At 38.1% G+C, this 136,519-nt stretch overlaps 20 protein-coding genes, 3 long non-coding RNA genes and 1 other non-coding gene across 28 annotated transcripts in view; 14 read left to right on the forward strand and 10 right to left on the reverse strand.

Moving 5' to 3' along the window:
• Window positions 1-1,777: 1,777 nt before the first annotated feature.
• On the reverse strand, window positions 1,778-6,512 carry LOC137728739 (Met-10+ like family protein / kelch repeat-containing protein). Its single transcript, XM_068467492.2, has 9 exons — window positions 5,749-6,512; window positions 5,133-5,535; window positions 3,855-5,042; window positions 3,530-3,659; window positions 3,157-3,392; window positions 2,649-2,784; window positions 2,419-2,495; window positions 2,168-2,274; window positions 1,778-2,079 (listed from the first exon to the last, which is right to left on the reverse strand). Exons 1-9 carry the CDS (start codon window positions 6,443-6,445, stop codon window positions 1,961-1,963), a joined length of 3,093 nt encoding a protein of 1,030 aa, XP_068323593.2. The 5' UTR covers window positions 6,446-6,512; the 3' UTR covers window positions 1,778-1,960.
• Window positions 6,513-8,856: 2,344 nt separating this feature from the next.
• Window positions 8,857-15,958, forward strand: LOC137729276 (uncharacterized). The gene is made up of 9 exons (XM_068468149.2): window positions 8,857-9,312; window positions 9,542-11,183; window positions 11,292-11,652; window positions 11,808-11,892; window positions 12,146-12,202; window positions 12,522-12,581; window positions 12,808-13,029; window positions 13,614-15,083; window positions 15,288-15,958. The coding sequence occupies exons 2-9, from the start codon at window positions 9,641-9,643 to the stop codon at window positions 15,729-15,731; spliced, it is 4,242 nt and encodes a 1,413-aa protein (XP_068324250.2). The 5' UTR covers window positions 8,857-9,312; window positions 9,542-9,640; the 3' UTR covers window positions 15,732-15,958.
• A 313-nt stretch (window positions 15,959-16,271) lies between these two features.
• ATPC1 (ATPase, F1 complex, gamma subunit protein) lies at window positions 16,272-17,759 on the forward strand. The gene has a single exon (XM_068467524.2). It carries the CDS (start codon window positions 16,483-16,485, stop codon window positions 17,605-17,607), a length of 1,125 nt encoding a protein of 374 aa, XP_068323625.1. The 5' UTR covers window positions 16,272-16,482; the 3' UTR covers window positions 17,608-17,759.
• A 2,623-nt stretch (window positions 17,760-20,382) lies between these two features.
• LOC137729030 (starch synthase 3, chloroplastic/amyloplastic-like) lies at window positions 20,383-27,108 on the forward strand. Its single transcript, XM_068467849.2, has 16 exons — window positions 20,383-20,630; window positions 21,096-21,162; window positions 21,261-22,472; window positions 22,635-22,849; window positions 23,135-23,405; window positions 23,479-23,654; window positions 23,765-23,872; window positions 24,287-24,396; window positions 24,613-24,718; window positions 25,083-25,253; window positions 25,406-25,534; window positions 25,697-25,879; window positions 26,015-26,146; window positions 26,247-26,358; window positions 26,558-26,681; window positions 26,780-27,108. Exons 1-16 carry the CDS (start codon window positions 20,520-20,522, stop codon window positions 26,910-26,912), a joined length of 3,360 nt encoding a protein of 1,119 aa, XP_068323950.2. The 5' UTR covers window positions 20,383-20,519; the 3' UTR covers window positions 26,913-27,108.
• A 7,031-nt stretch (window positions 27,109-34,139) lies between these two features.
• Window positions 34,140-35,153, forward strand: LOC137727604 (senescence regulator (Protein of unknown function, DUF584)). The gene has a single exon (XM_068466434.2). It carries the CDS (start codon window positions 34,261-34,263, stop codon window positions 34,828-34,830), a length of 570 nt encoding a protein of 189 aa, XP_068322535.1. The 5' UTR covers window positions 34,140-34,260; the 3' UTR covers window positions 34,831-35,153.
• Window positions 35,154-36,367: 1,214 nt separating this feature from the next.
• On the forward strand, window positions 36,368-39,954 carry LOC137727605 (putative beta-1,3-galactosyltransferase 2). 3 transcript variants are annotated; one of them, XM_068466435.2, is made up of 12 exons: window positions 36,368-36,592; window positions 36,696-36,829; window positions 37,229-37,313; window positions 37,413-37,468; window positions 37,574-37,785; window positions 37,893-37,956; window positions 38,279-38,351; window positions 38,450-38,570; window positions 38,714-38,801; window positions 38,889-39,014; window positions 39,145-39,254; window positions 39,421-39,954. In XM_068466435.2, the coding sequence occupies exons 2-12, from the start codon at window positions 36,711-36,713 to the stop codon at window positions 39,576-39,578; spliced, it is 1,212 nt and encodes a 403-aa protein (XP_068322536.2). In that variant the 5' UTR covers window positions 36,368-36,592; window positions 36,696-36,710; the 3' UTR covers window positions 39,579-39,954. The 3 variants fall into 3 exon arrangements, with proteins under 3 accessions (XP_068322536.2, XP_068322537.2, XP_088534734.1); XM_068466436.2 differs by having other exon boundaries at window positions 36,476-36,592; window positions 39,424-39,954; XM_088678608.1 differs by lacking the exon at window positions 36,368-36,592 and having other exon boundaries at window positions 36,614-36,829.
• Window positions 39,955-40,761: 807 nt separating this feature from the next.
• Window positions 40,762-43,098, forward strand: LOC137727606 (autophagy-related protein 8C-like). The gene is made up of 6 exons (XM_068466437.2): window positions 40,762-41,127; window positions 41,241-41,303; window positions 41,992-42,047; window positions 42,129-42,181; window positions 42,657-42,775; window positions 42,859-43,098. The coding sequence occupies exons 2-6, from the start codon at window positions 41,267-41,269 to the stop codon at window positions 42,951-42,953; spliced, it is 360 nt and encodes a 119-aa protein (XP_068322538.2). The 5' UTR covers window positions 40,762-41,127; window positions 41,241-41,266; the 3' UTR covers window positions 42,954-43,098.
• Window positions 43,099-43,878: 780 nt separating this feature from the next.
• LOC148693930 (uncharacterized) lies at window positions 43,879-44,492 on the reverse strand. The gene is made up of 3 exons (XR_015952138.1): window positions 44,254-44,492; window positions 44,072-44,171; window positions 43,879-43,914 (listed from the first exon to the last, which is right to left on the reverse strand). It is a non-coding gene; the product is annotated as an uncharacterized LOC148693930 (long non-coding RNA).
• A 7,102-nt stretch (window positions 44,493-51,594) lies between these two features.
• LOC137729338 (uncharacterized) lies at window positions 51,595-54,404 on the reverse strand. The gene is made up of 2 exons (XM_068468264.2): window positions 53,022-54,404; window positions 51,595-52,162 (listed from the first exon to the last, which is right to left on the reverse strand). The coding sequence occupies exons 1-2, from the start codon at window positions 54,402-54,404 to the stop codon at window positions 51,770-51,772; spliced, it is 1,776 nt and encodes a 591-aa protein (XP_068324365.2). The 3' UTR covers window positions 51,595-51,769.
• A 3,931-nt stretch (window positions 54,405-58,335) lies between these two features.
• On the forward strand, window positions 58,336-62,674 carry ADT1 (arogenate dehydratase 1). The gene is made up of 11 exons (XM_068466463.2): window positions 58,336-58,615; window positions 59,716-59,780; window positions 59,901-59,993; window positions 60,087-60,287; window positions 60,834-60,914; window positions 60,997-61,092; window positions 61,478-61,555; window positions 61,648-61,737; window positions 61,829-61,896; window positions 62,047-62,128; window positions 62,310-62,674. The coding sequence occupies exons 1-11, from the start codon at window positions 58,336-58,338 to the stop codon at window positions 62,364-62,366; spliced, it is 1,191 nt and encodes a 396-aa protein (XP_068322564.2). The 3' UTR covers window positions 62,367-62,674.
• Window positions 62,675-63,121: 447 nt separating this feature from the next.
• LOC137727641 (lactoylglutathione lyase GLX1) lies at window positions 63,122-65,700 on the reverse strand. Its single transcript, XM_068466464.2, has 7 exons — window positions 65,506-65,700; window positions 65,185-65,374; window positions 64,481-64,693; window positions 64,186-64,233; window positions 63,944-64,051; window positions 63,688-63,840; window positions 63,122-63,438 (listed from the first exon to the last, which is right to left on the reverse strand). Exons 1-7 carry the CDS (start codon window positions 65,625-65,627, stop codon window positions 63,394-63,396), a joined length of 879 nt encoding a protein of 292 aa, XP_068322565.2. The 5' UTR covers window positions 65,628-65,700; the 3' UTR covers window positions 63,122-63,393.
• A 10,699-nt stretch (window positions 65,701-76,399) lies between these two features.
• On the reverse strand, window positions 76,400-78,082 carry LOC148693931 (uncharacterized). The gene is made up of 2 exons (XR_015952715.1): window positions 77,841-78,082; window positions 76,400-76,719 (listed from the first exon to the last, which is right to left on the reverse strand). It is a non-coding gene; the product is annotated as an uncharacterized LOC148693931 (long non-coding RNA).
• A 7,353-nt stretch (window positions 78,083-85,435) lies between these two features.
• On the reverse strand, window positions 85,436-86,654 carry LOC148693932 (uncharacterized). Its single transcript, XM_088677098.1, has 3 exons — window positions 86,556-86,654; window positions 85,723-86,362; window positions 85,436-85,623 (listed from the first exon to the last, which is right to left on the reverse strand). Exons 2-3 carry the CDS (start codon window positions 86,360-86,362, stop codon window positions 85,613-85,615), a joined length of 651 nt encoding a protein of 216 aa, XP_088533224.1. The 5' UTR covers window positions 86,556-86,654; the 3' UTR covers window positions 85,436-85,612.
• A 5,788-nt stretch (window positions 86,655-92,442) lies between these two features.
• Window positions 92,443-94,301, reverse strand: LOC148693933 (uncharacterized). 2 transcript variants are annotated; one of them, XR_015951849.1, is made up of 5 exons: window positions 93,914-94,301; window positions 93,763-93,813; window positions 93,532-93,617; window positions 93,343-93,381; window positions 92,443-93,010 (listed from the first exon to the last, which is right to left on the reverse strand). It is a non-coding gene; the product is annotated as an uncharacterized LOC148693933 (long non-coding RNA). The 2 variants fall into 2 exon arrangements; XR_015951848.1 differs by having other exon boundaries at window positions 93,532-93,663.
• A 2,868-nt stretch (window positions 94,302-97,169) lies between these two features.
• LOC137728045 (5'-adenylylsulfate reductase 3, chloroplastic) lies at window positions 97,170-100,614 on the forward strand. The gene is made up of 4 exons (XM_068466923.2): window positions 97,170-97,350; window positions 97,465-97,626; window positions 97,723-97,849; window positions 99,216-100,614. The coding sequence occupies exons 1-4, from the start codon at window positions 97,275-97,277 to the stop codon at window positions 100,246-100,248; spliced, it is 1,398 nt and encodes a 465-aa protein (XP_068323024.2). The 5' UTR covers window positions 97,170-97,274; the 3' UTR covers window positions 100,249-100,614.
• A 1,436-nt stretch (window positions 100,615-102,050) lies between these two features.
• LOC137729819 (glucan endo-1,3-beta-glucosidase 1) lies at window positions 102,051-104,728 on the forward strand. Its single transcript, XM_068468862.2, is given in 5 exon segments — window positions 102,051-102,302; window positions 102,637-103,950; window positions 104,378-104,405; window positions 104,514-104,644; window positions 104,647-104,728. Coding segments are annotated over 5 exon segments (1,620 nt in total). The 5' UTR covers window positions 102,051-102,205; the 3' UTR covers window positions 104,697-104,728.
• A 357-nt stretch (window positions 104,729-105,085) lies between these two features.
• On the reverse strand, window positions 105,086-105,158 carry TRNAF-GAA (transfer RNA phenylalanine (anticodon GAA)). Its single transcript has one exon. It is a non-coding gene; the product is annotated as a tRNA-Phe (tRNA).
• A 74-nt stretch (window positions 105,159-105,232) lies between these two features.
• On the forward strand, window positions 105,233-108,148 carry LOC137729664 (endonuclease/exonuclease/phosphatase family protein). The gene is made up of 4 exons (XM_068468666.2): window positions 105,233-106,009; window positions 106,741-106,895; window positions 106,978-107,088; window positions 107,286-108,148. The coding sequence occupies exons 1-4, from the start codon at window positions 105,286-105,288 to the stop codon at window positions 107,868-107,870; spliced, it is 1,575 nt and encodes a 524-aa protein (XP_068324767.2). The 5' UTR covers window positions 105,233-105,285; the 3' UTR covers window positions 107,871-108,148.
• Window positions 108,149-108,376: 228 nt separating this feature from the next.
• Window positions 108,377-111,976, reverse strand: LOC137728620 (uncharacterized). Its single transcript, XM_088678134.1, has 15 exons — window positions 111,935-111,976; window positions 111,655-111,776; window positions 111,488-111,538; window positions 111,226-111,348; window positions 111,001-111,120; window positions 110,654-110,795; window positions 110,376-110,546; window positions 110,156-110,293; window positions 109,954-110,060; window positions 109,759-109,849; window positions 109,528-109,669; window positions 109,236-109,392; window positions 109,042-109,158; window positions 108,753-108,876; window positions 108,377-108,676 (listed from the first exon to the last, which is right to left on the reverse strand). The coding sequence occupies exons 1-15, from the start codon at window positions 111,974-111,976 to the stop codon at window positions 108,431-108,433; spliced, it is 1,893 nt and encodes a 630-aa protein (XP_088534260.1). The 3' UTR covers window positions 108,377-108,430.
• A 1,281-nt stretch (window positions 111,977-113,257) lies between these two features.
• On the forward strand, window positions 113,258-118,269 carry LOC137729453 (L-ascorbate oxidase homolog). Its single transcript, XM_088677946.1, has 9 exons — window positions 113,258-113,367; window positions 113,545-113,691; window positions 113,792-113,901; window positions 115,542-115,812; window positions 115,894-115,999; window positions 116,134-116,479; window positions 116,701-117,066; window positions 117,187-117,265; window positions 117,823-118,269. Exons 2-9 carry the CDS (start codon window positions 113,551-113,553, stop codon window positions 118,033-118,035), a joined length of 1,632 nt encoding a protein of 543 aa, XP_088534072.1. The 5' UTR covers window positions 113,258-113,367; window positions 113,545-113,550; the 3' UTR covers window positions 118,036-118,269.
• A 4,842-nt stretch (window positions 118,270-123,111) lies between these two features.
• Window positions 123,112-125,092, forward strand: LOC148693934 (uncharacterized). Its single transcript, XM_088677959.1, has 6 exons — window positions 123,112-123,508; window positions 123,629-123,705; window positions 123,925-123,961; window positions 124,410-124,551; window positions 124,635-124,734; window positions 124,816-125,092. Exons 1-6 carry the CDS (start codon window positions 123,133-123,135, stop codon window positions 124,996-124,998), a joined length of 915 nt encoding a protein of 304 aa, XP_088534085.1. The 5' UTR covers window positions 123,112-123,132; the 3' UTR covers window positions 124,999-125,092.
• Window positions 125,093-126,895: 1,803 nt separating this feature from the next.
• LOC137727997 (aminomethyltransferase, mitochondrial) lies at window positions 126,896-130,039 on the forward strand. Its single transcript, XM_068466873.2, has 4 exons — window positions 126,896-127,201; window positions 127,862-128,436; window positions 128,889-129,007; window positions 129,348-130,039. The coding sequence occupies exons 2-4, from the start codon at window positions 127,876-127,878 to the stop codon at window positions 129,892-129,894; spliced, it is 1,227 nt and encodes a 408-aa protein (XP_068322974.2). The 5' UTR covers window positions 126,896-127,201; window positions 127,862-127,875; the 3' UTR covers window positions 129,895-130,039.
• An 816-nt stretch (window positions 130,040-130,855) lies between these two features.
• On the reverse strand, window positions 130,856-132,349 carry LOC137727340 (putative F-box protein At4g22030). Its single transcript, XM_068466207.2, has one exon. The coding sequence runs from the start codon at window positions 132,261-132,263 to the stop codon at window positions 130,992-130,994; it is 1,272 nt and encodes a 423-aa protein (XP_068322308.2). The 5' UTR covers window positions 132,264-132,349; the 3' UTR covers window positions 130,856-130,991.
• A 2,667-nt stretch (window positions 132,350-135,016) lies between these two features.
• Window positions 135,017-136,519, forward strand: part of LOC137729132 (peroxisomal membrane protein PMP22) — a 2,061-nt gene continuing 558 nt past the window's right edge. The window contains exons 1-5 of one of the 2 annotated variants that reach the window (XM_068467973.2): window positions 135,017-135,175; window positions 135,486-135,584; window positions 135,883-135,984; window positions 136,094-136,169; window positions 136,482-136,519. The exon at window positions 136,482-136,519 is cut by the window's right edge and continues 33 nt beyond it. In XM_068467973.2, coding sequence (XP_068324074.2) covers window positions 135,104-135,175; window positions 135,486-135,584; window positions 135,883-135,984; window positions 136,094-136,169; window positions 136,482-136,519 — 387 coding nt within the window. In that variant the 5' untranslated portion in view covers window positions 135,017-135,103. The remainder of the gene's footprint in view (window positions 135,176-135,485; window positions 135,585-135,882; window positions 135,985-136,093; window positions 136,170-136,481) is intronic. The other variant, XM_068467975.2, reaches the window with a different exon arrangement.

The raw sequence follows: 136,519 nt of genomic DNA on the forward strand, positions 1-136,519 counted from the left end.
AATGCGTTCCTCGATGCCGTTGAAGCCAAATGCAATGCGGAAAAGCAATGGCATCATCACAAAAACTATGATGATTGCATGCCTCCTCATAGGAAGAAAAGAAAAGGGAAAAAGAAGTCTAGCATTATCTTTTGGAAAAAGAAAAGAACTTTGAAATCAAATTATTCATATCGAAATTAATAATAAAACTTTATAGTTTAGGTTTGAATGATTTGAGATTGAGATTATAGAATGATAATGCAATCCTTGTAAGCAAACTTGTACAAGAAAGTGACCTTCCAATTTCACCACAACACAAACGAAAGAAGAAACTATTAGAGGAAACGATAATTTCGAATAGCGATATTTAGTTTTCAATTTCTTTGAGGAAGTTCACAAGCTCGTGTCTTATTAAATTATCTTAAACTCGATGTACGAAAAGTTTCTATTATACATCAGCATAGCATGACGAGATCACACCTTGATTGAGTATCTAACTCGTTATTCATTTTTATAAGTCGAATCTAAAAAGAAAAATATCACTAAAATATAACGTTAAAATGCAAATTGAATTAAATAAAATTGCGTGATACCTAAATCAAGGAAACCTAATTAAGTCTGCTGAACAGTGACAAGGCCACCGACACTTTCACTTTCACTCTCAATGAACAGCATTCGTGTCATTAATAATAAATGCACTAAAGATGATCGGTGGAGCCCCAAAAATGACAAACGGCCACATGGATTAATTATCTATCTTAATTACGTATAGATCTAGCTGTTAGAATGATTAAAGATAATCAATCACTTGTTTATTAATAACATAAAGAATCCTAACTACTGAGTATTGACTCTGACCAAATGTATAGAGATCCGCAATGAGCATTTTATCCACCTCTGTGTGTATTCTTTATTCTATATTTTATAGAAAAGGAATCGTGTACGAAATTCACAAATCAAGTACATACTGGTTTGATACTGAAGTGTTTCTATAAAAAGTGAGCATAAAAAAAAGTTGAGCTCAAAAAGGTGTTTGATTTACACTTAAAAACAGCTTATTTTAATAATTTTTGATGAAAAAAAAAGCTGAACACGTGCAGCAAAAATGAGCTTATTCTCACAACAGAGCAGAAACAATTTTTTTTTTTTTTCAAAGCACATCAATACCAAACCAAGCCAATTCATCAACACGTTTCAAGTTCGATTTCAAAGTTGAATTTAAACGCTTGAAATTGAATAGGAGACGAGTGAATTACCTTTTTTTTTTTTTTTTTTTTTTTTTAAGAGTTTTCAAGTATTACAACATGATGCCCTACATTCGCCATTTACAGGTGAGCTTCCTTATACCATACACAAATCAGCTGGCTTTCCAATTTTAAGTTCAATTGATTTTTTTTTTTTTTTTTTTTTAAACAAACGATATTATCTACATTAATAGGAGTGGATAGATAGGCTTAGCCGAAATTTAGAAACGAAAAGTAGATGGAATGGCATGACCTTGTGGCCGTCCGGCTTAAGACACTACTCTAAGGGTGAGACTGAGGGATCGAAAAATAAGCGGCAAGGATGCTTTTTGTTAGGGTGGACAACCATGCGATCACGTCATTCGGTCCTACTAATTTTTCCATCAAATGAAATTTAGAAACACGAAACAAGAAGTAAATGGAATGGCAGGACCGTGTGGCCATCCGGCCAAAAACACTATTCATGGGGTGAGAGTGCGTGTCTTAGGCCGGATAGTCATACGATCCAGTTATCCGAACATACTAATTTCTCCATTAAGTTTAATACAGTGAAATACAAGTGCAATTCAAATTTTCATTGACAATAATTTTACATAGTTTCATCATCAAAAACAAAAGGAAAAATTCAAAACAAAACTCAGATATCAAGAAGCAGGCCAATCCAGGTGGGCCCCATGAAATGTGGATGTTGTTCTAGCCTATACGTTACGGGTTTTACAAGACAAAAATACAAAGGACTAATTTGGCCATGTTCGGATACTCTGTCGACATCTAACGTCTGCAACAAGATGACGGATGTGTGGGGCGTACCATTTCACTCTCTCGACATGTTCTACTCTTACTTCCCAACAATGACCTGCAAACAACACACAATTTACAGTTTTACACCCTGCAACCTAATGCAGCAATGAATATTCATGTGTTCTGAGTTGAGAAGATAATACCTTCAGATTTGGCAATTTCACTTATAGATTCTGATACATGTTTAGCCCATGAATCCTCCTCTGAGTCCTTGACGTTCCCATGCACGTGTAGCATCCCGCCCTCGCTCCTGCATTATCAGAATTGCCATCAAAATGTGTACATTGATTTGTCGTGTGAGTGAGAGAGTGAGAGAGCTTCAGCTTCTTATAATGCTCATAAGTGAAAATATTTGCAGAAAGCATTTGAACAGTAGGTTTATAGGGTTTATCACCTTAATGCCCTAACAGCAGTGACCCAGCTACCTTCACTTGTTGGAATGAGACCGAGACAGACCCGATCAGCCACTCCCTGTGAGAAAACAATCAAGTTATAGCAACCTCACCAGAGCCTTGCGTTTGACAAAGTGCCTAACTTGCATAGTACAATACATAAAGTGAATGCACAAGTCAAATGATATTTATATCAGTAAGCAAAGTAGATGATGCGAGTCTTTGGACATACTTTAGGTGCCACTATTCGGTTATCTCCTTCAAGAACAATGCATCGGTCACTAACTGAATTGGCTTGCACATTTCGCCGGAGTGCCTCAACAGCATGGGGATTCCATTCACAAGCATAAACTAGTTTTGCGTTGGCCCTGGTCAACCAACATTTTCACTTAGAAACAGCATCAATGAAGGCAATTGGAAGGGAAGAAAACAACACCAGCAGCAATCAAGTGCAGCTTATGTAAAAGCATGATCAAGAATATGTATCAATGAGATTCATTGATGGAATCACCATTGCAAGGGTTAAATCCAAGCATCTAAGTCGTCCAATAAATGTCATAAATGTTTTCTTATTCTTATCCTACTTCTAATAAAATATGTATTGCTGACTGAAACAGACTGCAGTAGGCTGACTATTTCTATGTCCTATGTACTTCAAGATTTGATAAATCTTGAAGAAATCTGCAATTCAGAGGACCAAGAAACAAAATCTATAAATTTCTAGAACCAGAGAGATGTACCTGACAAGAAATGGCAGAACAAAATATCCAATTCCAGCAAACAAATCCACAATAATCTCATTTCTGCAATTCATTGAGGCCATGCGGAGCTTCTCAGATAGGTTGCCCCAGGAGAACATACATTTAGTAGCATCGAAAGAATAGAGAATGCCATTTTCGCGATGCTCAACCCATCCATTATCTCCTACAAGAATCTCCAATGTACTGTCCCTTGTAGCGGTTGACGCAACTCGGCCCTGTTGAAACAGATTCAAGTCATGAATACACAACCGATAGTCGCATGAGCAATGCATAGATCAAATAACTACTCATGAACATGAGTAACCCAAATAACTACTAAAGAACCTTCGAAGTGTTTAGGTACATTACTTACTTGGCGTGCAAGGCGATGAGCGTTAAGTGATTTGGAAATAACATGCCAAAGCTCCATCCCTAGGGAGTCCCATATTGGATCCTTGAACGATGTCGCCGGAAGGACAACTATATCTCCAAGTCGCTCCCATCTACAGAAAACAAAACATTTCATATATCATTATCATACATGGTCATTGAATCTACTAACCAGTAAATTCTAGTGCATCCCTCATCTATAGGTTTTAACTGAAAATGTGTTAGGTAACAAATCTTCTATAATCAGCTTAGTTTAAAAAGAAAATGTATTTACATGCTTGCACAGAAGCAAAAACACAAACACAAACCTTGCAGGTAGCTCCTCTAAGAGTTCTGCAGGCAGTCCCTTCTCCTTTATCAGCAAGCCCACAATTTCATTCATTACTTTCGCGGGAGATTTGGCAGCTCTCTTGACTTCAACTTCTTCAGCTGCCAGCTTAGTAGCACCACATTCCTTTAGAATGTCCAAGGCTTTTGAACAGTTCACCTCATTAACCGAGAATTCTTCTCCTATAACTGGTTTAACAAAGTGATTACTCTGTCCTTCAGATAAATCTGTCAAAGAATGCTTGTTTTCTTTAAACACGCATGAAAATTTTTCGTTCACAGGAAAACATATATGTGAACCACTCTTCCTGGAGTACACCTTCCTTCCAAGATCTAACCATCCAAACTTCTTCAATATGTCCTTGCCTACTTTTGCATATTTTCTTTCAAGTTGTAGAATCCAATATGATTCTACCTGCTGACTTATGCCATTTTCCATGGGCAAGTCACTCTCAAAATTCAGATCACAAGGTTCACTTAAGCTCTGCACACCTTCAGCCCGTGGATCCTGGAATTGTCTACCTTTCTCATTATTCACCATTTCATAATGTTGAGCATGCATTTCTCTGTCATCTGGCTTAATATTATCATCTAAACTCATAAGAGGAAGCAAGTTGATTTTCATGGGCTTGCTAAACTTTGTCCCAAATGCATAACAAGATGCCCCACCACCAATCATAATAAGATTGTCGCCAACAACATTGGCTGTGCTACGCACAAATAAATCTTCACCATTGGATTCAAGTTTCACATGCCTCCACACACGGACCTTCAAATCAAGTAGTGCTAACTCCTGGCAACGTTGTTTAACTGGACAACCACCAACAACCCCAAGATAATTCTTGTAGACAAACATTGAGTGGGAGAACCTTGCATGTGGACTTCTCCCAGCTGCCTTTTCATTCTTCCATTTACATGTTTGGATATCAAAAACATACAAGTCTGCAAGTGTTTTCTCACCACTATATCCTCCAAAAATATAAAGTTGAGATCTATATGCCACCATTGAGTGAGAATGTCTGGCACATGGATGCTCGCCACTGACAATCAACTCTTTCCACTGCAGATTATCGGTATCGAGAACATGTAAGGAAGAACTGATGGTATCGTTGTTAAGTCCACCAAACACATATATCTTTGAGCCTACAACAGCTGCAGCATGCCGATGCCTGTTTAACACACATATAGATAACTTAGGTGCATACTTTAGAAGCAAAAATAATGTTCTTTTGATTAGATTATGCAGTTAAAAGTGTCACCTGGGAGGAAATTTGTCCCCAGAACAATCCAATAACTTCCATTCATTCTTTGCCGTATTGAGGACCCAAACATCACTCAAAATTTTCTCAGGATCAGCCCTGCCTCCAATGACAAACACACAATCTCCAACCAGAGACGAAGTGTGACCCAACCGTGGAGACGGAGTGCTGGCTGCATCAATTGCTCTCAAAGTGCCAAACAATGGATCAACCAGCCAAGAACTACTTCTTCTCCCATGTCTTCCCATGCCTCCAAAGCCACCAAACACAAGAACACCATTCCGGTTTTTGATTTCCAATGCACAAGACGAATGACCCCAGAGGAAAAGATTCTCTTCGGGTTCACCGGCAATTTCCATCTCAACAACAGACAGACTACAACCACCAGGAACTTCCTTGGACCCTGCCAATGTTTTTCAAAAATTCAGACTTTTGCATTCACATGAAACCGAAAGGTGTCCTGCAAAATACACATTTGCAATCCACTTTCATTTCCCACCAAAAATAAAGCTTGCAACTTTCAAAAAACTACACCACAGAATCCAAAAACACAAAAAACCCAATAACTTGACAACTCAAAAACATCAAAGATTCAAAATCCAACTACTAAACATACCAGAATCCGAAAGCCCATCTGCCGCAATCTCGCCATTAGCAACGGTGGGACCCACAAACCCTCCACCCTCACTCTGCAGAGCCTGGAAAAATGCCTCAGTCCTCTTCCTGTTGGCCTCCATTTTCTCGTTCGCCACCCCGACAAGGAACCTCACGTACTCTCTCGACACCATCACCTCCCGGCTGCTCCCCAGCGGCACCTCCATCCGAATTGAGCACCGAATCGCGATAATCACGCGCCGGTTCGAATTCGTAATGCCGGACTCTCTGAACCCGCAAGCAATCGCCTTCGAAACCAACGACTGCGCCGACGCCACGTCCTTGCACTCCACCGCCACAATAAGCGGCTCGAATCTGAAAACGAGGTCGTTTTGGTCCTGTGCGTCGTTCTGGTCATTCGGGTCGGGGCGGAAGAGGAGGCCGAGGATAGAGTCGGCATCCGCCGGTTCGTGGGAGATGAAGATCCACGTGCCACCTAGAGCTTTCTTCTTGGTCTTGGGCTGATTTGTCACGTGCGTGGGCTGGGAGAGGATAGAGATACGGCCGGAGCAGGAGCTGGTGGTGAAATAATTGGGGTGGCTGTTGATGGCGTCGAGGAGGGGTATGATCGGGGCGTCCACCGTGCCCTTCGGTGATTTGTCTGTCTCCTCCGACCGCAGTGACGCTAGCGTCGCCGCCTTTCGTTTCTCGAACTCCATCTCTTTTGCAGCTTCTGTAAAACCCTCCAAAAGTCTCGGCCCAGCTCCTGAAGCAGAAGAGCAGTTTCGGGAGTAAGGAGGGAGGGGTCGTTTGGGAATATTAATTGTTTAATTCTTGGGCTCTAGGTGGCCCGTTAAAATCAAGACTGGGCCGGACCAAATCCTAACTTACAAGTCCGGTCAGGCCTGTCTGGGTAATATTATTTTTTGTTTCTATTTTTCGCATACCCAACGTTGCCCAAAGTTCGTTTTCTTATTAGGAATGTAGGGGTGTATTCAATTGGAAATTTGAGAGATTTCAATGAATTTTTATGGAGTTTAACTAATTTGTAGAGATTCTATGTAAAATTTTAATTAAATTTCCTCAAAATCTCATGGGGAGAGGTGAGATTTGTAGATGCTTAAAATACACCACAAAATCTCTTTAGTTCCCTCTAATTCCTCAACTTTTCCAAATTCTTTAAATTCTAATTCTAATTGAATACACATGCAATGTTATAAACTTCTTTAAAATTCTAATTGAATGCATCCGGATTTTAAGGATTTTAATAAACTATCTTAAAATCCTGATTGAATACACATTGAATTTTAGAGAATTACTTAAAATTCCAATTGAATACCCCTAGATTCATTAAAAGAATTAAAATCCCTCAAAATCTCAATTGAATACACCCCTAGTAATTTTCTATTATAATTAGGATAAGATTCTTCCCATTATGGGTTTGATACACCCATATATATAGAAATTTTACTTGGACCTAGCTATCCTATCTTTACACCTAACTAAAAAAATTTATGTACTAAACTTTCAAGTTTGCCCTTAAATAAATAAGAATAAGAAAATAAACATTGGTGTTTTTATCTCTACAGCCAATAACTCAAAAAAATGGCACACATCTGCACTCTTCCATTATTTCCCGCAAAACGCACCCAAATGACAACAAAATATTCTCCTGAGTTCATCAACAAGTAAGTTTGCTAGAAACCTGTGTTGCATGAAACCCTTAGTGGCCCTCATTTATAATTTCAGCATAAAAACTTCTTATCAATTCGTTGGACATGAAACAAATTCCTGCAATATGAGAAAAAAGCTTCCATGTCAGTGTCTATTTAGAAGAGAGAGCAATAAGGGTTTATAGCAAGCTGACTTGTTAGTTTTAATAATTTATGCAAATAACCAACTCCTCAGATAATTGTTCAAACAAGCAAACATATAGTCGAAAACCTACACTGAAATTATAAATGAGGGCTGATAAGGGTTTCTAGCAAGTTGACTTGTTGATGAACTCGAGATAATATTTTGCTGTTATTTGGGTGACTTTTGCTGTAAATAATGGAGGATTTGGAGTTATCAGGTATAGAGATAAAAACACCAATGTTTATTTTATTTTATTTTCTTATTCTTATTTCAAGCTCTAACCTCTACATATCGCCCACTTAGGGTAAACTTGGAGGTTTGGTAGATAAAATTTGTTAGTTAAATGTAGAGATAAGATAAATGAGTCTAAATAAAATTTCCCAATATATATTACAATTATTCACATAGACATACAACAGAGTCATATTTTTACAATGGTTTGTGAGACCCAAACACAATGAAGAAGACAACGAAGACCACTTCTGACTCGCCATTTGCTCTTGTGCCCGGTGGCTTGACACGAGCACTCACTACAATACTAGCACTACTCATGACTTACAAATTTCTTAGCTTCGGTGAAGCCGTAATCATTCTCTATCTCTTCTATCGTGTCGGTTCAGCATTTCGTGAATTCCATCAGTATTGTTAATTCTTTTTCTTTTTTTTTTGTCAAAGCACTAGTATTGTCGAATGAATATTAAGGAATTCTTCGATCTGTCTAGATGTTATTTGCTACTTTGCTGTGTATGAATGTAACGTGAATGGCATGTTGACCTATATGAATTTTATTTGCTAATTTAGCAATCTTGTCATGTGAATTGCTCGTTTTGCTCATCTGATTATTGAACACCAAAATTTCTCAAATATGGTGTTAGAATAATTAATTGGAATATTCTCCGTTCCACAATCAGTGGCAGATGTATTGAGGGGCAGGGGGTTAGCTGACCTCCTGAACTTTGGTGAACGTTCATGGATACCCTGAGTGCTGACCTTCCGAACTTCGATGAATATCCATGGATACCTTAGGTGTTGTCCTTTTGAAGATTAGAATTGGCTTCATACATGATAAAAGGTTTGAAAGAAGAGTGAATGAAATGGTGATCTCAGTGAATAACAAATCATCATCATTCTTGGACAAACATATTGACGGGATGAAATGATATCAAACATTGTTAATGTGTTTTTTTATTAAGCAATCATATGAAAGCAGTCTTGGAACATGGTAGTTACTCTCACTAATGAGGTATTAACATATGTGCATTATACATTTCCAAATAACTTTAGGCCTACCAAAAATAAATAAAATAATGATATTCATGCTATTTCTGCTAAAAAAAAGTACAGGCTCCGCGCCCCTATAATTTGCCAATCTCGCCAGACGCAAAAGGAAAAGCCGCAAATATCCGAAACGCTACGTTTCGTACGTTCCAGGGGGCCGTGGGCAACGCACACCGATTGGTAAATCACTGGACGTTTCAGGAGGCGAAACTTTCGCATTCAATCGTCGTTTTTGACAATTTGGGGCTTAGGGTTTTTGGGATGGAGCGAAATTAGATTGAATAAATTGCAGTCGATTTCGGATTTTGATCCCTAAATCTCAAGCTGCATTGGGTTCTGGCGCCTTCTTCTTCTCCTTTCCAATTGCAATCTTCGTAGCTTTCGCATTCAGGAATCGAATTATTGCCGCCGCAACACTTCCATCTGATTTTTTTTCTTTTTCCTTTCAAAGGTGAGCGCTTTGCTTTGTATCCACATGATATCGTATTTGTTTGCTTGTTTTCTTTGAATTTTGAGTTTTTTTTTTATATTTTAAATGTTGAAGAATTCATGAGTAGCTGTAGCACTGAGCTAAGTAATTTGATTGGAGAGTCAATGAATGTAAAATTGTGATTTTTTTAATTTAATTTATATTAAAATTTGAACTATTTCCGCTCTCTGGCATGGTTATGGTGGCAAAGGTGTTTTGATTGTCGTCACGGAGATTTTCGGGCCTGTTATGACTTCTAGATTTGATTAGAACTCGAAGGGTCAGCTGCATTGGATATTGTTTGTCCAAAATGTCTTCATCTCCTCGCGAAAAGCCTTCTCCTGCTACTGAGAGCTTGAGTGAGCAGCATGAGAGTGTATTGAGACTTGAGGAGGATGAGGGTGAAGATGAGGACGAAGAAGAAGATGTAGATTTCAATCCTTTTTTAAAAGGAACTCTTTCGCCAGAAGCTTCTTCTAGTCTGAGCTCTGATGTTGAAGGTTTAGATGGTGAAGTTGTTGACAGCAGCAGAAACACTGTTGAAACTGCCAGGATTAATTCGTTGATTGTGGCTTGTGAGGCACAAAAGTGTTCTGTCGGGGACCCAGAGCATGGGGAGGAAGAAACTGTGATGCAAACTACTGTTTCTCCTGACGGTGCATCTGCAAATGAGTTTGAAAAGACTGCCAGAAATTTTAACAGTGAAGCTGTTCAAGAAAAGGATGAAGTCTCAAGCAGGGAAGCTGATGCTAATGATGCTATAGTAGGAGAGTTGAGTAACACAGAAGACGTCCCAAAGCTTACTGTGGACTTAGGTGATGAGGATGAAGATGCTATCTGTAAACGCACCAGGGCCCGCTATTCATTAGCAAGTTTCACACTTGATGAACTTGAGACTTTTCTTCAAGAAACAGATGATGAGGACGACCTCCAAAATGTTAACGATGAAGAAGAATACAGGAAATTCCTCACTGCTGTTTTACAGGGTGAAGGTGACGAGCAGTCAACTAAAGAAAATGAAAATGCTGATGACGAAGATGAGGATAATGATGCAGACTTTGAGATAGAACTTGAAGAGTTACTTGAGAGTGACGGGGATGAGAATTCTAGGGACAAAAGTGTAGATGAGAATGGGGAAGCTGGAAGACGACCAAAGACTAGGCAGAATAAGTGTCAAAAAGAACCTGCCCAGTGTAAGAAGAAGAATTTAGGACAGACAAAAAGGCCATTGCGCCCCCTTCTACCGGTTTTGCCAAAGGGACCAATGTCCTGTTTCTCTAATCAGGCCGGCAGAACTTTAATGCGCGGAACAGCTTCAAGCTGTTTGTCTTCCACAGTATCAGAACGTTCTATAAATGGATTCACTGCCCACCAGATTGGCCAGTTGCACTGCTTGATCCATGAACATGTGCAGCTACTTATTCAAGTATTTTCTCTATGTGCCCTTGATTACTCTCGGCAACATATTGCCTCCCAGGTTAAAAAATTGATCTCTGAGATGCTCCAGAAGCGTGACGAAGTACTGACATGGAAAAATGTACCGTATCCTACTGTTTGCTTTTTCCCATCAGTACCAACTGAATTCCCTAATTCCTACACAACACAAAGTTCCTTAGCATCATCCCTCACATTTGATGCACTTAGAGAGTGTTCCTTGAATAATCATATGGCAGTTTCCCCAAATATTTCTCCTTCCAATGGTAGACGTGAAGGTGTTCCTAATGGGCAGGTGGGCATTTCCCAGAATATTGGGGGTTCTTTCTGGGTGCCCTCTGTAAGTGGTCCTGTGCTATCTGTCTTGGATGTAGGTACACTTAGTTTAGTTGGAAGATACATGGATGAAGTCAATACAGGTATACCATGAATAATGTCACAAGTGTTTTTCATGCTTTTGCTTACGTATCTGTATCAATAATTTTGCCCTTTATTTATCTGCCATTGATTTGGAATTATTTTCACAGCTGTTCAGGAAAATCGACGGTGTTACGTGGAAACTAGTTCCGATACTCGCCTTGAAAAGGAGCCTTTGTTTCCCTTTTCTAGCTTTCAATTAGGTGGTCTGGCCAATTGCGAATCTGTAAGTGGAACTGGTTCCTCGGCTTCCAATGTGGCTCCATCTTCATCTAGTCAACGACCACCCAAGAAGTCACTGGCTGCTACCATTGTTGAAAGCACCAAGAAGCAATCACTTGCTTTAGTTCCAAAGGACATATCAAAGTTAGCCCAGAGGTTTTTTCCTTTGTTCAATCCAGCATTATTTCCCTATAAACCACCCACAGGAGCAGTCGCAAACCGGATACTTTTCACTGATGCAGAAGACGAGTGAGTTGCACACTTTCTTCTTTATTGTTGAGTTGGTGGCTTATCCTGATTTGTTTTTGTTGTCAGACTTTGGAGATTTTGATTAATATCAATCTATAGTAGTCCTTTATTATAGTTTATGGGTTCATGTGTTTATTATTGGAACTGCAATACAGATTATTAGCATTGGGGATGATGGAACATAATACGGATTGGAAGGCAATTCAACAACGCTTTCTTCCTTGCAAAACTAAGCACCAGGTAATCTTTTTCTAGACTATGTATTGTGAACAGCAAATTATCTGATTATGTCTTTTTTGCGAAGGCTTTCCGTTGTGCACCCTCTGCTTATCAGGAGACAACATGTTTTCATACATAGGTCATTCTAGTCAAATCATCATTACTAGCATAGGAAAAAAATTCAATAAAAGCCCACTACTAGGTAACAACCACAGAATTTTTGAGTAATTTATGCTTGAGCCAGAATGTCAGCTTGCTAATGTTTGTTTTACAGATTTTTGTTAGGCAGAAAAACCGCTGCTCATCAAAAGCACCAGAAAATCCCATAAAGGTATGAAAGAACTTATGATTAAATGTTATTATTTATTTATTAGTATTACTTTGAAACACGTGTTTTGTTGGTGGAATGAGATGACAAGATAAATTGGTAGAAAGGAATTTCCTGTCTGTAGTCGTCTTTTAGAGTTCAATTAATTGGTAGGCATGACAAGTCAAATGCTTGATCAAACATCTATTCATGTTTTAATGGTCGAAAGGAAGTTATGGTTTGGGGATTTTAATTGTTGAATTTTAGATCATAATGCTGTTGTAAATTTGTAACCCTGTGTCTTTTATCAGTAATTCATATCGCTGTCTATTTCTTCATGCAGGCAGTAAGGAGGATGAAAAACTCACCTTTGACTGCGGAAGAGATAGCATGTATTCAGGAGGTAATTTCTTGATTCGTACATTTATGTTTGTGTATAAAAGCTTTGAGAGCATTACTGTCGTGAGTGTGTTTGTATAGACATGTATATACAAAAGTTGACTTTTTTCTCAAATTAGGTTCCAATTGTCAGTTGTTGGATAAAATATTGAATCATTGACAACTAAGCATTCATTTTTATCTGTCAGATTCTCATTTAGAGATATTGTTTATTGTGACTCCAAACTCAGGGACTTAAGGCTTGTAAATATGATTGGTTGTCCATATGGAAATACATTGTCCCACATAGAGATCCATCCTTGTTGCCTCGGCAGTGGCGTATTGCTATTGGGACTCAGAAGTCATATAAGGTTGACGAGTCAAAAAAGGAGAAGAGACGATTATATGAATCAAAAAGAAGGAAGGAAAAGAATGCAGATTTGACAAGTTGGCAAAATTCATCCGAGAAAGAGGTATGATTTCCTTTGAACTTAGAACATTGGCTATTCTATTTGCTTTGAGTTTGTAGTTTTGAGAAATTATTTTATGATGGGTATAAAAATAAAACGTTGTTGGCTAAATGAACTGCTCATATTAGAGAAAAGGGCGCGGCTAGGCTTCAAATTAGCTTCCGTTCGGACTTAATCATTGCTAATGATGTCATATGCTTCCTAAATGTTGATGAATGTAGTGAGGCTTAAGAGTTGCAGGTTATGTAGAATTTTCTGAACTTTAGGAATAAAAAGTAATTACAAAATGTAAGAAATATAAGGTTTTTAGGTTCGGCCTGCGATTGTAAAAGAAATAAGTGGTTCGGTACGATTTGTTTCTAAAAGTTACATTAAAGTGCATTATAGAGCCTTTAAGTTTCCCAGTTTAGGATGTGTGGGGAGTCTGTGCCAAAGTCCAATTTTACTAACTTTTCAGAATATTGCAAATGATTCATATGGAACTTTTCTTTGCACACACCTATTGCCTAGCTGAGCCTGGAGTATAGATGATTGAAAGCCCCATTAAAATGATGGTGATTTTATTTAGAGTTTGGTATTGGCTGCAGGACTGCCAAGCTGAAAAGTCTGGTGGAGAGAACAGCGCAGATGGTTTGACCGACAATAATGCAGGTGAAACTTATGTTCATGAGGCCTTTTTAGCAGATTGGAGACCGGGTACTTCCTGTGAAGAAAGAAACCCTCATAGTGGTACCCTATCACAAGGTGCTATCCATGAATGGGTAAATGTTTTTGGGCAGAAGGAAGCTCCTCGAACCCAGACCATGTCACAGTATCCGCATGGTCAATCTCAAATCACTGGTGTTAGACATTTTGCATCCGGTACCACACCAGCGAATCATTCTGTTTCTCAACTCTATTATCGGCCGTATCGAGCTCGTAGAACCAATGGTGCACAACTAGTTAAGCTAGCACCGCAATTGCCTCCTGTGAATCTTCCACCGTCTGTTCGTGTAGTCTCACAATCTGCCTTCAGAGGTTCTTTACGTGGGGCATCTTCCACAGTTTCTGCTTCTGGAGGTGGTAGTGGTGCTGCTGCAACACACAATCTTTTTTCTCAACCTTCTAAAGCTGGAAGGTTTGGGACCTCTGATGTCATAACAGCTTCACATGCTAAAAGTAGTTCTCTGAAAGACACTGTTTCAACGTTGTGTCCAGAAGATTCTAGAATTATCAAGGATAAATGTGTAGAGGAAGGAAGAGATGTTGATTCTGATCTTCAGATGCATCCTCTGCTGTTCCAGGCCCCTGAAGATGGACGTCTGCCCTATTTCCCGTTGAACTGCAGAAACAGCAATTCCAGTACTTTCAGTTTTCTTTCAGCAAATCAGCCTCAGCTACATTTAAGCCTTTTTCATAATCCTCATCAAGGAAACCATGTTGATGGTTTTGACAAGTCACTGAAGACACCCAACTCAACATCTCGTGCCATTGATTTCCATCCACTTATGCAAAGAACTGACTGTGTAAGTAGTGCCACAGTAACAACATGCTCAACCGCACCCCTGTCTGTCGGTTCAGGAGGAAACCATTCTCAAGATCAATATCCTTCCGATACTGGTCGACTTCATTTGCCGGTCAATGCTGATTCACATTCTATGGCCACTAATGAGAAAGCTAATGAACTGGACTTGGAGATCCACCTAAGTTCTACATCCAAAAAGGAAAAACCTTCAAAAAGGAGAGATGTCGCTGCAAATAATTCCATTAGATCAAGAATAATGGCGCCAGAGATGATAACTCAATGTGCTAATCGTCCATTGCTTCGGCATGCTGAAAATTCTTCAGCAAGTGGCAGCGAACTTGTTATACCAAGTAATGATATCAGCAGGTACAGTATAGATGATATAGGTGACCAGTCTCAACATGATATCCAGATGGAACAGGAAGAGTTGAGCGACTCTGATGAAGAAAATGAAGAAAACGAAGAAAATGTTGAGTTTGAGTGTGAGGAGATGACTGATTCTGAAGGAGAGGGGGGATCGGCATGTGAAGAAGTTGCTGAGATGCAAAATAAGGTGACTATTCTTTTCTCTTTTTCCAGCCGGCTGCAAGATTCTATTGGCTGTGGCCCTGTGGAACCACATATTCTTACTTTTGTCCCAAGTTATCAATTCTACTCGCGACATCCATCTATTATTGTCACGGGTTCCTGCCAATCTTGTTCGGGAGGGGAGTTTTCAGTTGTTCCTTTTTCTGACTTGGTGTTTTCTTGTTTATAGGATGTTCCAACGTATGCGATGAAAAGACCTGCAACAACAGATCCTGATGGCAAGGAGTGTGAGCCAAATGCCACTTATCATCCTCAGGACAATATTCACAGAATTCCTAACTTGGACGATGCCAGTAATTCTTCCTGGCTAAGTTTGGATTCGTGTGCACCAGATCGCCCTCTGCACATGATGTCTAAGTACGATGAAGGTACAATGGACAGCAGTTTTTCTGCCAATGACTCGCAGTCATCTCGTCCTCTTCGCTCTTGTAAGAAAGCGAAACTAAGCACAAGGGAAGGTGCAACACCGAAACAAGCTGTGGACATGACGCACCAACTGAGCCTGGGTCCTCCATCAAATCCAACTGCGAGGAAACCCAAGAAGCGTGTATCGAGAGCCAGTACATGTTTGAACATAGGATTGACTGTAGAAAACTCCGGCAGTGATGGCTAACATAAAAGATTTTCAAATGTTTATGCACCCTTACTAACCCTAGTTTCTAGTTTGATTAGTGTATAAATGATCTCTTACTTCTTGGACGCCAACCCATTTCAGCCAAGTGGCGTCCAACATTTTGTTCATGTCAAGGTATGTAGTTATCTTTCCAAGGCACCAAATTTTGATGTTATTTGTACAAACTAGACAACTTGTGTCATTGGGTCAATTGATATTCTCTCCTATACCGATGACACTCTGGCCGTTTTCTATGCCAGTCACGCATTGCAACGTGAGAAAGTTTAAAACGCTTGACAATATGTAATTGGTTTAAAATACCGTCATCGTGGCATTCACTAAATTTATCTTTGGAACCAAAGTTTTAATCCAGAGGGAATCCTCACCCGCTTAGCCGCATATCCCCTTCAGGTACCAAGAGACATAGGAGTTTCTCAAGTGTCTGAAATCCATTGATCCAGCGCCCACCCAGATCATACCACGTAGGATAGGACCCACCTACGATAAATTGAGAATCAAATGTCCTCCCCAAATGATCACCAACGGTCAAAATCCTTATCCCAAAACCTGATCCAAAAGCTCCCCTCTCCCTCCACTCATTCCCCCGCTCTTTGCCTCCATTCACCTGAAGTCCTACACACATGAAGATAAGACTTCTTCACAAACCAAGCCTCACATTGCAGACCCTCTTTCTTCTTCCCTGTTCCTCCATTTCCGAGCTCCGAAAACTCCGTTACAATTTAGAATCGCCATGTCTTGCTCGAATTTGACAATGTGGGTGTCCTCAAAACCCTCCCTTTCCGACGCCTCCGCCCTCTCCTGCCGCTCCTTCATCGCCCCTCTTCAGCTTCCCTCCCAAAACTCCCTTCCCGCCTCGCGATCGTCATCTGTGACACCGGTTCAATGCGGTCTACGCGAGCTTCGAGAGCGTATTTCATCAGTGAAGAACACGCAGAAGATCACTGAGGCTATGAAGCTTGTGGCAGCCGCCAAAGTCCGCCGAGCTCAAGAGGCTGTCGTTAATGGCAGACCCTTCTCGGAAACCCTAGTTGAAGTTCTTTACAACATCAATGAGCAGCTCCAAGTGGAAGACATTGATGCTCCTCTGACCAAAGTTAGGCCAGTCAAGAAAGTTGCTCTCGTTGTCATAACCGGGGATCGCGGTCTTTGCGGAGGGTTCAACAATATGATCATCAAAAAAGCAGAGAGAAGAATAGCGGAATTGAAGGCTCTTGGTCTCGAATTCACCATCATCAGCGTCGGTAAAAAGGGTAACTCGTATTTCCTCCGCCGGCCTTACATTCCGGTTGATAAGTTTCTCGAGGGAACCAACCTCCCAACCGCCAAAGAAGCGCAGGCCATCGCCGATGATGTTTTCTCCCTTTTCGTGAGCGAAGAGGTCGACAAAGTCGAGCTTTTGTACACGAAATTCGTGTCGCTGGTTAAATCCGACCCTGTGATTCACACCCTGCTTCCACTCTCGCCAAAAGGAGAGATTTGCGACATCAATGGCGTTTGTGTGGACGCCGTGGATGATGAGTTCTTCAGGCTGACAACAAAGGAAGGGAAATTGACAGTGGAGAGAGATGTCATCAAGACGCAGACCGTGGATTTCACTCCGGTTTTACAGTTTGAGCAGGATCCGGTTCAGATTCTCGACGCTTTGCTGCCCTTGTACCTCAACAGTCAGATTTTGAGGGCATTGCAGGAGTCTCTAGCCAGTGAGCTTGCTGCTAGGATGACCGCTATGAGCAATGCAACCGATAACGCTGTTGAGTTGAAGAAAACCTTGTCGCAGGCCTACAATCGGCAGCGCCAGGCAAAAATCACCGGAGAGATTTTGGAGATTGTTTCGGGTGCCAACGCTTTGGTCTAGACGATTAAAGAACAACATGGTACTTGTTTTCTCCTCCACATTGAGTTGTGCCAATCGTCTTAAATTTGCAGACTTGACACTTCCATTGTAATTCTCAGCTGCCAATAAACTTTGTGCGCACAAATGAGAGGGCAATGTATTTTGGAACAAAAGAGAGCATTCCACATAAATATATATATATATATATATATATATATATTGTATGTTATTTTTTTTTTCCATCATAGTTAACAATACTGCTAATCATGTAATTAAGGATCTGAATTCTCGTTCTTCGCATATCTTCTCTTGCTCTTGAATTACCAATTGCGTTGCGCCCTTGGTTCTTTTTTTTGGTTATATTGAAGTGAATCGAAACTGAACCTATCATAATCGAAACTAATTCCGTCTTTCTTTCCCGGTAAGACTGATTGAATGGGTATAGGGAGTTCGTCTCGACAACTTATCAACTCTCTTGAAAATCTGATAAACAATTACGAACTTAATCACGAGCTCTCTCTACTAAAACCATGAAGATTGACAGGCATGTTACAATACTCTGACTACAAGCGCTCATTAGTTATCCGAGAAAAACTGGGTTCAATGCGATGAATTTCTTTGCAAATGCCCGTTAACAGTTGGGAGAGGAAAATGAGGAACCCCATCCCCGTGATCACTTTGGTTTAGAACATAGGTTCGATTCTGCGAAGATGAACCGAAAGAGGAGGTGGCTATAGAACTCGAAGATAGAAGAAGTTGGTAGAGAGAGCTCTCAGTTTTAGGTACTTCTGAAAGTCTTTGAGAAGTTTGGCAAGGTTGTCACAAAGATGTCTTTGGGAAGTTTGGCGATGTGTTCGTGGTTTTGGGTATTTCTGAAAGTCTTCATGTCTTTTTGCCCTCGTCCGTCGTCGTTGTTCCTTCAAGATTTTGCTTCAGGTTCTGGGACTTTGAGAAATTTGGGATCGATTGAGAGTTTGGTGTGGAGGAGGATTTGTGTTGTTTATGGCACCTGCATGATTTTTGTGGCGGGAAGCAACGGTCCTTTGACGTTTAAGGAAAATAGGTTTCGAATATGAGGAATATTAAGAAGGCTGAATTTGGAACTAAATTTTGAAAATTAAATGATATTTAAATTGATGGTTGGTTTGTTATTTAAACGTTGATAGACGTGCTCATTTTTATTGGTAACACATCATTTAGTTTGCAATTTAGTCTATAAATTTAGTCTCATTAGCATTACTCTTCGAATATAAGTAAACATATTTGGTTCCAGGTTAAATGGTACATCAAAGTAAAGCGGTGACTCCAAATAATGTATTTGTGAGAATTCAACCTCGAATTAGGGGTCCCTCACAAACTAAGCCCACTTGAGATTAGACCATTGATTAATTACAGCTTTTAGAAAAAGCCCAATGGAAAAAAGCCGCTTTTAATCTTTGAATTGAATATCAACCAAAGAAAATGCACTTCTCATCATCTCCCCCATTGTTCGGTTTCAATTCCCATTTGGCCATTCATTCTTGGCTTCTTCCCTCTCTCCTCTCCAAAACCAGATCATCATCATCTCTAATTTCATTTTTTTTCTCTCTAATTAATTAAGGTAATATTCATATCTCTAATCTTTAATTTCTTCTTTCTCCCCATCACGTCTTATTGTTACACACATTTGTTAATGAATCATGATTGCATGTATAAATAATTTCTTGTGATTTTAATTTCGTTATTAAGATGTGAAAAATAAGTGATGCATGATATTTGATGTTTTTATGGTAACTGATTTTGATGTGCATGTGTAAAAATGCATTTCTGTATGTTGAGAGAAACTCTCTTGTCCAGGACTAAGTGCCCTATTTCTTTCTCTCTCTTGCTACACACGAAAGACATGCAAGTGTTTATCGTATCATCTTCTTTTCCCATATTTGTTAGGTCATCTAGAGAAAATTCATAGTTAAAACCATTATTACATTCAATCATTGTTCTTTAGAGAATGTGAGTTCTACGTATATTTTCTTATTTCATTGACATATTACACTAATTGATGGGAAAAGTAAATTAGTTATGAGTTCATCATTTACATAATTCGAACTTAAGATATCTCACTTACAAATAAAAATAAACAATAAATTGTAGCACTAGTAATTAAGTTTTTAGCAACTTAAGGCGGTCTTCTCTACATAACCTTAAAGTGGTCTTCCTAAGTAATCAAGTTGCTTGCTTTTTGTAAAAAGCCATAGGCCGTCAGTGCCTAACATATTGATTTTTCTCATAAAAAATGATGGGGTGTTGGGCTGAAAATGTCTTTTATCATTAAGCATTGGTGTAGAGTCTGATCTTTATCCGTCCTAATGTGCCACTTTGCTTTCTACATCCACTTGACACCTTTATTTTTCTTTAAATTCAACATAAATTAATAAGAAAACTAACTAAAAGAGTTTGAAAATTTTAATTTTTAACTAAAATGACAAAATAAAAATGTAAGTAAATATTTTTAGGCTAAAAATGTTTTCAACCTTAAAAGTAAACAGTACTAAGAATATTTCGTTAAGATTTCCTAAATTAATATGATCTCTAAAAAATATTTTGTAAATTACTATGGACTTGTAAAATTTGAAGTTTTATTTCATACCATAAAATTCACCAAAATACTAATTATATATAATAAATTTACTTAAATCCGTTTAGTCGTCTGGACTCCCGCTAGACCTGTCTAGCCATCTAGGACCTAGCCCCAACTCACCGCCTAACGTCTTTTAGAATATTGATATAAAAATATAAATCAAGATCTTTGATATTTAATTAATTAATTAATTAACTGATAAGCTCAGTCTTCGAGCCTTCGAGATGGGTTGCTAATCAGTGGGGATCATATTTTGTGTGTGATTGAAAGAAGCAAGAAGGAAGCAGCAGAACAAACAAACAAACATTCTTCTGCCATGGAGGTTTCTATACAAGCACAGAGGCCACTCAGTTGCAGAGGAATTTTCCAACAGAGAGGAAGCAACTTAAAGCTCAAACCTTTTACTGGATTCCCTCCCCATGGAAGAGTTAGTCAAATTTATAGACATATATATACATGTGTGTGTATATATATGCATTTTCTTCTTCTTGTGATATTTCTCTCATTGGGTTTTTTTGGTGATTTGGTATTGAATTTGATCACAAGCATGTAGGAATCTGTGTTTTTATGGAGAGATGGATTGTGGGATTCATTGATCTTTGTGGTTGAATATTTGTTTACCAACACTTTTGGTGGGGTATTGATTGGAGATTTTGTAAAGGTGGAAGCTTTTTCGATGAAATCATGTTCTTTTTCTTGGTGGGCACTCACTATTTGTTTAATTTTACTGTAGATATGACTGAATTATAAGAAATTTTACTTTTTGGGCAGTGATGGTTTTGCTTTTCCAGTCAGTTTTTCTGAATACAATTACTGAACTGTGGTGGATTTAAGTTTTTAATGAGTGTTGTATCTCAAACTAAACTTCTCTTAATAATGCATTTTATTTCAGTATTCTTCATGGTTCAAAGGAAACCTGGCAAATGGGGTTTCATACCAAATTACTGCCCGTTCAGCCGGTGAGTTGGCCGTGTTGTTCTCTTCTAGTTTGAAGTTGATTAATTGACCTTAGTTTTCTTTGCTTTTGTTAACTTAATCTGACTTTGTAACTTGGTAGATTTTTCAAGGAGGAGAGAAAGAAAAGTGTCTCCGGGTTCAAAGGGATTAGTGCCGAAAAACCCAGTAGGAACTAGCGGCCAGAAGACGAATCAAAGGAATATTGGGGACAAAAAGGGTATTACATCTTTGACATCCAGTGAACTTGATGGGAAAAATAAGAAAACACTTGAATCAAGAGTTGACACCAGAAGAGAATTGGTAGTTGAACCTTCAGAAGAGAGCGATGTTGAGGAAAAAAGAATTGATGAAACGAGTACTAAGGTTGAGGAATCATCTTCATTTAGCAAGCCATCAAGTGGGGGAATTCAAGGGATAAAAAATGGGAGTGTAGGTAAGGTCCTTGATGACTTGGCAGACACTGATAAAGGCATTGATGCTAGTGAAAAGTTAACGAATGAAGTTTCTTTAAAGTTAAAGTTGGAGAGGGAAGAAAAATTGCGTAAAGAGGAAATTGCGAGGCTTGCTGAGGAGAACTTCTCAAGAGGGAACAAAATCTTTGTCTATCCTCAGGTGGTGAAACCTGATCAAGACATAGAAGTGTTCCTTAATAGAAGTATATCAACCCTAAGCAATGAGCCAGAGGTTCAGATGATGGGTGCCTTCAACGACTGGCGTTGGAAATCTTTTAACTTCAGGTTGAACAAAACACAACTCAAAGGGGATTGGTGGTCTTGCCAGTTTCATGTTCCTAAAGAATCATATAAGATAGACTTTGTGTTCTTCAATGGGCAAAATGTTTATGACAATAATGATGCGAAAAATTTCTGGATAACTGTGGAAGGTGGAATGGACCTCTTGGCATTTGAAGATTTCTTACTTGAGGAGAAGCGTAAAGAACAAGAGAAACTTGCAAAGGAGCAAGCTGAGAGGGAAAGGCAAGCAGAAGAGCAGAGGCGAATCGAAGCAGAGAAGGCAGCAAGTGAAGCTGACAGAGCACAGGCAAAGGCAGAGATTGTAAAGAGACAACAAATGGTGCAAGAGTTGATCAAAAAGGCTGTAAGGTCTGTAGAAGACGTTTGGCACATAGAGCCTAGAGAGTTTAAAGGTGAGGACTTGGTGAAGTTATACTATAACCGAAGCTCGGGTCCTCTTGCTCATGCTAAGGAACTATGGATTCATGGGGGGCATAATGGTTGGACAGATGGATTGTCAATTGTTGAAAGACTTGTTAGCTCTGAGAGAAAGGATGGTGACTGGTGGTATGCCAATGGTATGTGCATTTTCTTTATTCTTGTCCGTTCTTTCTCTAGCATACTTATTTTGTTTGTTTTAATTCCTTTACCTTATCTGAAATTTCTGAGATAATTTTCTGTTTGTTGCCTGTATGGCATGTTGTAAAAAAACATCATTTTTGTCAACTTTATTCTTGTAGTTGTTGTACCTGAACAAGCTGTTGTCTTGGATTGGGTTTTTGCTGATGGACCACCTCAGAATGCCGTTCTATATGATAACAACCACCGTCATGATTTCCATGCTATAGTTCCAAAATCCATTCCTGAGGAACTAGATTGGGTTGAGGAAGAACACCAGATATATAAGAAGCTCCAGGAGGAGAGGAGATTAAAGGAGGAGGCAATCCGTGCCAAGGTGAGTCTTACTGAAAAGTACGCCTAGAACGATTAGATTGAGGGGCTTGACGTGAGATTGGGACCACCTTCTTAGGGTTTTTAACTGGTTGGTCCGTCTAGTGCTTGTAATTTATGCAAAGTGTGGAGTTTCTGGATTACCCTTAAATTGTTGTCAATGGGTACTTGCGATTTCCTATCTCTATATATGTTTATTTATCTTATCTTGGAAAATTTGGGATTCAACTTCTCACAGTTATCTTATGGCATTACTGATCCCAGTACCATTTCCCTTCTCTTGTCGCAGGTCGAAAGAACAGCTCGTATGAAAGCAGAAATGAAGGAAAGAACTTTGAAAAGGTTTTTGCTGTCTCAGAAGCATATAGTATACACTGAGCCTCTTGATGTTCAAGCTGGAAACAAGGCGACAGTTTTCTACAATCCTGCCAACACAGTTCTGAATGGAAAGCCTGAGGTTTGGTTCAGAGGATCATTTAACCGTTGGACCCACCGCAAGGGTCCATTGCAACCACAGAAGATGTTACCTGCAGAGAATGGTTCTCGTGTCAAAACAATTGGTGAGTTTGAGTATATATATATATCTTTCATGGTTAAATTTTCTTGTTGACATGTGTATTTGTGTCTCTACAGTTCCAGTCCCACTCGATGCATACATGATGGACTTTGTTTTCTCTGAGACGGAAGATGGTGGACTTTTTGACAACAATAATGGCATGGATTACCACATTCCGGTGTTTGGAGGAGTTGCGAAGGAGCCACCAATGAACATTGTACATATTGCTGTTGAAATGGCCCCCATTGCAAAGGCAAGCTTGTGAACATATATTGTCAGTATGTACTTGCTTGCATATAAGGGCCATGATGATTTTGTTTATTTCCTTTATTTCCATTCAATTATTCATAACATCTATTCTAGGTTGGAGGCCTTGGTGACGTTGTTACCAGTCTCTCACGAGCTGTGCAAGACTTAAATCACCACGTTGACATCATTCTTCCAAAATATGATTGTTTGAACTTTAGCAATGTAAGCTTCTCTGCTGTTGCTTATTTCCATACACCTCATCTGCTCTTTACTTCTTTTTTTCTTTATGCCATTGAGATTTGGTCTTTTGTTTCTTTTCTTTTTTTTTATTCTGTATTTCTAGTAAATAAAAGAATGCTTGTTCTAGGTCTTATATGTGGCATTTGACTGCCTATCTTGGAGGTACATTCATGGAAATAATGAAATACAATTTGCTTCTCTTGGGTTTTTGTGAGTCCATGTTCTTTGATTACCAGGTTTTCTTAAAAACATAGATTTCTTCTCTTCTTTTTACATTCTATTGTTTATGATTCATATAATCTTCTGTTTGGACCTATTCATGTATTTGTTCTTATTCAACATTACCTTCATAATACTTTGGTTTCTAAATTGCGAAATCTCGATGTTCTGATACAGGTGAAGGAGTTTCAGTATAACAGAAGCTTCTCTTGGGGTGGAACTGAAATAAAAGTTTGGTTTGGGAAAGTGGAAGGCGTTTCAGTGTACTTTTTGGAACCTCAAAACAGGTACTTTCCTCTTTCACTTCCTTCAAAATTATGTGTTTCAAATGTACTTATCAAGTTTACTAATTTTTGTTTTCTTTTGTAATGGGTTGATAGGCATTACACTTTTTATATCTGGCTATTGATCCTACTGTAATTTGTAAACAATAATGCCATTGTGCCAGATGCAGCAATTTGTTATTTACTACGAATCTTTTCTATTTCTGTTTCTTTTTGCAGATTCTTTGATGCAGGTTGCGTATATGGCTGTAAAAATGATGCAGAGAGATTTGGTTTCTTTTGCCATGCTGCGCTAGAATTTCTACTTCAAAGTGGATTTCATCCTGTGAGTACTCATCATCCAATTGCTTATTTTAGAAGTTTATTAATTTCACACAACACCAGATGTCTTCACATAAGTGGCCTACTTATTTGGTAGAAGAAAGGAGAAAACATTGCGAAACGTTTGTGCAGTTTATATGCGTGCTAGTACTACAAGTGACTTAATTCATATTTGTAGTGGTAGTGGTGCTTCTGCCTACTCTTACCTATGCAAAACAAGTAAAGTAGATTACAAAAAAAATATGAAGGAAGATTTTTCTAGACACTTGTATATGAAGGAAGAATTTGATTGTGCTTTTTTCAGACGGAAGATTTCAGTTAATGGATTTTTAGGATATCTATTTGAAAGTCGTGCTTTATGATGGCAGGATATCATTCATTGCCATGATTGGTCTAGTGCACCTGTTGCCTGGTTATTTAAAGATCATTACATGCATTATGGTCTCAGTAAAGCTCGGGTTGTCTTCACAATTCATAACCTTGAGTTTGGAACGCACTTCATTGGTAAAGCTGTGGCGTACTCAGACAAATCCACAACAGTAAGTACTTACAAATTCCTGAAACTGTCTCATGTTATCAGTTTTTGATGACCTAGAGCATACTTTGCCATTGTGAATATTAGTATCAGGCCTTTCAACTCTAATAACCAACTCTATCTTGTCAACTGTTTCACTCGTCTCTATATCTTCAGGTATCCAACACTTACGCTAAGGAGGTATCTGGAAATCCTGCAATTGCTTCTCATCTTTACAAGTTTCATGGTATAATAAATGGAATTGACCAAGATATATGGGATCCATACGATGATAAGTTCATTCCTGTAAGTAAATAATATTTCTGTGTTCCTCGCTCTAGTAATTCTAAACTTATATTAAAGTTTTTTCCATTTATGTTTCTTGGAATAAGTATTCTGCTGTTTGCCAAATTCTCTTAACTACTTGCAGTACAACTGCATCTAACACATACGATGCTTATCATTCAGATATCATATACTTCTGAAAATGTTGTTGAAGGCAAACAAGCTGCCAAGGAAGCCTTGCAACAAAGGCTTGGTCTGAAAACAGCTGATCTCCCTGTAATAGGTATTATTACGCGCTTAACTCGCCAGAAAGGAATCCATCTCATCAAGCATGCCATTAGGCGCACCTTGGAACGCAATGGACAGGTTACTTTTCATCTCTCTCCCTCTTTCTGCGGGTCAATTATTACCATAAACATTGTTCTTTATGGGCTTACATATCCCCTCTCATTTCTTAGTGTACCAAAGCCAAATCTGAATCAAATTGGACCACTGATGCAGGTTGTATTGCTTGGTTCAGCTCCAGATCCTCGTATCCAAAATGATTTTGTAAATTTGGCAAATCAGTTACATTCTTCTCATGCTGATCGTGCTCGCCTTTGTTTGACTTACGATGAGCCACTGTCGCATTTGGTCTGTTCTTGTGAAATTCATATTTTGTTTTATTTATTATGTAAATGCACCTCTTACATCTGCACTGTGATGATAACTTACTAATTGGATTTTCCTACAGATATACGCTGGTGCTGATTTCATCGTAGTTCCTTCAATTTTTGAGCCGTGCGGTCTCACCCAACTCATAGCAATGAGATATGGTTCTATACCTGTTGTTCGAAAAACTGGAGGTGTGTACCTAGCTTATCAGTTTCTGACAAGGAGTGCTTTAATAGGGTGTTTATATTTTGTCTTGACTAGCCATTTGACATGTTTATAGTCCTCTACTATGACACTTGAGTTAAAAACTACCTTGGACATTTTTTCTGGTAAACTAAAGTTACTTCGGTGTGAAGTTTGACTGTCAATTTCTTTTTGTATCTTTTATAGGACTTTATGATACGGTATTTGATGTTGACCATGATAAAGAGAGAGCAGACGCCGAGGGTGTCGAGCCAAACGGTTTCAGCTTCGATGGAGCTGATGCTGCCGGTGTCGATTATGCTCTTAATAGGTGCGTACATTTTCTTTCGTAGATGATTGGAGAACTGTACTTTTTTCAAAAATTGAAGTTTAAAAAATGTTCATGTACTCATAAATGGTGTTTTTCAGGGCAATCTCCGCTTGGTATGATGGTCGGGATTGGTTTAACTCGTTGTGCAAGACGGTGATGGAGCAAGATTGGTCTTGGAACAAACCAGCTCTCGACTATATGGAGCTTTACCACGCAGCACGGAAGGAGTGAATATAAGAAATCAGATAACTCGGATGGATTTGTATAGATTTCGGCAGTAGATCTCCGATAATTTTTTTCGTTCGATAGCTTTAACTAGCTGCACAAATAATGCAAAGGGGGATATGATCCATATGTCAATAGGGTATTTGATGATCATTAGTTTTTCTTTAAAAATAAGAAACCAGTTGATGGCTTTGCCAAGGCAGTCCACCTTTTTGGGGTCTAACAAGACTCACAGAGACATTTTAACTTCTTCCTAGCCACCATCGTGTAATTCACTAGTGTCAGGAATTGAACCTATCGAACCTTGATCATTGTTAGTTCAATGTACCATAAAAAGGTGATTTAGAGGTACAGAGAAAAGTTCGAAACATGGAGATCTACAAGTTATGAGTGAGTTCACGTAAATTCTACCAAGGCCAAAACAAAAATGTGAAGTTATTTTTTGCAAATTCAACCTTTACCTTCCGAATGCCATTTTGACGTAATTTCTCTCCTAAATCATGTTTTCATGCACTTTAACCCTTATTGTTAAGTCCGTCAAATTTTCTGTTAAATATGCATGCTCAGGTAAACAGTGGCACATGCAAAAAAAAAAAAAATTGATTTAGAGGTTAAAATAGGTGAAAATTATACTTCAGTAGCAAAGTGGAATTTGCAAACACTTTTTGTAGATGCATCAATCGAGCCTTTTTAATAAAACTAATTTATAAAGAAATTTCAAGATTATTACTTGAATCACATCTGTATATATATTACATGCCAAAGAAAAAAAAAAAGACTTTAAAAATTAATATAAAAAAAAAGTTAATAGAAACTGCAAGCGAGTGGTACTTGCTATGAGTATTCATACTTGATCTTGATAGTGCAGAAAAAAATCCCCAAGGTGCGAAAGCATTTAAATTTTTTTCTTATTGGCCATCAAATTTGCTTTCATTACTTTCAAGCATTGAAGCGACCAACCTTGTGGAAATGATAAGTCTTATGACGTGAGAATATATAAGAGTTCGGATGAGACATCCGGACCACTCAATTTCAATTATCTGGCTTTCATTAGCCTATTTTATTGGTCTATTTTATAAAAAACTAAAAATTTTAACGGTCCGAATATCTTTCTCTCTCTTAAATGGTCCAAATATCTCGTTCCACAGACTCGGACACAGAAATCTGCAGTAGATCTCATTCCATATAGGACTGGTGATGGACTAAAATTGAGACTGATTTAGAACGCATGCAATATTAGTGGTCGCTTTATGTCCCACTTTCACTTTTTTCTTCCTCAAAGGAAAAGAGATGGAGAATAAGCAGGTCTCGGTGTGCTCATCTTATAAGTACCTTCAAATCAAGCAGATCCTCCTTGGATGGTAGAAGTTGAGTTCTCTCTTCAATCATTAGGGAAGGAAAAAAAAAAAAAAACTAACTAACCAAAAGTTAAAAAAAAAATTTAGTTTTAATTAAAAATAATAAATAAAGATATAATGAATAGTATTAGAAAAAGGTAAAAATATGGTTTTTCGTTAAAAGTGAACAGTATCATGAGTGTTTCGTTAAAACGCTCTAAAAAAAAGAGACATGGATTCTCTCCTGATCCTCTTTGTGGTGATCCGGATAATCAATTAATCGTGTTCATTCATCGTATATCGTGCGGTCAATTTTCGTTAGGTACTATTTATATTCAATTTTAAAATTTAAATTATTTATAATCGCACGATATACGATGAACGGATATAATTAATTAATTTCCCGAATCCCCACAAAAAAATCAGGAAATGATCCTATTCCATATAAAAAAAACCTTGATAAAGTCGATTTTCTCCACTAAATGCTTCTTGCTACAAGTAAGCAAAGCAAAATATGACTTGAGCTCTTTCACCACTAGTTATATATTGCCATGCATTGTACGTGATCGGTGATCTATCTTCGTAGATATTTTACTGTGTCGTCAGATCTATATATGTGTATATCTTGAGACGAGAGATAATAATATAATTATGTACACTCGATGACAACTAGACTTGCTGTTATCTAAGATGATTTAAAGGATCAAGAAGCTTAATGATATTTTAATAATTATGTTTGATGATCTTCAAGCATGATTAATTGATGAAGAATATAAAAAAAACCTTCAACTTCAGTTAAACAAAAGCTAATTAATTAGTATAATTATTACACTAACGAAAAGTAAAGAATTTCACCAAACGTCACGTCTCGTGATTAATTCATTGTATACTTCCTTGCTTAAAGAGGCTAAGTTTCAGCATGGAGTTAGCAGAAATAGCTAAAGCGAAACTCTTAATTTGCAACGTCTTATATGAAATATTAGTTTATGCGATTGCTTGTGATGGAAGAGATAAACGATGGATCAGGATCCTCTCCTAATCTATGAGGATCTTCATGATTAAAGAATGTGGACCGTTAGTTGAAAATCCAACGGTTATAATTATTATAATTTTAAAAATACATCTTTATTTATAGCCGTTAGATTTTCATCCAACGCTTCACATCTCTTGATCATAAGGATCCTCATCCTTAGATTAGGAGAGGATCCTGGTCCATAAACGATAATAATGCATACAAAACGTCGCTACGACACGTTGCAAGCAAGTTTTCTACTAACATGCTGAGTCATATCACTCAAGGCTGGCAGACCTTGTAATTCTTTTCCCTACAAATGCTTCTACTTTAAAAAGAACCAGAAGTGAACCAAATCTGGTATGCGTATTGTCAAGTTCTCAAAACTGCAAAAGTCTTGTCAGCTGTGCTGAATTAGACATACGTTATAGACTATCAGTTTGATTAGAGACTTAGAGTAGCATAGTTTTGACATAAATCAACATGCAGATTGAGATTGACATTATTACTACCGAATATCATTTTTACTTCTCCTTCACCTTATTAATTTATGTATTTTAATTTTTTTCAATTCATTCAATTCTACGGTTGAAAATTAAAATAATGTATAAGAAGTAAAAAATGTGTGGGGGTATGACACCCCATATTTTATGAACAGAAGGGGTGTGCATTGGAAGCAAAAAGAAAAATTTCTGTCTGACTAGAACACATGTGGCAAACTATGTGCCATTGTTTAAGTGGAAAGAAGTTCAATGGAAATTATTATCAGTATTTTAAAAATCTTATTATGCAATTCTAACTTTTTCTAAACATAAATAAAAATAAATTTGTGAGAAGTGTTGAATGAGATTTTTCGAGTGCTAACAGTTCCCATCCCAAGTTTTATTTTTTAAGTTGTTAATTTTTTTAACACAAGTATCTCACCACTTTTATAGTAGCACTTAACTCTTTGTGCCGGGTACATTGAAAAGTCTCTCAAAAGCCCGGTTCTATATTCGAAGAGAGATGCTTGCATGTACAAGTATACGATCCTCATTACACATGACATATAATTATTACAGCAACAACGTATGTAGCTATTTCATACAAAATCCTCTTGTATTTGTAGGTCAAAAAATTGAATAAAGATTCATATTGGATCAGCTATGAAGATATATCTCTTATAAAAAAAACACTTAAATTATATATAGGATCGCAATAACTTATGAACATGATGAGAAATAACAAGACTTGTAAAACTGAAAAAGGAAGAAAAAGTTACATGCAAAGATGGTGATGCTTCACCATCATGCACTATGACAAAGTGAAAATATGAATGTGATAGACTTAAAATACATGTAAATATAACATTTCAGTTATATGTAATTTTATTTCTAAACAAAAGCGGTCACTTGAACATGTAAATATAACATCTCAGTTGCATGGCAAAGTTAAAATGCGAACGTGATAGAATCAAAGCATGAAGAGACACAATTTTTGCTCATTGGCATCCAAAGATTACCTCTCCTATCTAGTTAAGTTAGTATACAACTGAGGGCAAAATAGCAAAGTCAGATGTGCACATACGGATGAAGTATGTGATTGCAAACTCCAAGCGTGAAATTATTAATTGACGTTCCACAGATGGACTTCTCTTTGGTCATTGTCCAACAGATCATACTGATTTGAGTTTGAGAAGACCCTTCACCTTGACAGCACCTACAGTGCCTTTATTTGCTTTCTCTCTCTCTCTCTCTCTCTCTCTCTCTAGCTATTTACCATTGCAATAATCCCCAAAACCCAGGAAGCATCGAAAGAAGTAAACCAGAAGACAGACCAAAACCCAGGAAGCATCGAAAGAAGTAAACCAGAAGACAGAGAAAACTAGGGATCCGGCTTCTCTGCCTGCCAGTTCCCATACACTTCCATCCCCTCTTATTTTATTCGATCACTTAAGCTACGTCAACATTTTATATTAATTTTTTTATAGAGATAATAAGATAAAAAACAATAAAAATATAAAATATTGATGTAACTTAACCGTAATCGTATAAATAAAAATGGATAAAAGTATATGAGAACTGGGAGAACAAAGAAGCCATGTCCGAAAAGTAGAAGTTACAGACCCACAGTCAACCAAGTGCTTAGTTTTTGGGACTAAGATTCTCTCCTATCTTCTTTTTATCATCTTCCATTCCCTTCTTTTTCTATTCCCTCATCTAACATTCTCTATTTTGTCTTTTTATTTCTATAAAAAATTAATATAAAGATGTTAACGTAGCTTAATAATAACCGTTCAAATAAGAGGGAACGGAAAGGGAGAGAAAAAAAAAAGGAAGAGAATCCTACTCTAGTTCTTATTACGAGATAAACTTTGTTAAGGTTACTTGATTAGGTCATTTTCCATCTTCAAGTAAAATTATGAGAAGTGTTATTGACACTCTAAAATTCTTATTCTACATTTCTTATAAGTGTATTTTTTTCTTAATATAAAAAGTTTGAAATGCAAAATAAGATTTTTGAAATACTAATAACAATTCCTAAAATTATATTCGATGAGTGGTCCTATAAATTATAATGATGTAGTCGTACTATTTTACCGAAGCTTTTCTTATCTTATTAGTGATTTTCCTAAACAATTGTTTGACTAGAACATCTTCCGCTATCGAGTAGCATTAACGTATCTAAAATCCAAAATACAAATATATTATACTTTATAAGAAGTATCATAAGAATAATTTGGTCTTGAAAAAGCACCCACTACTAAATGGATAAGGATTATCTCTCCTCTTTTTTTATTTCCCCTCTTCTCTACAGTTTTTTTTTATTTTTATCTTCTCTCTCTAATTTTGTCTCTTTTTTTTCCTCTATAAAAATAAAATCTTGAACATTCAAAAAAAAGAAGAAGAAGAAGAAGAAGAAAAAAAAAAAGAAAATTCTTGTCCCTACTAGACAACCTCCTTAAAAAAGTTCCCTCGCCCACACCATCTCCCACAATCGGTCGCTGATGAGAGAGCTTGTCCTTTTTTCTTTGTTGTAATGCCTGATGATGAGCTGAGTGAGTGAGTTAAAAGTTGAGAGGATGAGGTTTTTTAATGGAATCAGCGACAAGTTTTATGGTTCAGACCAAGCCTTCTTTTAATACATTTTATTTTATGTATGAAAAATGTTAGCGATAGGCCATATTTTTTAATAAAATTTTGCAAATTACATAATATTGATGGGCTGGATTAGTTATTTAATGATTTAACGAAATTTTTTAATCATTAAACATCACATTATATAATTTTTTAAAATATAATTTAAGTAAATAATATTTCTAACACCAACTTTTATGTATTTGTGTGTATATATGTGTGTAAGGTAAAAACGTGACATGAAGAAGTCTCCTCAGCATGCAGCACTGACCTTATTCCCATAGAGGTTAAAAAAGCAAAAAATGCTTCTGATAATATCATGATCTGGTTTCTGGGTTTTCTCAACACACCTCACCAGTTTCTCGATCCCCAAAGTTTCCTCTTATCCACTTCTGGCCACTCCTCTCTCTGGGCTTTTGGTGTTTTTTGATAAACCAACCTCCACACTGACCATTTTCAGGTAAGAACTGAGATTCTCGTTATTTTCTTTCCTTTTTTTTTTTTTTTTTGAAATGAATGTGATATTCTTCCACTCATATTTACCTCTCATGCACATTTATTAATTTTTTATTGTTAATATTTTTTTAATTTATTTAATCTGACAACAAAAAAATAAAGAAAAATGTATGAGAAATAAAATGTGTGCATAGAATATAAATAACACCACTCTTCTAAAATCACTCACTATCAACGGAGTGTCTTGTCAACTTCCTTTTTATTTTTGACAAGTTTTATAATCTTTATATATAAAGCCAAGGGATACACAGTGATTTTTTAAAATAATTGAATAAAAATGCTTTTCAAATAAAAAACTTCAAAAATAATCTAAAATAATGCATCAATGACAATAGTGTTTTTGTCATTTTAACAGTATTTTTTAATAATTAAATTTTTTTTACAGTTTTTTTTTAATAAATAGTATCTCATAATAAACTAGCAATAATGTGATTCAATAAGTTATTTATTAAATATTATTTTCTCTATTTTTAAACACGTTTAAAACATCTTAAGATGCGTGTAATGCAAATTATTAAATATATTTTGCACGCGGATAATAATGTGATTAAATTAGTTGTCAACCTTTTTTTTTTTTTTTTTTTAACAAATGATATTATGTACAATAAAGAGAAGGAGGATGAGCTTAGCCTCATAATAGACTAACAATAATATGATTAAATCAATTTTTTATTAAATATATTTTTTTTATTCTTAATATAAATTTAATAGAGATCGATTTTATTACGTAGATTCAGCTGTTTTAATTGGTTTATGAGGGGTTTCTTCTAACATGATCTAAGATTATTCATTTACCTCAAATATTTAACTTTCCTTTTATCAATTTACACATATAAATACATTTTAAATGTATAAATCGTGCGTAATATACAATGATTCAAAAAATATCTACTGCACGTGTTTGCATGAAAACTAATGAATATAATTTCTACTTTGATCACCTTCAACTTATTCAACAATAAAAATGGAAAGATGTGAATAAAATAAAAATAAAAAGGCTAAATAACACCACCCTAAATATAAAAACAAAACAATAATTAACCATAATTTTATGCCTCCACTTTCTCGGTCACACTTCCAACTCTTTCTTTTTTAATTTTAATTTCTAGCTAGTGTTGATAATTTGATATACAGGCAAGGTAGATTCCTGATATTATTCTCTCTTGTACCTTTCAGCTTTTTGCTTCCCTAGAAATAAATAAGTTTTTATCTCATTACCAAATGCCAACCAAATGTAAATAATTCTCCCCTTATATATACAGGAAGCAGGTCCATTTTTGCTCTCACTCATCTCTCTCTCCCTCTCTTCTGGTTGGCTTTTTTCTAAAAGCACTTAGCTTTCAATTTTTGGATGTTATCAGAGCAACCCACCAATGGCAGATTGGAGTGGTATGATGAGCAAAAGCAGTGGTTTTGGTGGGGAAAGAAATGGTGAAGATTTTGAAGAAGAAGATGTGTGGGGTTTTGTAAAGGAGAGGGAAAACTCAAGTCCCAAGAAGCTGAGGAATTCCAAAAATAATAGCTCCTCTACTTCTTCTTCTTCCTCTTCCTCCTCTGCATCTGCATGGCGACTACCTACTGCTGCAAGAACAATCCCATGGGCCCATAATAATCGTCCAGCTGACCATGAAGTCCAAAAATCAGCTCCTGTGGCAATCCCTGATTGGTCAAAAATTTATGGCAAGAGTGCCGAGATTGGTTCTTGGGTTCATGATGATGATGATGTGTATGGTGTCAATGGGGATGGCGATGGTGATGGTGGTGTCATTGGTGATGGTGATGATGATGACATGGTTCCTCCACATGAATGGGTTGCCAGAAAGCTTGCAAGAAGCCAGATTTCATCATTTTCTGTGTGTGAAGGGATTGGAAGAACACTCAAAGGAAGAGATCTCAGCAAAGTAAGGAATGCTGTTTTGACTAAAACTGGTTTCCTAGAGTAATTATTTCAAAGAGCAACTTGGAACAAGTTCATCGCTGACGTTTCAATCCAATTAATATAACGTGACGTCACGATTTTAGTACACCAGTTTAAAGTCATTTCTCAACAGTTTTACCATATTTTTATTTATTTTGCTTTTGTTTAAATACTGTCAGCAAATATAGTAGGTGGAAGTGGAACTAGGTAGAGAAAGTTAGAGGTGCCCTCTTACGGTGTGTGATATTTTCCAGTAAAAAAACGAAGGAAAAAGATGGAAACCATTTGGCAGCCTCTGAGATTTTGTATGGTAGTCGCTACTTGTCAAGTAAACAAGGAATTAGTAAATCTTTATGCTGCTTAATTTGGCATTAATTTGTAGTCGACCAAAATGCGATTGCCGATTTTGGTAGAAATTTGCAAAACCGATAAACGATCCTCGTTGTTAATTGAATTGAGTTTTCGTAAGAAAATTTCACAGGCATTAACAAAAATGTTATGACTTATGAGATCTCTGTAAATGAAAGATACAATAATTTGATCAAAGACATCCCTCGGTACATGCCAGCCAGCTCCAACAAATGAATGGCTATTCATCCTTTATTTATTTATTTTTTTTTTTTGGGAAACTTTGGCTATTCATCTTTTGCCGACATGTGATTGCAGTAATTTATGAGAAATTATGACCCAAAAAAAATCTGAGAATCAGGGGCAATATTAGGTTATCATATTTCATTGGTGCTTGCAGGTTTTCTAACCACTCAAATTCCACAAAAATCTTGCAAATTTTTAGTGTTGGGTAAACTTGGGTTGCCCTTTTTGTCAAATGGAACATTGGATCCCAAATCCTCAAGGTGCCTACTGTGTCGTTGGATCTCTTAAAAAATAAGAGAACAAATCTAAAACCAGCTCCCAGAATCGAACTTGTGATAATTCACTTATGAAGCGAACTATCATTGTGCTATTGAAGCTAATTGAACCTTATATTTTTTTCTTCATACAATGATGTTCGAGGTGACGAGTTTGATTAAGTGGCCAAATAATGTAATTCAACAGCTAATCTCCTCTTTAAATTGATTAAATATATAAACAGTATTTCAATTTGATGAACAAATTGAAATAAGAAACGGAAAATAAATGCAAAATAAAACAAGCAGAAAATGAATATGATGGCATTAGACGCGAAGAGTTCGCTAAAGCAACCAAAGAATAAAATTCTACTAGACCATACTGCTTTGTCTTCTCTTAAAAAACAACAAATGGAAATAAGAAACAGAAAATACGAAATGAACTGAGCAGAAAATCTGAAGCCTACCGTTACATATGGTTACTAGATAAACTTAAGTTACTCAAACACATAATTAACTTAAGTTAATATGACATGAAACAGTCTTGAAACTGATTCACAAATTGGAAACTGCATAAACTCAAACCGACAACATGAATTTGCACACTAACATTTGTCTGGTTCATGAATAATCAAACCATACTTAATGTAATTTAAATATATTTACACAAACAATCATGCAATTTATTAAGTAAATTACCATTTTTCTAATTCCGTGGGTTTGACGTATCATTTTTCTGGTCAAACAACACGAAGCTGTTTACTGTTACTTCCATGGCGAATGAGCGTTTCAGGCAGAGGGACGTTTCAGTAATTTGGGATATTAAAGAGGGCAGTTAGAGGGTCTTTATCGGTGCACCTCTCCTGTCTCTTACAGAAGGAAGAGAGAGAGAGAGAGAGAGAGAGAGAGAGAGAGTGTGGCCAACACTGTCTCAAGCAGGTGGCCTTTTCCTTCCAAATTTCCAAAAAGCTCTCCTTTTGTCTCTTACTTTTCTGGGTTTGGATTATTTTCTAATTTCCCCGAATTTTTTTGTTTGTTTTAGCATTGCCGGAAGGAAATGTCTGTGAAGAGCAGAGGATGGGGAGGAGAGGTAACAGTGAGGAATGTGATGTCAAGGAACTGGGCAATTTTGCTTTGCTTTTGCAGCTTGTGTGCTGGAGTTTTATTTACCAATAGGTAAATTTCTCGGATGGTTTTTTAGCGTTTGCTGTAAATTTGCAATTTTTATTAAACTCTTGTGCTTGTTTTGAGTACATTTTGCATTTTTTTTAACCAAAAGCTTGGAACCCCATAACTAGTTGGCTTTTGTGGAAGAATCTGAGGAAATTATTTAAAACTGTGTGTGTTTAACTGCTTAATGATGACCTATTTATGTTCATTGGGTGATTATTTAAGTGCTCAAAACGTTTTGCGTCATCGATGCGAATGATGGGCAAAGACGAATGCGTGTGTTTTTCTATTTGTTCATGTTTTGTACAATTACATTGTTTGATTTGTTTAAGGTTACATGTCAAGAAAACTCGGCATTAGTGGTTTAAGTTATGCTTGTCATAATGATCAAGAAATTTTTAACAGGTTGTGGATGGTGCCTGAATCAAGGCCCTCGCGAATTGGAGCTGAAAAGATATTTTCCGAATCTGATGCGTGTGATCATAAGCTTGTAAGTGTATTCATCACATGTTTTCTAGTCTTAATTTGCATAGCAAATAGTTCTTGAGAATGTTGCCATCTTTTGATAGCTCGGATAATTTCTTTGAAGGTTATAAAGCACACGACTCATGACAATTCAGGGGAAGCTACTAATCAAGTGATTCAGTAAGCTCTGCTGATGCTTCTTTTGAAGCTACATTTATCTTACAAGAAATGTTGCAGTGTTTCGAAGAACTAAAACACAAAGTTTATCTCTATTCATGCATGCAGGGAGATAAATAAAACGGTTTCAAATTTGGAGATGAAGTTAGCCGCTGTTAGGGCAGCGCATGAATCTGTACATAATGGATATCCTACGTCTGGAAACTTGAAAACTGTTCAATCAACTTCGAAGAAAAAGTACTTCATGGTTGTAGGGATCAATACGGCTTTTAATAGCCGAAAAAGAAGAGATTCAGTACGTGCAACTTGGATGCCGCAAGGTGCATTATACATTTGGGTTTAATTTAGTTGCGATGTTGATGGGATCTTTGAGTTTTTCTTGTTCTGGCTATAATTAATGGTTTCTCGTTGTATAAATCTTTGCCAGGTGAGGATAGAAAGAAGCTGGAAGAAGAGAAGGGCATAATCATACGGTTTGTCATAGGTCACAGGTGAGGTTTACCATGCCTTCTTTCACCCATTGTGAGTTACAAAGCATCTTCCACCTGAGTCGCAACGTTTAAGCAAAACTAAATTCGTAGCTAATCTGGTTAAAGGTTATGTACATATCTAGTCATTTCGGCACTGAGACAGGTTTAAAGGGTTAATCGCTGTACCCTGCCTGTATAACGGGTAGGCTAGCCTAATGAAGTCTTGTGGTGAATAAGCCTGCACATGATATCTGTTTTCGTTCTGGTTCCTAACGGTACATCCAGGCTATTGAATATGAACTGGTAAATTATGAATATTTATCGATTTTCCTGTTGTTACTAGTCCGACAGCTGGTGGTATTCTTGATAAAGCGGTTGAAGCAGAGGAGCGCGCCCATGGAGACTTCCTGAGGCTGGTGATTTTCGTGCCCATTTTAACCAGAAATGTATTATTCGATGTAACACTCCAGTTTACACAATTTCTAGCAATTTCTAATTCATACTATGTATGCAGGACCATGTAGAGGGATACCTGGAATTATCAGCCAAAACAAAGACATATTTTTCGACAGCAGTTGACTTGTGGGATGCTGAATTTTATATCAAAGTTGACGATGACATCCATGTAAATTTAGGTAACATAAATTTAAGATTGTTTTCCACATCTGTTCATTTTCCCTAAGTTGCTCGTGGTGTTTTGCTAACATTACTTTTCTCAGCATTTCGATTTAACCCCTTTTCCATCTCGTTGAGTTGATTTGCCTTTCATTTACCACAGCAACGCTTGGAACGATTTTATCTAGACACCGTCTGAAACCCCGAGTCTATATTGGTTGCATGAAGTCGGGTCCGGTCCTTGCTCGAAAGTAAGTGCGTGTTCTGTTTATTTTTAGCTGGATGTATATTCAGATATTGATGAACATGGTTTTCATGGTGTTTTTATTGTGCAATAGGGGAGTGAAATACCATGAGCCAGAGTTTTGGAAATTTGGTGAGATAGGAAACAAGTATTTTCGGCATGCCACAGGGCAGTTATATGCTATCTCGAAAGATTTGGCAACTTACATATCAAGAAACCAGTAAGTTCTCGCCTTGTCTCTATTTATTTACGGAGCTAAATAAAACTCTGCTTGGAAAGAGTTGCTTCTCAAAAATGCCTTTAACCCTTTAATTTGATTCTTATTTCTTGCTTTTTCTCTCTTGATGAAGGGATGTGCTGCACAAATATGCCAATGAAGATGTTTCGTTGGGATCTTGGTTTATTGGTTTAGACGTAGAACAGGTGGACGATAGAAGACTATGTTGTGGTACCCCGCCAGGTAATTTGAAAATTCTTTCGTCTTTCTAGTAGTTCTAGCCTGAATGAGTTGTTTTCCCTGTACTCGTTTGAGATGTAATTACAGAACATGAAATCTAGCAGTAAAAAAATAGATAAAATGTTGCTTACGTGCATTCTCTATAGAGTTGACGGTGTAGTATGTACAGCAGATTGTATGTGGAAGGCAATGACAGGCAACACCTGCGCTGCTTCATTTGATTGGCGATGCAGCGGGATTTGCAAGTCTGTTGAGAGGATGATGGGCGTTCACGAGCGCTGTGGTGAAGACAAGAATGCTATTTGGAGTGGAAGATTTTCTCAGTAACCGGCTGATGCGCATCCAATCTCGCGAGGGATGTGCGGATAGCCTGGAAAAGGCATGCAGACTTGTTTTATTCTTTTTTCCGGCTCGTTGCTAGTAGAGACCAAAAATATACAATGCTTACAGTTTAGGGGAATGACAATGTTGTTCGGGGTGCCATCTGCGTTATTGCTGGTGAAATCAACCCCCGACGGCAGGTGAAAAAACTAAAGAGACGATGAGATAAATTTTTAACACCCCATTCTTTTGATGGTGGGGAGCTAGCTTATAAGTTCTATGCCACAGAAACTATGATTCTTAATATGTAGTAACCTTCAAAGTCTGCAGCATTTGCAGTGTTTTGCTTTCAAATTAATATTATAATTGTTTGTTGCCTTCACTCACATTGATTACTGTTTAGTATTAGTAAAACGGTTATTAGTATTACCATTGAAAGTGGGTGCCTCAAAACCAACAAGGCTCATTATTTTGCGACGGTTATTACCATTGAAAATGGACGACTTCAAACCAACAAGGCTTCTCGTTTTGCAAGGGTCGGGTGGGAACATGTATATACGTAGCCTTATCCTTACTTTATAAAGCGGTTGTTTCCACAACTTGAACCTTTGACCTTTTAGTCACAAAGAAACAACATTTTCATTGCGCTAAAACTCGGCTTCAGTTATTATCATGAGTGTGATTATTCACAACTTTGGAATGCCCTTTATGAATCTTTTAGAAACTTGCAGACAAAGTAGGCTTTAATGATGGCTTTTGTAGAAAATTGAAAATTGATTAAAAGCATGAGTAGCTCATTATTTTGTGAAAAATGCGATTGTGGAGTTTTCATGTATAGTTTCTCGTATTTTTGGATCCCATATGGTAAAGACATAAAACAATAATAATAGAAACTCTTGCAAGGCCAATAAATGATTTCTTTTATTCATGTTTGATTTTCGACAAATAAAACACCTTGCATGAATTTAAAAAAATTTACAATGCAACGAATATTTCAAAGATAAATGACGTTTCAGTAAAAATCCAAAGCTCGCTTTAGTGCATTTGTCCACGTCATATATATCATTCCCAAAAAGAAAAATGATAGATACTAAATTTGTGTGTCAATGCTCGAGCACCACACAATAAGTCGCTTGGGCCACAAGATATTTATTTGGATCATCACCGAAATTTCCTCATCCTTTTTTCCGGAATTTGTGAATTTAGGAGAACAAACGAAACGACGTCGTTGTATTAACAACTTGGTTACGCGACACGAAGAGAGAGAGAGAGAGAGAGAGAGAGAGAGAGAGAGAGAGATTGCTTGCAACACGCCGAACGGAAAAGAGATATAGAAAGAGGAAGTTTGCAAGTTAATAGATTTCGTGTTGGAATCGGAAAGGAACCCTAACAATTCGTCTCTCCAATTTATATAATTTATGTGTTTGTGTGTATATAAATATATATTCGCCTTCGATAATTCTTCCCGTCTCTGATTGATTTTGACCCTCTTGATCTTTTCCTCCAATCAATCTGCCAAACCCCAGCGACCCTAATCGGTTCCTTTTCGTGTCTGGTAAGTTTAATCCCGCAACGTTTTTTGTAATATTTGTGTCTGATCTTGTAGTACGATTTTTGGGTAGGAGGGAATTTTCAATTTTGTGATGTCTTGTTGTTTTAAATTTGCAGAGAGCAAACGCAGTGAGAGTTCCGCCATGGCCAAAAGCTCGTTCAAGCTTGAACATACTCTGGGTATGTCTTTAATTTTTAATTTTGTTGGGTTATTTGATCTGCAATACCCACCTGCCTTTGTTGGTTTCTTTTAATTGGTTGATTGTAGTTTTTGATGTCTTGTTCTTGAACCTGAATTATGGATTGTATGTGTGACCCTTTTGGATTGAAGGATGATTTGCAGATAAAAGTTTAGGTCTTTATTAGCTTGATAAAACAAAATCTTGGGTTTTTATCGATTGCTTCTGCTTGTTATTGTTTAAATTTTAGTATGAGTTTTTCGATCGAACTTGTTCTGATAACAAACATGTTTGTTCAATGGATTTAAGTTGTGGGATTATAAATCATCGGCCTTTCTTTGACATGAGTTTTTCTGTCAAACTTGTTTTTGATAGAATTAAGTCGTGGGATTCTAGACTATCGAACTTTTACTGGCTAAGGGTTGAGTTTTTTTCCATGCAATTGTGATCATTATCAATTTCTTCATCTTGTATTGTTAGATTTTAGTTTCAGTTTTTCTCTCGGATTTGTTTGTTTGATGGAATATTAAATCATAGACCTTTCGTGGGTAAAGGTTGACTTTTGTTTCATGGAATGTTTATCGTTGTCGTGATGGCCGATGGGAGAATAATCTTGGTGAAAAGACTGTCTTAATTCTGTATGGAATTAACTTCTGTTTTGCTGATGGTCTTGGACTTACTAATTTCAGAAAGGAGGCAAGCAGAAGCTAGTCGTATCAGGGAGAAGTATCCTGACAGAATTCCAGTAAGAGTTTTACTGAATCAAATACTTTGACTTCCCGTGTTTTCAGGGTTGTGCTCTGTTCTAATTTGAGCTTCCATGCAGGTGATTGTGGAGAAGGCTGCAAGGAGTGACATTCCTGACATTGACAAGAAGAAGTTAGTAGCTAATTCCCTTCTGCTTTAGTTCTTGTTCATATGTGTTACTACTATGTAATAGGATTGTGCTATATTTATTTATGCTTCCGACATATTCTCTTTACTATATAGTAAATAGTTTGTAGTGTAAGTTGTGCATTTTGACATACACATGCGATTTATTTACACTGAGGGGGTTCTAGTCATGTCTATCTCATTGAGAATTTGAACTCTGGATGGAAGAACGATTTCATATCTTCACTGATGTTTTAGGAGTGGTTAGGAATGGTCTTGATCATCATTGTTTGCATGAACTGGTTACCCTAGTAACCAAGTGTTCCCACGAAATATACTTCGTACTCTCATTATATAAGATTTGTATATGTGATAGAAAATGTACCTATTACAACGGCAAACTCGGAGTTCATTTGTGTTCATAGCTTCTTTAAAATCAAGGTGTTCTCACATGGTTTTGCTGTTATGTTTCTCTCCACAGATACCTTGTCCCTGCTGATCTCAATGTTGGGCAATTTGTCTACGTTGTAAGGAAGAGGATCAAGCTCGGTGCAGAAAAGGCTATATTTATCTTTGTCAATAACGCTCTCCCTCCTAATGGTCAGTTGCAAATTCATCTATTAGGCATTCTATATATATATTCCTCCAAAGTTGTGGTCGTAATATTTTTTCCTGTGTTACAGCTGCCCTGATGTCTACAATTTACGAGGAGAACAAGGACGAGGATGGATTTCTTTACTTGACATACAGCGGAGAGAATGTCTTTGGTTCCTTTTAAGAGCGAGAATGCTTGTAAATAGAACCTATGAAATGTAAATTCTTGGCTTAAAGATGGTGGTTGAACTTTTTCATTTCATTTTATGGAATTTCAAAGGATGTTAATGATCGCTGAACTATTTTGATTATTTCCGGTTATCGTTTCATCTCACGGTCGTTTAGTAGAATCGAGCTTAGTTTTCATGAGTTGTGCATGAAATAGATTTGGTCTTTCACCACGGCAGTCGATTTTTTGTTCTAGTTGGAAATGGATGTGCAGATTCCGGTTCTATACGCAAATGCATCAAAGGTTTGCGGAATAATTTCCACACACCTCTGTTTATATCGTCCCTTACTAATCCTTTGATCCATAGTTTATGATTGGTGTTTGATTACGGTCTTTTTTTGTTCATTTTACGATCTGCTTAAAAGAGAAGAAACTAACGAAAACTAACGAAAAGTTCTCAAAAACTTTAGTTTTAATCAAAATGACAAAATAAAGATATAAGTGAATAGTACTAAAAGTGATTTTTGAAGGTAAAACTGTCATTACCGTTAAAAATGAACAGTACCAAAAATGTTTCGTTAAGATTCCCAATAAACTATACTTCAAGTATTTCAACATTCTTACACACCAAATAGGCAAAAATAATCACAAATCAACACTTCGACAACAAACAATTGGATTTTCTGGACGTCGAACATTTCTAGTTTGCTGGTTTGGTTGGTTTTTTCTTCTGGCACTGATTTTTGATCCATTTGATGCCGTTGGACGTGCCGCTCTTGATCTTTTCAGCGCCGGCCATTGCAACCACCTTGGCTTTACCTATGCCAGACTTGGTCTCTGCCTTCTTGTCGTTTTCTGCGGTCCTGGTGTTGTCTGCATCTTCCGGTGCGCCGATGCCTCCGGCACCCCATTGATCCGCCCACCCCGGTGCTTCGGCAGCCATCACTCACTTCTCTCGAATTCTCCAACCACCACCCTGTTTTCCATAAAAACATGGCAAAATAATTTGAGAAGATGTGTGAATTTAACAACAACCATCGAAAATCAAACATAAAGTTTCCTATTAGACAATTTTAACAATCTGAACAATCTTAGTTGTTCCCGAAGGTGGCTCTTCAGAAAGCAGTCTTTACATTCATCGTCGATTTTAACAATCTTAGCGCGCAACTAATGGAAGCAATATCCGAATGGACTTTATCATGACTACTCGGTAACTGCATTCGAGAGATGGATCTGAACTCAGCATGGAAGATGAGAAATCATGAGAAGGTTTTGTACCAAAATTAAGAACATGAGAGAGAGAGAGAGAGAGTACCTGGAGAGAGCTTAGCTAGCGTGTAGATTTAGAAAGATGGTGGAGTTAACCATAAAAAACCTAGTTGTATATATTCAGAGACCACATGTGGATGATGGATGGGCTGTCTCTCTCTGTCTATCACCTTCACCTCATTTTTTATAAATTTAACAGTTAATACTAATTTTCTTCAATTCATTTGATCTGACAAATATCTCGTGGACGAAAGGGCCCATCGTTATCTTTCTTCAATCGTTCCGATCAGAACAAGTGGATTGGTTTGTTTCGTCCTTTTATCTACGCAATTCTTTGTCTTTGTTCATGATCATTCTGGGCGAAAGATAGTTGTAGAATCAAAAATTAAGAGGTGTGTGTGAGAAGTACAAATAGGTACGTAGATGCACTACCGAAATATAACTTTAGTATTTACTTTTTTCTTTAAGATTAAAAAGAAAATAGAAAGAAAAAGTAGTTTGCCAACTCATGTCATGAGTGGTTCCCATCCAGCGAAGCAAAAGCACCGTTTGGCATTTTGCCCTTCGTTGTGCAACCCCTAATCATCATCGTTGATTTCTGGTCGTGCAGAGGCACTGAGCATCTTTTCCTTAACAACCAAGGCATCTCTCTCAACTCTAAGTTCAACAAGCAAGGTAAAACGCCAAACTAACATTTGATACTGTATAACCAATGGCGGAGTTTAGGAATTATTCGATGGTTGCGCTAAGCTAGAATTATTACTAGGAATTATTCGTTGGTATTGTAAATAGTGGATATGTTTGCCCACATGTGTATAGTAAAAACTCATATGCTAAATAGTAACCTTTTTGTAAGTTTCCTTTGAAGTGACTCTATAAATATGGCACTTTGATTGTTCAAAGTGAAGAACACCAAAAAGAGAAAGGAAAGAAATATACTACTTTCAGTATCTCTTATTTTCACACTTGCAATAATTTTGTGGTAGTATTAAAAAAGTAAATAGTGTAATATTTGCACCCGCTTCACCCTTACTCTTAGCAAAGGTTATTTCTCTAACTTTTGTCTATTTATAACAGTTGAGAACTTCTTTTACTAATACACATTCAACACTTTGCTCTAGTTTTAGCTACAATGCATGTAACTGTGGAGAAGACTGGCATAGACAAGGGAAAGAGAAAGTTTCTCAAGTTGTCAATTCCCTTATACTTTGATTGTCTTTTGGGTACAATAATGTTTAGGAAGACATCAGTTACTCTTACCATCAGAGTTAAGGCATATCCATAATTTCGAGCCGGAATGACTTATGCGTGGCACCTAACTACCAGCTGCCACTGGTATGAATTTAGTAGGAATTTATAAGTCATGCACCAACAATGATTGTTGGTAACGGGACTCAAACTTTGGTGAGATGACACACAAGACAAGGACCTTACCAACTGAGCCAACCCTTGTTGGCACAATTGGAATGGGATAAAATAGTTACTTCTTCGACTATACATTTGGTATATGCCTTGGCAAAAGTCGAAGCTCTGCAAACCTACTATTTTAGATGCTAGGTAGAGATGGGCAAATGTTATGGTGGGTGGGTAACCGCGGTTATTTACCCATAACCGTTAAGTTTTTACCCGCATAACCGTTTACCCGTTGGGTATTTACATAAACGGGTATACCCATACCCATAATCGTTTATAAACGGTTCTATACCCATAACCGCATACCCATTTACCCATAACTGCACACCCATTTACCTATAACCGCGTACCTGTTTACTTTTTTTTTTTTTTTTTACCCGTCTACCTATTTTTTTAACAACTTGAAAATTAAAAAGAAATTTGTCATAATTTTCTTTTTTCTAACTATTAAATACCGTTATAAGTACATTTAACATGTATTTTTATATTGACGGCAATATTATTTATGAATATATGCGATATCTCCCAATTATTTGACGGTCAATCTATTACAAGAATCATGCATGGTTGTAGGTTAATTAATATTCTTGCATACATACATATATATATATATATATATATATATGTAAGTACGCATTAGTCAGCTAATAAGCTAATTTGATAAATATTTGGATTTTTATTTAGAAACATATGTTCATCGATCCAAGCCATTTAATCGATTTCTAATTTTGGGGTCAAATATTTATTGAAAACTATATATATATATATATATATATATATATATATATATATATATATATACGCATCATCTAATAATAACATGTTTCTAAATGCTCAAGGTAATCATTATCTTGAATTAGTCTAAGCTCCAAAAGACTCCAAAACAAAACTGATGAACACTTTAATGTTTTAGCACATTCAATCCCATATCTTAAACATTAGCCCGTTATATCAACTATATTTTTCTCTCAAGTGAGGCATATATATATATATTATATGGCCCTTTATAACCAAATATATCTCGGGATACTAAACCTAGTTAGAAACTAATTTTTTTTTTCTAGTTAAATGGGTACTCATTTATAACCGCGGATAATACCCATAACCGCCCATTTAAATTTCACGGGTAAATACCCATAACTGTTTATTTATCTAAATGGTTACCCATAACCGTAACCGTCAAATTTAAATGGACGGATAATCGCGGTTACCCATAACCAATGAGTATTTGCTCATCCCTAGTGAGGATCCTCCTGACCAAGCCCATCGGGCCGTTGAAATTTTATCCAACGGCTACAATTATTATAACTTTTAGAGGAGCCCCTGTTTGTAGCCGTTGGATAAAATTTCAACGGCCCGATGGGTTTGGTCAGGAGAATCCTCACCTTTTGCTCAGGAGAGGATCCTGATCCGTATGTTTTGATATGGGTCTAATGTATTGCACAGTCATAGGTAGGGTCTAATAAGTAGAGCAATTAAAGTGTCCACAATTTGAAAACAAAATTGCACCGACTGCCATTGAATGTTTTATCATGACTTTTCCAGAATTAACATGGAACTTTAAGTTACACATCAAATCTCATCATTTCATAAAAAACTCTCATTTTTTTAGTGTAAAATATATCGTTGTATTAAAATAAAATAAAAGTTACTCATCCAATCTCATCGTTTCATCAAAAACTCTATCTGACTCCTGTTTTGAATTTTCCTCGCGATTCCTGCAGATTAGTATCCAAATTTGAATTTGAACTCGCATGAAGCTAGGAGAACTACAAGTAATTTTACATGTTTTCGTTGAGTTGTTTACAACAGTAAGCTTCATTTTTGTTGGTATTTATTACATGATTCGCGAGCATTATACATTAATTGTCTTATGTAAGTAATCGCTCAAGAGGCTTCTGACATTGATTGTGTTAGCTTCGGGGGATTTTAACATTATCAAGATGGAGGACTACATCTTATTGTTAGAATCATGTAAAATTACTTATTCCACCATGATAGGTAGTTACAATACGATAGGTAGTTTAGCTTGTACAAGTACTTATATGGCAGTAGTTCAGATTGTAAAAGTACTTATATAATAGGTAATTTAGATTATAAAAGATCAGTTGAAATTTAAGTTTATGCCGACTAATATTATAATATGGTAGGTAGTTTAGCTTGTACAAGTACTTATATGACATGTAGTTTAGATTGTAAAAGTACTTATATGATAGGTAGTTTAGATTGTAAAAGATCAGCTGAAATCCGGGTTTATGTGCAGGGTACCTAAGTTGAAAAAAAAAAATAGAAAAATAATATAACTAATAGCGAGGCCCCCCAAGAGATTTATAGGTGTCCAAAATTTTGGAAATGTCATAAATTAATTTTAGGAAATATGTGGTGCGAATAGAATGACTCTAACTTTGGCTTATAGCACGCAGTTTTTTGTGAAAAAAAAAATTGAATTTTTTAGCTTTAAGAAATATTTTACGCTAGAGTTAAGGAAAATATTGCAAAACCTTTGGATGTGAACCTACCGATTATTAGGTTCTTAAACTATTTTTTATTGATTTTTAAAGTGAGAAAATAGAAAAATATCTTTAAATTTAGGTTTTAAATCATTGATTACAAATGTTTAAAAATGAATTATAATATATTTTGCACGAAAAAAATATATTTTGAAAAACATGAATATAATAGTTTGTTGTTATGGTAAGAGAAATAAAAGAAACATTAACAAAATAAAAAATAAAAATAAAAAACTGAAAAAAAATTGAAAAGGGAGGGATCGGTATGAAAATAGCGACTTATTGTCAAATAAGTCGCTAACTTTGGAGCGATTATAAAATTTTAGAATCGCTATTAAAGTACCGATCGTATCATTTTCTATTTTATTTTTTTTCCATTGAATAGCTATAGTAGAGTAAAATAGTAATCACAATACAAAGTATCAACCTAACAACAAAAAGTGCTGACACATGGAGTCCTATTCATGGACCTAAATAAAAAACTAACTAAAAATTGGACTAATCTAATTGCTAGGCCATAAAATTGGGAAATGATCATTTCCGGATCTCTTCCACCAAATCCACCCAATCACCTAATTCGGACCCTTGAAATTTAGTCCAATGGCTAAAGTTATTATAACTTTTAAAAGGCCCCATGCTTGTAGCCATTGGATCAAATTTCAAGGGTCTGGATTGATTGATTGGGTGGATTTGGTGGAAGGGATCCACAGAGGATATTTTCCATAAAATTGGACCTATTTCAAGTTAGTTTATTTACACATAACAAATTTGTAAGGAAGAAGTTAATTTAAACCACATATTTATGAAACTCTTTTTGTCAACTATAAGAGGGTGAAAAAACACTTTTGTCTTCTATCACAAAATAAAATTATGGACAATAAAGTAATTTGCACAAACTAAATTTTACAGTTGTTTTTAAAAGTATTATCTACATGTAATCCTAACAAATCACCTACAAGAACTCCGGATTTTTATGGGTGTATTGTTTTATGAAATTCTATGGCACTTATTTTCAAAACTTCAAGTTTGAGTTTAAGTACGAACTCTAGGTTCATGATACCTGCAAACAAACACAATATACATATGTAGTGAACGGGAATAGCTTCGGACCTATGTGTGAAAAGAATGAGTGATGACCCAAAATATGGGGTTGTCGTGGCTTGCAGGCCCAAAAGAGTGGTTGCTGGGCAACAAAGGAGAAGTAAATGGGTTAATAGATTATATACCCAATTATTGGGCTAAGAAGGAAAAGTGAAAAACAAGGCCTAACCCATGGGCTAGTTATTTCATGCAAGCCAAAAATAAAACAAGTGGGACGGTTTGGTGTATATACCCAATTGGGTTGCGGGTCAACTGCAGGCAACTCAGGTCCATAAGAAAGGTGATGCAAAACGGCTTTGTTTTGGACCTTAGAGTTTTGGAGTAAGAACGACTTGGTGGCTCGGGCAGCGCGGCTTCAGGCTGCGGCTCCCATTCGTGTAGGGTTTGAAAAATCCCATTTTTTTTCTTCTCTTATTCATGCATATTCAATTCACCACAATTATAAGAACAATAAAATTAAGCTGAATCTATAATTTGGAAAAAAAAAAAAAAACGTAAAATTAGAGTTCATGCTTCATGGTGAATATTTCATGCAATCATTGCTGAAAAAATATCGAAATTGAAACCATGTTTTATAGATTACTTGGATTGACTGATGAATATTGTGAACGGCTTTGTAGTAAACAAGCATTAAGTTCCTTAGCTCAGTGTTAGGAGCGTGTTTAATAATGCGTTTTGGCCTAAATTTAACTGAAGGAGAGAGAGAGAAGGGTGCAGTTGCATAAAGAGAAAAGATAGGCTTGGGAATTACTGTGATGATATTTCTCCTTACCTTGTGCCTTTTTTAAGAAAAATAATGGGGTTACTTGCCCTACAAGTAATACAAAGTTGTACCTTTTTGTTTTTTGTAATTAATTATTGAATTGTTTCTCACTAACATTAGTAGTTGTTGAGACTATAAATACTCAAGTAAGGATTTCTGTTGTGAAATTGGTGTGAATGCCCACACAAAGAAAACAACCACATATGGCTAAGGGTGGAAAGTGGAAGAATAGAAGTCAAAATTATATTGCTTAAATAGTAGAAGTTTGGTTTTTATTGTTTTAGTGTGTAAGCCTTTTACATGCATTAAAAGAGACGTATGCTTGTATCATATGAGTAGTACAAAAAGATGAAAAGCAGAAAGTAATAATCATGTTTTCCTCATTTGTCTCTCTCTACGTTCATTTCTCTTATCTGATACTAGTGAAAAAAATAAATAGAATAATACATGACTCTCGTTTTACTTCAATCTCTAACAACTCTGATAATATATATAGGAATGCATCATCTGATAATAACATGTTTCTAAATGTTCAAGGTAATCATTATCTTGAATTGGTCAAAGCTCCAAAAGACTCCAAAACAAAATTGTCGAACACTTTAATGCTTTAGCACATTCAATCACATATATTAAACATTAGCCCGTTCTATCAACTATATTTTTCTCTCAAGTGAGGCACACATATATATATATATATTATATGGCCCTTTATAACCAATTATATCTCGGGATACTAAACCTAGTTAGAAACTATTTTTTTCTTTTTTTAGTCTTACATATATTAAAATAAATGGTTAAATATGTACTCGTTTATAACCACGGGTAAATCCATAACCACCCATTTAAATTTAACGGTTACCCATAACCGTAACCGTCAAATTTAAATGGGCGGATAACTGCGGTTACCCATAACCAATGGGTATTTGCTCATCCCTAATGCTAGGGAAATGAGGGAGAAGCATCTCATATACCGGTAAGATTTTGATTGCATCAAATATGCTCCTTCCGATGGATATGATGATCGTACCTAATTTCAACCTCTACGACGCCGGCGAGTGTCGAGAGGGATGCAAGGAGTGACATTTTTGACATTGACATGAATTTTTTTATTGAAAATCAAAGTGCTTCTTTGAAAGCGCTTGTTAGTGATTCTTGAATAAGCATTTAATGGGTGCTTTTTTTATAGAGCAATTTATGACTCATAAGCACTTATAATTTTTTTTCCTACGCACATTCATTATAAGAAACAATTTTTACCCCGTAATAACACTTTTCAGCCAATTAGTATTATGATTTAGTAGTATTTCTTTTTACTTGTAAATAAGAAGTCTTAGGTTCGATTATAACCAAGATAATATCGTTTGTTAAAAAAAAAAAAAAACACTTCCCATGTCATTACACTTCGTCTACCACTCCAAACACATACACTTGTCGAAGAAAAACTAGTCAATGGAGTAATTGATCGTGGGATCAAAGTAGACATTCTCGATTTCCATGAACGATTGAATCCCGAGGACTTTCTTGATTGGCTAAGTAACGCGGAGAAGTTCTTTGATTAGAAAGAAGTACGCAATCAAGAAAACAAATGATTAGAAATGAATGAGAAACAAAAAATTGGGGATCAACTTTTACTAAATCAGTACAACATTTGAGAGTCAAACCCCACTTGCCGGAAAATCGTTGCTAGAAATAACTGAAGAACTGATATGGTAATATATGTACAATCAATCTATCAATTTCCTTAATTTCATGGTGTCAAAGATTACACAAGCTAATTACTTGGATGATCTCCTCGTGGACTTGGATTTCTTCATTTTGTGAGACTTGTCCTCGATGCTCGTCCAGGTATAACCGCTAGGAATGGCGAAAGGGTCAGAAGAGTCTTGAGCCGCCGTCACTGCCGGAGGAGCACGGTGTTGGTGTTGGTGGTTTTGCTTGCTCGCGGAAGACCCCGACTGGCTGCTGTTCCGCCTCAGCCACGACGATGACGAAAAGGATGGTGGTTTTTGCGCCTTGTACTTGTGTTCCTCTTCTTGCTGGCCTCGTCCTTCATGAATAAACTGTCTGGGGCTTGACATTGGAGTGAAGAATTGCTCAGTTGGCGGGAGCTCAACGAACTTTGTGAACGTTATCACCACTCTCACTGTGGGGACCACCGGTATTGCCACCTGTCCGTCACCAAACAAACAACTCCATAAGCTAAACAAAGCTATAATCTCACAATGACCTCACGTTGACAGTTTAACCGTTAATGACGTGGTAAAATCCAAGGTCAAAGAAGCTTTCTAATTTTTTTTAAGATACTAACTCAAGTATAACAAGTCGGACACACTATTATAGTAACTGAGCTAACTCACGTCTATAGAGTTAAATAAACTCACTTGTTTGGCCATTGCATAAATAACGTGGTGGGTGGTCAACAAATGAGGAATCATAAAAGGATAAAAATTGGGATCACAACCCATGCCTAATTGTAAAGACAAGGATACTCAAACCGAGTCTGAACGGCCCAACCACGTGTTATGTGCTATTGCTCTCGCACAAAGACACTCTTGCATTGTGTGTCAAACCAGCTTAGAGCTGATTTTGAACTCCAATTCAGAGATTTACCTTTCTTACGAGAGCGATCACAATGTCGCATGAATGACGTGGTCGGGCTGTTTCCACTCAAGATTTTCGATCGGGAAATAAGGAACGCGACAAATAAAGCGTTACACGTCGAATCACCGACCAAGGAGGCCCCACAAAAAGCTTCTAATCTAAGGTATGATATCATCTATGGTATGATTCTGGAAAACGACGACCCTCACTAGTGGGATCCACTAAAACGCACAGTTTCTTACTTATCACCATGTTAAAGTCAGCTCTCTTTGTCTCCCGTTTAAAACAGCTTACGCCACAAGCATAAAAAGCACCAAAAAGCAAATAAAACAGACCAAACAATAAGCTCCACGACCACCCATGCCCCTCCGGGCCCACCCAATCTCGAGTGGGACCCCAATGCGATATTTTCTAAAATGCCCTTACCTTAACCGGAAAAGTCCCTGGCGGGAACTTGGTGGTGAGCAACTCCCTCATCCTCCTAACGGCCTTCACCTTGTTCGCCAAGATGTCCAGTAACGGCAGCAGCTCCTCCGTCTTTAACGGGAACTGCTCCGTCAGCCAAACGCACGGCCTCAAGCTCCTCACGAACTCTTTCTCTTTCGTCTGCACTGGCGCCGCCGCAATCGCAGCTGTTTTGGACCTCCTTGACGGCGGCCCGGAAATTGACGAAACGTCGACGCTTTTTCTCCCCAATGCTACGAACTCCCTCTCCTCCCTCACGAAGCTACTGTGCCTCCTGCCGTCGGGAATTCCAAAGCTCGGATTCTCCGCCACCAAAAACCCGTCGTCGTCCTCGTCGAGCTCGAGAGGAAGCACCTGCTCGCTCCCTGCCACATCAGCGTCGCCGTTGGCGACTTTTCTCGAGCGGAAGCTGAACACGACATTGTGAATTTCGTACACTCGAGCTTTCCACTCTCCGACGCTCTCCGTCTTATCCTGCCTCCTCCAATTGGTCCGCCCGACTAGCTCCGCTTTGGTGACGTCCATGCCCGGGCGGTACACACTCGTCTGGGAGCAGAATCCGGCGATGTCCGACTCACTCATGGGCGACCCAGCGTTCTCGAACGCGTCGAAGATTTTCCGATCGTCGCGGTTCAAAACGAGCAGCGATCCTGGGGGAACGTCGTGGCTTTGATCGCCGTCTCCGAGGAAGAGGAAGCTCTGATCGGCGCGCTGGATCTTCAATCCGTCAAATCCGGCCAGCGACGTGTCGGCGCGCAAGTTGCCGTCGCGCTTCCAGATCTTGTACGTGTCGGAGGGAGCAATCTTCCCGACGAAGGGAATGACGGAGCTTTCGAAGTGGAAAGAGATCTCCATGTAAAAATCTCGCATTCTTCGAAGCACGGCGATGACACGTGGAAGACGGCGCCGCCACTTCGCCCAAGCGGAGCGGTGGTGGAGCCGGAGAAGGATTAAAGCAACGTCGGAGCTCCGGCGACATAAGGCTTCCTGCAGGGGATTCCAGCCGGCGGAGTTCTGGAGGGACACGTCGGCGCCTGCGGAGGCTAGAATTTTGGCGGACGCTGCGTCGTTTAGCCGGACGGCGAGGTGGAGAGGGGTTTCTCGGAAGGGAACGTCGCGGCGGTCGAGCACGGATGAGATCCGGTCAGCGGTCCGTTCCTGAGAGAGGGAGTCGGACTCGGTGTGGATCTGAGTCGGATCGGCGAGTCGCGGAAGGGTGGCGACGATTCGGGAGAGCGTGGTGTGGTCAGCCAGAACGACGGCATAGTGTACCGGGCTGTGGGAGTAGTCGTCGGGCTTGAGCGGCGGAAACGACGGCGTCGAGGTCGCCGACGATTTGGCCATGGTTTTTACTGCGTAGGGGGAGTCGGATGCGTTCAGTGTGGGCGTTTTAACTGAGAGGAGGAGGAAAGAATGTTATGGGAGAACGAGAACGAGTGATGCGGGGGTAATTTCGTCATTTAATTTTATTGCAAAACGTAAATGTAAATTAATCGGCGCGACTTTTGGTGGAATTCTGGGGTTGGTGTCAGGCAAGGCGTCGGGGATGTTTCTTTCCATCCGAGTACTTTTTTCTGCTTCCGTTTCTTTTGTTTGTTTTTTCCTCGTCGTCCTTTGAATTTCTGTCTTTTCCCTTTCTGTGTTTGATTTTTATTTTTTCTAAAAATAATAATGATACAAACTGTTTAAACAAATAAAAAAAGAAAAGAAATGTCAAATATAAAACTGAAGATTTTAGTTTTATATTTTACATTTCTTGTATTCGTATGGTTGGTACGCGAATTGCTTGTGTTCGATATTTTCAATTAGCTGGATGAGAGGGATCCTCTACATGCGTGCCCCTCTCAACCCTCAACACTATTACTACGGGGATCTTGATATAGAGAATTCCATGGCCGCTGTTGCCATTGCAGCTTCTTCTCATTTTGATAAAATTGAGGTCGTTTCAACGTTTTATATGTCGTTTCGGACAGATATGAAGGATTCTTCTGATTCGGATGGAAGGGATTCAGAGAAGATTTTATTCCTCATTTACCTGTCTATTTTAAATTTTTTTCACTTTTACACATGTCATGTGTGTTCCACTTTGACTTGAAACTAAATTTTTTATTTCGTGTTAGTTGAATGTATGTGACATGATGAAAAGAGAGAAAATTAAAATAAAAAAACATAAATGAGAAGATTGCTAGCATTTCTTGCATTTAGGCCATCTCCAACCAAAGGGTCTAGAGGGTCAGAGGGCCGAAAATAACCCGAAAACCGTCTCCAACCAAGGGCTAGGCTAGAGGGCTCGTGGGCCTTACGAAATCTGAAAGGGCCAGAGGGCTAGCCCAATCTAGCCAGCCAGCCCCGAGCTGGGCCAGAAATTCTAGCATTCCTGTCAGATATAACCGACAGGAATTCTAGGCCAAATTTCAAATGTAATGGCTAACTGACGTCAGCTAGCCGTTACTTTTTATTTTTTTTATTTTTTTTTTTAATTTTTTTTTGTTACACAAATTTTTTCGTATTACTTCCTATAACTTCTATTTTACAAAATTGTTTTATATTTTTTTCCTATAACTTCTATTTTACAAAATTTGAATTTAATTTAAGTTGTTGTTTTTAAATAATAAATTATGTTATAGTTTTTGTACAGTACTTAGCCGTTGGATTTGAATTAATTAATAAATTATGTTTGGCCCTCGGTTAGAGATGGTTTTTGTGACAGGGCTAAAACGAGCCATATGGCCCTCGGTTGGAGATGGAGGCAAATATGGCATTGTACTGTTCATTAAAATATTAATATCTTGGAGGGCCAAATGGCTAAAACCAGCCCTCTGGCCAGCGTTCGGTTGGAGATTGCCTTAGATTAAAAAACTGAGAAAGTAGAGAATGATTTGTGGGAATGAGGATCCTCAAATTGTATATGTTCAACGTACATTGTGTGGTCAATTTTCGTCAGATACTATTCATATTTAATTTTAAATAAAAGTATTTAAAATGATTTCTGACTGCACAAAATACGATGAACATATATAATTTGAGGATCTCCAGGATTCTCAAAAAAATAATCTGAAGAGTATCTGCATTCGAGGTGTTGGGGCCCATTGTTTTGGTGTTGGGGGAGAGCGATTAGTCAGCGTCTAAGGATGTGTATGTATGTGACATGACACGGGGAAAAAGAGGGAGCGTGTTTGCCCTAAACGCGACCAAATCCGATTCCAAACGGATTTCATTTCACACTAACCCATGCAATATGCATACATTATACACTTGTATAAAGTGAAAGTACCCTCTCTGATTTTTCCATGACCGACCATTTCAAACCATCGCACTTTATTTTAGACGACCAATTTGTTGCAAAGTGCATTTCACCCTGTTTGTGTCGAACGCGAACTAAAATTCATTAGAGTGAATGTACTTTGCAACACTCCGATTATGGATTAAACATTGTTTGCCTTCAAATTAGACCGAGACGCTTTTTTTACTTCTGTATTTTAAGAGGATCAACTCGTGGCGAAACTTAGACAGGGCACTTTTTCGAATGCTGAGAAGATTTGAATTCTTGTTCAATTGCAATTTGTCTGCAAAAATAAATGATTTCTTACATGTTCGAAACTAACTATTCTTTTTGTTCCTTCATGGGCTTTGTGGGCCTTGGTTTTTGGAAGTGAAGGAAACCATCTTAAAGGTTTTAGCGGGCCGCAATATGATGCTGAAATGGGCCATACAGTAGGATATATTAGTGAATCACCAGGACCAGGCCCAGTGGGTTTAAGACAGGACATCTAGAGCCCAAATTTGATAGTTCTCGATAGCTGTAATTGGTAGAACATCTACAATTATGATAGAAATTTAACTCTCTTAATTACGTTGTGAGCCTTACTTGTACATCAGGTATAAAAGTTTAACTTTCGTATACCATACGTTCTCTCTTTCAGATACTAAAATAAAACGCGTTTAGTAGCTTTGATTGTAGAATACCTACTCGTACATCAAATATAAAAGTTTTAACTCTCGTAGTTCATACGTTCTCTATTTCCGATCACTAATAATTCTCATTTAAAACAAAAACAACGTCCAATTTCAGTTTGAAGATTTTAGGAGCAACGTCCAAATCTTGACACAAAGGCATAGTCCCCAGCCATCGCCCCATTGTTGGGTGTTGACCAGTTATATAGAAGATAGTGACTTCAATTGTTATTTTGTAAAGTGGTCAAATGAGATACTTAATTTTAATTGTACGATAACTTATGACTCGTTTACTTAACAAAAGCGAGGGAAGCAAAGAGTCAAGAAGCTTATGAATACACTAATTAAAGAGAATTAGATCAACTAGTTCTCTTAGTTGATTTGATTCATAATTTTTCTAGTACTAAATTCTGAATTGTAAGGTAAATCTTACGTTTTTTTTTTCCGATTTATCATATGTTAATAAACCAAAAATAAAATTAGGTATCGATTTTACGCCTCAATTCGTCTTAAGTAAACACGTCAAAACATGAAATGTTGCTGAAAAGTAAAGTGGAATCTCCCTTTCCTCACCAAAAATGTTAGGTTCTACTTGTGCATCCAAAACATCTATATGATTGGGGTATAATTTTATCTCCTCCTATTACCATCCATTCATCTCACACTCTTTTTTTTGGTCTTATTCTCTATATATAAAATTCAAAACAAGATGTAGATGTAGCGTAATCGTTTAAATAGAAGAGGATGAAATGGAAGAAAGATTAGGAGGGGAGATAATTTTAATCCATTGGATACAGCTCACAACAAGCATAGTGACAGGTTTAGCCTCTCTCTCTCTCTCTGTGTCATCAAAAGCCAGATCATTTTCATAAATATTGTATTCAAGTATTGGATAATCATACACTGAAAATATTCTCAGCTTCCATTTTTTTCTTTGTTTGTATATTACCCGATGCTGCGAGAGGCAGCGTGTATCTAACTACGTTCTTGCTCACCTAACCTCCCTCATAACTCCTTTCCTCTCTAATTTCTTCGCCTTGTCGGTCCCTCTCTCTCTCTCTAAAACCTTCAAAGTTCCAACCTTTTCAATCCCCAAAAGATTTCTCGTTTTCTTACATTTTTCTTACTCAAACACAATTTTGTGGGGTCCATCGCCAGCCACCATTTTCATCGACCCTGACAATGTGCTTACTGGGTTTCATCCAACAAACCCCCCACCAACTTCCTCCTCTCTCATGAGCCCGGGTTCTTCTCAAAGATTCGGTCTTTTCGCAATTTGCATTTCTGGGTTCAGTGGAAATTTCAGCTGATTGATTGATTGATGGCTGCCAAGGCTGCATCCATCTGGGTTTATGCTAAACCCCATTATTCTCATCAGGGTGTCTCAGATTTGGGCACGAACCGCTCCGGGTTGGCTTTGAATTCGAATTCCCGCAAATGGGAATGTTCTTGTTTGGCCTTTGCTTCCGCCCAGAGAGCTATCACTCCGGTGGAAGATGAAAAACCGAGCCTCGGCGGCGCTGCTGAGTCTTCCGGTGCAATGGAACGGATTGAGGACAATGAGACCAGGGGGTTCCACAAGGATTTGAACCTTCTTCCCAGTGAGTTTACTCCACAAGCTGATAATTTTATGTTTTGCTCAATTTCTATATGTTTTTCAATTGGGTTCTTGTATGTTGGGATTGAGCAAATAGAACTTTGTTAGGTGAAGAACAAAGTTAGATTTTGACTACTTGTTGGGCAATGCAGAATAGTTTAGCTCCTCTGCAATGCAGAACAAAGTTGAGTTTAGTAGCTTTATTTTATGTGATGGCTATTGGTACTTGGGTTTTCATCATTAAGAAGATTTTGTTTGACTGCTGTAGCATCGGGGCATTTATCTGATTTGGCCTAGATATTTAGATGAGGGTAGGATCAAATGAATGAGATTAGGCAAACAATTACATCAAAATTTATGACATAACAGTGAGGACTAGGAGGATTTCCGTTATGACTTGACAATGAGAACTAGTAAGTACCTTACTCTTTCGGATGCCCGGTGTTGGTGGAAATAACGCAATTCGTATTTATGGAAATAATATTATTGATGGAAACTTTGATATTTTTCAGAAATGACAAATTTGGGTACTGTCTATTATAGTTGACCAAATTCTTGGTGTATCTTGTGTCGGGAAACCAATAGATTTAGCAATAAAATTAGGTTTAAATCCACCAAAAAAAGACTTTTTGAAGATATCTTGACAATTCACACTAATACTAAAGTCCGTCGATATCTAAACAGCACGTTGCTGTAATATAGGTCATGTCTTTCCGCCTCCTTATTGATATTGGTAGGTTCAAAAAGTGGCAATATCCTGGATGCTAAATTTCACCTTGGATTACAAATATGAACCCATGGTCAGGTGCGTTCCAAAATGAGATCAAAGACCTAACAATCCCACTTAAATATATAATCTCTGAAAATATTTTGGGCCAATCCAACAGGTTGATTTCAAAAGGCAATGTAACAGTCAGATTTTGTAAATGTGTTCACATCCAAATACTTAAAAGAATAGCTTGGTTGTAGTGGTGATTTTTGTATTTCTCGTTGTCTAATGTGCTACTATACTTCTTCATTCTAGTGATCCTTTGTTTTCAATTTTATCTTACAATTGTTTCTTTCACGCTCACTTCTCATAGCTTGAATATGAATTAATTGCAGAACCATTGACAGCAAATGACCTTTCTTCTCCTGGTAATGGTTCACAAGTGAGAGTTGCTTATCAGGTAGATCTTCTCTTTGATTACTTGCATTCTTTTTGGTGTTCATACACATACATATATATATATATACATACATATATATATATATATTTGCTCTTATGTATGTTGGATTTTCAATTTTAGGGGTTACCAGGGGCATATAGTGAGGCTGCTGCATTAAAAGCTTATCCGAAGTGTGAGACCGTCCCATGTGACCAGTTTGAAGCTGCATTCAAGGTTGAATAATTGTTTTTAAAAGTTAATATTGTTTTTATTATATTTACCTGTTTGGGTACCTTGATTAGGTTATTTTTTTTTTTCATTTAACAGGCAGTTGAACTTTGGTTAGTGGATAAAGCAGTTCTTCCCATTGAGAATTCTGTTGGCGGAAGCATCCACCGTAATTATGACTTACTACTTCGCCATAGACTGCACATAGTTGGAGAGGTACAATTGCAAGTGAACCATTGTCTCTTGGGGTTGCCTGGTGTAAGAAAAGAGGAAGTAAAACGTGTTTTAAGCCATCCTCAGGTTGGTCTTTCACTTATTTTCTTTTTCAATTTTTTTCAATTTGTATAAGCGGACAGCTGATGAATATATTGTCCGACCTGTCTAGTTCATATGGCATGAACGCTCATATCATTGTGTCCTCAAATTGCCTATTTGCAACAATGGGAATGTTCCCCCAATTAGGTAATCTTAGATTCTTAATTGCTTTGGACCACAGCCAAAAAGGAGAATCGTTATATGATAGCTAACAAGTTTTGAAATGCTCTTTCATGGAGCTCCTCCATAATTGGCTTGTCTTTCATGTAACGTCTACTAGCAGCGTTTCCACAACCACCACACAGTACTAGCAGATTGTGATTACTTTCTTGGCACTGGAACTTGTAGCAAAATGGGTCATAGGTCTTGAGCTAGCACTTTATAGATATCTTCTATTTGGTTTGACTGCAGAAAATTTGGGCAGTAGTGAATTAATTTTGAATGTAGCATACATGCATGCATATACAATCTAGTTTTTCAAATGAAAGACCTAGGTCTTCAAACATTTTTTGCGGACATTTTCGCTTGCAGGCCCTTGCTCAATGTGAGATGACACTAAGCAGTTTGGGTATCGTCAGAATCAATGCCGATGACACTGCTCTGGCTGCACAGGTTATCAATATATCTTCAGTATTGTTAACTGTGATAGGCATTAAGGGTGTTTTTATGCTAAGGGTTAGGAAATTTTGTACAGATGGTGGCCTCAACTGGCCTACGGAATACTGGTGCTGTTGCAAGTGCTCGAGCTGCAAAAATTTATGGGCTTGAAATTCTTGCAGAAAAAATTCAAGTAAGGCTATTCTTTTAGATTCCTTTTTCAGGTTTAATGTATAAGTTAAGCCGGCTTGTTTGAACATCAGTTGGGTATTGATATGGTACACATCTGGATGGATTGAGAATTGACCTCTTCTCCTTTCTTAAGAAAGCACAGCATAGTTGGTTCGGTAGGGTGTTTGCAAGCTATTCTTTCCAAGCATTACAGTGTTCTACATGTCACATTTTCTTGCTTTGAGTATTTGCATTTTACAATATGATACTGCAAAGATGCATCACTCTCTCAGATGTTGGATGTTTTAACCTTATTTTGCACCTCTTTTTATTTCATGAAGACGATGGCTGCTGGGGATTACTAATGACACCGCTTGATTAATTTACTAACACTTTGCCCTGGCCAGGATGATGACGATAATATCACTCGCTTTTTGATACTTGCAAGAGAACCGATAATTCCAGGGACTGACCGGTCATATAAGGTATAAACCTTTGCTTTGTTTAGTTTTTTTTATTTTACATATCTTTGTTTTCCTTTAGTCTTCTGAATATTTATTATAAATTTTCTTTGTAGACAAGCGTTGTTTTCACTCTTGAAGAAGGTCCTGGTGTACTATTTAAAGCCTTGGCAGTTTTTGCTCTTAGGGGCATTAACTTGACAAAGGTAACCTTGGGTAACCATTTTTTGTTTTCTTTCATGCTCACCCACTGTGTATAGCTTTTTGACAAATCTTCTCCTTTTGGAGCAATTTCAGATAGAGAGTCGCCCACAGAAGCAACGTCCACTAAGGGTTGTGGATGATTCAAATGAAGGGAGTGCCAAGTGAGTGGTACTAAGTATAGAATATGATAAGTTTTACATATCCGCTCCAGTATATACTGAACAGACAGTTCATGATATGACCGTTAATATTGGTAAGGTCGCTACAAAAATTACATTCTACAGAATTGATTGATCAATCTGTTTTGGCAGGTATTTCGACTACCTCTTTTACATTGACTTTGAAGCTTCTATGGCAGAGCCCCGTGCCCAGTATGCTTTGGGACATCTGCAGGTCGGTCTCGTATAATTTAGATGCATGTTCTTTATTTTCTCAACTTTTGAAAACTTTTATTTTGTGCCGGAGGTTTTGCCACATGGTGGCACACTTAACTTGAAATTACAATGTCTTCCTCTGAAACCTCTCCACCCCTCAGTATAAAGCATTGGTGATTTAAGGGTGCTTTCTTTTGCAGGAATTTGCAAGATTTCTTCGTGTCCTTGGTAGCTACCCAATGGACACGATTCCATAGAAGCCAGTCGTTTCTTGGGCTCAATTTCGTAATGGTATTGGTTTCCAGACATGCAAACACAGTTCAACCTTCAATGCTGTATATATCTGGGCGCTGAAGCTGCATACACAGATCAAGCTTCAAATGAGGAGACAATTCCTCGCAAAACTTCATTTTTCTTTCCTTTTCTTTCCTTTTCAACTCTATATCATTCTTTATTTCCTCCGAACGGGGGTTTTTACTGTTTCAGGACTGTCGTGATATCTTGATACAACACCAATCTGTAAACAATACCGCAGGATTCATGAAAGACAGTTTGTGATGCTTTCTGCTTTGTCTATCATCATTTTACACTTGATTCTTAGGTGTTCGCCCTGCATCTCGTCCTCGGGATTATAGAGTAGAAAATCCGTTCAGAAAATTTGAAACTTTGAGGCTCTATAAATTCGATAAGACTATAGAAATATCGTAATTGATGACAAGGTAAATCCGTGACCAACTGAAAACAGTAATGAATAGACTCAGCGAGAGACTGCTGAGAGAAGTGTTGAGAAAGACGCTCCCACATTTCATGAGAAGTGGACAGCCCAACTATCAGAGAAATGATTGTTTCAGTGAGAGCAGCACGAAGCATACTAACGAGTGTCCGATCTGTCTGATGCCAGAGCAGGTAAGCTGGTTAGGGGACGAGGTGACCACCTGAGGGACAACTTCAGGGGCATCAGAATCAGCAGAGCCGGCAAGGGCTGCCGCATGTAAGAATTCCTACCACTAGATGGTGAAGGTCAAGTAACATTCATAATATGCGTGATAAAATTTGCGTGGGCGCAATTTCTAACCACATGAGTCCAACAACAACGTTGAACTAGACAAACAGAGTAATAGCCGCGAAATCCCATTAAACATTACAACCAAAGTAACACAAGTGCCTATTACAAAAGACGAACAAGCATATCATACTAATACGGAAACTGGATCATCTTATTCATGGGAGATGGACTCTCCATCCACGTCTTTACTACTCTCACTTCATTGCAATTACTCTTGCTTACGGCTGCAGTTCCTTCAAGAAATCTTCGTTGTCAACCAGGACCTGCAAGCACAACGTCAAAAACCGAAGTAATGAGCTCAATGGCTAGTGCTGCCACGTGCAAACATTTTCACAAATGGAAAAAGTTAAACCGGAGCTCTGGGATGAAGCATATTAACACGTTCTATTTTTTCTTTGCACTTCAATGCTCCAATATCGTACTAAATGTAACAATAAAACAATGATGCATATGATAAAAGATCAAACACCTAAATAGAAAGTTGAGCGACAAGTGAACAAGTGAAAACTCACAGTTTTCCAGCCATCGGGATCGAGAAAAGAGGTGATCTTGGTGTTGAGTCCAGGAATCGGTCCTGGCTGTCTGGTTATCTTTCCTCCAAGCTCTTGTGTAACCAAATTGACAGCCTCAGCACTTTTGTAGACATCATCAGTACCGATAGCAATCTGGCATATGTAGACACAAACATATCAGGACAGCAGAAGTTGTTTGCGAATTAAACGTTTTTTAAAAGGACAAAGTATGGAATAAGTTGCAAAACAAGTCAACCTGTGCATACGCATTTCCTTTGGTGTATTCGGTCACACCATAGTTATAGGTCAACTCCAAGATAGTTGTTTGGTCTTCTTCTTTATATCCCAAAATGGCTATAGTGTACTGTAAAATGGATGCAATGCAAAAACACGGGAAGATTCAGCAAGCCTTTGTTTACAAAGATGATGGGCCAAGGACTTAATTATAAGCATGCTACCAAGATAATAATAATGCTTGGTGAAGAGAGGATTCACTACCTTGTATTCGGGCCTGTCAATTGTCCTCAACAGCTTCAACCCTAATGCCTGCACAGAAGGAAAGCCATGACATCGCACAAAATTAAGAAAAATGATCACGTATTTGAAGAATACAAATACTAAGTTCCAAACCATCTTGTATAATTCAAACACGACTAGTTCAAGAATTCAACGGCAACCTAGTATTTGTCTAATCTAATGTACTGAAACTGCCACATGAAAAGTGGCTTGCAAAATCCCAAGATGAAAAAGCCCGATAATTTTTGAATCCATATGCAGGGTATCAAATGAGTACCTTCTCATAGAACTTGATTGAGCGTTCAAGATCACCAACGCGGAGCATTACTTGGCAAAGTGGCTCAGGAGTGGAGGGTCGCTGAATAATCTCAAACATGTAACCATCAGGATCCTTCACGAAGGCAATGATGCTCTTCCCGCCTTTAACAGGTCCAGGCTCCCTCGTCACAGTTCCACCCTTAGCACGAACATCTTCAACCAGTTTTTGAACCTACAAAATCCCAAATTCCATACAATCATCAAACTGAGAAACAAGAACAAAATCCTGAATTTCCAAATTCCCAATAATCGATACCCTTGAGAAGAACTTAAAACACTGGAATGGTATTCTAAGCCAATTATGCACTTCTATAAAGTTAAATTGCATGGCACTAACGATTGGCTTGGGATACCGTCACATTGTCATTTAAGCAGGTTTCTCTGCCCAACAGACTTATCAGGAGTCGCAAAGGTGAAATGTCCAAAATCCCAATTCCATACAATCATCAAAATTCAGAAACAACAACAAATCCAAAACTTCCGGATGATACAGTGACGGTTTCTCATGTCCATCATACAGAATCACAGATGCCACAAAGCCAAAAAAGCACGTCGCATTTGATTTACTCGAGGTAACGTCACATTGTCACTCCATATATGTCAAGTAAATCATACTGTCATTCCAGATATAAGTATCTCAAATTCTGCCATTCGAACACTTACATCGGGAGTAGCGATGGCGAAGTGCCCGAAACCGGTGCCGATATCATAAGAAGAAACTCCATAATTGTAGGTCAATTCAACCACAAAGTGAGACTCTTCGGGCCCAAACCCCAGAAACGCATTCGAGTATTTCTCCTCCGGGATGTCCCTCTTCCTCAACAGCTTCATCCCCAAAGCCTCCGTATAAAACCTGCAATTATTTTATTTTCCCAAAAATAAAAAATTAAATTTGAAATCAATCGCCAAAAAAAATGAAAAACTGAAATCATGGAAATTGAATCGATCATCGTTTATGATCGCTGATGTTGAAAATTAACGTACTTGATGGTGCGATCGAGGTCGCCGACGCGGTACACAGCGTGGAGGAACCGGCGCTTGTCCTTCTTCGGCCATTCCAAAACGTCAGCGTTTGGAGCGACGGATTTTCCCTCAGCTTCGGCCATTTTCGAGCGTTCTAGTGTTCTGAATCTTGTGATCAGTGAGCTACTTTATTTAATATTATCTTGAATTCAAATTCGCACGTGGACCAATCAGAGATGGTTACATATGGAATCACAGTGATCTGCCGACTTAGGCCATCTCGAACTGACCAGGCTAAATGATCATGGGGCTAAAAATAACTTGGAATGACATGAAAATCGTCTCCAACCAATGACTAGGTTAAAGGACTTGTGGATCCCATTGAGTCCAAACCCCCAAATCAGGCTAGTGGAATGGCCATTTCCAGCAAGCCAACTAGCCCTTTAGCGTTAGAATGTCAAGCTTGACATTTTGCCACCCCTCCAGTCTAGCCCATTTGAATGTCAACGGCTACCTAGCATCAGCATGACGTCAGATAGCAACGACTAGCTAACGTCATGTTGCCGTCAGGTTACCTTTTGGAATTTGAATTTTTTTTAGACGAATTTAAATAATAATAATTTTCTTCCTATAAATACCTATATCATTCCTACAACATTGAAAGTTGAGGATAAAATGTGTCACGTAGATAAGAATTATATCTAAAATTTGCACAACCAATTATATCTCGACACATGACACTCGAAGTACTATCCGAAAAATTATTAAGATTACATAGAGATAAGAAATCTGGAGAGTTACTCACTTTAGTGACACGTGACACTCGAAATCCTATCCGAAAAAAGTATTGAAATTACATAAAGATAAGAAATCTAGAGAGTTACTCACGTTAGCGATATGTGTTACTCGAAATCTTATCCAAAAAATTATTAAGATTATATAAAGATAAGAAATCCGAATGCTCATTCATTTGGCCTAATGCTTTTTTTTTTCTTTTTTTTAATACTAAATTGTATATGATTTATTGTCTTGCAATGACTGCAATCATAAAGAGAGAAAATCATTTACTATTCCAAATAGAATCTACGAGTGATTTATACAAGCACACATGTGCTATAATTAATATCACTACAAAAATGACTATTTAAATCCAGAATGCAATGAACTAAAGAGAAATAGAATATCAATTAGGACAATTCACTACTCACTCAATTATTTTCTCACGTAAAAGTGTACAATTAACTCATGAGATTGCACAAGAACTAAATTTTTTGGTTTAAATCAATGAAATGATATATTCATTTAACATTGACATTGTGTTTGCATGGCATAAAATGTCATTGAAAATGAAGTGTATTGTGTATTATGTATTGTAAATATCAAATGGACCACATTTTTGCACCCTTTAAGATGATCAAGATGGAGGGGGAGCATGCACATAAAAAGTAGTAGTTAGCAATGAGCCTCTTTTTGGAGATTTTTGTCACAAATATGGCCAGGCCTCGAATCCTTTCTCCACATGTGTGCCAAGTACTCGAACTTGAGGCTTCAGAAATTGCCAAAGCAATTATAACGTGATAAACCACCCCCGGCATATATAACAGGTGTTTGATTGTGTAAATTTCAAGTAACGATTATGTAGGATTTCTTTTGTAAATAGAAAATTATTTTTTCGTGTAACTTCAATTACTTGGAGAGCAAGTGATTCTCTCTTCTACTTATATGAATAAGGGCATAGACATGAAGTAATATCATCCGGTGGTGCCGAGAAACACAGAGCCAAAAACGTTGATGGACCTGCCTATGAGTATCCTCGTCGACATCATTATGAGGCTGCATCCGGCAATCGAATCACTCTGTCAGTTTCGGTGTGTTTCAAGACCGCCTTAAATTTCATTGATTCCCCATTCTTTGCTCAACTACGTACTTGACATATGCTTAATTCTGCTGCCTCTTGTATTAAGGAAGATAACACATCTTCCAGTTCTGTTGATATTAGATAGTTAAGGAAAGCTAAATGTAGTTAGTTTATTATTAACTGTAATTAGTTAAAATGGTTATAAGTTTGTTTGTAATAGTCAAGGGTAGATTTGTAAAGAGCCAAAAGGCTATATATATTCCTTTCTGTGTAATTGAACTTTATTGAGTAAATACAAGCTTGTGAAGGAAGTTTTATCGTTCTTATTTCTCTATATGGTTTCATCGCTGGTTGCCTCACGGCTGCTCTCGATCCTCTTCTCTTCCGCTCCGATCCTCTGATCTTCTTCTCTGTACCTTGATTTGATTGTTCTTTGTGGCGATCTTGTTCTTCTCTTGTTCATCTTGATCTGTTTCTTGCTCTCTCATGGCGACTTCATCTGAGTCGGTACCTGGTATCCCTCCCTTTTCTAACCCTAATTCCTCTTCATATTCCTCTATCACAATCCAAAACATTGGTAGCATGGTGCCGATCAAGCTCAAGCGGACCAATTATCTGCCCTGATGTGCTCTGTTTGCTCCGATTGTTCGGCGATATTGTCTTCTTGGTATTGTCGACGGCACTGAACCCTGTCCTGCCCCTCTTCTGCCTGATCGTACTCTTAATCCGGATTTTGAGGTTTGGTATGAGAAAGATCAGAATGTGCTGATCTGGTTTAATTCCACGTTGTCTGAAGAGGTCATTCCTTTCACAATTGGCGTTTCATCTTCTCGTGATCTATGGCTTAAGCTCGAACAACGATTTGGGGGTGTTTCTGATGCACATGTTCATTAACTTCGTTCTCGCCTTCAAAGTGTTCAGAAAGGTTCTCGTTTTATGTCTGATTATTTGCAAGAGCTCAAAGAGATCTCCGACTCTCTCACTGCTGCTGGATCTTCAATTTCGGATCGCGATCTCATCGCTGCTACTCTGGCTGGCCTTCCTGATGAGTTTGAATCATTCACCGACTCCATCATGCTTCGGTTAACCTCTACATCTTTGGATGAATTGCATGGCTTGCTTCTTACCAAAGAGCTCTCTTTGAATCGCCGCAAGAAATGTTCCTCTTCTAGTATGTCTGAACCGTTTCATGCTTTATCTATTCAAGCTCAACCTCTATTGCTTCCCAATCCCCCTCAGGTGTATGTTGCTCAGAATCCACCTCTTCAGCATTCTTTTCGATATAATTCGAACCGTGGGAAGATCAATCGTGGTTCTTATCGTGGCAATCGAGGTTCTTATCGTGGTCATTCTTCCACTAATACCTTCCATCGCTCCAATTCATCTGCTCAGTCTCGTGGTTCTCCTTCTGGTCCTAGGGCTCATTGCCAGATTTGTGGTAACTCAAGTCATGAAGCACTTGACTGCTTTGATCGTATGAATCCTGAAATTTATGGTCGTGTCCCTCCTGCCAAACTCCAAGCAATGTGTGCTCGTTCTAATACCAAGTCCTCTCCCACCTGGTTAATTGACTCCGGAGCTACTTCGCACATTACTAATGACATATCCAACATCAACTTTCCTACTCCGTACACTGGTGAAGACAAGGTTTATATAGGTGATGGTAAAGGTCTGTCCATTTCTCATGTTGGTTCCTCTACATTACGAACTCTTACTTCTTCATTTCAATTGTCAAATGTCCTACATGCCCCTCACATACAACACAATTTGTTGTCTGCTTTTCAATTTCTCCGGGACAATTCTTGTTCATTGACTCTTGATTCTGATGGATCCGTTGTTAAGGATCGTTCCACGGGGAAGACCCTTTTGCGTGGTTCAGTTAAGGACGGCTTCTATCCTCTGCAGTCTACCACATCTCCTCGTCCCCTATCTGGTGATGCTCCTTCTTCTTTTGCTGCTTCAGCCTTAGTTAGTATTAAAGCTCCAATAAAGATCTGGCATAGGCCCTTGGGTCATCCATCTTCTGCCATTTTCCGTCGGGTAATCTCTACCAATAACCTGGCAGTGCACGGTAAATCTGCAGTTGATTTTTTCTGTTCAGATTGTGCATTGGCAAAGAACCACAAGCTTCCTTTTGGTTTGTCTTCTTCAGCAACCACTCATAGTCTTCAAATTGTACACTGTGATTTGTGGGGACCTGCTTCTGTTACATCTAGCAGTGGTTTTCGCTATTACTTACTTCTTGTTGATGATTTCAGTAAATACAGTTGGTTTTTTCCTTTGAAAGCAAAGTCGGATGTACTGTCTACCTTTGTTGCATTCAAGAACTATGTAGAAAATCTGCTTGGTAATAAAATCAAAGTGTTGCGTTCCGATTCAGGGGGTGAATTCACTGGTCATTTGTTTGCTTCTTTTCTTAGTGCACATGGTATTTTTCATCAATTTAGCTGTCCACACACGCTTGAACAGAACGGTTGTGCTGAGAGAAAACACCGTCATCTTGTTGAGACTGCTCGGACACTACTTGCTGCTTCTCATGTCCCTCATGTGTTTTGGGTCGAGGCTTTCTCTACTGCCCTTTATCTCATTAATCGTCTTCCAATTTCTGGTCTCTCACAATCTACTTGGGAGATTTTATTTCATCGACACCCGGACTATTCCACACTCAAAGTTTTTGGTTGCCAATGCTTTCCATGGCTTAAACCTTATACTCACAGTAAATTGGATCCTAAAAGCAAGTGTTGTGTGTTCTTGGGCTATAGTCTTCAGCACAAAGGTTATCGGTGCTTTGATCCGATTGGTAATCGTGTTTATATCTCTCGCCATGTGATCTTTAATGAAGCCTACTATCCTTTTCAGTATCTGCCCCTGTCTCCTCCTTCCTCTGGCAGTATTACCTCAGTTCATTCTTCTTCAATGGATCTATATTTTCGCAGGTATACTCATCCTGCTTCTTCTTCACCTCCTGCTGCTTCTACTCGTCCTCCCTCTTCTCCATCTCCTGATGCTTCTCCTCCTGATGCTTCTCCTCTTCCTGGTGCTTCTCCTACTCCAGTTGATTCTTTACCTCTGGATACTTCTCACCCTGCTTCTACCTCTCTGGTTACCACTCACCCTATGGTTACCCGATCCAAAGCAGGCATCTATAAACCTAAGGCTTATGCAGCAACTAAGCATCTTCTGCCCCTCCCATTGGATTCTGTTCCCAGTACGTATTTACAAGCCTCTAAGTTTGCTCACTGGCGAGCTGCGATGCAAGATGAGTTCAATGCCTTACTGTCTACAGGCACTTGGTCCTTAGTTCCTTCCCATTATTCTCACAACATTGTTGGGTGCAAGTGGGTGTTTCGTATCAAGACGAAACCTGATGGTACTGTGGATCGTTACAAGGCCCGGCTTGTTGCCAAGGGCTTTCACCAACAAGCTGGTATTGATTTTCAAGAAACTTTTAGTCCGGTTGCTAAACCGGTTACCATTCGCATCCTTCTTAGTCTTGCTGTTCAACATAATTGGTTTCTAAACCAATTAGACATCAGTAATGCTTTTCTTCATGGGGATTTAAAAGAGGATGTCTACATGGTTCAACCTCCGGGCTTTATTGATCCTCTCTTTCCTAGTCATGTGTGCAAGCTTCAAAAATCGTTGTATGGCCTTAAGCAAGCCCCTCGCGCTTGGTTTGAAAACAAACTCTGCAGGATTTTGGCTTTCATCAGTCTTCATCTGATGCGTCTCTGTTTGTACTTCCTGGCCCTCAATTGGTTATCGTCCTCGTTTATGTTGATGATATCCTTGTCACTAACCCTAATCCTCAGCTTTGTCACAACTTCATTCACCGGCTCAGTGCCAGATTTCCAGTAAAGGATCTTGGTCATTTACACTATTTCTTGGGGCTGGAGGTTCAGCGTTCTTCTCAGGGGATTTTCCTTCATCAAACCAAATATCTCCTTGATCTTCTTCACCGGACCAATATGCAGGGTGCAAAACCTTGTTCCACACCCCTTGGCTCCAACAAACTGGATCATACTGGTTCTCTTCTACCCCATCCAACTGAGTATCGTTCGATTGTTGGTGGTCTTCAATACCTCACATGGACTCGCCCAGAACTTGCCTTTGCTGTCAATCAACTCTGCCAATTCATGCATTCTCCTCGTGACCAACATTTACAGGCTGCCAAACGTGTTCTTCGCTTTCTCAAAGGTTCTGCATCTCAAGGCCTCTGGTTTACCAAGGGTTCTGTTGATCTCTCAGCCTACTCCGATGCTGATTGGGCTGGCAGCACGATTGATCGACGCTCCACCAGTGGTTACTCTGTCTTTCTTGGTCCCAACCTCATCAGCTGGAGTGCCAAGAAACAACACACTGTTGCTCGTTCATCCACAGAAGCTGAATATCGGTCTCTGGCTCATACGGCAGCTGAACTCACCTGGGTTTGTAAAATCCTTCGTGACCTTCACTGTCCTCTTCCCAAATTGCCTACATTATGGTGCGATAATATTTCCACCATCTCCTTAGCCTCTAATCCTGTTTTTCATGCTCGCACGAAACATGTTGAGATTGATTACCATTATATTCGTGAACTTGTTCTCGCCAATCTTCTCAAAGTCCAGTTTGTTTGTAGTGCTGATCAACTCGCTGATCTTCATACTAAATCTCTGTCTAAACCTCAATTCAGATACTTGTGTTCCAAGCTTCCCATTGGACTCTTTTCTGATTCCTCCTCTCGCTTGAGGGGGTGTATTAAGGAAGATAACACATCTTCCAGTTCTGTTGATATTAGATAGTTAAGGAAAGCTAAATGTAGTTAGTTTATTATTAACTGTAATTAGTTAGAATGGTTATAAGTTTGTTTGTAATAGTCAAGGGTAGATTTGTAAACAGCCAAAAGGCTATATATATTCCTTTCTGTGTAATTGAACTTTATTGAGTAAATACAAGCTTGTGAAGGAAGTTTTATCGTTCTTATTTCTCTATATCTTGTGCTGCCACTGTCCAAGTACCTCAACTTATTCTTCTTGCTGAGTTTGCGGCTCTTAACCGCAATCGGCAAATAGGCTTGCACCCATTCAAACACCCTACTGGTACTGGTGCGATTGCATTTAAACACGCGCTTCCTAACTGGATGAATTTCTGCGGCAGCTGTTGGCACGATGTATAGTTTGTTTTCTGCAACTTGATTGGCTCTAACGCCAGCAGATTAACAAGTTCATGCTACTTGTTTGATGCTCTTAGGGGTGAACTTCTACAGCTCCCATTGCTCCCATTGACGTGGAGGAACCAAACTATTCTTTCTCCACAAGAAACAAACCTGTCTCCATTACCTTGGTTGTTCTGCGGAGCATTGTTGTTGCGAGGGTTATTTCCTCTCGGAGCTGCACCACGGTTGGAGGAGTTGCCGCGTCCTCCACCATGAGAACGTCCACCACCACGTCCTCGTGAAGCCACAAAGGAATTGGCAGCAGTGCCTTCAACCGAATGAACGTTGTGTTCTGCCAGTCTTCTTTCCATAGTCAGCAGCAAGGATTCAAGAGTTGGATAAGTGATAGGAGTGTCACGAGCTTGTGCAGCACCCACAGTCATCTCAAACGCTGGCCCAAGATTATTCAACACAATCTGAACCAGTTCGTCGTCACTCACAGGTTGCCCAGCAAGGGCAAGGTTGTCAGCTAGTGCATTCATTCGATCCAGGTAATCCGCCACAGATAGATCACCTTTTTTGGTCTGCAACAACGCATTTCTCAGAAACAAAATTCGATTTTGAGACGTGGATGCATACCTTTGCTCAAGAGCTTCCCAGGTAGCTCGAGCCGTTCTTTTGCTTGCCACCACAGACAAGACAGAAGCAGTGAGAGAGCCATTAATCCAGCTAAGAATCATTTGATCCTGCTGCACCCAAGTTGTGTATGCAGGATTGACAGTAGCTGAACCATCAACATGTTTTGCAGGACATAGCACCGTGCCGTCAACGTAGTCTATCAGATCCCTGCTTTTCAGAATAGGAAGAATTTGTGCCAACCACAATGGGTAGTTGGTCCTATCTAATTTGATATTGACGACAGTGGAGAATGGCTGGAAGGTAGGAGTTTGGGGGTTGGGGTGGACCACAGGAGCAACTGGAACATTGTTTTCAGCCATGGAAGCGGTGTTGGGAAAGATGACAGGACTAGGATCTTTGTCGTTAGACAAAAAAAGCTCTAGAGACCATATAAAACTTAAGATCGTAGGTATTTCACTTTGTTTGCATACCCATTCAACTATGGGTTGCCTGTATTTATAAGCTCAACAAGATAACAACTGAGGGTTTGAAAACCCTATTTACAAGGAGATTCAAACTTCAAGGAATCCATAACAGAAAACTACGGATTACAAGATTACAGAGATACATCCTAGAAACAAGGAAACCTAATCAGTGAGGAGTTCAAAACAGAAACAAACTCCTGAAAGTACGCTGGACTCCTTAATGCACGGTTGAATTATCCTGAGGTTGACTTCATCTAACAGCGCTCACCCTTCAACATGCCCTACAGGTTTTCATGGTACGGCATGGGATTTGAAAATATATCTTGCACATAAAAGATTGTAATAAGAATGTATCAAACATATGGAGTCATGTATGTATCAACAGGTTTATGTGGTACGCTGCAGCCCCGCCTTCTCTTTCCTCCATTTTGTTAACAACACAACAAGATTTCAAATGAAAGACCTAGGTCTTCAAACATTTTTTGCGGACATTTTCGCTTGCAGGCCCTTGCTCAATGTGAGATGACACGAAGCAGTGTAGCGTAAGAATCAATGCTATATCTTCAGTATTGTTAACTGTGATAGGCATTAAGGGTGTTTTTATGCTAAGGGTTAGGAAATTTTGTACAGATGGTGGCCTCAACTGGCCTACGGAATACTGGTGCTGTTGCAAGTGCTCGTGCTGCAAAAATTTATGGGCTTGAAATTCTTGCAGAAAAAATTCAAGTAAGGCTATTCTTTTAGATTCCTTTTTCAGGTTTAATGTATAAGTTAACCGGCTTGTTTGAACATCAGATGGGTATTGATATGGTACATATCTAAATGGATTGAGAATTGACCTCTTCTCCTTTCTTAAGAAAGCAGAAGGTGCAAATTCACTGTTGTCTCAGCATGCTTGTTAGTTCGGTAGGGTGTTTGCAAATTCACTATTCTTTCCAAGCATTACAGAGTTCTACATGTCACATTTTCTTGCTTTGAGTATTGCATTTCTTTTACAATATGATACTGCAAAGATGCATCACTCTCTCAGATGTTGGATGTTTTAACTTATTTTGCACCTCTTTTTATTTCGTGAAGACGATGGCTGCTGGGGATTACTAATGACACCGCTTGATTAATTTACTAATACTTTGCCCTGGCCAGGATGATGACGATAATATCACTCGCTTTTTGATACTTGTAAGAGAACCGATAATTCCAGGGACTGACCGGCCATATACGGTGTAAACCTTTGCTTTGTTTTGTTTTTTTATTTTATGTATCTTTGCTTTCCTTTACTCTTCTGAGTATTTATTTATAAATTTTCTTCATAGACGAGCGTTGTTTTCACTCTTAAAGCCTTAGCAGTATTTGGTCTTAGGGGCATTAACTTGACAAAGGTAACGTTAGGTAATCATTTTCTGTTTTCTTTCATGCTCACTCACTGTGTATAGCTTTTTGACAATTCTTCTCCTTTTGGAGCAATTTCAGATAGAAGAGTCGCCCACAGAAGCAACGTCCACTAAGGGTTGTGGATGATTCAAATGAAGGGAGTGCCAAGTGAGTGGTAATAAGTTTAGAACATGATAAGTTTTACATATCCGCGCGAGTATATACAGAACAGACATGTCATGATATGACTCTTAATATGGGTAAGGTCGCTACAAAAATGACATTCTACAGATTGATTGATTGATCGATCTGTTTTGGCAGGTATTTCGACTACCTCTTTTACATTGACTTTGAGGCTTCTATGGCAGAGCCCCGTGCCCAATATGCTTTGAGACATCTGCAGGTCGGTCTTGTATCATTTAGATGCATGTTCTTTATTTTCTCAACTTTCAAAAACTTTTATTTTGTGCCGGAGGTTTTGCCACATGGTGACACACTTAAGCTTGAAATTACAATGTCTTCCTCTGAAACCTCTCCACCCCTCAGTATAAAGCATTGGTGATTTAAGGGTGAATTGCTTTCTTTTGCAGAAATTTGCAAGATTTCTTCGTGTCCTTGGTAGCTACCCAATGGACACGATTCCATAGAAGGCAGTCGTTTCTTGGGCTCAATTTCGTAATGGTTTTGGTTTCCAGACATGCAAACACAGTTCAACCTTCAATGTTGTATGCGCTGAAGCTGCATACACAGATCAAGCTTCAAATGAGGAGACAATTCCTTGCAAAGCTTCATTTTTCTTTCCTTTTCGACTCTATATCATTCTTTATTTCCTCTGAACGGGGGTTTTTACTGTTTCAGGACTGTCATGATATCTTGATACAACACCGGGAGGGTCCCTCCCGACTACCCAAAGTACAATCTGTAAACAATACCGCAGGATTCATGAAAGACAGAGATTTGTGTGTAACTTACGACTAAAGACAGTTTGTGATGCTCTCTGCTTTGTGTCTATCGTCATTTTACACTTGGTTCTTAGGTGTTCGCCCTGCAATCTCGTCCTCGGGATTATAGAGTAGAAAATCCGTTCAGAAAATATGAACTCTGAAGCTCTATAAATTCGATAAGACGAGAAATATCGTAATGGTGGCGAGGTTGCAAATCCGTGACCAACTGAAAACAGTAATGAGTAGACTCAGCGAGAGACTGCTGAGAGAACAGTTGGGAAAGACGCTCCCACATTTCATGAGAAGTGGACTGCCCAACTATCAGAGAAATGATTGGTTCAGTGAGAGCAGCACAAAGCATGCTAATAAGTGTCCGATCTGTCTGATGCCAGACCAGGTAAGTCCGTTAGGGGACGAGGTCACCACCAGAGGGACAACTTCAGAGGCATCACATCAGCAGAGCCGGCAAGGGCTGCCGCATGTAAGAATTCCTACCACTAGATGGTGAAGGTCAAGTAACATTCATAATATGTGGTAAAATATCAGTGATCACAAAATTCGCGCGGGCGCAATTTCTAACCATGAGTCCAATAACAACGTTAAACTAGACAAATAGAGTAATAGCCGCGAAATCCCATTAAACATTACAACCAAAGTAAACCTATTACAAAAGACGAACAAGCATATCATACTAATACGGAAACTGGATCATCTTATTCGTGGGAGATGGAGTCTCTATCCACGTCTTTACTGCTCTCACTTCATTGCAACTACTCTTGCTTACGGCTGCAGTTCCTTCAAGAAATCTTCGTTGTCAACCAGGACCTGCAAGCACAATGTCAAAAACCGAAGTAATGAGCTCAATGGCTAGTGCTGCAACGTGCAAACATTTTCACAAGTGGAAAAAAGTTAAACCGGCGCTCGGGCCTTCAATCTTTCAACTATAGATTAGTTACATCGTACATGCCACTCCTTGTCCTTGTCCCCGATAAAATCAACTAAATTGAGATTATAATGGGATGAAGCATATTAACACGTTCCATTTTTTCTTTGCACTTCAATGTTCCAATATCAGACGAAATGTAACAATAAAACAATGATGCATATGATAAAAGATCAAACACCTAAATAGAAAGTTGAGTGACAAGTAAACAAGTGAAAACTCTATGTTTTCCAGCCATCGGGATTAGGGATGGGCAACGGTTATGACGGATGGGTAACTGCGGTTATTTACATATAACTATTTATGTTCATACTCGCATAACCGTTTATCTGTTGGGTAATTGCATAAACTGTTATACCTATACCCATAACCATTTATAAATAGTTAACCATACCCATAACCGTGTGCCCATTTAACCATAACCATTTACCCGTTTTTGAACCCGTTTATTATTTTTTTTTACCCATTTACCCCTTTTTCACCCGTCTACATGTTTTTTTTTAAATAACTTAAAAATTACAAAAAAAAATTTTGCCATAATTTTCATTTTCTTCATTTTCTGACAATTAAACACCGTTATAGGTATAATTTAGCATGCATTTCCCTATTTTAATCATTTAAGTCCTCATACAATTCCAATAATTGAAATAATAGTTTGCGAACGATATTTTTCTGCTACACCCAAGTAAGTCTTTAATTATAATAGTGAAGAAGGAGATATGTACCCGTTTCTAAACATAGTTTTATGCAATAAGTAATTGATCCTAATCCCCCAATATATACACACACATAGAATCCCTCCCTTACTAACCAAAAAATTGAAACCCTAATTTGCATCTTTCGTTCCCTGAAGATCGAATTTTACGTAGAACTGTAGAACCCAGAAACGTACCTAAACTCATAAATTTATGCAGAACCCTAGCTATTTGTATCTTCAACAGATGCAAACATAAGATTAGAAGAAAAACATATAAGAACTAAAGCCAACACAAAAGAAACGTACCTGAGGTCATAATTATCTTTTTCCATGAGAGAAAGATTGAAGGTTGGACGGCCGGTAATCACTTTGGAGGAGCTAATTATAGCAAGAATATTTATATACACAACTTCTCGCATGTCAATGTTTGTAAAAGATTAATTAGAGAAATTTGTTAATTTAACAGATGAGCGGCGGAGATGAGAGAGAGGGCAGTGAGGAGGGAGAGATGAGTGGGGACGAGACGTTTGAGACTCTGAGTTTGACGGAGAAATTGAAAATTTAGGATCTTTAATTTTTTTTTAATTTTACATATATTAAATTAAATGGGTAAATGGATACCTGTTATAACCGCCGGTAATACCAATAACCGATGGATATCTGTTATAACCTTGGATAATACTCATAATCGTTTATTTAAATTTCACGGATAAACGGCCCATAACTGTAACCGTGAACTTTAAATAAACGGGTAACTGCAATTGTCCAAACTTATAGCTATTTTGCTCATCTCTAATCGGGATCGAGAAAAGAGGTGATCTTCCAGGAAAGTAAATGACTCCTATACTAACAAGGGAATACAGCAATATAATTATATTTATATTTAAATTCCTATTCGAACAGGACTCAAAGTCAACAACGGCCTCAGAGGATCAAAGATTCCCTTGTTCCCTGTGCCATATAGCATTATACACAAAATCAGGGAATAGTTCAATCAATCGTTTCCCATCCGATTAGCAAAAGGAAAGAGGAAAGTTAACCCTAACCCTAACAAAAAAAAAAAAAACCTAACCTAGCACAATGTATATACATATATATTAAGCACGTACCACAAATTCACACTCTTGCTCTTTGAACAAATCAAATCGATAATATTCTTGCTGCAAATATTAAAGCCATGTTTCCGGTCGGGCCGCCGCCAAAGAAGAAGATGTGTTTTAATAAGAGAAACACAGAGCCACAAACGTTGATGGACCTGCCTATGGATATCCTCGTCGACATCCTTATGAGGCTGCAGCCGGCAATTGAATCACTCAGCCAGTTCCGGTGTGTTTCCAAGACCGCATTAAATTTCATTGATTCCCCGTTCTTTGCTCAACTGCATACTTCACGTTTGCTTAATTCTGCTGCCTCTGGTGCTGCCATTGTCCAATTACCCCAGCATATTCTTCTTACTGAGTTTGGGACTCATGACGTCGTCAAACACCAAATAGGCTTGCACCCAATCAAATACACTACTGGCGCTGGTCACGACAACGCTAGTGTGATTGTATTTAAACACGCTCGTCCTGACTGGAAGATTTTCTGCGGCGGCTGTCCGTACGATGTACATTTTGTTTTCTGTAACTTGATTGGCTTTAAAGCCAGAAAATTAACAAGTTCATGCTTCTTGTTTGATGCTCTTAGGGGTGAAGTTCTACAGCTCCCATTGATGTGGAGGAACCGCTCACCCTTCAACATGGGGTCCAACATGGGGTCCGACATTACGTTTACGTGGTACGGCATGGGATTTGACAATCTATCTTGCACGTACAAGATTGTTTGTGTTTCCACATGGTGTAGACACGCGGATCTGGAGGCCCATGTTTATACGTTAGGTGCAAGTGCAACAACCTCATCATGGCGACAAATACACTCAGTTCCTCCTCGCGTTTTAAGTAATAAGAACGTATCTGCATATGGAGATATGCATTGGTTTATTGATCCATATCAACCACAAAGAAGTTGTAGTTACGATGCTGATTCTTGTATTATTTCTTTCGACTTCAAGAAGGAGGAATTCGTTTGGACACCTAATCCAAATTTACCTGGCTTCGTTAATAATTTCCGTGCCATGCATTTGCTTAACTTGAGAGGATCTTTAGCCATTGTGGATTTTTCTGATCATGATCGTTACGGCGGTTATGGAGGGGAAAGGTACGTTGACATATGGGTGTTAAAAGATTATTCGAAGAAAAAGAAAGAGTGGACGATGGATTACAAAATCGAGACCCCAATTATTGTGACAAGTTTGAAGTCGGCTATTGGTGAATGGGAGCATGGCATATTTTACACGTGCTTCCCCTTGCCTGATTGCTACTTTTTGGATCTAAGAAATAAATCCACGGAATGCATCCAATGGGAAGCATTATTCCGGAGCCTCTCTGGTTACAATTACAATTACTGGAGTGGGGAGAAGAAAACGAAGATGATCATGTACAGTTACACTAAAAGCCTGATTTCCTTACGAAATTATGGCAATTTGCTTGAAAGAGAAAAAGCGTGCAAGTGGGCAATTTTTGAAGCAGCAAAAACAAATGCAACCAGATTTTTCGAAACAGCAAAAACAAGTCCGTGGGGAATTTTTGAAGCAGCAAAAACAAATGCTCGGGCATTTTCTGAAGCCACAAAAACAAGTATGTGGCACTTTGAAACTTTATGTTGAAAATTTATGGCGGAATGATTACCAACAAAAGAAAATTATGAAGTAAAAGGTAATAATCGCAATTGTTCACTCTTTTATTATGAAAAATTTGTTTAATTTGAAAGCTATTTGGTCATTCATATGTGTTGAACCATAAGTAAAAATGTGACTCTTGTATTCATGAAAAATTGAGATTATCTATTGGCGAATGAGGATAATACCTTAGCATGCTTGCAGAAAACTTCTTTAGTCGTTTTTTTTTTTTTGGGGGGGGGGGGGGGGGGCGCGGCGCGGGGGCGGGCGGGCGCTTCTAGCTCCATGTTAATTGGCAAGTCAACTAACATGATGAACAATATATAAAGCTTAAGACTAGTCACAATCTAGCAGTCTAATTGAATCTTGTAATCAACTCAAAATAATTCAAGAATATTGTGGGTGCACGAACAGATTTTAAGAACTGCATTTGAATTGGACTCCCATGTTGAAACAGCATTGGGTCGTGTACTTAAAGTGCAGCAACATTGACATTGCATTTCATTGGAGGGCAATGCGCTTCCACTTGATACAAGAGTCTTGGCAGAAGTTGAAAGTCTTCGCCTTGTTAGAAAGGATGATCCGGCCCACATTTGGAATACAACATAATACAGATCCCTTAACAAGAGGGATCCTTTTTTCATTTTTTTTTTTTTTTTTTTTAATGAGGATTATGTGTGGGGTACTCCACATCGAACTTTAATGATCTGAATTGTCTATTTTATAAGTCTCGATTCATAGATCATCCTTGCAAAAATTCAATTCAATCCGAATCCATTTGCCTATTTAATTATCAAGATAAAATTTCATTGTTTCTTATATAACAAAGTATTCGTTAATTTCTTTGAACCAATTAGATGTCTTAAACATTTCCGATTTGGCTAATATTTTGCAAGAATGATCTATGAGGTGCAACTTGAAAAATAGACGGTTCGGATCGTTAATTCGATGTGAAGTGGACCCCACACTTAATCACTATTTTTTTGAAAAAAAAAATGGGATCCCTCTTGTTAAAGGATCTGCAACACAATATATGTTTGTCATGCCACATATACCAAAAGCAAAGAATCCAAAATAACGATTCATGTGGTGTCGAATGGGTTTAATTAGATGGTTGCTATTATAGTGTAACGATGGAAACCGCAGAAGGCGTATTTGCAGAGCTTTTGAACTCGGAAAATGGAATGGAGTATAAAAAGGGGCCACTGAACAACCCTTAAATCTTGTTGTGTTGTTAACGAAATGGAGGAAGTAGAAGGCGGTGTTGTGGTGGTGTTGGTGGTGCTGGGGTGACTGAGAAAGGGAGAGAGTGACTCCGAGCAGCTAATAGAGAAAGAAAGCAAGGCAGCCCAAGCTTTTGGTCTCAGAACCACGCGCCGAACATCAAATGCTATAAAAAAAAAATTGAATAAATTAAGTTTTGGCCCAATATTCCTAAAGGAAAATGTGATGTAACTCTACTTTTTATACAAGAGCATCTTCACCCGTATTAGAAGGGCAAGAGTAAGGCAAGGATAATGAAATTACCTTTATTATTTATTTCAAAAAGTAATTGTCTTTGTGCTAGTTCATCCGTTTATAAAGTGAAAGGGCAAGGACAATGATGATTAGTATTCACAAATATATTCATTTATGCTTGATGCCTTGTAAGTGTGTACTTAGGAAGTTTGTTTTTTGAAAATAAAATTCTCTACTCTGATATTCTAATTTAAATACAAAACAAAACATAACGTTAGAAACAAGCATAATTAATTAAATAAAAGGCGAATGAAGAAGATGGTTGAAAATAAAATTCTCTACTCCGATATTCTAATTTAAAGCTGAATTTTTTTTTGAATTTTTTTATTTTTGGATTAATTCAGGCTATTAATTTACCAAATTTTGTTTAAATAAAATGCACCAGATCGTGCCATGTTAATTTTATTTTAACGTTGAAAATCCAACGACTAGCATTGCGCCCCGGGGGGAATCCAATGACTAGCATTGCGCTGGGGGCAGGTTTCTGCTGGAATTGTTTGCTGCGAACGGGCTCAAGCTCAGGAAATTGTTGCAAGGGCAGTCCAACGAGCGCCTAGGCCAATTTCACCTAATTGTTCTATCAATTGGGCAACTTTATTTCAAGAGGTCATTTCGGCTCCATTTTCTTCCTGAATCATGACTCCACTTTTGGCCCCGAATGCCATATTTGGCCCAATTTGCCTCATAAATTTAAAGTGTATTTCCACTTTATTCCCGCCAAATTTTGAGCCCACACTCGTTGACGTGGTATTTGGATATTCATAACTTTATTTATTTATATTGCTACACGTGTAGAGCCCAGTTGATCCCCTCTGGATTCTCAACGTGAGAATCATAGAAATCCTCACATTCTAGTTGTTCATTATATATTGTACGTTTAATTTTTGTTAGAAACTATTTGTGTTTAATTTTAAATTTTAAATTCAAAATAAATTTTGACCGCATAATGTACATGAACGGTTAAGATATGAAGATTTCTAAGATTTCCATAATTTAAATCCGAATGGAATCCAAATCCGAAAATAAATACGCTCACTGCATGCCACATCAACATCTAGATGAAATATGGTGGGACTTGACGACACATGGCAAATGGGACAATAGAGAGCAATGAGTTAGAGCATCTCGTAGTGAAAATTATAAAATAGAGAGTGAAAAGTGCAGTAAAAAGAATGGAATTTTAATGAAAAGTCCGCGGTACTGTTCACTTTAATGAAAAACCACATTTGTACACTAAAAAGTCAAACCTGATACTATTCACTTTACCCTTTATTTTGTCCTTATCGTTAAAACTCAAAGTTTTCAAGCCATTTTCATTAGTTTTCCTTAAAAATAATAGTTTCATTATTAGCACATATTATTGAATTTTATTTTTAAATTGTTATATAAAATGACTATTTAGACTTTATAAGATTTTAAAATAGAAAATTATTTTATGAATACACCCTCAAATTATGTTTAACGTTTTTTCAATTTTTTTTCAAGCTCACAAGCAACTCTCACATTTTATTATAAACTAAACCCGAACTAGAAAGGTAAGAGAGAGTTGAAAAGTGATGGAGTTTTATAAAATTTTAATGTTTAGGAGGAGATAGAATTTGCAAAATAAAAAGCCCTGCGCTAAATTGTAAATATGTTAATTGACGAAAAAATGATATGAAATTTAATGTGGTATAATAATGAAAAAATAATAATGAATCAAATATTATCATTTTGTAAAATATGCAGGGGTATAATTGCTATTTGAAAATTTCATTAAATGAGCATTATTCAATATGCTTTAAAAAAAATTACTTGTTCTAGAAGTTGTTCTGTTTTTGCTTTTCTACTGTTATTGTCAACAATTTGTTAAATAAACATTTTTATTTTATTTTACCTAGTCCATTTGATGTTTTAGATTATTTAATAAGTTATTTTTTTCAAAAGCACCACACCCCAAATAAGTGCTAAAAATTTGAAGGAGGTGGTGACTTACAGATATAGGCCTTTTGTGCACGCACACCACCATGTAGTACGGTCGGGATCAGACCATCTCCAACCAATGGCTGGCCAGAGGGCTCGTTTTAGCCTTCTGGCCCTCCAAGATTCTCCAAGATATTAATATTTTAATGAACAGTACATGACCATATTTGCTTCCGTCTCCAACTGAGGGCCAAATGGCTCCTTTTAGCCTTATCACAAAAAACCGTCTCCAACCGAGGGCCATGGGGCCAAACATTTTATTATTTAAAAAGTACAACTTAAATGTTGTTTAAGTTTTATGTTGTTAAATGTTTTTTTAACAAATATGAAAAACTAGAAAGGTTTTTTTAACAAATCTGCAGGTCGGTCTTGTATCATTTAGATGCATGTTCTTTATTTTCTCAACTTTCTCAACTTTTATTTTGTGCCGGAGGTTTTGCCACATGGTGACACACTTAAGCTTGAAATTACAACGTCTTCCGAAACCTCTCCACCCCCTCAGTATAAAGCATTGGTGATTTAAGGGTGAATTGCTTTCCTTTGCAGGAATTTGCAAGATTTCTTCGTGTCCATGGTAGCTACCCAATGGACACAATTCCATAGAAGGCAGTCGTTTCTTGGGCTCAATTTCGTAGTGGTTTTGGATATCCGGACATGAAAACACTGATCAAGTTTCATTGTTGTATATATCTGAAATTGTGCGCCTTGAAGCCGCAAGCACAGATCAAGCGTCAAATGAAGAGATAATTCCTCGCAAAGCTTCATTTTTCTTTCCTTTTCGACTCTATATCATTATTTATTTCCTCCAAACGGGGGTTTTTACTGTTTCTGGACTGTCATGATATCTGGATACAACACCGGGAGGGTCCCCTCCCAACTACCCAAAGTACAAACTGTATACAATACCGCAGGATTCATGAAAGACAGATATGTGTGTTAAGACTAAAGACAGTTTGTGATGCTTTCTGCTTTGTGTCTGTCATCATTTTACACTTGGTTCTTAGGCGTTCGCCCTGCAATCCCGTCCATTCAGAAAATTTGAAATTCTGAAGCTCTACAAATTTCATACGACTAGAGAAATATAGTAATTGATAACGAGGTTGCAAATCCGTGACCAACTGAAAACAGTAATGGGTAGACTCAGCGAGAGACTGCTGAGAGAACTGTTGAGAAAGATGATCCCACATTTCATGAGAAGTGGACAGCCCAACTATCAGAGAAATGATTGGTTCAGTGAGAGCAGTACAAGCATGCTAGTAAGTGTCCGATCTGTGTGATGCCAGACCAGGTAAGCCAGATTAGGGGACGAGGCGACCACCAGAGGGACAACTTCAGAGGCATCAGAATCAGCAGAGCCGGCAAGGGAAGAAGCGGCCGCTGTGGTGGTGATGATAGGATCGGATTAATTAACAACGGTTTGATCTTTTCTGTAAGAGGAGAATTTTCTGGAGTATGATTTGGGTTTTTTTGCTGTTAAACTTACTTTGATCTTCACCCTCACCCGGGTCATGGAGAACTTACAGAAGGGCCTGCCGCATGTAAGAATTCCTACCACTAGATGGCGAAGGTCAATTAATATTCATAATATGCGTGATAAAATATCAGCGATCACAAAATTCGCACGGACGCAATTTCTAACCATATGAGTCCAACAACAATGTTAAACTAGACAAACAGAGTAATAGCCGTGAATTCCCATCAAACATTACAACCAAAGTAACACAAGTGCCTATTACAAAAGACGAACAAGCATACCATACTAATACGGAAACTGGATCATGTTATTCATGGGTGATGGACTCTCTATCCACATCTTGACTACGCTCACTTTATTGCAACTACTCTTGCTTCCGGCTGCAGTTCCTTCAAGAAATCTTCGTTGTCAACCAGGACCTGCAAGCACAACGTCAAGAACCGAAATAATGAGCTCAATGGCTAGTGCTGCAACGTGCAAATACAACTGAATTAGAACATGTAAGTACGTTTACTTACCGCAATTAGGTGTCCACGCAAACACACCATTGCGCGAGAAGTTCCGTTCCTTGTAAAAGTTCACCTGTCCGGGCTTCAGACGAGCAATTCCTGAGAAAACAAAATCTTCAACCCATATGTCCAGCATAACAGTAATGATCCCAAGAAGTACCAATGCCCTGTCGAAAAACCATCGTTTCAGGGGTCGCGGATTTCCTGCGGCAGCTGCGGAGGTCGTTCCGGCAGAGACGACAGCTGCAGAAGTCGTTCCGGCAGAGACGACAGCTGCAGAGGTCGTTCCGGCAGAGACGTTCTGCTGCTGGTGCTGCTGCTGTGGGTCAAGGACATCGACCACCGCCTCCACCATCTCCCAGTCAGTGGCAGACTGGAGACTCCCAGTAAGCAGCATTTCGAATTTTCCTCCCCTAGTCTTCAGTTCCTCAGAGGCCTTTCTCTTCAAGACACAAAGGAGTCCTGATCGTCCGGTCTCGAATCCTGTTAGAGCTTGGCTAACATGTATGGTCTCCATATTGTCCAATCCTCCGGCCTCCTTCACTTCCGTTAATTTGCCGTGACAGTCGTCGACAGATTTGAGGGTATCAAGGATACGGCGAAGTGAAGGTTCGGGTTGAGATCGGACTGCGGGTTGGGCTGAAGCCATCTGTATTTCAATCAAACAATTAACATCACATAAAATTAAAATCTGAGAAAAGTGATTAATAACGAAAAGAAACCTCTGGAATTATGTAGAACGAAGAAGAGAAATTAATCTACAGTCACATCCACCAGATTTAACAGTTAATTTGCAGAGACAAAAAATAGGAATTGATTTCAACACGAAGAGCATCACGTACCTCTTCGGGATCTTGATTCTTCGAAGGCGAGCTGCGATGTGAGGAGGAGAAGAAATTTGATAGCTTGCATTATATATACACCGCCAACACTTTTGAATTTCCCACTTTCTTTCTGTTAATACAAAATAAAAAATGCCAGCTTCTAATCCGAGAGAGAGAAAGAAGAGAGGGAGAGGAGTATTTACCATAATTTAATACTTAATTTCATAAATGTTTTTATTTTATTTTATTTTATATATATATATATATATAACCTTTAAATATAACAGAAAAATCATTTAAATAGACCTAAATACTCTCAATTAAAACCAAATAACAAACCCTATTGGATCAGAATTTAGATAAAATGAGAGGCCACTACATTTTGTGATGTCATAGTATTCCCAGTCAATACCAATGAAATCAAGGATCTTAGTATAACTGAAATCTTGAAGGTGACTGGCAATTTCAATCAAGCAAATATCATCATCGTGTGAAGGTTTTGCTCTGGTTTAATTTTAAATAAAAAATTTAAAATAATTTCTAACCGCATAATGTACATAAACGGTTAAGATATGAGGATCCTTAGGATTCTCATAATGCAGATACCAACGAGCTCTAAATCCGAAAATAAATACGTTCTTTGCATGCCACATCAGCATCTGGATGAAATATGTGGGACTTGACGACACGTGGCAAATGGGACAATAAAGAGCAGTAGAACATTAGTTAGAGCATCTCTTAGTGACAATTATAAAATAGTGAGGGAAGAGTGCAGCAAAGAGAATAATTTTATTAGTAGCAGACTACATATTATTGAATTTTAGTTTTAAATTGTTCTATAAAATGACTATTTAGACTTTATAAGATTTTAAAATAGAAAATTATTTTATGAGTACAACCTCAAATTATGTTTAACGAATTTTTCTTCAAGCTCTCAAAGCAACTCTCACATTTTATTATAAAACTAAACCTGAACTACAAAGGTAAAAGAGAGAGTTGAAAAGTGATGGAGTTATATAAACTTTTAGGGGTGTGCTATCCACACACCCCTTGTTAATTTTTGTTTGTTGATATTTTTCAATTAATCTGATTCAACGGTTGAAAACTATAAATGTGTGAAAGAAATAAAAAAAAAAGAGTGGATAGCACATCCTAACTTTTAATGTTCAGAAGGAGATAGAATTTGCAAAATAAAAAGCCGTGAGCTAAATTGCAAATAAGTTAAATGACTAAAAATGATATGAAATTTAATGTTGTATAATAATTTGCCAAAATAAATAATGAACCAAATATTGTCATTTTGTAAAATATGCGGGATATAATTATTATTTGAAAATTTCATTAAAGGACATTACTCACCATGCTTTGAAAAAAAACACTTTTTTTTTTAGAAGTTGTTCTATTTTTGCTTTTCTATGATTTTCTACTATTATTGATAACAATTTTTTAAATAAGCAATTTTTTTTTTACCTAATCCATTTGATGTTTTAGATTATTTAATAAGTTTTTTTTTTAAAAAAAAAAAAAATACCACACCCCAAAAAAGTCCTAAAAATTTGAAGATGGTGTTGATTTACAGATTTAGGCCTTTTGTGCACGCACACCACCATGTAGTACGGTCGGGCAATTAATTTTCAGCAACAAAAATCTCTCTCTTCTTTCTCTCTCTAGGATTAAAAGGCTGCCAGTTTTTTTTTTTTTTTTTATTAACAGAAAAGCCTGGGATTTCGTGGCGGTGTTTACATACCGCAGAAGTAGGCTCACTCATATTCCATGCCATCAATTTCTACTCGTCTCTCAGAAAGTGGAAAATGACGATGGAATTCAAAGCGAAGGCACTGGTTTCGGTTATATATGTGCTCTCCTTCCTGAGCTATGGCGGCGCTGCAGCTACTGCTGTGACCAGCACCACCGATTACTCTGCTGCACCTGGTGCTGCGACCAACACCGACCACCACTCCGAAGGCGGCGTCGCATCTGGTTGGGATCTTGCATCCAACCTCCAACTCCGAGCACGTACCACTTTCTGCATGTGCAACACGACTTGTGGTACGTAATCTGATTACGCACCTTTCATTTTTTTTCCTTTCTTGTTCTGTTAAATTGTTTGTTTGGATCAGGAAGATTAGCAATTAAATCGATTTTTGCAACTTCTTTTCTTATTAACCCAGTCATGTCCTGGAGGATGAATTGGAATAATATTTAGGAAAAAACTACCGTTTAATTAGTTTAATTTCTAATGCAGGCTCTGTTTCAGCTGGTGCTGCGACCAACACCACCGATTACTCTGTTGGCGGCGGCGGCGGCAGATCTGGTTCGGATTTCTCGTCCAACCTCCGACTCCGAGCATGGGGCAGCGACTCGACTCTTGGTATGTATTCTGATCATCTTCTAAATTATCTTGTTTTGCTCCTGGTTCTGTTTTAATTATCATGTTTGTTAATTTGGCTGGTTAGAAAATTATCGTGTTTGGATCCTTCTGTTTTAGTTATCTTGTTGTTAATTTGGCTGCTGAGAAAATTATCCTGTTTGGTTCCTTGTTCTGTTTTAATTATCTTGTTTGTTTGGCTGCTAAGAAAATTGTCCTGTTTGGCTCCTTGTTCTGTTTTAAGTATCCTGTTTGTTTGGCTAGCAAGAAACAAGATAATTATTCTGTTTGGCTCAGGAAGTTAATTATTCATTAGTGTAGTAGAAGATAGCAATTAATTCGTTTTTTCATTGACTCTGGATAAGCAAACCAGACCAAGCACGGGCCAGAGGATGGATTAGAAATTGGAATAACATTTAGCGAGATACAAAATGGAAAGTTTAATTGATTATATGCATATGTGGAGTGAAACTAACTGTGGTGGTGTTGGTGTTGGGGCAGCTTTAAGGCGTGTGCCGCAGCTGCAGCCGCTGCCTCCGGTGCCTTCTGAGACACCTTTCTCCCTTGTCCCCGGGGGTTTGAAACAGGCGATAGTGGCTATTATTGTGGCACTGCTGTTTTTTGAGATTCTCAGCTTCGGGGAAGCGGTATTGGTCCTATTTGTGATACTTAGAGTCGCTTCAGCATTCAGAGGATTGGAACGTTACTTTTCTTAGGATTCTTCTATATGTAATGTAATGTAATGTAATGTGATGGTCTTCTACGAATCTACAGAAACAGACGTATGTGGATTGGATGTTGAGTGGATGACTGATAGAATGAATATTCACTACCTATCAATTGCTAATTTTTCATTTTTATCAAAAACAGACATATGAATACATGCAAGTAAAAATGACTAATACCTTGTGGTTCAACACATATGAATAACCAAACAACCTACAAATTAAACAAAACTTTCATAATATATAAGAGAGTGAACAGTTGGGCTTATAACCTTTTTATTTCATAATTTTCTTTTGTTGGTAATCATTCCGCCGTAAAGTTTCAAAGTGCCACATACTTGTTTTTGCTGCTTCAAAAACTGCCCACTTGCACATTTTTTTTCTTTCAAGCAAATTGCCATAATTTTTTAAGGAGATCAGGCTTTTAGTGTAACTGTACATGATCATCCTCGTATTCATCTCCCCACTCCAGTAATTGTGTTTGTATCTTGAGAAGCTCCGCAATAACGCTTTCATTTCGATGCATTTCGTGGATTTATTTCTGAGATCCAAAAAGTAGCAATCAGGAAAGATGAAGCACGTGAAAAATATGCCATGCTCCCATTCACCAATAGCTGAGATCCACCTTGTCACAATCCTTGGGGTCTTGATTTTGTAATCCATTGTCCACTCTTTCTTTTTCTTCGAATAATCTTTTAACACCCATATACCAACGTACTTTTCGCCTCTATAACCACGACCATGATCAGAAGAATCCACAATGGCTAAAGATCCTCTCAAGTTAAGCAAATGCATGTCACATAAACGATTAACGAAGCCATGTAAATTTGGATGAGGTGTCCAGACGAATTCCTCCTTCTTGAAGTTGAAAGAAATTATATAAGACTCAGCATGGTTACTATAACTTCTATTTTGTGATTGAGATGGGTCAATAAACCAATGCATGTCTCCATATGCAGATACATTCTTCTTACTTAAATCACGAGGAGGAACTGAGTGTATTTGTCGCCATGATGAGATTGTTGCACTTGTACCTAACGTATAAGTATGGGCCTCCAGATTCGCACCTCTCCGCCATGTGGAAACACAAACAATGTGGAAACACAAACAATCTTGTAGGTGCAACATATATTGTCAAATCCCATGCCGTACCACGTAAACGTGTATGACCCCGTGTTGAAGGGCGAGGGGTTCCTCAACACCAATGGGAGCAATGGGAGCTGTAGAACTTCACCCCTAAGAGCATCAAACAAATAGCATGAACTTGTGAATTGGCTGGTTTTAAAGCCAATCAAGTTGCAGAAAACAAAACTAACATCGTAGATAAAGGCCCCGCAGAAAATCTTCCAGTTAGGAAGAGCGTGTTGAATACGATAGCACTAGCGTCGTCGTGACGAGCGTCAGGAGTGTATTTGAATGGGTGCAACTGCAAGCCTATTTCGCGTTTGAGGTTGGGACCATCAAACTCAGCAAGAAGAATAAGTTGGGGTACTTGGACAGTGGCAGCACAAGAGGCAGTAGAATTAAGCAAACGTGAAGTATGCAGTTGAGCAAAGAAGGGGGAATCAATGAAATTTAAGGCGGTTTTGGAAACTCATCGGAACTGGCTGAGTGGTTCGATTGCCGGCTGCAGCTTCATAAGGATGTCGACAAGGATACTAATAGGCAGGTCCATCAACGTTTTTGGCTTTGTTTTTCTCGTATTAGAACACACCTTTGTCGGCGGCACAACCGGAAACATGGCTTTAATATTTGCAGCAAGAAAAATATTGATTTGGTTTGTTCAAGAGTACTCAAGAGTGAATTTGTGGTACGTGCTTAATATATACTGTGCTAGGGTTGGGCTTTTTTATATCGTCAGGGTTAGGGTTAACCTTCCTTCTCCTTTTGCTAATCGGAATGGAAAACAATTGATTGAATTATCACCTGATTTTGTGTATAATTTTTTTTCTTCTGTAGCTTATATTTTAGAGAGGAAGAGAGAGGGTGCGGCAAATAGTGAGAGTCAAAAGGCTTGAGGAATTGTGATCGTATTACTTTATGTCTATGCCCTTGTTCATATTAGTAGGAGAGAGAATTACTTCTTCCCCAAGAAACAGGAGTTGTACAAGAAAATAATCTCCTAGATACAAAAGGAATCCTACATAATTGCTACTTAAGATTTACATGTACAATCAAACACATGTTATATTTGCGCGGTTTTTTTATCACATGTATTATAATTACTTGGGCAATCTCTAAAGCAGCACATTCAAGTACTTGGCACATTGAACATTTCTGGTATGAAATGATATAATACGTACCCGAGGATCCAAAACTTGTGAGGAAGATTTATATGCAGCGTGTTGGATTAAAGTTTCAGACGTATAGAAAACAATGACTAACTGTTTGGACCAAAAATTAGCTGCCATGCGTCCACCTTCTAACCCTAGTTACTTGTTAATTAAATATATCATTTTCAATTTTTAAAACTGATTTTAAACATTGAAATTAAAAACTCAAACCCTTCAAGTTCCCCACCTACCCCAGAAAAAGTAAACAAGTACCCACCCACGCCACCCCTTCAATTGATTCTTCCAGTGTCGAGAGATCGAGAGAGAAACATGGCGAGGAATGGTGGGGTTATGATACGACAGACTTTGCTTGGAATTGGAAATGGGATAAGCAATGGCTCCTCTAGCCCCTCCTCCTTCCAAGTTCTCCATCGTCTTCACAGTTTTCCAAATTGTATCGAAACCCTAAAAGCCCTAACTTCGATCCCAACCACACCGTCTTTGTCCCTGTCGATTCATGTTACTTCCACACACAAATAACCCGTCTTGCTCGGTTCCTTTCATTTTCTGCAACACCAAAGGCGGCTGTCCTCAGTCCCCGCCCCCTCCATGTCCCAGTCCCCGTCCCCAACCCCAGGTAACCCCCTCTCTCTCTCTCTTCCAATTTCTGCCATCTGATGATTGTTTTGTTGTTGCCATTGAGACTGCTGTGTATTTTTATAGCAATTAAATTATTAAGTCCCGCAGACATCGTCCTCTTGTGGAAAGATGAATTAAAGATAGCTATACAAAACGTTAAAGGTAATTATTTCTCTGATGCATCATCGTCATCTGTATGCCCATAACCTCATACTAGCCTGCCTTATCTGCGTGGATTGCTTCACTTTTTTTCCCTTCATTATTTGCTTGCTTTATGAGACAAACTAGAAACATAAAAGAAAGGCGATCATCATGTCACATGATACAGGCAGACGAACATTGTTCGTGGACGTTAGTCCTTTGTTACTACTCCCCCTCCTGTTTTAAGCGTTCTGGGCGATGGCACCTCGTGCCAACAGCCAAGCCCAGGCTCTTCTTATTTAGGCGTAATTTTGCTTCGGCTTCTCCCTAGGGTAACAAAACGAAAAAATATCCACCAAAACTACTGGTCAGAGAAAACTAGAAATCACCATAGTTAGCAATCGTCGTGGTTAACCGCAATACATCATCTGGAAATATGCAGATTCCAGCTGCATATACACAGTCCATTCAAGTGGGGTTCAAGTTTACACGCAGCCAAGGAAACGAATGCCAAACCCATCCCTAAATTTTCTTGTATTCATTTTCAAAGCGTTTTTCTCTTTTTTATTCCTCACTTATTATATTATGTATGCAGTTTTTAAATCAAGTAATAAGTAGACATTTGCATTCAAACAAAATACAAGGATTGAGTCATTTACCGACTTAAGACCCAACAAGTGCATTGAGAAAAAGACGTCCTACAAAGAAGACAGAATAACTGTTAGCGGTCGAGTCTAGTGATTTTGAGGCATAACAGAAATAATGGCATTGTTCTTCAGTGTTTGAACTTAGTCTCAAATAAAAGAAAATACTTTGGAAGATCAAATTTAACACAAGACCATATATACCTGGGGTGGCAGGGGAAAAACATATATTGTTATATGTTTAACCTGCTCACATAATTCAGGAAAGAATGGATGTATCCATTTAGAGGCTGCACAGCCCATTGCCCATTGCCCAACATGTGAGTAAATTCATTACTTGAAAAATAAAAGAAACAAAAATGACCATTCATATAATGATGATCAAATGCAACAACAAAAATGAAAGTAAATTCATGGATCACGACTTAGACGTACTTTTCTTGCAACCACAAGCCGTGAAGAAGAGAACCGATGGAAGGCGTTCATCTATCTCAATAATAAAAATGATTGAATTAGAAAAAATATAGAACAAAACCACAAATTATTCAACGAGGTTTGGTGCAGAGAGAACCTCAAAAATTAATACCTTTAATTTTGTTTAGTGCCCTATCATAACCATATTCAGTGTTAAAGAGGACAGTGTTTGGTGGATATGGAGGTGGAGGTACTGTATCACCTGGCCACCACCAACTGCCAAATGGAGGTAGAGGTAGGGGACCTGAATCCGAATCTTTTTGGCATAAAAAACCCTAAATTCCTCTTCGCCATTCTCCGCCTCTCTCTTCCGCTTCTTCTTTCTTTTGGGTGATTTCTATCGGCAACAAAATGCTCTCCTCGACCGAACGAGAGAGCGACGTCAACAAACACAAAGGCACAAAGGCTCTCCGATCGAGAGAGCGACTACTATCAGAGACAAAGAGAGAGAAAAAACGGATCAAGAATAATTGCTGCCAAACCCGAAGCCCAAATGCTACGATCGGAGACTTTAGGTTTTTCTTTCTAAATGCTAGGTTTTTTATTATTTCTTAAAAGTCTTTTAAAATTCTTCTAAATCTGAATTTGACTACACCTCCTTCAGTGTAGTGAGAGAACAAATTGACTCGAACTCGACGCTTATGAAAGGGAAGTTATCACTAGACTATTGCGAATTGACTACTTTTATTTAAGAAAAGCAAACTATACGAAATGGTTTAAATTTGTAACATGACTCAAGAGTGCATTGTCGTATGAATTCACCTTTTGTCCTTAAACTATATTCCGGTTGTAACATCCCACATCGACCAACGGAGATGGGGTGATGTGTCTTATATGTACATGTCCACCTCCATATAACACGAGGCCTTTTGGGAACTCATTGGCTTCGGATTCTATCTGAACTCAGAACTTAAGCAAGTTAAGCAAGTTCAGGTGAGAGCATTCCTAGGATGGGTGACCCACTAGGAAGTTCACGTGTGAATTCCTTCCTAGGATGGGTGACCCACTAGGAAGTTCACGTGTGAATTCCTAGAAACAAAACCGTGAGGGCGTGGCCGAGTCCCAAAGCGGACAATATCATGCTACGGTGGAGCCGAGACTGGGATGTGTCATCGGTTCTAGAAATAGTGTGTTTTTGCACTATTTTTCTATAAAAAAAAAAAAAACTGGTTCGTTAATTGTGTGTTTTCTTTCCTTCCAGGAATAGTATGTAATTTTGGGGTAGTTCAGAAATGTTACACTTTTTGGTTCAATTTTAGAAATAATATGGGTTACTTTGTTGTATTTCTAGAAATAATGTTTATTGTGTTCACTTCTAAAAATATGTGGACTATTTTAGTTTAGCTTTAGAAATAATGTGGGTTATTTTACTATCGTTCTAGAAATAGTATTGTTATCCACTATGATTTTATTTATTTGTTGGGCATGATATTGATAACAGCACATGCAAAACTTATTTGTTTCTTGGCACACCCATGCTATAGAGTTCACTACTAATATTTTGATTGTAACTAAAGAAAATGAAACTGAGTCATGTTATAACATGGATTCCCAAAGCATATGCACAAAAATAAGTTCCATTCACATGATATTTTCAAATCCAATAATGAAAGTGACTAAATTGGCACCGTGAGTTTATCTAATTAATTTTGTTTGTTTCTCATGATTCCTTCATTTGGTAAAGTGTCCACTGAATATTTTAACATAAAAATTTGTTTAGTCCAATGGATATTTGGAGATACTTCCATGAATTAATGTGTTAGCCTATTGTATATAAATAAGTTTTCGTTTCATTTCTATAGACAAGTTACGGTAGTACAAAAAGAATCAAGTTGCAATGTGAAGTTCACCGGTTATTTATGAAGTCTTCAGAAACATGTGATCATGAAGCCACGCAAACATGAACAGCCAAAGAACGTATATTACTTGTAATGTTTGTGTATTGCCTTGTTCTGGTTTTTAATGCTCTCTAGTATAACTAGAAATGTATCATTCAGATGAAATGTATGAGTGTTATTGTTAATTGTATAAGAATCAGTTTAACTTACATGAGGGAATGGGTAACACATACATTTCTGTGCACTCTTAGTCAAGGTAAATAAGTCCTACAACATGAGAAAGTCTCAATGCACCTTTATGGGATGTTGGGTACAAGTAAGTCTCTTCAACTGGGTAGCATAAATTATATGGGATCAGATTCGATAAACTACAACATTGAAGCAGGAAATGGACGTTAACTTGCAAATGAATTAGACACAAAGAAAACTATTCCTTCCACCTTGCATGGTTTAAGGAATTGGGAATAGAAAAATTAGAGAAAATGCAGATAGGGTGATAAGGGTTGTCAACAAAATTCATTCACCTTTTTACCAAAATCACGGGGAGACCGTTGGTGCGATATATTGCGGATGATGGAGAGCTTCTTTCACTCCTCTCCGATGCTAAAGGAGTTAAATCATACAATTTGACCCAAAAGAAAAAATTAAAAAAAAGGGAGTTAAATCATACAAATATTGTTCTTATACCGACGGTAGACAATCCAACGAAAATGACTCAGTTCCATCCAATTTTGTGGCGCATAAGATAATCTTGAAAGTCTTGACAAATAGATTGAAGGTTGTTGATAGGATTTTTAGTATCTGCGCAAATAGGGTTAAAATCACTTAAAATGCTTGCAAGAGTACAAGGTAATTGTAATATAGTCGTCATGCAAGGTCGTTCTCCATAATGATTAAATGAATAATTTGTATTTAAACTAACCCTTAATTAATTATTTAAAAATAAAATTTAGCAAGAATTGAGATTTTGTAAATTAAAATATTAAAATAACAATCAAAGAAATCTGGAAATTTTGGAAAATCTCTACGAAGCGAGAAAAAAGTTTCTTAGAATAAAAAAAATTAAGGGAAAAGTTAGAGTTTAACTGTCACCAATAACAATTTTTTATGCAATTTTACCAATTACTTGTGAATTTTTGCATATATATTTTGATTATTAAGTTTTTCTAATGCATATTTTTCTCGTGATGTTCAAACAAAAACGTATATAACATGTAACCAGTTTGTAATATTCGGATTAAATATAAAACGTGGATTTTCTTTTGGTCATAAATAATTTGGAATTTGAGAAAAAGGAAAAATTGACCACCAAGAGAAGGGAGAGGCTGCTCTCTCTCCTCCGTGTACTAGTCCACCACCAGGGACTTTCTCGGCCCGGGCCCATACCACTTGACGAAAGCGATGACCATTCTTAACGAGCCCACGAATCGTAGCCCGCCACATAAGCAGGTGACTATGCGGGTGGGTATGGTACGGAATAACGTCCCGGTTCAATGAACCTGAATGGCCCCCCATTAATTGCTCTGTTTATATAAACATCCTCAGATTAACCTGCTAATCATAAACCAGGTGTTTTCGAAATCACAGAGCAAAAAACAGAGGATTCGGATTCAATTCAGAAAATCGTTTTTGAAAATGGCTTTCGCTGTTACTTCTTCTTCTTCTGCTTCGATCTCTGGTCGCACCTTCACTCCCTCCTCAGAACCCAAGGGTACAATTTTTTTTCCTAATTTTTTCTTTATTCTTTGTATTGGACCGAGAAACTGGGAATGTGGATTTGGGATGTGAATTAACGAGTTGGGGTTTCGGATTTTGGAATTTTCAGCTTCGCAATTGGGTTCCATTCGGGTGTTTGATCGATCGTACGGTCAAATTCAAAGCCATGCCCCGAGGTTTTCTCAGCGGCGGAGCTCGGTGAAGCCGGTGAATGCGCTGCTGAAGCGGAGCGAGTCGATTGTGCCTTCTGCAGCGACGGTTGTTGCTCCTGGTAAAGATTGAAATTTTGTTTTTTTTTTTTTTTTTTTTTTTTTGGAGATTATTGGGTTTTTATGTGGGTTTTACTGAAAATTTGAGATTTTTGCAGAGGTCGTTGAGGAGGTTGAGGTGGAGGACTATGCTCAATTGGCTAGAGAGCTCGAGAATGCTTCCCCTCTTGAGATTATGGACAAGGCGCTTGAGAAATTCGGCAACGATATCGCCATTGCTTTCAGGTAGTCCTCCCTCTCCGTTTTGTTTTTCCTTTTCCAATGTAACATTATATACTATGTGCTACTTAATCAAATAATGAGGGGATTATGCCTTGAGGGTGGAAATTGTTTGAAAGTAATAATACATTTCTGATTAAAACTCCTGCTAAGAATTATTGTTTCTAGATTAAATGAATGCGCGTGGGATGTTGTTGTTACATAGATGATTCAGTATCTCATCGAAGGCACGTGGGATGTCGTTGTTTGAAAGTAATGATACATTGCCGATTAAAACTCCTGCTAGTCTTATTTCAGCAAGTCTCGTCCTCTTCGTCGGTTTTACCGACTTCGAGATCAAGCCGACTTGTATTGATCAACAATTTGCCATGTCAGACCAAACCCGTCCCTCAATCCAAACCCACTTGGATCAGACCAAACCCCTCTCGCAATCCAAACCCATTCGGAAACCCATCTCGAACCTGCAGTGGAACCCTCATTCCTAGCTCATTGTATCTTGAATTTCATCTGATGCATTCATCGTTGTCGCAGCAGTTTGGTCACAGCGAAGGAGGCAGGAACATAATCGGAGGAAATGGAAGAATTTGAAGCCGCTGTATGGGATGGCTTCAGTTGAAAAGAAGCTCCTCCCTCTCCTGAAGAGGCTCATCTCCCAAGAACGGGCCAAAGGGGAGGAATCCTGGAAGTGAATGTCATTGAAGATATAGTTTAGACGAAGACTTTGAAATCTTCATCTGAACTGATATCTCCAGTGACATTCACTTCCAGGGTTCTTTTCCTTTTGGCCAGTTCTTGGGAGATGAGCCAGGGTTCTTTTCCTTTTGGCCAGTTCTTAGGAGATGAGCCTCTTTAGGAGAGAGATGAGCTTCTTTTCGACTGAAGCCATCTTGGAGAAAGCTTCGAATTCTTCCATTTCCTTCGGGTGCAATGTTCTTGCCTCCTTCGCTGTGACCAAACTACTGCAGCAACAATGAATGCATCGGATGAAATTCAAGATACGATGAGCTTGGAATGAGGGTTCCTGGGTTTCCGAGTGGGTTTAGATTGCGAGAGGGTTTTGGTTTGACATGGCCTAGGTTTCCAAGTGGGTTTGGATTGTGAGAGGGGTTTGGTCTGACATGGGGAGTCGGTGAAACTGACGAAGAGGATGAGACTTGCTGAAATGGACTGATGCACTATAGGTATATACCTCGTCGAGAGAGAAAAAAGAGGGAGAGAGAGGACGTGGGTTGTTTGTCACGTGAGAGAGATTGAGTTTCTCGATGAATTGTGCTAATTGTAAGAAGCTTTGTATAGTTTATGCCTTCTGATGTTTGGATTCAATAGTCAGCCATTTTATTCTCGATGTTAACAAGCGACTCTGTTTTTGCAGTGGAGCTGAGGATGTTGCTTTGATCGAGTATGCGCATTTAACTGGTAGACCCTACAGGGTTTTCAGCTTGGATACTGGGAGGCTGAACCCTGAAACATATCAATTATTTGATACGGTCGAGAAGCACTATGGCATCCGCATTGAATACATGTTTCCAGATGCTGTTGAAGTTCAGGCATTAGTAAGGACCAAAGGGCTGTTCTCTTTTTACGAGGATGGGCATCAGGAGTGCTGCCGTGTGAGGAAGGTGAGACCCCTGAGGAGGGCCCTCAAGGGGTTGCGTGCCTGGATCACCGGACAACGGAAAGATCAATCTCCAGGGACTAGGTCTGAAATTCCTGTTGTCCAGGTTGACCCTGTTTTTGAGGGACTGGATGGCGGTGCTGGCAGCCTGGTGAAGTGGAACCCAGTAGCAAATGTTGAGGGTCATGACATATGGAACTTCCTGCGTGCCATGAATGTACCGGTGAATTCACTACACTCTAAAGGGTACATCTCGATTGGTTGTGAGCCATGCACAAGGTCAGTCCTACCTGGGCAACATGAGAGAGAAGGAAGGTGGTGGTGGGAGGATGCCAAGGCTAAGGAATGCGGTCTTCACAAGGGCAACATTAAACAGGAAGGCGGAGGCGAGAATGGCAAGGCTGCACAGTCAAATGGTGCTGCCACGGAAACTGATATATTCACTTCCCAGAATCTAGTCACCTTAAGCCGAACTGGAATAGAAAATTTGGCAAAACTTGAGGACCGGAAAGAACCATGGATTGTAGTGCTCTATGCACCGTGGTGCCAGTTCTGCCAGGCAATGGAAGCATCATACGTTGAATTGGCTGACAAGTTGGCCGGGAGCGGTGTGAAAGTAGGGAAGTTCAGAGCAGATGGCGAGCAAAAGGAGTTTGCCCAGAAAGAGCTGCAGCTTGGAAGCTTCCCCACCATACTTTTCTTCCCCAAACATTCTTCTCAGCCGATCAAGTACCCAACAGAGAAAAGGGATGTTAATTCATTGTTGGCTTTCGTCAATGCCCTCCGGTAACCAACTGAAATTTTGAAATGTTTGCAGAAGGTAGTCCTGGTCTGGTTTTCCAGAACCAGAGTCCAAGCTCCCCATTCATCTCCATACCTAAACGGTGAAGTCAACATTCGTTGGCTAACCAGCTGCGGTCGCTGATAAATGCTATCGATTCTTCGTTGAATCTGTGTTTTTAGAAATGTATCTATGTTTCTCCAAGAATGTCTCCAAGTCCTTAGGTATAGTGTGTTCACAGTTCCTCACAATAGGGCTCTCGTAATTTTCATTTTGTCTCCAGCGAGTGATTTCTGATTTGGTTTTCATGTAGCATTCACATTTTTTACTGCGGCATTCTTCGTAGTAAAATTTATTGACTTGTGCTTTCTCAAACCAGTATAATGGTAAACGGCTGAATATTTACATTCGAGATTTTCCCCTCTTATACCCGTCAAAAAATTCAAGAACGAGAATTAGGAGCGTTACAAAGCCGCTAAACAAAGGACTTTCAAATTATTTATTTCAATTAGTCAGTCTTTCTCGGTTTCTCCTCTAGTGCACCGGCCGTGTTCCCAGCACCTTAAAAAATTTCTCCACCAAAACACCTTTCCTCTGCCCACCCATTTTTCATAATTATATTCAAAGGGCATATCTTTCTCTGTGTTACAGTTGAGAAAACCTAGAAATTACAGATGTTGTTGGTCCAACAACATTTACCTAATTACATTCCATTTGCAGCTTAAAAACATAAACCTTTATGTAGGCATTAAGAAAAACTTTATCGTAACCGGACGTATGTCTCCTCTTACCACATTCGTGCAAAGCGAGAGGAGAGGGGGCATCTTTCCGGTTACATATGAGAATGGGTATCAGATTCATGTTGAAAAACGAGGAATGCAGGCATACTGTTTGATGAAGAATGTAATTATATGAAAATGCAGAAACCTGTCGGACTGAGAGTTGTTTATTCAAACTATTGCTAGTGCGCAAAGCAAGAGAAGGCATTTGTTTTTGGTGACCCACCCTCACCTGTACGCTGTCGTTCTACTTGTGCTCGTGACTCACTGCAGAATATAGTGCCGTAGAGACTCTGTAAATTGTATGCTACCCAAGAAAACTCTGGATGCTCGTCACGTTTTTGGCTGGCAATGTCTTTTGCCCGTTTCTCCTCCACGGTACAAGAAGCACTTTCTTACAACGTAAATGTTAATTTGTCGATGTTCCAAACTAATTATACATTGTAATGTGAAAAGTTAAAATGTATGCCAATGTGATTGCTATGAAATATCACTACATTAGCATAACACTGTATATTTTAATAGAGAGAAAAATTTGCATGCAATCATGATTATCAGGTAAGGATATTCATAATCAATCAAATGATGCATGTGAGTAGATTAAAACATGTAACATCGTATAATAGACTTACAATATCGCCACATTTACGTTGCAATTGCACGTAAGTTTTCACAGTAGTTTGAGCCCAAAAATGTCTTCTCTGAATTGAACCACACCCTTCAGAGAAAAGCAGGAAGCCAGGCTGTGATGCAAGAACACCATCTCAAAGGTGCAGAAGTAACCCCACGTTTTATGTTCTTTTTACTTTAATTCCCAATTCTCAACTGGCAAGTGGCAATCACACAGTAACACCTCCAGAAAGTGCTTTAAATTTTCAAGTATTTAGCCTTTTGGAGGCAAACCCAACCAGAAGGCAAAAGAATCAAAGAAAGTGCACCAACCCTCTTCAAAAACAAGGCCATTTTGGTAAATTACTCGAAGCAACTCACTTAATTTCCTTACAAAAATGCAGTAAACCCTCAGAACAACTTACTGATTCACTCTCTCACGAGTGTAGATCAATTTGGTCAACAACCAAAAACCCAGAGAAAGAAAGAAATTAAATTAAATAAAACCACACCAGAAAAAGAAGAAATCTTTTAGAGGATAATGCAAGGATCTGCAGCTGCTGAACCAGAAACAGAGGATGAGGAAGCAGCATTGCTCAAGCTCCTCTCCAATGGCGGTCACTAAGCTCCTCTCCCTCTCAACCCTCCTCTTCTTCTTCCTCATTGCATCCAAAGGTGAGCAACTTTCTTCACCAATTATAAGTTAATAACATTCTCTTGCTGGGTTTTCTTCACTTTACAGTTTACTGCCAAAATACTTAAAAAAACTGAAAGAACCAAGCTACTTTTTTCACCAATTCTACCATTTTGTTGCTGGGTTTTCTTCATTTCAAAGTTTAAACCCAACAGTTTCCAAAAATAAAGGAAGGAAGCAACTTTTTTCACCAATTCTACCATTTTGCTTGCTGGGTTTTCTTCACTCTAATGTTTAGTACTTCAAAATTTCAATGAAAGCAAGCAATTTTCTCGACAATTCTCACATTTTCTTGTTGGTTTTCTGCACTTTCAGCTGCATCTTCTCCACCGACATTCGAAACCACCAAGCTGCAAACTCAGGACCAGGAAAAAGAGCCGTTCGTCGGCGTGAACATCGGTACCGACGTTTCGAATCTTCTGTCTCCGTCGGAGCTCGTTTCGTTTCTGCAATTCCAGCAGATCAACCACATCCGCCTCTACGATGCCGACCCGAACATCCTCAAAGCCCTGTCCAAAACCAAGATCCGGGTCGTCATCAGCGTCCCAAACAACCAGCTCCTTGCCATCGGCTCCTCCAACACCACCGCCGTTTCCTGGGTCGGCCGAAACGTCGTCGCTTACTACCCCGAAACCCTCATCACCGGCATTGCGGTCGGTGACGAGGTCTTAACTTCCGTGCCCTCTTCAGCTCCTCTACTTCTTACAGCAATTCAGTCGCTTTACAACGCTTTAGTGTCTGCAAATTTGCACACCCATGTGAAAATTTCGACCCCTCACGCCGCCTCGATAGTTCTCGATCCTTTTCCGCCGTCTCAGGCTTTCTTCAACCAGAGCTTAATACAAACTGTTCTCCCATTGCTTCAGTTCTTGTCGAAAACTGGGTCGCCGCTGATGATGAATCTTTACCCTTACTATGTGTTTATGCAGAACAAAGGTGTGGTGCCTCTCGACAATGCGCTGTTCAAGCCCTTAAAGCCGTCGAAAGAGATGGTGGATCCCAATACTTTGCTACATTATACTAATGTGTTGGATGCTATGATTGATGCTGCTTATTTTTCCATGAAAAACCTTAATGTTACTGACGTTGCGGTTCTTGTTTCGGAGAGCGGGTGGCCTTCAAAGGCGGATTCTAAGGAGCCTTATGCTACTATCAACAATGCGGATACATACAATTCCAATCTTATTAAGCATGTTCTTGATCGTAGCGGAACCCCTTTGCACCCCGAGACCACTTCAAGTGTGTACATTTATGAATTGTTCAATGAGGATTTAAGGTCTCCGCCGGTGTCTGAGGCCAATTGGGGCTTGTTTTATGGGAATTCGAGTGCGGTGTATTTGCTTCATGTATCGGGAAGTGGGTCTTTTTTGTCAAATGATACAACAAACCAGACCTACTGCATTGCCATGGATGGGGTTGACGGAAAGAGTTTGCAGGCTGCATTGGATTGGGCATGTGGACCGGGCCGGGCAAATTGCTCAGAGATTCAGCCGGGGGAGGATTGTTACTCTCCGAATAATGTGAAAAGCCATGCTTCGTATGCATTTGATAGCTATTTCCAGAATCAAGGGAGGGCTGCCGGGTCTTGTGACTTCAAAGGTGTAGCCACCATTACCACCACTGACCCAAGTAAGTTTTACTCCCTCTACATTATCCGATTATCGTTCTAGCTTGCGTGGATTTCTCATTTTTTCCCCTTTCATTCAATGATGCTGAGGGCTGAGTTCTCTCTAAAGTTTATAGTTTAGCTTAGTTGAAGATTAGGAGATTTGAGACCTTGATTAGAATTAGTATGAGACTCGATTTGGTTAGATGACGCTGGAATAAAATTTGTAAGCATAGACAATTGCAGACAAGGGAGTGGCCAAGTTGGCAGTGCGCCCTCTGTGCATCCAAATTCGAATTCCCATCTTCGTAGTTTAGATTAGACTAGAATACACGCCCTCTACTGGGGCTCCACTCTATTTGTATACTTTTCAGTCGGTTATGTAATGCAGATATGAACAATAACCTCGTTCCCGTTTCGTTTTTCCTTTTTTTTGTCGGAATATCGCAGGTCACGGGAGCTGTATGTTTCCCGGAAGGTAAGACTTGGGAAGCTTTCTGTTGTTGCTGCATACAGTAAATTGGTTTTCATTTAGCGTACAAGTTTTTCAATGTTCTTAAGGAGGGGTGTTTTGTTTTGAGTGCAGTAAGAAGGTGAGCAACACGACGAGGCAAGTGGTGAATTCTACGCATTCGAGTAGCGGAGTAGACAGATTAAGATTCGTTGCCTTCGGCAGCAGCAGAATAAGTGCCATAAGCGGGATGTTATCTGTATTTTTTGTTGGAATTTCTCTAGTTTGTTATTCATTCCTTTTGTGACTCCATGCTGAGGTTGAAATAAACTTATTTTTTGGGGAATAAATTTTATCTTAGATTTCTTTCTTTTTCAGTATTTGCTATTTGGTAATCTACTGCCCTGTAATCTTTTGTTGGATGAACGTATAAAACGAAGTAAACTATTATCTCAAGAAACAGAATGCGAAGTGATGAATAATTGAACAAACGTGGATTAAGCTAGTTGATTATAGCAATGTGACTGCCTGCTTGATCTCGAGGTTGATTTCCGCTTTTCCATAGAATAGAATCATTTATATTAATATCGCTTTTTAAATCAATTAAAAAAGGAGTGTCGATTAATATGTAAATCAAACAAATGGAAAAGAAAGGGGAGGAAGGGCAAAGAAGAAAAAGTTGGAATTTAATAAAACAAAAAGACAAGTGCGGTGAAGGTGGATCGAACACCTGACCTTCAGATCTTCAGTCTGACGCTCTCCCAACTGAGCTATCCCCGCAGGTGTCTTTTATCTTTAGTCAAACGAAATTAACCGTTTAAAGTCGTTGACTAGCTTGACATTCATGTGTAGGAGTCCAACACAAAACAGAGGAATCTATATAAATCTTAGAATCCGAACAGCTACAATGCTTTCCAAAATTCCAAGAAGCGCCAGTTTTCAAATTTGGGAATTAGAATTTAAGGACTCCAACAATTACAATGCTCTCCAAAATTCCATGCTTTTTGCATCTTCTGTGTCACTGACTTTCCCAAGTAATCATCCTCTTCTTCCCCACCGCGGCACAGTAAACCCTAGACTAACCTGCAACTCTACTGCTCTGACCCTAAAAATGTCTTGGGCATGCAAAGAATGCACCTTTCTCAACCCCCCACCGACCCCATCTCAAAAGCCCACCTGCAAAATCTGCCTCTGCCCATCATCGCCGCCATCCCAATCGCCGCCGTCTTCTTCCACTGCAAAATGGTCGTGCAAGGCCTGCACTTTCCTCAACTCCTACAAGAACTCTAGCTGCGAAGTGTGCGACACTCGGGCTCCGATCTCCTCCCTCTCAAGTTTCGAGGATTTGGATGATGATTCGGGGATCGGTGGCGGGGAGGACCTTGATTCTTCGGTGGGCTCTGTTTTTCTCCCCTTGCAGCGGTGCAAGAGGAAGCGGGTTGAAGACCACCCAATTGAGGTTAAACAGGGTTCTTCCAGTTTCAATCCGGTTCGAGGCGTCAAGGCTTCCGATAATTGGATGACTGTATCGGTTTCCAAGGCGTCCGGTAAGGGGATTACTGTATCGGGTTCTTCCAATTCCAATGTGACTCCAGGTCTCAAGGCTTCCGATAAGGGGGTAACTGTAAAAGGTTTGTATTCAGTCTTCAATCTTAGCTTTTGGTTTTATTGGGTTTGATTTTTTATTTGACAAGCGATATTCTAAACTATTATAATTTGCGGGGAGGAGGATTCAAACTTGGGTGCAAAGGGGCGAAAGTTCTTGGTTTTAATTGGGTTTGATTTGGTTCAAATGATAAAGGTGTGAAATTTTCATTGTAATTGATTGTTTTTGTGATATCTAGATTGGGTAGACTTGTTCTATTGCCATGCTGACCATTTGTTTTTTTTGTTTTTGAACAAAATGTCACTGGAACTTGAGAATTATCATTTCTAAATGTGTTGCACAACTATTTGTATATATATCTCTTGCCAAAGCCACCAACTTAGGGAAAATCCTTAGCTCAAATGCATGATTCCAGAAGCAGCAGCAAAACCCATTGGCAGTAAAGTACAGAGCAAAATTTTATGTAAGAAATGGTTTTTAGCTTTAAGCACCAAGACGAAGACAGACCCTTTGGTGGGAGGGAAATAAGAACACGAGGAAGCTGAAAACTTCAAAATATACCTAGTCTCTTAGCAGAGAACCCTTTCTATGGTATTTAAGACAAAATAGCTAAATATTGGAGATGCTCTTATTGTTCTACTTCTTATGCCTCTCTATAGCTAAGTTATTCGTTTATTGTAATTTCTATATTATTCCTGTTATGTACTCTGTGATCCACATGCAGTTTCTCACTATGAATAAGTTCAATATTTTCAGAGGGCACTAGTTCTGGGTCTTCTGCTGCAGGTTTGAATACGTTGAAGATTATGAGTTACAATGTTTGGTTCCGAGAGGACCTAGAAATGCACAAGAGGATGAAAGCTCTTGGTGACCTTATCCAACAGCATTGCCCAGATGTCATTTGCCTTCAGGTCCCTTCAGCCTTTTAAATTGAATGATCATTTGATTCAGCCTTCTTTCAACTTCTATATGATGGATGCTTTTTTCATGCAGGAGGTTACCCCGAACATATATGACATCTTTCGGAAATCTAGCTGGTGGAAAGTGTATCAAAGCTCAGTTTCAAGTGAGACGGCAAATTCAAGTGCATACTTTTGCATGCAGGTGAAAGTTTGATCTCAATTTTCTGTTGTGCGTTGTTTCAAATGCTAAAGAATTTTTATATGCTGTTCCATGAGTACCTTCTTGTCTTATTGTTGTCCTGTGAGTTTTTCGAGTGTTTTTGCTGATTTCATGAGTTAAATGCATTTATAAATCCTTTAGTAAACATGATACCATCTGACTGATGAATTAATGTGTAGTTAAGCAAATTGCAAGTGAAGTCCTTCAGCTGTAAACCCTTTGAGAACAGCGTGATGGGGAGAGAACTTTGTGTCGCTGAAGTTGAAGTCAAGAAAGACAAACATTTGGTTGTTGCCACTAGCCATCTCGAAAGCCCTTGCCCCAGCCCTCCAACATGGGATCAGATGTTCAGTAAAGAACGTGTGGAACAGGCAAAGGAGGCTGTCAACTTTCTAAAGAAGAACCAAAATGTGATTTTCTGTGGTGACATGAACTGGGATGACAAGTTGGATGGTAAATTTCCTTTAACTGACAGATGGGTTGATCCTTGGGAAGAGTTAAAACCTGGGGAAGATGGATGGACATATGATACCAAGTCGAACAAGATGTTGACTGGCAACCGAAAACTGCAGAAGCGACTAGATCGATTTTTGTGTAGTCTGCATGATTTCAGGGTGAGTAAAATTGAAATGATTGGGATGGATGCAATACCGGGTGTATCTTATATCAAGGAAAAGAAAGTGAAGACGGAGATCAGGAAGCTGGAGCTCCCTGTTTTGCCTAGTGACCATTATGGCTTGCTTTTGACAATCTGTAGCCAGTGATGTCATTTTGTTGACATAAAAGATTGCGGTTATCCTAGGTGCATCGGTCGTTTTTTGTGACGGACTGGCAAATCCTGCCTTGTACGTGTTGCATGGTATTTTGAGTATTATCTCATATGAATATGATATGGAAGTTGGATGTTGCCTTCTCATTTTGTATGAAGTTCTGTGGATGAAGGTTCAACTGCCAAACTGAATGGTTGGTATTTTGTTTAGTATCTTTAGTTTCTTGCTATGGATAATGACCTTCTTATAAATTCTCCTATGATTTTTTCGCATCCTCTCATAGCTTAAGATGCTTGCAACGTAAATTAATGGCGAGAAAAAAGAAGGATCTCGTGTCTCTACATTTAGCATAAGGTTAAGATTTGCTTAAATGTATATACTTGAATGATAATCAAGTAACCTTCCCACATTGTTTTCCAATAGAAGGTTTTTGTTTAACTTGTCACAACCAACAAGTAATATGTATGAAGAACATCTTTGAGAAGCACTAGTAAGCTGACGATTCCATAGACCATCTTGATTGCGGGCATTGTCCTCAATCCGCGGGTGATAATTCAGCTCTCTGCAGTTTCCGGAGCCTCCAGTCTTAGATAATCATAGAAAAGTCCACAAAGTGCATCACCACCCCTGGCCTGTGAAAGAAATATGGAGTTATCTCCCTTTACCAGGAGCGTTGATGGGATATCGCCGCTGAAAAGCCGATAGAGTCCATGAACTCCATGTCGACAAACTGCGTTATCCGTCCCCAAGTTCAAAACTTGAATCACCAGGTGTTCTATGTCCATGGCATTAACATGAACCTGCAGCACAGACATTTTATTTATGTCCTCTGAGACATTTTGTACTTTTCTCTTCTTTAACTTTTGCCATCCATACCTTCAGGTCCGAGCGGGTTGCTGAAGCGATGGCCAGTCTGAACTTGTATGTGCCGGTCGTTACAGATTTGAGATTGAACTTTATTGTCCATGTTGTTGGAAGGTATTTATTATTTGCTCCCCTCCTGCAAAATTCAAATTACTGATATCAATGCACACACTTTTTTTCATCGAGTAAAACTTGAAGAACAAGCATTTAGGTCTACGAAGATTTATGCTGCTTTTGTTGAATAATATTAACCCGAGAAGTTTCTGGTTTCGTGTTGCATATGATAAGATGAGGGAAACACCTGTCCACATGAGCAAAAAACCAGTCGGTTTTCGGATTACTGCTGCCTACAGTGAAGGTCTGATCAAGTTCAGGGTGCACATCAGTGTATCTGTCCCACAAGCCATACTGTCTGTACCTGTAATGTGAAACATCAAGCATGAAATAAGGGTGGTCCATTAAGTTTCATCTTCGGGAAAGGATGAATTCACTTACTTCTCGGGGCTGTTCAAAAACAGCTTGTTCACGTACATTGGGTTCACATCGGGAACGTAGTAACCTATGGCCGTCCGATCAGGGTAACCAATCTCCCATAAAGTTGGACCGTCTCTGAGGGGAACATAGGTCAGGTTTCCGAGTTGTGTTTGTGATCCTGAGTGGAAAATAGGCCATGTTTTCAATTTGATGTGTTTAGCTAACTGTATTGATAGATCTAACATTGAAATGAAATCCTATGAGAAAGAAAAAGAACTGCCTCATTCGCAGAAAGTTAGCTGCAGAAATATACCTGCAGAGATTGTGATACGTTCGTTGTCAAGGTAATCACCTACAAAACCCGGGATCCAGCCATGGAGTCCGTATACTCCAGGGATAACATTCTTGATAGTGAAATTCCCGATGATATCTGTTTGTATCCAAAACTGATAGTCCTGTGTAGAAGTGAAACGTCGAATTAAGAAGGTTACTTGTGTCCCAAGTTTACACTCTGTTAGGAAGTCTGAATCGGTTAGTAATTTACCTTGCTTTCTGTTTGCCAGGATCCAGGAGTAGTTGCAACTGATAGACCAACATATGCGTATTTAGCAGGAATGAGAGAATCCGAAACATACCTGGAGTCATGCACACAATAAAAAAAATGCTACTATTGAGCATAGAACTGGCAATACCATGGAGGGGTTTGATTAAACAGCAATCACAAACAGTTGGTACTGACCTATCCTGGACAAACAATCTTCCTGAAACCGAACCACGCTCTTTAACGGCAACATAGTAGGGCGATTGGACAAAATCATAAGGCCACAATGTCTCTTCAATCAGCCTCTAGGGTGAGCCAAGTACAACATTAACCAGTTAGCAAAAGGCAACATTAAGGTTTTCAATAGTGACGTTAAGAATGGTTTGGCTAGAATTGCTACCTGTTTTTTCGCATCAATCCATAAATCGTGTGCCTTCGATACATATACAAAAAAGGGGCCAAACACTTTTGTCCAAGTCTCCCCTTCTTCGAAATGAGCTAATATATCTTCGCCGATATAATGAGTTCCATGAAGCATCTGTTGCACCAGATAGACATAAAATTTAGCTGATCCTCAACTGGAAATGTCTTATTATTGAATTAGAGTAACAGACTTTTACAGCAAGACAGAATGGACCAGTGTGGACGGTGAGATTTTGTTTCGTAGGACCGCCATTTCGGAACTCCTGGCTGGGAAAGATGAGCCAAAACCCTACAGTGGGGCCAGAACTTATCCATCCATGGACTCCACTGTCTTTGTTGTCCATCGAGTACTGATACTTATCGTCAACCTGCATTCAAAGGCATACAAATAGCAGCATAATTTGGAGTTTTGATGGAATTCAACGTGGCATAGAATCATTTTTCACAGGTACGCAATGAATTATTTTAGGCATACCTCGCCTTTGAGATCAGGATTGATGGGATCTACAAGCAAAACTGATTCAGGCACAATTAGCTGTTTGCCTCTAGGTGGAAGCACATCCTCAGGCATTGGCATTATCCTTTGTTTCTCATCTGTTATTGCCATGTAGTGGAACCTAATACAAGTTCAGTGAATGTAAAAACATATAGACAAGAACCACAGACCTAGTCGTAGCCATGTTAGTTAGAGTAGTGTACTCTTTTTGAACTCAAATTTGAATCCCCTCTTTGTAGTTTAAATTAGAATATCGCTCCAATAAAAATAACATAAGCAAGAACCGATGCACTTGGAAACTCTAAATAGGAACGGGTAGATTTTACTTCTCTCTTCGCAGTTTAAACGCCATTCTTGTCTGTGCAAGATCGAAGGCAGGACATCCAGAAGGCCGCTCATATATTGCGTAATTGTAGAAGCCAGAAACACCAGTCTTTACAATGTATCTGAAGAAAATTAATGACTATGAGTAGGAAACAAAATAAACATCGAAAACCTTGACAGCATCATACAACGAACGAAATTAAAGATCTCCGTTAATGAAGTACAACCTTATATCCACACTTAGCGGCAATTTGACTCCGTTAGCGGATGATGGAATGAAGGTGTTCTTGAATGAAACTTCTAAGCTGTCATTGCTATGATGAACAACACTATATTCAACTCCTTTGAGTCTGAAATATCGACATGATTCAGTCCAGTTCAATACAAATTTAGACTGTTAATTGCCTATTTCTTGGGGTAAAAGGCAAGTGCAGATAAAAAAAAAATGCTCAAGAAAATATATCACACGAGAGGGGAGCAAAACCATACGGTTCGTATCTGTTTTGGCCTCCTGGCAAACTCCAGTTGATATCCCAATATCTGCAAGTAGAAGATTAGGCGGGATTAGCTCTTCAATGTCCGTTAAAGACACTTACAAATATCGATCAGATAACCAGTGTTCAAATATACATATCAGATATTTGTAAAGGTGTTACCCTCTGCTGGTTTCATTTGACTTGACATCTAAAAGATTGTCCATTCCTCCATAACTGATGCCAGTTAAATACCCTTGAGGCTTCAAGATTGTGAGCTTTACCACTCCACTGTCCATTACCACCTTATAAGAAAAATACCCAAATTCAGAAAAACATAAATAAATATATATAGGAGAGCGCGGACCGGCTTGTGACCACTCTACATCCGATTGTGGCACATAGCCAACGCCCATCCGCTTTTCTTCCGACAATTTCAGTGTGCATGGGAACATGAACTTACATAGGGACCTTGGTTCCTCAATTTCAGTTTCATCTTTGCCATGGCAGGACACAGATTAAATTCTTCACCCTTTTCCTCTAACTTCTTATATTTTATAAGATTGTAATACAGAAACTGGTTACAAGAATATCAATTTCTAGATTGTGGTTGAAGAACAGCCGGTCGTTGGTTACTATGGTATTTAATTAATGTTTAATAACAAGAACAAGCATTTCTAGATTATATCACCAAATTGGAAAATTCCACATAGTTGAGCCATTACGTAGTAATGTGAGAATAATGCCAATAATGCTAAACGATCATGTGTTTATATAGACGTAGATTAGGTTAGTAAGTCTAATAAGAACAATGTGCGTGACTACCATTTTTCGTAAATTAAAATAATTTAAAATATCACTGAAAACAAAATAAAGTATTAATGATGTTGCATATGCCGCAGTGTGCTAAAGAAATTGTGTATAATCATTTGGTGTTCTTTAATTTGATTTGTCTGATGAAACTCATCGAAACTAGGGATTTTAATTTATCTCTTGTCTGCAAATGGGACTTAAAAAAGGATAATATTTAAGTAAAATATATTATGTAAGTGACCCTTTATTATAGTAGTTTGTCCTTGCATCACGGTATAAGTTTGAATTCTGTCAACTTTTTAATCTAACAAATCTATAAAATATATATATATATATATATATATATATATATTATGGTATAACATGACAGCTCATTTCATTGTCTTTTAGGCTGCAGGTCTAGAATTATATATAAACTACGGGTGCCCGTGATAGGGGGTAACCACATAAATCCAATTCTATTATTTTACCCTAATTCAGTAAAAATATGTATTAAAAAAAAAATTCTTTAACCCTAATTCAATAAAAGTTTGCCATAAAGTTTGGACAAGTTTTTTTAGTGTGACGATCCTAGAGTTATCAATATACTTATGTCATATACAAGTGGCGGATTACTGTGATAAGTACATTCTTTTTCTTCAACTTCTTGGGTTTCAAACTATTAGATTCTTGCTTCACACTTTATTCCTGCTTCATGCACAAGTTTTTGGATCTGATGTTCACATTGATAATTGGTATTATCAATTCATTTACGCTATAATACAGAGATATGTTGATTAACATCTAATCTTTAATCGTTCATGACATATAATTTACATCATTATATTATAATACGTGAATGAATAATACCATGTGAGGGTTTGACACTGGACTCAAATTCAACGGTATGCCAGGTAGGGCGCACTCGACATTCAACGGTCCATGATTGGCGCATAAAAAACCCAATATTCACATGCACCACTCCATCTCACGCACTGGACCGAAAACCACTGACAGCTCACAAGAAGTCATCTTCTACTGTTCTCTTGCTCGCTCACAAAAACAGAGCTAAAAGCTCTGCTCACAGAAGCACTGCCCACATTGGTGAACATTGAAAGCGATTGTTTGAGAAAGATTCACGGTTAGATTTGGTCTTCACCATTTCTACTTTGAATGCTTTCTCTCTCAATCTCTCTCTCTCTCTCTCTCTCTCTCTCTCTCTCTCTCTAGATCTACATTATAAACAAAGCCACATTCTTTCAACAAGTTCTGGTTTTGCAGAGAAAAATGAGAGACTGCAAGCTTCTTTCTTTTTCCATTTTCTTGGTTCTTTTTCTCGTCAATGGCGTCAATGGCGAAGACCCTTATAGATTTTTCACTTGGAAAGTCACTTATGGTGACATTTACCCGCTTGGTGTTAAGCAACAGGTACATCTCCAGCTTTTTCCAACTATTCTTCTTTTACTAAATGAGGCAGAAAGCCATTATCTTCAAAGTGCTTTTTTAACTAAAAGAAGTGCTTCTGCAGGGGATCTTGATTAATGGGCAATTTCCAGGGCCTCAGATCGATGCTGTGACAAACGATAACTTGGTTATCAGCGTCTTCAACTACCTAAGTGAACCATTCCTCATTTCTTGGTAAATATACTCTGTTTCTGTCATCTTATCTCCCTAATTCTGTTTGTTTCCTGAGAAAATTCCTGCCGGAGAAACTGAGAGAATATCATTCTGAATCTGGGGTTCTTTTCCTTTCTCTGTACTGGCAAACGGGTTCTTTTGAATAAAGCATGTAATTCCAAATTTCTAATTTCCTTTCTGTTTCCCTCCGCTTTCTCAGCTACCAAACGGAATGCCAAGAATACGTTTTTAAGTCGAAACTTAGAAAGTTTTTGCCCAGATCTATGGCTTCGAAACTTTCTTATCAGAATATTCTTCCACTTACTTATTTCACAATGACTAATATCTCCTTGCATACATGCCAAATAAGTAGAAATCTCGCGTCTATTATGCACGTGAAGATGGGGTTATTTTGGTAAGTTCAACAATCAATGGGAAATTATGTACAGGAAAAAAAAAAAAAAAACCTGTTAAAAAATGATTAAATTAAGCATCTTTACCGTTTAATCTTTTTGTCGGTTTGGTTTTGTTTAAGTTATGGCACAGACATTCATTGAGGATCTGCCATTGTTTAAGAATGCTGTTTAATGTTTAAATCTCAGTTATCAAATTAAACCACCTCCTATCTCTCAACCATATAAAATGTGAGTTAAACCAGTTAATTAGATTAATATAATTTTTTCACAAATTAGAATAATTTAGACTAAAATATCACTTTAAATTCGTTAATAATCTATCCCATGTTGCCTTCTCAAGTGCATGAGAATAATCAAAATATTATATTTGAGGCAACTGGAATCTGGCCTCGTGTGGTGAGATCTGATCCTTCACATGCTTAGATCTCTCTCATCCGCAGGACCACACCTACATTTATATTCTATGAACAAAGAGCTGGAATCTAAGTTTACGCAGACCTAGATAGTGTATATTTTCGGTGTTCCTTCCATACACTCGAGTTTGGTCATCCTTTCCATAAATATCCTTATGCTTGAGTTTAGTCATTCTTTTTGTAAATTAGAGTAGATTATAACTTTGTAGTGTTTGGTCATCCTTTCCGTAAATACCCTTATGCTCGAGTTTAGTCATTCTTTATGTAAATTAGAGTAGATTGTAACTTTGTAGTATCGTATTGTCATGTCAAGAAAAAAATGTGCAAGATATTGGCATTCAAATAATGCCATTTACTATTGAGCCCCACAAGCCACCAGCTACCCCCAACCCCAAGCCAAACTAGCATTCATGTCTAACTTTGCATTCAGAGAGGTGGAGAAGGTTTCAGCCTCACATTCAATGTGTTAGAAAGAAACTGAAGGTTGGGAAGGGACTGTTAGTTGAATGTACTAGTTAGTTTGTAGAAAAATTATTGTGTGGTAGTGGAGTACGATTATATGGTATAACCAACTGACGTGTTATGATATGAGTGGATGACAAGGTATGATATTAACGAATATCTACGTGTACTTAAATACCATATTGATTATACCACGTAATTGTATTTTAGTATGAGACTAGAATTGTTGGAGCTTTTGGACGGTAAAGTAACCCCTTTTAAACTTACAAATGTTAAATTTATCTACGATCAAGTTGCATTTTAATCGTAACCGTTGAAGTGCCACAATTTAGCTTCAATCCGACTCTCATGTCCTGTGATTCTTCTGTAGGGATGGCATACAGCAGAGAAGGAACTCATGGCAGGACGGAGTTTTTGGAACAACCTGCCCAATCCCGCCGGGGAGGAACTTCACTTACAATATCCAAGTCAAGGATCAGATTGGTAGCTTTTTCTACTTTCCGTCCCTCCAGTTCCACAAAGCCGCCGGAGGGTTTGGTGGCATCAGAATCTGGAGCCGTCCTAAGATTCCCGTTCCTTTCCCTACTCCTGCTGGAGACTTCACTGTGCTGGCAGGCGACTGGTTCAAGACTAATCACTATGTAATTAACCTACTAAACTCATATTTTTGTCACATAAAACGTTGAAATTCAGACTTTGAAGTCATGTTTTGGAAATGTTAGATACTGAGACGAGGCTTCTTGGATGGAGGTCGAGCTCTTCCCAACCCTGACGGGCTTCTCATCAACGGTCGTGGGTGGAACGGATACACATTCACCGTTGATCAAGGTATCCTCGAATGAAATTCACTTCTTCACTAACGTTAATTAGGCTAGTTGACCAAGACAGTATTGTAACCGTCTCACTGTGCTTACGAATAAAGGCAAATTTGCACCTCATTGTTTGAACAATTTGTTTTGCAGGCAAGACATATAGGTTTAGGATATCAAACGTGGGGCTTACGACATCCATTAACTTCAGAATTCAAGGACACAAAATGAAACTTGTTGAGGTGGAAGGATCTCATACACTGCAGAACACGTATGACTCCCTTGACATCCATCTCGGACAGTCCTTATCCGTCTTGGTCACGGCTAATCAGCCTGTGCAGGACTACTACGTCGTTGTGTCTTCACGCTTCACCCGCCAGGTACTCACCACAACAGCCGTTCTTCACTATAGCAATTCGCGTAAGGGTGTTTCGGGTCCTATCCCTTGGGGTCCTACCACACAGATTGCTTGGTCTGTAAGCCAAGCGAGATCTATAAGGTACATTATGATTCTTTGCTATATTGTCTTTTCAAGCTAATCGTGCATTGTCATGTGTTTTAACTCTACTACATGATATTGAATGACTAGTTTAAGATACCAACATATGGCATTTCCGTTTCGTGGAAGAAATTCTTCGTATTTGTTAGGGATTTTTATTGGATATGAGAGTGGTATATTTTCTCACATTGATCATTTCCGTGCTCTTTCAATACAATCAGATGGAATTTGACTGCAAGCGGGCCAAGGCCTAATCCGCAAGGCTCCTACCACTATGGATTGATCAAACCAGCCAGGACAATCATGCTTGGAAACTCTGCTCCTTGGATCAATGGCAAGCAGCGATATGCTGTCAACAGTGTCTCATATGTTCAACCAGACACTCCTTTGAAACTTGCTGACTACTTCAACATTCAGGGAGTTTTCAGCGTTGGAAGCATTGCGACCAACCCCACAGGCGGAAGCGGCTACCTCCAGACCTCCGTGATGCACGCTGATTTCCGGGAATACGTTGAGATTGTATTCCAAAATTGGGAAGACACTGTGCAGTCATGGCACATTGATGGCTATTCATTCTTTGTGATGGGGTAAGATCATGCACAAAGTTTGGATTTTTCTGTAATTTCCTCATTTCAAAGAACAGGCCTAAATTAAATCTTGGTATTTTTATGTTTAACTAATTTTGAGAATGGTGGGAGAATCTGCAGGATGGAAGGAGGACAATGGACACCTGCAAGTAGAGCTCGTTACAATTTGAGAGACACAGTTGCACGTTCCACAACTCAGGTATGAGAAGTATTGGAGATTGAATGATACGTGAACATTGTCACTTGGTGTTACAAGTTCACGTGTTATAATTTGGATGCACAACAAGATTTTTATACTTTAAGATATAGTATGAATTAACATGCATTTTTTAGAACATAAATTGATTGATTATCTCACAAGTTACTACATACCAATGAAAAGTTACACCAATTATTGTAATTGAAGTTAATACTAATGTTTGCTTATACTAAGATTGGGGATGAGAACGGCAATCATTTCAATTCCTGACTTCTCCAACGCTTACTAATATACTTAAGGAATAAAAAAATTATGCAATTCCCACCTTAAAATCACTAATCAAACACTCTCAAAACCAGGGATGAGATCATCTGTGGGAAATAGTTGATTTAATTCTCATTCCTTATTTTCCTCGATTTCGAATTTCCCGATTTTTGCTTCCATTTTCTGATTAATTTCCTATATTCCTTATAAGTAAAAACGCCATAATTGTTTCATGCATGTAATCCACCCCAACATTGTTGGGTTTGTCTGACATATTGGTATTTCGGATGCAGGTGTATCCTAGGGCATGGACTGCAATCTACATAGCGTTGGACAATGTGGGAATGTGGAACGTCAGGTCACAAAATTGGGCGAGGCAGTACCTGGGGCAGCAGTTCTATCTGAGAGTGTACTCTCCTGCACATTCATGGAGAGATGAATACCCAATTCCAAGAAATGCCCTTCTTTGTGGAAGGGCGAGAGGCCGTCACACTAGGCCTCTCTGAAATTCTGAAATATCCAAAATTGGTCGCCTTTTGGTCACGAGAGGGTGACATAGTTTTAAGTTAATTTAGGCGAGGACTAAGCATATTCTTGTGAGTTGTAACAGTTCACTTCACCGGGAGCTCCTCTTGAGCTTCCAGAAATTTTCTTCTTTTTGTTCCATAATTAGCATTACTTGATGGGTTATTTATTTCAATAACTCAGAGTAATAAAGCTATATAAATATGCAACCTAAATTGAGATTTAACATAAAGACTCACTGCCAACGAGGGTTGGTTGAGTTGGTAAGAATCGTTTTTTTCGTTAGATCAAGATCTAGGGTCAAGTCTTGTTGCTGGCAATTCTTTTTGATGGGCAATCTGTAAAAACCAAAAAATGGTTTTTTTTTTTTTTCCCTAAGCAAAAGATGAGGGGAGAGAAATGATAGTGTTGAGGAGTACACAAACAAACAAAATTATTTTCAAATAGCTAAAAATCTGAATTTAATTATATATTCTTTTAAAGAGAATTTAGCAAGGCCCTACAAACTCAGGTTTTTATTTCAGTTTTATCTTTTCAACTTTTATTTGACCTTGAACCCTCCTAGTTTTAGAGTGTGTCAATTTGCCTTTACATATTATAATTTTTCCATCGTATAGAGTTCTACTTTGATCCTAATTTTAAAGCTAGACAACACAATAAAATTGATACATTATAAAAAGTTATGTGAACTAATAACAAGATTCAAAGTCCACAAAGCAAATGGAATGGATATCATGAATTCAAGGGGCATAATTATTACTGAATTTCTCCCCATGAAAAAGAAAAGATAACCAAATACCAGCATGGGCGGTAAACCCTAAACCCTAAATGCAACCAAGGCAATGCAGTAGCATCGATACTCAGCTTCTATATGGTTTTTTTTTTTTTTTTTTTTTTTTTTTTTTTTTTTTTTGGGTCGAAACACAGCTTCTATAAGTTTATGCTTTGGTTGGGGCCCTGGCCTGTTGAGTCTCCTCGCTGTGTGACAAAGTTTGGTTTGCTACTTTGTTAGTCATTCATTCATTCCACTAGGGGTGGGTTCGAAAAAACAAAATTAAAAAAAATTGAAAATCCAACCGAACTGAAATTGAAAAAATCGAACCGAACGAAAAAATCGAACCGAATTGAAAAAACCAAACCAAACCTAATTCTTTTGGTTCGGTTTCGGTTTCAATGGTCTAGAAACCTAACCAAACCGAATTAATTAAAGGGAGGTTTTGATACAGATGCCTAGGTTTTAAAATTTTGAGATTAAACATTTATGCCTTTTAGAGTTTTGATTAAACATTTTCCTACAATTTAGGTGCCACATGGATTAGAAGTAGCCTTTTTTATAATTTAAATTACCCAACTTGCCATTATATAAATATACCTTTTAATTTTTTTAGATATTACCTGAAAACTCCTAAAATCTTGTAGATAAATATTGTAAAATTTAATTCTAATAAAAAGTCTTTCAAAATACACATGAATGCGACTTGCTATTATATTTAATATACCTTTTAATTTTTTTTAGATAATATCTCAAAACTCCTAAAATCTTATAGATAAATATTGTAGTCTTAAATTTTAATAAAAAGTCTTTCAAATTACACATGAAACGTAGATTTCTTCTTGATACATATTTGATACGTTACTTAATATATCTTCTTAATACAGATTTGGTATGTTTGTTTTCTTTTTTTGTATGTATTTGGTACGTTTATATTTATTTAAAAAAAAACATATTTGGTACATATATTTCCTCTTGATTAAGCATATATTTTTCCTTGGTACATATTTGATACGTTACTTTATATATCTTTTTGGTACGTATTTGGTACATTCATATTTCTTTTTTGTATGTATTTGGTACATTTATATATTATTTTGCTACATTTATATTTATTTATAAAAAACATATTTGGTACGTTACTTTATATATCGTCTTGGTACGTATGCAGTACATTTAAATATATTATCTGAACGTACCAGTCTCAAGCCTCCGAAAATGAAAATACGTCAAATTATCTCACATGATATCAATATAAAATAGTGAAAACAACCGCAAATTGAAATGGATAAGTCCATTCAAAATTCAAAAATGAGAATTGGGAGAAGAAACCATACGGCTCAAACGTGGGAGAAGAAACTAGCTTCCTAAAAAAAAAGGCCGGAAATATATCAACCTAAAAGGTTATATATGGAATTTAATAATTAACATTTTAAATTAAAAAGACACAATAATTACATGTAATCTAAAAAAATATAAAAATGCTGACATGGCTATTGTTTAGGCGTCCTAATCAAATTTCAAAATATAACCAATGTTTAATCTAAAGAGTATTAGAAAAGTGTAGGGGATTCTAATTTTCTCTTAATTAAATTAAATTTTTTTTTAATTTAATTATCTATTTAAATTGTAACACAAGTTGTATTATTTCTCTTAAGCGTGTATAGAACCATATATAGATCTAGAGCATTATTTTTCTTAAGCATATAATAAGGAGATGACATCCTCTGCCATACTTTCTCTGACACGCATGTGTATTGATTTGAATGTATCATTTTTCTGCAGCATTATTTCTGGGAGTAGATTCTTCCTACCATCTCAATCATTTGGTAGTGCGTTACTGATATTATACGATTCAGTATGAGTTTTGGGATATGTCTACCTTCTGAAAGGATCCAATTTAAACTTTTCCTATAGCCATGATGCATTTGCAGTGGTTCTTTCTCTGCAGCATCATCCTTTCAGTTTCATTTTCCGCATTTTCATCTCTCGTCAAACGTTAAATGTGTTTATAGCATATCTTGGTACAAGGTCCCAACCATCATCTCTCGTCAAGCGTTAAATACGCTTATGTTATGATTGTGTTGGAGATGTTAAAATTTTAGATTTCAATTTTTTTCATTTTTTGAAAAAATAAAAAATTGAAACCAAACTGAAAAAACGAAACATAAAAAAAAAAAGGAACCGAACCGAATTGAAATTTCAGTTCAATTTCGAAACCGAACCGAACTGAAAAAATGGAACAAACAAAAAATGAAACCGAACCGAATTGAAATTTCAACCGAACCCAGCCCTGCATTCCACCATCATTATTCGTTTTGCTTACTTAACTTAACCAAAGATTTCTTTATTGGGGTGTGCTATCTACACACCCTTTTTTACTTCTCACACATCCCTTGTTAATTTATGTCCGTTGATCTTTTTCATTTCATCCGATCCGACGATCCAAAATTAGAAGGGTGTGTGAAAAGTAAAAAAGGATGTGTAGATATCACATCCCTCTTATTTATACATTTACAAAAGAAAAACTCTTTATTTATTATTTTTAAAGAATAAAAAGAAGAAGAAAAAATGGCTTTAATTGCTTAGGATGTCACACAACACTTAACGTCCATGCTTCTGCGGCCCTGCCAATGTATGACACTGCCACAAAAACACTCTGATGAGAGAGAGAGAGAGAGAGAGAGAGAGAGAGAGAGAGAGTATTCTTCCAAATTTGAAACCGCCTTCTCTTTCTTTTGGATGCTGTTACTGAACGAGTATGGCCATGGAGGCCACGTTCCAGCCATGTCATGAATTTTGTTTCAGCCATTTTGTCTGTGTTCCAAACAAATAAATTCAAATAAATAAATTAAAGAAATCTTTTAATTAATTCCATCGAAATTTCACAACCCTAACTGCACTCTGCATGCAATGCAGATGTGCTTACATAACCCCCATTAAATGACGTTTTCATCCCCAGCGTGTCCCCCTGCTAGCAATGCCCGACATGCGAAGCATGTCTACGTTTCAACTTTCAATATTATTTCTCCCCCTCTCTCTCTCTCTCTCTCTCTCTCTCTTCCTCCTCTCAAGCTTATTCATTATTTTGTGTTCATCTATTTCTATGGCGTGCTTTGTGTGTGAATGAGGTTTAGGTTCCATCCTTTTGCTTGCGTTTCAGAATTGAGAGACTTTGAGTCATCCATTAATTAATTAGTTGAACAAATATCTGTGTGACTTTGTGAAGGAGTGAAAGTCTTTGTCGGCTAGAATTCGGGAGAGGGGGCTTGACTCAGTATACTTGGGTAGGAATTCCGACCACGTTATTAGTATGACATCTTTTATTACCGTGAGAGTTTTTTACTTTTTTTATTCAACTTCACATTAATCTTCCTCATTATAAGAGTTATTTTAATCAGTCAGTCTCACTAAATTAAAGAACCTTATCAAAATTTTCTATCACTTGACTGGTGAGGATTGAGGACGGAGAGGTTTGAAAAATTATTGGGTGGTTTGGTATATGTTTCCCTTTGAAGATGCAATTGCTTATGTCACCCATTAGATTCATACGTATAAGTTATAACGGATGTCTGCCATTCCCTTGTTTTCTTGTCAACCCCCATTTATTTTTCTTGTTATAACGTACGTTTGCTTTGTTGATTCCCATACCATATTGTATTCTATTCACATATTTATATTATATATTGACTTTACTTTTTAATCATTTCTATTTTAGGATAATACAGTATTATACAACAAGTGTTTTGGAAGTTTTTTTTTTTTTTTTCAAGTATTCAACTATTTGTATTATTACACTTTGTATATCGAGCCGTGTTTCCGACACACTGAAAAATTTCTTCTGTTTTAAATATATATTGCTGGGCAGCTCCAGAAACCTATAAATAATGGTTTCCTTGTATTTTTACCAAGTTATAATGTGTAAAAAGACCCAGAGAATGTGTTATCTAGGTAGTTACTCAATCAAGAAAAATTATATCACCAAGAACTTTAAGATTGAATTATATTATATATGATTTTTTCACATTTCACCTTTCATTTTCACCCAATCATGAAGGCACTTTGAAACATAAAACCACAACCTGCGCAGGACTGCAAAGTCTGAAATTCTCTGTGGGCGTATTTTTTTTTTCCTTTTTTCCAATTGAGACTCCAAGGACTAAAAATTTTGTGTCCCTTTGAACCAGAGAAAAGCTGCCACTAGAAGACACATTTCAGCAACAGAGTCCAACTGGTCATCTTTGCATTCATATATATTCCCTGAGACCCCATCTCATATATAGCTAGCTCTCTCTCTCTCTACAACATGAAAGATCAGGCAATGGAGAGAATTGAAGGAGATGATCACCATCACCAGAGCTCCTCATTTCTTAAGAGGTCTCCCTCTTCTTCTGTTGACAATGGTGATCAGAAACCCCACACGTCATCATTTGACGGCGGTGATGGTGTTACTCCTAATAGAAGCACAGCTCAAGGGAAGCATCTAGTAGTCCACGGCTACCACCATCATTTTCCGGCCGCCGCCAGTCATCGTCAGATGATCGGCAGCCTGTCGAAATCATCCCTGTCATCATCGACTCCGGTGAGACCTTATGTTCGGTCCAGAATGCCTCGGCTTCGTTGGACGCCTGATCTTCACCGCTGTTTTGTGCATGCAGTTGAAAGGCTTGGCGGAGAACAAAGTAATTTTAGCTTCTTTCCCTACACACACGGATACACACACACACACACACACACACACAGAGCCTATATATAGAGTAAAGTTTTATTAAAATGTTATTTTTGTGTTTAATTAATTACAGGAGCCACCCCAAAGATGGTTTTACAGATCATGAATGTGAAAGGCCTTAACATATCACACGTTAAAAGCCATCTTCAGGTAATTGGCGATCTAGCTAGATAGCTAGATCTTGTTAAGCGTAAAATAATCTCTCTTGTTAATTTGGTATTTTCTACTTATTTATTTTGGAGAGGGAATAGCTTAATTACTTTGAAATTTGGTATTTTCTACTTATTTATTTTGGGGAGGGAATAGCTTAATTACTTTGAAATTTCGTTTTTCATTCTTTCTAACGTTGAGGTTTTTGACGATGGATAGATGTACAGGAGTATGAAGCATGAGCAAGGCATACAAGGTACACATGTACATACATGCATGCCCTCGCTCCTTTTCACTCTTGACTAATTTTCATAATTAATTTGGTCATTTAATTTTATTGCACAATATATATATATATATATATATATATATTATGTATTATATATTCCCTTCATCATGTATTATATACAGCAACATAAAGTATTTTTGTATGAGATGTGAATATATAAATATATATAGCTGATTTACTCACAATTTCTCTGGATTTGTAATTCCTAGGAATAATATGTGTAAGATTTTTCTATGATAATTTGGTACCTTCAAGAATATTCAAAATTCAAGAAGACCTAATTGATTTAATTACAACATAAGTCTCTTGTTTTTTTCTCCTTCTCTATTTTTCATTTAAAAAATTGTGCAATCATAAAAAATACCATAATTCTCAAGCTCTAGCCAATAATTAAATTGACATTTTGTTGCAGCAGCTGCTTTGGCAGCACAGAGGACTGGTATGTTGCAGGTCTCTGAGCACTCAAACAACTCAAACTTCTTAAAGCCAATCAGTTTTGCTCAACCTGTTTACATTGAAGGCCTTGATACCAAGAACACCAGTCCTCTGGCGAAAAGGTAATTGTAAATTAATTAATTATGTTTTATCTCCCTAATTAACATTATTAGTTATGTGAGATTTATATTCATGATTTTTACAGGAAGGATGAAACGAAGCCATTAGTACTACCCTATCAAGCACCAAGTTCTTTCATCGTAGACAATGATCTACTCAAAAGATGCACTGATAATATTGGACAAGTACTCTCTCTCTCCCCCTCCTATGACATTCTGGCTCTGAACAGTTCTTTAATATTCCATTCCATATGTCTGAATTTTCAGGAGAGCAATCATAAGGAATTGGAAGATTTAGGCAGTACCAAAAGCGAATATGATGCAAGAATAATGTCTCTATCACTCAACGCGTCATCATCGAAAGCCTCTCGTGAGCTGTTGAGGTTCAGCAAAGCAGCTGGGAATTCAGATGCGAATGATGTCTCTCTTGAGCTCAGTCTTGGTACTTAAAATCATCATGCACATTTTTATGCAGACAATGTAGAAACTTGAAAAAAGTGACTCTAGAGTTAATTAGTACCTCTTTTTCAGTATTCTCCTCCAATCTATGCTTCATGTGCAATTAGATTAACGACCGGATACCTTAAATTGACACTAGCATTAACATTTAACTGTACGAAATGGAGTGAGTGAAAGGCATGAGTGGCTAATAACCCAATTAGTCACTTCTATGCTTTTATGCACCTTATTTGTACAACTAATATCAGTAGTTATTGTGTCAATTTTTTTTGTAGTGTAGTGATCCACAAATAGTTCTGTGCAAATGACATGACTTGAAAATTTTCATTACAAATTAACGTCACAAAACGTGCAATGTCGATGGTGTGATTTTACATTTGACTTTCAAACCACGCGTGATACAAATTCAATAACCTCTCTCAACTCCATTAGAGATAATAGAGGTTAGAAATGGAAAGAAAACATCCAATTCTCATGCAAACACACAAACAATACGCGGGGTTGTTGTGTTGTTGATAAACCAAAAATATAGGTTACTCACGTACATGAAGTGGATCTCCCTAATTTCAACCTCCATCTTCTCTAGTCTTGCTCTTCAACCTATAAATTCAGTCGCCCAACCTGAAGTGAAATGTCCCAAATCGAATACACACAAATCTTTAGCTTACTTATTACTCCTCACCTAAGAACTAAAAGCTTGAGATCATGGCTGCTGCTAATGTTTTGATCATGTTGGTGCTTTTGGGTGTTCTAGCTACACTCAGTAGCACCACGGAGGCTGGGAGGGACGTTGCAATGAACAACAAGGGTAGCGTCGGCGGTGCATTTAAATTAGATGATGAAAAGACGTATGCATTTTTCCATCACAAGTTTCCTGGTTATGGATATCCATATGGTAAGGGAGTTGGTTTTGGTGGTGGGTTCGGAAGTGGAGTAGGAGTAGGCTATGGTGACGGCGTTGGTGTTGGTACCGGAGCTGCATCGGGGGCTGAATCCAGAGCTGGAGCTGGGGCTGGAGCTGCAGCTGGAACGGGGGTGGTTGAAGGGCAGGGAGCTGATGGTGGATCGCCTTGAGTATACCATGTATACATGGTTGCTAGATATGGAATAATTAATTAAGTTACCCAATTTGAATTTTCCCTGTTTTGTTCTTAATTTTTGTTTTGTTATGGCAATATTAACTGAGATTGATCTTGGAGTTACACAAAACATACACTTGTTTACACTCATTAATATAAGTCCTTGCTATTGTATGTGAGACTTTGTATTAGAGAATCACAATGGTTCATGAGGTTTCAAATTTTTCACATCATACCATGAGATTCTGAAATTATATTAACTATATCAACAAGTTGTACAATTGTCTAATTCGTCGTAAAATTGATGACTAATTAGCATTGCATGTAATTTCTTTATGAGTTGACATAGAAGCTATACTTACCGCATAAAACTAAATGACTTGTGGAGTTTTGGCTTCTATTCTACACCCCAAAACGATAACTATTCATCAATTTCTATCTCCATTGAAACCTATGCATCTTAGAAACATGTAACCCAATTACCACATCATCAATTAAATGTTGATTTATACGGTTAACTAAATAAAATATAAATTGATACGATCTGAAAATGCAGTGTACTTGAAGAAGAGTAAAATCTCTTCTCGAAAATCATCTAAAACGTAAAGAGTCACAAGTTGACCACTTCTATTACCTTTTACATTCTTATTGTAATTAAGTTTCCTAATACAAGCATTAGTCCAAAATCAACATTGCGTGTCATGGACCCTAAGTTTACATGAACACATCAGGAATATAAAACGGGCAAAACCCGAATCCGACCCACAGAGCGAGTGAAGAAAGCGATATGATCGTAGAATACAAGGGGATTGGGGTTTATTTTGTCAGGTTGTGATATCACCACTCACTAACGATGGCGTGCTGTCTCGATTTCGATTAGGAAGGAAAACCCTCCTCCACCCACTACATACATACCCTCCCACCAACCCTTTTCGTTTTTTCGTTTTTTCCTTTATATTTTAATTTCTCTGTCTCTGACTATCTCGTACTTTCACTCAGAAATATATAAAACCCACCATTTTCTGAGTTTGGAGATGCTCTTTTGGGCTCTCAGTCTCAGATTTGCTTGTTTCTGAAGAACTACAGATAACGTAGAAGATAACCCATCTCAGCATGTGAGTTTCTTGTTCTCTCTCTCTCTTCATGTTCTGTAATTGCATCTCATTGGGTATGTTTTTCTGGGAATGTTTTATTGGATGCCTCTCTCTCTCTCTCTCTCTCTCTCTCTCTCTCTCCAGATTAGATAATGTGAGATTAGGAGATCTGTGTGAGATTCAATTGTTTTGTTGTTTTTGTAATAGAATCTGATTGATTGCTAGCATTTTTTCAGTGGTTTAAAACTTGTTATGTTGCCTTGGTGGATTCTCAAATGCAAAGTTTAAAAATTGTATTGTAAAGAGACCTGCTTGATCAATTCCTCTGTGTTTTTATACCATTTGGATGACCTTCGACTTCCAAGTTCAAAAATTTGGTACGTAACTTGTATGAAACCACACTAACAAAACTTGTATGAAATGCAATGCAATGCAACATTTTCGATCGATTTATCTCTGGTTACTTTCTTCGTCGCAGCAACTAGTGACGACAAAGTCTAACCGAGTGGTGATTGTTGTTGTTTTTGAGTTATGGGGATTTGGCTTGAACTTTTGGTGCCCGTTTAGGATATGTTTGGTTTGTAGGACAAGTTATGGAGGCATATCATTTCTAGTAAAGCAGACCTATCTCGATTTTGTAACACGAACCTAAAAGTCACTATGATTGATTATGTGTCTCAGATATTTCTGCTAAGATGAGAGGAGCGGGTTTGTGGCAACTTGGCCAGTCAATCACCCGGCGTATTGCTCAGGGTGATAAGAAGGCTGTAGCTCGTCGATACTTTGCCTCAGACGCTGAGCTAAAAAAGACAGTCCTCTATGACTTCCATGTTGCAAATGGCGCTAAGATGGTGCCTTTCGCTGGATGGGGAATGCCTATTCAGTACAAGGACTCAATCATCGATTCCACCATAAACTGCAGGCAGAATGGTAGTCTGTTTGATGTCTCCCATATGTGTGGGCTGAGCCTTAAGGGGAAGGATTCCATTTCTTTCCTTGAAAAGCTTGTCATTGCTGATGTTGCTTCGCTTGCCCCTGGAACGGGGACACTCACTGTCTTTACAAATGAGAAGGGAGGGGCAATTGATGACTCTGTGATTACCAAGGTTACTGACGACCACATATACCTGGTGGTGAATGCTGGATGTAGGGATAAAGATCTTGCTCACATAGAAGAGCATATGAAGGCATTCAAGGCTAAAGGGGGAGATGTCTCATGGCACATCCATGATGAGAGATCCCTTCTAGCTCTCCAGGTCAATCCTTTGATTCAAATATTCACTCTTCTTTGTTGATTCATATTGTTATTTTACTGAATCTGCCATATACTTGTGTTCTCGAGATATTCACTTGCCCATTTGATAGAATTGGCGTGTGTGATTGCGGTGTTGCATACTGGAAATTGTCTGATTTAACTGCATTTGAATTTGTAATTGTCTGATTCAGTTGCTGCTCCTTTTCTCTTACATAAAAAAAAAATTATGTTTAAAAGAAATTCAAGCTGCAATTAGAAGATAGGTTGTTTAGTTCAATTGAAACTTATTTGTATTGATTTGACCAATAGTTCGATCAGTTAAAACTGCTGCAGTTATGATAATGAAGTAGGCTCCCGGCTGGACACGGTTTGATTTTGATTCAATAGCTGATCAAAATATTCCTTGAGAGTAACACTACGAGTTTTTTTTTTTTTTCCCCTTTTTTCGAGCAGGGTCCTCTTGCTGCCCCAACCCTTCAACACTTGACAAAAGAGGATTTGAGCAAGTTATATTTTGGAGAGTTCCGAATTTTGGAAATCAATGGTGCACACTGCTTTCTCACAAGGACTGGGTATGTTTTCTCCCATCTCTTTTGTGGTTTTTCCCAAAGCAAGCAATTTACCTTGCACAGTGTGGGGATTATTGCGACGTTGCCATATGCGAATTCAGCTGATGACCCTTGGTTGATATCATTTTATGGTTTTTTGTGGGTGCTCAGATTCTTGTTAGTCATTTCTATTTGCCCCGTATGCATTCATATAATCATTAAGAACATCATTGAAGATGATGGGTGAAGCAATTTTCTTATGTTATGTGCTCTTCTTTGTTGATATAAGAATTTGCCATTTCTACTGTTTTGTTGGAGCGAGCTGTGATTGACGTTGGATTGCACTTTTCACTGAGAATTTTAGGTACACCGGTGAAGATGGATTTGAAATCTCGGTTCCTGATGAGAATGCAGTGGATCTTGCCAAGGCAATCTTGGAGAAATCCGAGGGGAAGGTGAGGCTGACAGGTCTGGGTGCTCGTGACAGTCTCCGACTGGAAGCTGGGTTGTGTTTATATGGCAATGATATGGAGCAACACACAACACCAGTGGAGGCTGGACTCACATGGGCCATAGGGAAGAGAAGAAGGGCAGAGGGCGGCTTTCTTGGTGCTGAGGTAATACTCAAGCAACTCGAGGAAGGTCCTAAAATCCGGCGTGCTGGTTTCATCTCATCAGGTCCACCTGCTAGAAGCCACAGCGAGATTCAGAACGAGAAAGGTGAAACCATTGGGGAAGTCACAAGTGGAGGATTTAGCCCCTGCCTGAAGAAAAACATAGCGATGGGGTACGTGAAGTCTGGATCACACAAGGCCGGAACCAAAGTTAAGATCATTGTCCGAGGAAAGGCTTATGATGGAGCTGTCACGAAAATGCCTTTCGTACCTACAAAATACTACAAGCCATCATAATTCAAGCGTGGTACATCATCATCGGGTTTCTAATCGGTTTCCCTTTTGATTTCCTGATAAAACTTGACTGTTTCTGTCAATGCTAATTTCCATTCTCTACTTGCTTATGAATCTGGAATGAAATGGAATACATTTTTTTCTTCAAGGTAACATATTTACATGGTAGATTCTTCGAATCGAGATCCTCTTTGAATCTCGCATTCGGGAGCCAAGGGACCAAGAAATCTATACCAATCATTTTAAATCCTATGACTCCCATTACCCCATCCTACTGATCCACCTCCAACAAACTAAGAGTTCGAATCTCGCTCTCCCTCACTTAGACGGTCCGAATTACGTGGTCCGTCGGCTCCTGACTGCGAGGTCTGGAGAAGATCTGAATTCAGATTCTTCCTGCCGACATGGATGAACTTTTTCTGTAGTTATTTACTGTTTCACAGCTAAAATTAACCCAACAGGATCCTCTCCAGGTCATTTTGGTGAGAATCTTGAGGATTTGTGAATCGTGTCAGTTCATCGTATATTGTGCAGTCAATTTTTGTGAAGTATTTTTTGTGTTTAATTTTAAATCGCACGATATATAATGAACAGACAAGATTAACGGATTCCCGAGATCCTCGCAAAGAGGATCCGATTCAAAATTAACATAATGATATTATTTTTGTTTTGACCAAAAGGAAAACATAATTTTTAGGAGATTATTTTGACCCGAATGTCGCTTATCAAAGTCAACAAATCAAAGGTCAGGCAGTGCCCCAAAGTCAACATTTCAGGTCAATCTAAGCCATCCAATCTAGGCAGTTTTCTGGTAAGCATGATCAGAACTCAGAACTTCCTCCCCCAACTAGGGCATGAAAATTATGTTTAAAAAGTCAATAACACTAATTAAGCACAAAGCCGGGTTGTTTGACGCCAAACAAAGCTTAATTAGACGAATTAAGAAACAAATTGTAGTGTGAAAATTTGAGTGTTAATATTAGATTTTGTATGTTACACCATTGTACAAAGAATCAAATGAATTGCTAAATTCTAAAAGTAACTAAAAGAAATCAAAGAATTTTTCCTTTCTTTCTGTTTGTACAAATCTGATGAACTACTTAGAAAAGCTTGCAGCCGAATTCGTCTATGGGTTCTCCATTCGAACGATACAAAGCTGATTTCGATGCAAGTTCTCTGAGCTGCTCCAAGCTTCTTCCCAACTGCATTGCAACCTTCATTTCGAAAATCCCCCCATTTTCTCTATTCTCCAAGTCTTGTTCTCCAAGTGCTGCTTCAATTGAATCTTCTAACTTGTTGAAGAAGCCGGCGCAGTTTCTATACATCTCAAATACCATCCCTACTTGCCCGCCGTGCTGAAAAGCATTCACTGCGCTAGCCAACGAGCCTGCAGCCACTGCTGCAACCGCGGCAGTGGCTGATCCATGGCCTACAAAAGCGGATCCAACAGCCGCAATCCCAGTAAGCACAGGGCCCGAAACTGCCAAAATCTTGTTGATCTTTAGAACCAAGCTCCCTAATCTCTCATAGTCTTCAATGTCCTTGCTCTTCACAACTTGAATAATTTCTCTCATTTCACTTTCAAGTTCTTCACTCCATCCATTCACATTCTTTCCCTTCTGGGATTTCAGTTTCCTTGGATTTTGGGATTGAACAACATTTCTAGGCCACCAAACAGCCGGCTCAAATTTTTTGGGGAATTTTTCGAGCATGGCACCAAGTAACGGAAGAGGGTAAGCTTTGTCAAGAACCAAAACCTTCTCCATTGTCTCCTTCACATCTTTCTCAGTAGGATCACGAAGAGCAAACACCGTCTCAATTTCACTCTGGAGCTGCCTGAACAACCTCGTTGCGTTGCGCTGCTCCTCGGCGAGCTGCGAAGGCTGGATCTTGTTCATGATAAGCAGCATTCCGGTGGCTGCGGAAAATAAAATAGCCGATGAAATGTTCAATGCCAAAACGGACGTTCCAGCAGCTGCATTAACTCCCGCCATGAGGGAAGCGGAGAGAGTGATCATGTTGATAGAGCTAAGTAAGAGTGCGTTCCAGTTATTGCGCTGCTCGCCAATGTTTGCGTGCATCTCCACTCTGTCCGCCACCGCCTCTAAGAGCTCGTAGAGCTGAGCCGTGGAAGCTGTAGGAGTTGCTGCTGCTGCAGACTGATTGTTTTTATACAAATCGATGTTTTCGTGTTTCAGAACTTGTTCCTTCAACTGGAGGCCTTCGAGTACGAGCTTCGTCGTTTGTTTGGGGACAGTGAAGCTGACTCTTGGGAGCTTCGGGACATGAATGGCGGCATTTATGGTTCTGTTGGAGGAAGAACAACGTGAGGGTGAAGAGAAGAGGAGAGATGAAGTTTGGAGGGAAGCCATTCGATTGCTTGGGGTGCTGTGTTTTGTTAAAGTGTTGAGAGCAGATTATCTGAGGTGGGTTTTCAGTTCGGAGGAGGAGGAGGAGAGGAGAGAGTTGGGAATGGAGGAAGAGGGTGAGACGTGGTGGGTATATATATGGAGACAGCCGAAAACTGAAAAGGGAAGAAGGGGTCAGATTTGGAAATTATTGACTGGACTTGGTTTATTGGTTGACCTGTTGCTGCAGCGTGACCCATTCCCTTATTTTTTTAATTTGGAATTAACTTGGCTGCTGAACATTTCAGCAGGAATTTCTGCTTACATTTAATTTTGGGTGGACACGTATACAAGTTTTAATTAAACATTTCAGCAGGAATTCTTGCTTACAATCAATTTCAAATGGACACGTATTCAAGTTTTGATTAAAAAAATCAAAACTTAAACATGTGTTTACCAAAAATTAGGTATAAGCAAGACCTCCTGTCGAAATTTCAACAGCGAAGTCTTGTTCTTTTAATTTTCCTCTTCAAAATTTGGTCCACTATTTTGCATTGCCTTCACTCGTTATCTCTCTTCTCTCTCTCATTTCATGCAAACATGTTAGTACGTATTAGCATAGGTAAGACGTTACACGACTTAAAACTTATACTAATATAAAATTCGATGCACACACAATTAACATTGCTTTACCAATTGCTAAATTATTATACCGCACTCTAAATTATCACGAAAGTATCAGTTCACACTTACTTTTGCAACTGTATCTCATTTCCCTCCAAACTTCCGTTTTGCAACTCACATCACCCAATTCGCACTTCATCTATTAACTCGTCACCCATTAAGTACAAGACACTTGTATGTCATCAATATATAACATATTATCAATATCACATCTAGATTGCGGAACAAACGATAACAATCAATGAACGAATGTGAGATACGAACTGAAAGTTCATGAAAGCAAATAATACAATTACAACAACAGAGAGTAGCATGACATTGTATTATTATGTTTTTTATTTTATTTTATGGTATTTTACATATCAATAAACATGTGGATTAACACATAATATAAAGGAATAAACCGAAACATCGACAATACCTGTGTTCACCGCTAATTAATGTATATTCGTATAGTGATGGCATAAGTAATTAACAATTTGGTTTTATTAATCTAAAGTCCAACGTACAAGTTTCTGACCTCTAATTTGAAATGGTCTGTCTGTCTCTGTTCACCTGCATGCTATTTTTTGGGTGGACCAAGTGCCCCCTCCCAACTACTAGTTTTCAAACCTCAACGATATATTTTACAGATATTTTAGTTTTATAATTGGCGTATTTCTCTTTCTGTTTTTATTTATTTAATTTGTCACGTAAACAATCCATAGTGAAGTGGTGGCCTCTATTATATTGGAACTAGATTCTCACCGGACCTTCAAACCAATAATCTCAAACCATTCACGTAAAACTGTGCGGCTCAAAGTGAATTCCTCACCCACGCCATTGCGATGTCCCTAACCCACGCCGCGCGTTGTCCCTCATCCTTCCGCTCTTTCCCTTGTCTCAAAAAACCTCCATGAAAATCTTTCAAGTTTTCTAATTTACTGTCCCAATATATTGAGAACTGGATTTTACTCGGAAGAAAAAAGAGAGATGGGTGGAGTCCTGAAGCTTCATAGAAATGCAGATCTGATGACGGTAATGTGTGGAGAAGGAGATAGCGACGGAGGGAGAGAGTAGTTGTTGTGGGAGTTTGGCATGTTTCTTTTGCTATGGAGAGAATTTCTGCGTCCCTATCACATTAGCTCATTAATACTTCATGCACATATTTCTTGGATAATTATTGTGCTTTTTTAGACCCATTTTACTATTAAGGCAGTTTATGACCGTCATCTTTTAAGTAATATCATTAATATTTGACAAAAAATGTCAAATTCAACAAAACAAAATATCGTCAATATTATTATTCGATGAAGAAGTTTAATAGCTCAAATGTCAAATGTTTGTTTATTTTATTTTTGGTTCATATTTCGTCCACCATTGCAATTGAGTCACTCTCACTAATGCAATATTTGAATAATTATCTACTATTTGTTTTGGTCAATTTCAAAATTTTACATGCAATTTGAAGAGGTCTCTCTTCATAACTTGATTTTTCTCGGTCAATCTTAATAAACTTGCAGTTTGAAGAGGTCACCCAGTTACTCGTTTTCAAACCTCAACGTATTAGATTCTAATTTTTTATTTGCAATCTTTCTTCTTCTGTTTTTCTTTAATTATTATTGTTTTTGGTCAAAACTTGCACTAATCTCATTTCGTTCACTTGAATCGGCGGTGGAGTTGTGGCTTAACTTACCACTTCATGCTTTGAGTTTATTAACTTATGAATGTTTTTATCTACAAATTACGGTCTAATATATATATATATATATATATATATACACACAAAAGTAATTTATTAAAATTTATATATTATATTTAGAGAACTATCTTTATCAATTAAAAGAGAATGAAAACATAATTTAATCTCGTCTCGGGCTCAATTCTTGTGACGTTGGTGAATCACACAATGGTGAGCATGAGAGGCTGAAACGTCTTTATGAGTCTTTCCAGCCTCCGAAAGAGAAATTACCGTGACGAAGCCACCAACTGATTTAAAAAAAAAATTGAAATATGAAGTAAACAAAAAAATTTATTCTTATGTTTCGTCTTGCAATAGAGTAATAAATCTATAAATAAAGAATTATATTTATTATAATTTAATAAAAAGATAATAAAAAAGATTGATATGAATAATCAATGGACCTAACCCAACAGAAAATTGACTACACCCAATTATTCCTCTCAAAGTTGGAATTCTGATGGGGTCGATTGCAAAGAAGGGGTTGCAGCAGTACTTGCTTCAGCTTCAGCATCATCCGCTCAGAACCAAGGTCAAATTCTATGCCTTTTATCAAATTATCGGTCTCACTTTTTTTCTGGGATATCTTGATTTCCTCTGTTTTCTATCTTTTAAACCCCTGTTTGGTTCCCGAGAAAGTTGAGTAAACCCCCAAAGATTGAATTTTTTTGTATGTTTAGATTGCTTTCTCATCTGGGTTTCTTCAAAGATGATGTATTTTCAGCTCATGTTCCTTAATTGTGATTAGTAGTTAATTGGTTTTTCAAGTTGAATAATATGAGTGCAACAAGTTGTTAATTGGGAATTTTTGGTGATCTTCACTTTGTTTGTTATCTGAACAGGCAATTACAGCGGGGGTTTTGTCAGCGATCAGTGACATAGTGTCGCAGAAGCTCACCGGCATTCAGAAACTTCAGATAAGACGGCTCCTTCTCAAAGTGGTAAGTTCTATTAGGATTCCATATCGCCGATTTTATAAAAGTTTGTATCTTTGATCTGTGTATGTGTGCATACTGTATATGATAGAAAGAGGGATTTTCGAAAGTAGTAAAGTTGGTTAGATGAAATTGTAAATCTGCTATATTTTGCAGCCATAATTACAATTGTTTTCCGGTGATAATATAGTTTCTTGTTGTCTATGAGAAGTTTGGTTTGATGAAATTGTAAATCTGCTAAGATGTTTTAATGTGTATAACTACTGTGGCATATATTTTACATGTATAGCATTTCTAAATGCAGCTTCTAGGAGCTGTTTATCTTGGACCATTTGGGCATTTCCTGCATACCATACTAGATAAGATTTTCAAGGGGAAGAAGGATTCAAAAACAGTAGCAAAGAAGGCAGGCTATACCTTCCTTCATGCTCCCATTTTCCATTCCCCCGCCTCCACGAAAAAAGTGGAAGAACGTATTGGTCATTCTAATATTCCTGATGAAATTATGTTTTCAGGTGCTGGTGGAACAGCTGACGGCTTCTCCCTGGAATAACTTGGTTTTCATGCTTTACTATGGGTTGGTTGTGGAGGGTAAGTATATGTGAAAACCTTCGATCTCAACATTTTGTTTATGTTTTAAATGTTGCCATGTGAAAAATACAGTTGGAATGCAATAGTACCTATGTGCCCTTAAGATTTGTATGTTTTAAGATCTAAAGTTGTAGTATTTAAAAATTAGATTATAATATTATTGATCTATCAAACAGCTCTTAAATTTTCAAAGAAAGCAGCCTGTAAGAGGCACACTAGCATGTGGGACAGATACGAGTGTTTAGCATAAGTTAGTGTGACAGATGGTGTGAACTTTGTTGCTTAATTGTCTAATGGAGATATGAAAAGCAGGAAGACCTTGGATGCAAGTGAAAAGTAAAATCAAGACG

The sequence above is a fragment of the Pyrus communis genome, chromosome 10, assembly GCF_041283825.1.
Source record: "Pyrus communis isolate YQ-2024b chromosome 10, ASM4128382v1, whole genome shotgun sequence".
NCBI classification, from domain to species: domain Eukaryota; kingdom Viridiplantae; phylum Streptophyta; class Magnoliopsida; order Rosales; family Rosaceae; genus Pyrus; species Pyrus communis.

Coding starts and splice junctions, on each gene's coding strand:
- LOC137727606 (XM_068466437.2), top strand. CDS start 41,267: ATGGCCAAAAGCTCGTTCAAGCTTGAACATACTCTGG. Junction 42,048..42,128: donor AGTATCCTGACAGAATTCCA/GTAAGAGTTTTA, acceptor GCTTCCATGCAG/GTGATTGTGGAGAAGGCTGC. Junction 42,182..42,656: donor CCTGACATTGACAAGAAGAA/GTTAGTAGCTAA, acceptor TTCTCTCCACAG/ATACCTTGTCCCTGCTGATC.
- LOC137727641 (XM_068466464.2), bottom strand. CDS start 65,627: ATGGCCGAAGCTGAGGGAAAATCCGTCGCTCCAAACGCTGACGTTTTG. Junction 64,052..64,185: donor TTGACAGGCCCGAATACAAG/GTAGTGAATCCT, acceptor TCCATTTTACAG/TACACTATAGCCATTTTGGG. Junction 63,841..63,943: donor AAGGAAATGCGTATGCACAG/GTTGACTTGTTT, acceptor TACATATGCCAG/ATTGCTATCGGTACTGATGA.
- LOC137727997 (XM_068466873.2), top strand. CDS start 127,876: ATGAGAGGAGCGGGTTTGTGGCAACTTGGCCAGTCAATCACCCGGCGT. Junction 128,437..128,888: donor GATCCCTTCTAGCTCTCCAG/GTCAATCCTTTG, acceptor TTTTTCGAGCAG/GGTCCTCTTGCTGCCCCAAC. Junction 129,008..129,347: donor TGCTTTCTCACAAGGACTGG/GTATGTTTTCTC, acceptor TGAGAATTTTAG/GTACACCGGTGAAGATGGAT.
- LOC137729276 (XM_068468149.2), top strand. CDS start 9,641: ATGTCTTCATCTCCTCGCGAAAAGCCTTCTCCTGCTACTGAGAGCTTG. Junction 12,203..12,521: donor CACCAGAAAATCCCATAAAG/GTATGAAAGAAC, acceptor TTCTTCATGCAG/GCAGTAAGGAGGATGAAAAA. Junction 12,582..12,807: donor AGATAGCATGTATTCAGGAG/GTAATTTCTTGA, acceptor CTCCAAACTCAG/GGACTTAAGGCTTGTAAATA.
- LOC137727604 (XM_068466434.2), top strand. CDS start 34,261: ATGGCAGATTGGAGTGGTATGATGAGCAAAAGCAGTGGTTTTGGTGGG.
- LOC137728620 (XM_088678134.1), bottom strand. CDS start 111,976: ATGGCAAAGATGAAACTGAAATTGAGGAACCAAGGTCCCTAT. Junction 109,850..109,953: donor AGATTGTTTGTCCAGGATAG/GTCAGTACCAAC, acceptor GCATGACTCCAG/GTATGTTTCGGATTCTCTCA. Junction 109,670..109,758: donor CCTGGCAAACAGAAAGCAAG/GTAAATTACTAA, acceptor ACTTCTACACAG/GACTATCAGTTTTGGATACA.
- ADT1 (XM_068466463.2), top strand. CDS start 58,336: ATGGCTGCCAAGGCTGCATCCATCTGGGTTTATGCTAAACCCCATTAT. Junction 59,994..60,086: donor AGTTTGAAGCTGCATTCAAG/GTTGAATAATTG, acceptor TTCATTTAACAG/GCAGTTGAACTTTGGTTAGT. Junction 61,897..62,046: donor TCAAATGAAGGGAGTGCCAA/GTGAGTGGTACT, acceptor CTGTTTTGGCAG/GTATTTCGACTACCTCTTTT.
- LOC137727605 (XM_068466435.2), top strand. CDS start 36,711: ATGTCTGTGAAGAGCAGAGGATGGGGAGGAGAGGTAACAGTGAGGAAT. Junction 36,830..37,228: donor GGAGTTTTATTTACCAATAG/GTAAATTTCTCG, acceptor AATTTTTAACAG/GTTGTGGATGGTGCCTGAAT. Junction 37,957..38,278: donor CGGTTTGTCATAGGTCACAG/GTGAGGTTTACC, acceptor TGTTGTTACTAG/TCCGACAGCTGGTGGTATTC.
- ATPC1 (XM_068467524.2), top strand. CDS start 16,483: ATGTCTTGCTCGAATTTGACAATGTGGGTGTCCTCAAAACCCTCCCTT.
- LOC137729030 (XM_068467849.2), top strand. CDS start 20,520: ATGGAGGTTTCTATACAAGCACAGAGGCCACTCAGTTGCAGAGGAATT. Junction 21,163..21,260: donor AATTACTGCCCGTTCAGCCG/GTGAGTTGGCCG, acceptor GTAACTTGGTAG/ATTTTTCAAGGAGGAGAGAA. Junction 25,880..26,014: donor CCTTGGAACGCAATGGACAG/GTTACTTTTCAT, acceptor CCACTGATGCAG/GTTGTATTGCTTGGTTCAGC.
- LOC148693934 (XM_088677959.1), top strand. CDS start 123,133: ATGAAAGATCAGGCAATGGAGAGAATTGAAGGAGATGATCACCATCAC. Junction 123,962..124,409: donor GCATGAGCAAGGCATACAAG/GTACACATGTAC, acceptor TTGTTGCAGCAG/CTGCTTTGGCAGCACAGAGG. Junction 124,735..124,815: donor GCACTGATAATATTGGACAA/GTACTCTCTCTC, acceptor CTGAATTTTCAG/GAGAGCAATCATAAGGAATT.
- LOC137728739 (XM_068467492.2), bottom strand. CDS start 6,445: ATGGAGTTCGAGAAACGAAAGGCGGCGACGCTAGCGTCACTGCGGTCG. Junction 3,660..3,854: donor TTAGAGGAGCTACCTGCAAG/GTTTGTGTTTGT, acceptor TGTTTTCTGTAG/ATGGGAGCGACTTGGAGATA. Junction 3,393..3,529: donor CTCATCGCCTTGCACGCCAA/GTAAGTAATGTA, acceptor CTGTTTCAACAG/GGCCGAGTTGCGTCAACCGC.
- LOC137727340 (XM_068466207.2), bottom strand. CDS start 132,263: ATGGCTTCCCTCCAAACTTCATCTCTCCTCTTCTCTTCACCCTCACGT.
- LOC148693932 (XM_088677098.1), bottom strand. CDS start 86,362: ATGGCTTCAGCCCAACCCGCAGTCCGATCTCAACCCGAACCTTCACTT.
- LOC137729664 (XM_068468666.2), top strand. CDS start 105,286: ATGCTTTCCAAAATTCCAAGAAGCGCCAGTTTTCAAATTTGGGAATTA. Junction 106,896..106,977: donor CAGATGTCATTTGCCTTCAG/GTCCCTTCAGCC, acceptor TTTTTCATGCAG/GAGGTTACCCCGAACATATA. Junction 107,089..107,285: donor GTGCATACTTTTGCATGCAG/GTGAAAGTTTGA, acceptor ATTAATGTGTAG/TTAAGCAAATTGCAAGTGAA.
- LOC137729338 (XM_068468264.2), bottom strand. CDS start 54,404: ATGGCCAAATCGTCGGCGACCTCGACGCCGTCGTTTCCGCCGCTCAAG. Junction 52,163..53,021: donor CAGGGACTTTTCCGGTTAAG/GTAAGGGCATTT, acceptor GGTGACGGACAG/GTGGCAATACCGGTGGTCCC.
- LOC137728045 (XM_068466923.2), top strand. CDS start 97,275: ATGGCTTTCGCTGTTACTTCTTCTTCTTCTGCTTCGATCTCTGGTCGC. Junction 97,627..97,722: donor AGCGACGGTTGTTGCTCCTG/GTAAAGATTGAA, acceptor AGATTTTTGCAG/AGGTCGTTGAGGAGGTTGAG. Junction 97,850..99,215: donor GATATCGCCATTGCTTTCAG/GTAGTCCTCCCT, acceptor CTGTTTTTGCAG/TGGAGCTGAGGATGTTGCTT.
- LOC137729453 (XM_088677946.1), top strand. CDS start 113,551: ATGAGAGACTGCAAGCTTCTTTCTTTTTCCATTTTCTTGGTTCTTTTT. Junction 116,000..116,133: donor CACATTCACCGTTGATCAAG/GTATCCTCGAAT, acceptor TTTGTTTTGCAG/GCAAGACATATAGGTTTAGG. Junction 117,266..117,822: donor TTGCACGTTCCACAACTCAG/GTATGAGAAGTA, acceptor TTTCGGATGCAG/GTGTATCCTAGGGCATGGAC.